At 36.6% G+C, this 144,179-nt stretch overlaps 10 protein-coding genes, 1 long non-coding RNA gene, 1 other non-coding gene and 2 pseudogenes across 13 annotated transcripts; 10 read left to right on the top strand and 4 right to left on the bottom strand.

Moving 5' to 3' along the window:
- Window positions 1–7,822: 7,822 nt before the first annotated feature.
- On the bottom strand, window positions 7,823–8,274 carry LOC111206831 (uncharacterized protein At4g04775-like). Its single transcript, XM_022704234.1, has 2 exons — window positions 8,146–8,274; window positions 7,823–8,050 (listed from the first exon to the last, which is right to left on the bottom strand). The coding sequence occupies exons 1-2, from the start codon at window positions 8,272–8,274 to the stop codon at window positions 7,823–7,825; spliced, it is 357 nt and encodes a 118-aa protein (XP_022559955.1).
- Window positions 8,275–10,400: 2,126 nt separating this feature from the next.
- Window positions 10,401–11,297, top strand: LOC111207275 (peroxisomal membrane protein 11A-like). The gene has a single exon (XM_022705200.2). The coding sequence runs from the start codon at window positions 10,501–10,503 to the stop codon at window positions 11,245–11,247; it is 747 nt and encodes a 248-aa protein (XP_022560921.2). The 5' UTR covers window positions 10,401–10,500; the 3' UTR covers window positions 11,248–11,297.
- On the bottom strand, window positions 11,267–13,969 carry LOC111207276 (deSI-like protein At4g17486). The gene is made up of 5 exons (XM_048766061.1): window positions 13,688–13,969; window positions 12,490–12,549; window positions 12,132–12,389; window positions 11,771–12,058; window positions 11,267–11,696 (listed from the first exon to the last, which is right to left on the bottom strand). The coding sequence occupies exons 2-5, from the start codon at window positions 12,524–12,526 to the stop codon at window positions 11,434–11,436; spliced, it is 846 nt and encodes a 281-aa protein (XP_048622018.1). The 5' UTR covers window positions 12,527–12,549; window positions 13,688–13,969; the 3' UTR covers window positions 11,267–11,433.
- Window positions 13,970–31,999: 18,030 nt separating this feature from the next.
- LOC125592076 lies at window positions 32,000–32,106 on the top strand. Its single transcript, XR_007327926.1, has one exon. It is a non-coding gene; the product is annotated as a small nucleolar RNA R71 (small nucleolar RNA).
- Window positions 32,107–36,008: 3,902 nt separating this feature from the next.
- Window positions 36,009–37,804, bottom strand: LOC106432647 (uncharacterized protein At1g28695). The gene is made up of 3 exons (XM_048766060.1): window positions 37,269–37,804; window positions 36,792–37,160; window positions 36,009–36,672 (listed from the first exon to the last, which is right to left on the bottom strand). The coding sequence occupies exons 1-3, from the start codon at window positions 37,413–37,415 to the stop codon at window positions 36,172–36,174; spliced, it is 1,017 nt and encodes a 338-aa protein (XP_048622017.1). The 5' UTR covers window positions 37,416–37,804; the 3' UTR covers window positions 36,009–36,171.
- A 305-nt stretch (window positions 37,805–38,109) lies between these two features.
- LOC106432627 lies at window positions 38,110–43,746 on the top strand (annotated as a pseudogene).
- A 9,363-nt stretch (window positions 43,747–53,109) lies between these two features.
- On the bottom strand, window positions 53,110–56,608 carry LOC106432643. Its single transcript, XM_048766664.1, has 2 exons — window positions 55,580–56,608; window positions 53,110–55,510 (listed from the first exon to the last, which is right to left on the bottom strand). Exon 2 carries the CDS (start codon window positions 53,986–53,988, stop codon window positions 53,110–53,112), a length of 879 nt encoding a protein of 292 aa, XP_048622621.1. The 5' UTR covers window positions 53,989–55,510; window positions 55,580–56,608.
- Window positions 56,609–58,566: 1,958 nt separating this feature from the next.
- On the top strand, window positions 58,567–60,581 carry LOC106432624 (protein OSB1, mitochondrial). 2 transcript variants are annotated; one of them, XM_013873474.3, is made up of 4 exons: window positions 58,567–58,974; window positions 59,129–59,273; window positions 59,422–59,509; window positions 59,705–60,581. In XM_013873474.3, the coding sequence occupies exons 1-4, from the start codon at window positions 58,637–58,639 to the stop codon at window positions 60,403–60,405; spliced, it is 1,272 nt and encodes a 423-aa protein (XP_013728928.1). In that variant the 5' UTR covers window positions 58,567–58,636; the 3' UTR covers window positions 60,406–60,581. The 2 variants fall into 2 exon arrangements, with proteins under 2 accessions (XP_013728928.1, XP_013728926.1); XM_013873472.3 differs by having other exon boundaries at window positions 58,568–58,974; window positions 59,690–60,581.
- A 10,842-nt stretch (window positions 60,582–71,423) lies between these two features.
- LOC125591806 (nischarin-like) lies at window positions 71,424–72,263 on the top strand. The gene is made up of 2 exons (XM_048766663.1): window positions 71,424–72,031; window positions 72,122–72,263. Exons 1-2 carry the CDS (start codon window positions 71,424–71,426, stop codon window positions 72,261–72,263), a joined length of 750 nt encoding a protein of 249 aa, XP_048622620.1.
- A 9,948-nt stretch (window positions 72,264–82,211) lies between these two features.
- LOC106432632 (U3 small nucleolar RNA-associated protein 25-like) lies at window positions 82,212–82,712 on the top strand. The gene is made up of 2 exons (XM_013873482.1): window positions 82,212–82,473; window positions 82,585–82,712. Exons 1-2 carry the CDS (start codon window positions 82,212–82,214, stop codon window positions 82,710–82,712), a joined length of 390 nt encoding a protein of 129 aa, XP_013728936.1.
- Window positions 82,713–85,540: 2,828 nt separating this feature from the next.
- LOC125591805 (secreted RxLR effector protein 161-like) lies at window positions 85,541–86,023 on the top strand. The gene has a single exon (XM_048766662.1). The coding sequence runs from the start codon at window positions 85,541–85,543 to the stop codon at window positions 86,021–86,023; it is 483 nt and encodes a 160-aa protein (XP_048622619.1).
- Window positions 86,024–89,815: 3,792 nt separating this feature from the next.
- On the top strand, window positions 89,816–91,426 carry LOC111207055. Its single transcript, XR_002659268.2, has 2 exons — window positions 89,816–91,073; window positions 91,184–91,426. It is a non-coding gene; the product is annotated as an uncharacterized LOC111207055 (long non-coding RNA).
- Window positions 91,427–106,918: 15,492 nt separating this feature from the next.
- Window positions 106,919–112,585, top strand: LOC111207027 (annotated as a pseudogene).
- Window positions 112,586–139,072: 26,487 nt separating this feature from the next.
- LOC106432635 lies at window positions 139,073–139,996 on the top strand. The gene has a single exon (XM_013873486.1). The coding sequence runs from the start codon at window positions 139,073–139,075 to the stop codon at window positions 139,994–139,996; it is 924 nt and encodes a 307-aa protein (XP_013728940.1).
- Window positions 139,997–144,179: the final 4,183 nt, after the last annotated feature.

Below are 144,179 nucleotides of genomic sequence, written 5' to 3'. Positions count from 1 at the left end.
TACCAGACCCTTTGTGAACATATGTGTTTCCTTAGCCGGTATTTTGGAGAATTTGGAGTAGTTCCTAGACAAAGAGGCAACGATATTGGTATAAAAAAATACTGATTTTTTGCCCTCTTTGGTAAGAGACTGCTTAGCATATGACAATCTAAGATGTTTCATGAGTACATCCATCACCTACATAGAATTATATTAATAGGTGGGGCAATTTTTAACGATAACAAAGAAGATTCTACTACCTTTGAAGAGTATGGCTTGGCCCTTTCGACAATGTCAATAATGTCTTTGTTTGAAACTTGACACCCTCCAAGATGAATAACACTAGTATAGATATTAATAGATTAATAGACACAAAATAGATCTTAATATATCAGGATAGAAATAAGATAATCGAATAACTTACAAATGGAATTTCAGCTTCTGGGCCAGTTTGGTATACTTTTGAGTATATTCCCAAGAATCAGCTTTGCCATACACAGCCATTTGGGATTCCCTTGCTCTATTTAATATATCTGGACTACACTGGAAAACATCAACGAGGCCATGGGTAACTGTTTTTTGTCTTTTGCCTCTCCTGCATTCTTGTAAATCAAAAGGATTATCTTTTTCTACTGCGACTTGTTCAGCAGCCAACCCGTTCACCAGGTCATCATTGTTATCTTCCTGGGACAAACCAAGGGAGAACGACGGAATCTCAATAACAGGGAACGATTCCATCTCAGAAATCTAAAACGATAAGTCCTAGTGCTATAATTTAACCACCAAACTAACAAAGTTTAAAACTACTATGGATTTCACATTTTGTACCTGGTCTACGAAGTTGACGGAGGCAAAGTTGGATTCAGAGAGTTTCGTAGCCGCAAACTCTTTCTACGTTGTGGGAGCATATCCTGATTGTCTTCTTCGATTGTTTCTTGCTCTTGAGAGGATCTACCGTCAGTGTGATCCTGTTTTTCTTCCCGAGACAAACCAAGCGAGAATGATGGATTCTCAATAAATGGGAACGGATCCCTCAGTGCCATCTAAATAATATAAGTTTTAATGTCAAGAAAAACCATTCGGTCTAGAATAAAATTAAGTTTAACAGCAAAGAAACAAAAAAAATTACCTCTAACCTTCCGGTTCGGAGACTTTGGGTAGCTACCTGGAAAATAGGCACTATGTTAATATCCAAAGCTATATTACCATAACCTAATTGAAACGTCTACTATCATTAACTGGGGCCCAAAACTTTACCGTTTTTGATGCTGGAGAATGTTCCATTTGATTTTCCAAATATGTGACATTGGGAGATGGAGTTAATCCAGATATATCTGACGACAAACCTCTGGTTGGAGAATCCTGTTACTCAAACATGTTGCATTAATATAGAAATTTGTCAAATATTTAGAAAATTTTAGTACTCATACGAGGAAATATATAACAAATTTAAAGAGTGGATTAGTAATGCAAAAAGGTATGCTTACATGGATATCACCCTCCGAAAAATGTGGTGGTTCATCCTGAACATATGTGTTCTCACTTGGTTGAACCTATATTTTACAAGATATTTAACGCGGAAATAACAGCATTAATAAAATAAGCATTATGTATCCGGATAACTACAATATTAACCAATATGTCAACCATTTGTGGGATATAACTCATAAATTCGGAAACGAAACTAATGTTTGTATTAATTTATCGACCAAATGTTGGAGCGTCGACTATTACTGCTGAAATTTATATCACTCTAACACAATGAATGAACATTAAACATTGGCTATGAAATTTATTTTTAGATTGGTTTTAGAGAACTTACATTTTCGGTATCGTTGGATGTCGGGTCAGAGTTGTTCAAGTCTTGCACCGATGATGGCTGTGATTTTGAATTGATAATGGGATCCTGATGTTGATTCTTAATCATGGTCTCAATACTTTGGATGATATCTCCCTTCATCTGAAACAGTTTTTGCTCTAACATTGGAACCATGACGGACACTATCATTTATTTGATCTTATTCTCTACAAGCGTTCCAATCCGAGACTCCATTGAGGCGAATTCCTTAGTAGCAGCCTTGACAGTTGCATTTAGATTCTTTGTTGTTTCACGAAATCGTGAAATTTCAGGTTTCATTTTGTCATACAGAAGCGTAACAAACTTCGAGTCCGAGACAGTTTTAGGGCGAAGGTGTTCTGACAAAGCGCTACTTCATCTGTTTCCTTGATGCTAGCCATTAGCATATCAAACGCAAGTCTTCTCCAAGGAAACGAAAAGAATTGGTTCAAATCTTTAATCATCTCTACATACTCTTTTGGAATTTTATACTTCAAATTTGTCAACATCAAAACAGAGGAGGCCAGAGAAAGAAGAGCATACTTAATTCTAATCTCTTTGTCGACGACTGTTTTCTTTCGTAACATCCTAATCACCGACGAAACGGTAACAACGTCAGTACCACCAAACAGAGTAGGCCAATACGGAGTTTCTGCCATTCGCTCTTTCTTGCTTTTTCCGTGATTTTTTTGGGAATTGCCCACATGGTAAGCCAGTGACAATAGCAAATTCCCTTAAAGAAAATCTAATCGGATTTCCAGCAAAACGAAACCAAACTTGGTGCTTCTTGTTTACCTTTAGTTGTCTTAAAAGAATATATCGAGCAAACCTACCGGAGAATGCGGGTTTATCTCCGAGATCGATAAATTTGCCAAAGGTAGAATCTTTTATAAACAGGATTTCATCGTCAGACAAAACTCTTAGGATTGACCGGATTCCACTTGAACGGTGATAAGCAAGAACTCGTACACCAACTGGTTCTTCACCATCGGCAAACATGCAGTCAGGAACTTCGATCATCTCGACCATATCTTCTGACTCGGAAGAAACGGGTGAGTCAACCAGGCGAACTCGAACCATGATTCTTTGAGTAAGGAAAACTGAATTCTGTCCGTAAATTGAGAATTCAGAAACTTAAAAAGAAATTTCTAAAAGCTGCAATTAATTCCGTCGATTGGTCTGTAGAACAGTTACAATTATTCATACATGCAATTTCTTTGCTTGGATGGAATATTTCATCGAAAACATAGGTATTGGTAGTATCGGTTTTTCTTTAGTCTACACATGCAGGGGACATCAAATCTTTATATATCAAGTTGTCAGATACAAAGTAGGTAATAGACTTAGGGATCGAAATGGCAATACAATTTATAAATTGTGATGAACAGTACATATAGTTATTTTCCTAAATAGATGAAAGATGGTCTATATGGGACGCAAATTCTCTAAGTTTTTATCTAATACCCAAAATCCGACAAATAACCATCCAAACTACTGATAATTAAATATAGAAATTACTTGTATTAAGGAAAAATGATTAACGGATTAAGTTAACTAGGGAAGTTTTGGGTATTTTTTAAAAACCAAATTCGATTGCCCTAGCCTATGTTGTCAACCTCCCCTTAATCAATTGCTCCAATACTCCTGCCCGGAAAAAAAAAATTCTCAGATACTCTTGCCCGAAGCTGCCCGGATTAGAAAATAGATAAATCTTTAATTAAATCCGAAAAATTATTAAAAGACCACAAAACCAAAAGAATTTTGCGTATTTACAACCCAACCAGGACCATTACGCGGACCATCCAGATCCAATCTATAAAATTCGGATCTCTTTCTTCATAACTTTCGAAAACTTTGTACGAGTTGGTGTAATTGTAAATCTTGGTGTAACTGTACAGTGTATAAGACTGCGACTAATATAAACTGTATCAATTACAAAGTTATTCTAAATTGAACTAAGTCGCACTTTTTGATTTGCAAAGTTCAACTAGTTTTGATTGTATCTTTTACATTTGCATTATGTTGTTTTATGGAGACAATGTTGTTAATAATAAATAAAGATTACTTTATAGAGAAAAACTAGAGACATTATATTATATGAAATGTATTTTACATAAACCTAGTAAAAATCGATAAAAAGTATATGTCATAACTCATAAACACACTACTAATCTTCAATTGGCCAGTGGCCAGCGGTCAAGTGAATATCATTGCAGAAGTCCCAAGCTGCACATTGCCAGAAACAACGATTGCATGTCCACCGTGTTCTAGATCCATCTAAGGAGACTACAAACACCGGTTCTATTACTGCCGAGCACCAACAATCATGTGAGACATTGGGATTTATTCTTTCCAGTAGAGACATAAACACCTCAGGTTTTTCGTAACCCCAATGGCATGAGGATAACGAAGTTGTGATCATGTAATTCATCCGATCAACAAATTCACGACTAAAGCTAGGATAGTTGTGAACAAATCCTCTAGCATCAACACTAAACGCTAAGTTCAGCATTCCATCTACATACTTGGCCCACAACAATCCTCTCTCACCAGCAAGATGGATTTTTTCCCTTTCTTCATCAAGTAAATGGAGGACGAAGAACTCATACATACCTCGCATGTAGATGGCCTCTAGATTACCGGCTTGGTAGCACCCAAGCCTGAATGTCCTTAAAGCATTAGCCTCATCAATCCAGTTATTCAAGTTAAAGAGATCTGCAGATCGGTAGAAGTATTCTTCTTTGCCAATTTGATTAAACTCGAAGAAAGCAATTCTTGCACTACCGAAGTCCCGAAGATGGCTTGTTGCTACCTTTGAGAGAATTTTATGAAGCATGGAAGGAGGGAGAGAAGCCAAGTTACTGTTCAACATGGAGAGATATTTGTTTAATCAAGTAAATGGAAAGATTTTCGTTTTACTTATTTGGAGAAGGTGATAAACCCTTTTATAATGGGGATGATCCTCTAACCGAAATACACGTAGTATGGAAGTTCAAGTAACGTGTAGGGAAAAGTATAAACTGAGTATTTATTACCCCACTTAAGAGTGATTTGATAGACGCCTCGAGAAGACACGAGTTCAGAAGACAGGACTTCTCAGTGCGCATGGGTTGGATTTGAAACTTTGAAAAACTCTAATCGATAAACATATATAACTGTGTATAAGTAAGTGAAAGTAACTGATTTAGATTATCTAAATTCATGAAACTAAGCACAATTTTAAAATTTTAAATTGTCTCAATATATGAAACTATGTAAAACGTTAAGAAAATGAGATATTTTGTAACTTTATTTCATGTTATTTAATTCTCGATTTATTACCCCAACTATTCTACAAGTTGTAACTCTTCCATTTAAAGGGAGACGGAGCGACGAGACACGAGTTCAGAAGACACAACTTCTCTCTCCTACAGTCGCATCTCTTGGAATTGGAACTGGAACTTTGTATAGCTTTAATTTATTAAGATTTATAACTATGTATACGTAAGTGAAACTAAGTTATTTAAAATGTCTAAATTTATGAAACTAAGAAAAACGTAACAATTTTGATTGTATATATATTTGAAACTATGTAAAACTTAACGAAATTTAGATAGTGTCTTGTTATATTTTGATAGAAATGATCAGTATCCAAAACTTATTATACTTAGTGGATATATTTAATGACAGAAACAAGCAGTATAGGAGATAATAAATGTAAATGTTAGTATTTAGTTTGGAAAAAAACCTGTAATTAATGATTCAAGCATCGGCGTGTCCATTTAAGTTTGATTTGATTGACTCCCCGAGAAAGCAAGACTTCTCTCACACACCTTCTGACTGCAACAGTCGCATGTCTGGAATTTGGAAATTTGTATAACTTTAATTTATTACGATTTATAATTATGTATAAGTAAGTGAAACTGAGTTATTTAGATTGTCTAAATTTAAGAAACTAAGAAAAACGTAACAATTTAGATTGTATAAATATTTGAAACTATGTAAAACCTAACGAAATTTAGATAGTATCTTGTTATATTTTGATAGAAATGATTAGTATCCAAAACTTATTATACTTAGTGGATATATTTAATGACAGAAACTAGCAGTATATGAGATAATAAATGTTAGTATTTAGTTTGGGAAAAACCTGTAATTAATGATAATGATGAACTCCGCGAAAAAACTGCATGTCTCGAATGAAAAGGTCTATTATAAAAATAATTACACTTGCATTTAAACGCCACAACACTACACCGTCTACAATCATCATTACCATTGCATTTAAACTCCACCACAGTAACAGTAAGTTAAATCATCTTCTTCAGTCCGGATATAACATTTCTCTGCAAAATTCACCAAAAAGAAAAGCAAAGAAAGGATTCATCATCTCCTCTCTCAACAAACAAGATGACACACTACAATAAACTTTCTGAAGTTTCTTATAGCCCCAAGATCACGTCTTGGCGTTTCAGAGTCAAAATACACAGGATCTACCCTTTCTATTCCTATGTTACCAGCAGTGGGCCTTTCTATAAATATGTCCTAGCAGATGAAGAGGTACGTGTTAAATCATCATCTCTCGAGTTTCTAATAGCATGTAACCGTGAAAAATAAAAACTTGATCCTTGTACTTTATTTATGTAGGGAACCAAGATGGAGATGACCATTTATGGGAATTCTGATAGGTTTCGAGGCCTAGAGAAGCAAGAGGAAAAATGGGTGGAAATCTTTCGAGTAGAAGTTAATCTCTCCTATCCAGGTTTCCAGGCAACTAACTCTCGGTTCAATCTATCTGCTACGCGCAATACATAAGTCCACATCATCGATCCTCTGAACAATCGGCTTTTCATGGACTTCAAGAACATTCATGCAATCCCTCACATGGACCACATGGACCGAAACTTTCCCATAGGTATGAATGCTACTAGAATTAAAATATATTCACATGTATTGGATTCGAAACTTTGTATAGCTTTAATTTGTTAAAAATATAACTATGTATAAGTAAGTGAAACTAAGTGATTTAGATTGTCTAAATTTATGAAACTAAGGAAAACGTAACACTTATCTGGTAGATACAATGGGAGTCGTCTTCAACACGGAAGCCCATTTCGATGACTCTGCAAGTCCAACGATGGTGTTTTACATAAGGGACAACATGTAAGTAGAAAGTAACATATGATCAAAGCAAAATTTATCTATACTGCAAAATTTATCTATAGTGTAATTTATCTGAATAGTGACAGTCAGATAAAATGTGTGGCAACTGGCGCTCATGCTTATGCCTTCTGAGATGGTCTTGAAAACATGAAGGGTCGTGGACAGGTGACTGTGGTCCTTAAGATGTGGAGGGTCTGGAAATTTTTGAGTAAGTGTAGTTTATGAGTATGTGATCTCTGCAAAATTTTTGTTAGTTGAGTAAAACGTTTACTAAACTCATTTACACAGGTTATTTTGGTCCTCCTGATCTATGGCTTGAGACCGAGGGTGGATTGTCTGACTTCAGGTTCAATCCGCGTTTGTCGGAGGTTGAAGAGTTCAGGAAGTCACTACTAAGCAGTGACCCTTATGTTTAGCGATATGGGGCTGTAGGTCTTTTGTAAATCTTGTTGTTCTCAATGTTCTCCATCTTCGTACTTGTCTTAAACTTGGTGAAACTTTGTTTAAATGTTGGTGAAACTATGTCAAATGTTGGTGACACATCGTGGTTTTACCTTTTTCAATTTTTCAACTTCGCAAAAAATTAGATGAACTACAAGTCCGTGCTCGTATAAACTGGTAAAAATTTGTGTTTTCACTTGATCAATTGTCCAACTTTGTAAAACTTAGACAAAATTGAAATTCATTTTCGTATAAATAGGTCAGACTTTGTGTTACTTTCACTTTCTTAATTGTCTAACATCGTAAAAATTATAGAAACTTTTTCGATATATCAAACTACATAGTTATCCAACTTCGCATAACTTAGGAGAAACTTACAAAAAACTTAGAAAAAACAGAAAGTAGCTGGAAGTCTCTTAGGAATTACTTCTTGTACATCATAATTCCTAGAACTAAAACGAGAGCAAGAATAACACAACCTCCTGATATCTTTATCTTGGGCTCCATTATTTTGGGACCTTCACTGAGTTCACTTTCACTCCTTATTGTTGCTTTGAGAAATTGAACTTCTTCTTCTAGCATTCGAACTTTTTGTATCTCATCGGTGAAAGCTTCGTCAACCCATTTGAAGACGTGATTGTCGTTCTCAAGCTACAACAGACTAAACGTACCATTAAAACACGAACAAGTAAGCCTTCAATAACAAAAGCTAAACGGATGTACCCTTAGTGACGCAGCATAGATACACCGATAATACCGGCGATATTGGTTTTGGAGATGAGCTCGGTGATGCCCACCCCGCACCAACACTTACTAGGTATTCCCGGAGTTCGTACTCGTCTCCAACCACTGGTCGTGGAAGATGAAGCGGACATCTCCACGATTTCTCTCTCGGGGTTGGGGGGAGTTCGAATGGGAGAGAGATAAATTAGGGAAGAGAGAGAAAGGAGAAGATAGCGAATGGGGAAAACCAAAAAAAGGTCTTTAATACTTTGATTAAACGATTTTGGGGTTTTATCAAATTGGGAAGAGGGAAATTCGAAATTCGAAAAGCTGGGCGGGAAATTTTATCCAAGGATTTTCGTGGTCGAAGTTTCACCAAGTTTTTACTTTTACATAAAACATCAAAATTGTACTTTTTAATTATTTCCATTTATATTAGTTATACTCTACTTGAATGACTGATTTTATAGTTATACCAATTATATTATGTTTCTTTGGCTCATTTCTCATACGATCATGTACACATAAACTTGATTTCCTACCAGTAGCAAATTTTAAAATGTAACGAGGTGAGTATTAACGAAAAAGCTATGAGAACTCAGTGTATTACCTAAATGATTGCTAACAAGCAATGAAATGAAATTTTTATAATTCTGATTAAATCATAATTTTAATAATAAATCACCATCTTATCTTATTACTTCCATGACTTATTAACAAGTTTAGAATTTACAATCATATTACTCAGTTTACCTATCGTAGTTATACCAGTAAAGGAAAAAAGTTTCACTTGGTTGTACAACACACAAATACAAATTTCACCTCACAGCGTTCCCATACGATAAAAACATCAAAACTGACAGCGAAAGGCTTACAACCTACTTCACATCAAAATTGAAAGCGAAAGGCTTACAACCTACTTCACATCAAAACTGAAAGCAAAAGGTTTACAACCTACTCCTCTTCTGTTTCTTCTGGGGGTGTTCATCGTGTTCCAAACTAGTTCCCACATTCTCTTCTTCTCCATATCCACTCTCACGCTCGCTATAATCCCTACTACAAGAGCTTTCTCCAACTCTTGATAATTGCTCGGTTATTTGAACTATTTGCAATTCTTGGATGTCTTCCACATGCAAAATACTTCTTCTTTGCTATATATTCACTGATGTTAGATAAACAAACACATCTTCATCATTCAAAATATTTGATTGCCTCTTAGGTTCCACTACCAATGGAATGTAACCCAAATTGAGCTTCTTCGTTAACGAATATATTCTCATCTTCCTGCATATCCTCTCCTTCAACAATTAATAAGTGATCTCCTACAATGATGATGTCTTAAAGGATATAGTATACAAACGAGCATCGGTTGGAATCCATTCATAATCATCTCCAGCCTTCGAATAATGTCCATCATAATCAAAATGTATGTTCGTCGAAAAAAGACACATTGTCTGCAATATAAAAAAATTAAACCATTAAAGTTATACATGGTTATACAGTTATACCATTAAAGTTATACTTCGTTATACCATGTTACAGAGTTTTGTTCAGTAATCAGCCCGTATAATCTAACCAAGTTTCCCCAAGTTTCAGAGTTCTAGATGTTTCTCTGAAAACCAAATAGTAATCAGCTTTCTTCGATTCAATCGTCCTTTCATTCCTCACATTCATTCATACAGTTGTTGATTATCCAATTGAGTAATAGACAGACCATCCACACTTTCCGATCCTTATACACAAATGACTAAGAAATTTTCCATTACTACGAATCGAGTCTTCAATTCCAAATTGTAATCAGCTTTGATTCCCGACATGCAATTATACAGTTGTTGATTATCGAAATTCCTAATAAACAGACCATCCAAACTTTCCGATCCTCGACTAGTTCATACACAAATATGAAATCTTATATCCAAATCGGAATCCATGTGAATTGAGTTAATCGTCTATGAATGGTGGATGACGGTTCTAAAACGATGGGATTTGAGACATACCCTTCAAAACGGAATCAATAGCTCAATGATTCAGCATCCAAGCGATGAAACCGAGTTAGCAATTCGATGATAGCGAGGAACTCGGAAGAACATCACGACGAAGACGAGAGAGGATCGAGGGCGGGTTCGAGGGCAGTAGAACCTCGCGAGAGAGGAGAGACAGAAGAATAATTCGCTTAATTAATTGAATTTATTTTTCTCATTAATTTAAGTTTAAATCGATCATGGGCACTTTTGACATTAACCAGAGTCCTAGAGAGTATGGGAATAGACAAAAGTGAATTCTGCCAGAATATTTTTTTGCGAGCATTTGAGATTATTCCCCACCTCCCCTTCTTCTTCTTCTTTTTCTTTGCGTGCCTAATCGAAAATCTAGTCTCCATGGAAGCAAAACCTTCAGAGAAAATGACAAATCCCAAACCAAGAGACTTCCTAAACCACCTCGAAACATACCTCGCCAAAAGAGATGGCGTAGACAAGCTCCTGAAGATCTCCCGCTACACAACCAAGATCATCCTCGCCTCATCCCTCATCCCAGAAACCAATCCCCTGACTCACCGTCTCAAATCCTTCGAATCAAGCGTCGGAGTCAGCCGCAAAGCCTTCCGTCTCGGCAAATTCGTACAAGACATCAACGCCCTCAGAGCCTCGCGGTGGCGGGACTCGAACCGCGGCCTCGCGCTGCTGCTGATACTCGCCTACGGAGGCGAAGGATTGTACTACTTGGTCGAGCAGTTCGTCTGGCTATCCAAATCGGGGCTGATCGACGCGAAGTGGTTGCAGAAGATGAGCGCGTGGGCGGAGCTTGTGGGATACGTTGGGAGCGTTTCGTTGAAAGTTAGGGATTTGAGAGAGATTAAGGAAGAGGAAGCCTGCGTTGCTTCGACGATCGAGATCTCTGTAACAAGAGGGATAGGTTGTGTAGGTGAAGAGGAGAAGATGAGGAAGCTCAAGGAGAAGAAGACGATGAAGGTTTTATCGGTTCTTCAAGATCTTGCTGACGGGTTAATGGCGGTTGCGGATGTTAGGGATGGTAAGGTGGGAGTTTTATCAGCTCCGAGTGTGATTGCGTCAGCGGGTTTGTTTTCAGCTATTATCAGTACTCATAAGGACTGGGTCTCTTGTTGATGAATGATCGATCATCATCTACGCTAAATAACGGGGTTTCATTTGATTAATGAGTTTTACGAATTTTGAATAAAAATACAAACAAAGGAGAAAGACAAATGGGTTTTTAAAGCCTGTTAAAAGGAAACCTGTTTTTTTTCTAACTCTCTTACAAAGACGGAGAACAGAAATGTCGGGTCGGAATGTCTACCTTCCTTTCAAGGAACTGGTGTCAGATTTTGATCGTTTGAGTTGCCATGGAGGTAAGCAGCCTCTGAGAGGTGATTGTATCAGTAAAGAGGATGTTGAAAGCTGTTTTTGTCTCATGGAGATGGAAGACAAGCAGGTGAATGAGCTTGTTGTGAGACTTCTCTTTTCGCTTTCTTCCTCTGAGATTTGCCCGTCCGGATCATCACGACCAACCGCTGTGATCTTGAGTGACTCGGGAAGTATGCAGCTACACACAGAACCTACATCAAAAGCACAACTTGTAGTTCAGTTCAATCATCTGACGATTTGGAAATGCAGTGAACCTCTGTTTTACCTATTTGGGCAAGGCGGTTCACCCATTTTGGGATCTTTTTGCCGGTAAGCTTGTAGCAAACGTCGTGGCAGAAATGGTTGCAGTTCTTAGCAATCAAGTGATACATATTCCCATAGTAACTGCAAGCCGTGTCTTCCATGAACTCTCTCACTTGTGCCGGGTTTAAGTTCGTGGTTCCAATGAATATCGACTTCTTGAATTTGAAGCCCGGGCATTGCCGTGGTTCGACCTCGAAAACACCGCTGGTTGCGTAGTCATGTGCACCAAAAGCATATTCTACTCCATGAACTGTGCATCCAAACTTTCAGAGTTAGCTAGCAGTAACTATCAAGAAGAAACAACACAAGGCCCTAAAGCTTACCTTCTACACCAGAGTGAAAGATACCGAGGCCTGCCCAATAGATATATCCGTTAATAGGAGTCAAGTCGTAAACATTGAGATAGACCGGTGCTCTGTCTGGACCGTGGTTGCTTGACTTCAACTTGGAAAAGAAGCAAAACCGGGCTACTGATTTGCTTTTCAGATTAAGAGGTGCAAGAGATTTCCAACGTTTCTTTGACACGAGTTTCATCTTTTCACCAAACCCTGATCGAAACTCTAGTAGCGAGTTTGACCAACCTGATCATCCAAAGTTCAAATATTAGACTCCCTATGAAGAAGAAGAAAAGTAGAACATAATTCACATTAATCAGATGCATTTCAAATAAAAAGACTTTACCTTTCCTCTGCTTAGGCTCTGCCTCTCCCTTCAACATTGGAAGCCTCAGTAGAGGTTATCCTGTATGCAAGCACCAATCAATAACATAATTTGAAAGGTGCACAAGCAAAGATCTCTGTGCCACATTATGTTTTCATAAAACGTAAGAGACCTAAATTGGAAAAAAAAAAGAACTTTTTTTATAATCTTTTCTAGTTGGTTGAAACACACAACAACAACAGCTCATTTAAAAGTCAACACCGATCCCTCTTAGCCGGCTTCAATCAGTTAAACAAGACTTGAGTATATAAATATAATAGATCATGAATATTTAAATAAACAAGATTGGTCACATTTTTTCATCTTAATATGAAAAAGACTGGGTCACCTGAATATCTGGTTTTGTGATACTAAAGGATTTGGTAGCCTAGAAAAGTGTTGTTATACACTCAAAGAATTAAGAATCTAAACTCTCTATGTTACTTTCCAAAATATAAATAGATCAAAAAGAAATATGTTGGCAAGGATTAGTGTTTATAATATAAGTTCTTGTTATACAAAGAGTTGCTACCATGTTAGGAGCAATCATGAAGACCAAAAGATGTAGGTGGGTTTTGTATTAAATAAAAGGAGAATGGACAGAAGATGATGATACAGATAGATTAGTAAAGAGCTTAGGAGACAAGTCAAAGCTTCAACAACTCATTCCAACTAATTTTGAGTCTGGCAAAAAAAGAAGAAGCAAATGACTCCAATTGAACCTAAATTAAACAGCATTCACCTCAATCAGATTGATGTAAGAGTCTCTAAGATGTATTAAAATCTACAAACAAAGTTTTGAAACTCTACATTCATTCTCCAGATTTGGCAAATGTTGAAAAGTTGTAGCATTAATTAGTGAAACTTATTTTACCAAAACGGAAGTATTTGTGGAAGTTGTTATAAATCAAAACTGACACATTTTGAACGGTCAATTCAGAAGAAAAAAAACATTTATAGGTCTGTTCTAGGGTTTAGTGTTCCAGATCTGTAAGAAAAACATAGCTTCAAGGAAAGTAAAGAAAGACTATAAGATCTTACAACTATTCGGGCAACGAGAATGCACTAAGAATTCGAGAAATTCAAAAGCGGTTCACATAGACAGGACAATGTATTCGAAATTCAATTTTGTTCAGAACGGAAACGCATTTAACAGAGAAGTGGGTTTCTGGGAACTTACGGAATTGGAATGTAGATTGACCATTACGCGTAACGGCGAAAAGAAGTAAGAGTCGGCATTAACTGTGTGAACCACCTGAGACTGAAACTTTGAAGACGTTCTTTCTTCTTTCTTCTTTCTTCTTTCTTCTTTCTTCTTTGAGACTTAAGTTTTGAGTTTAATTTCACAAGAAGAAGATGAGAGTGAGAGAGAGAGAGAGAGAGAGAGAGAGAGAGAGAGAGAGAAAGGAGAAAAAGGGACCGAATCCTTTCACTCTCTCTTCCCGTGTCTTTGTCTCTTTCTTTTCTGTGCATGTTTGTTTGGTTCTTATTTTATCTTCTCTCTAACCAAAAACGCTTTAATGGTTAAAATTGGGTTTTGACATTAAAACGCTGTATTTGCATTTGGTACACAACATATATAACTCTCACAACATATAAAACATCTAACAGCACACATAAAAAACATCATATAAACTAAATATACTTATCTATATTATTATTTGAGAAGTGAATTTGATTATTTATTTTCCATAATTTTAGTGAATTTTTTCATTTGTCATATTTTCGAGGATAAATCATTAGTTTACTTGTCATCTTTTTCATAATTTTAGTGAATTTTCTTATTTGAAATCTTTTCCAGGATAAATCATTAGTTTAATTAATTATTATTATTTAAAATTTTATGTTAATATATATATTTATCATGATATTTATGATAATTAATAAATATTAACTTATCTACCGATATATATACTTATATTTTTTAAAAAATATATTAGAGTGAATTTGCTTACTCGTCATTTTTTCCATAATTTTAGTGAATTTTTTTATTTGTCATCTTTTCTAGGATAAATCATTAGTTTACTTGTCATCTTTTCCATAATTTTAGTAAATTTTCTTATTTGAAATTTTTTCCAAGATAAATCATTAGCTTAATTAATTATTATTATTTAAAATTTTATGTTAATATATATATTTATCATGATATTTATGATAATTAATAAATATTAACTTATTCTACCGATATATATACTTATATTTTTTAAAAAATATATCTAATATATAGTTATCATGATATTTAGAACATTTAATTAATAAATATATATTAACAATTGTTATTAACAATATCTACCTAGAATATCATAATTATGTTTATCTTATATTTAGTTTATGATTTAATGACTAATATTATAGTCATTTTCTCTGATTCTTATTGAAAACATTGATCCACAATACAGATTATTATAAAATTTATATATAAGTATATTAATATTTTAATTAATCGGTTTCCTCGGTTGGAAAACGGTTAATATACTGAACTATATCCATATATTGCGGTTTCTTAAAAATAACATCTATTCGCTTTATACGGTCCTATCAAATTCAAACTATTTTCTCTATTTCGGATCGATTCAGTTTTAAATGATTTGTTTTTATCGGATTAAACACCTCTAGGCTATTGTTATTCTGTTGACGTTTTATGGGCTGTAATTGCTTATAACCGTTTCAGTGCAACTGGATCTCTTTTCAGTCCAAATACGATAAGTGTTTAATTTCAAATCTAAGTTTCGTAATTTGATTGTCACTATAGAAAAAAAGTTTTCAATCAAAATCCACATCCCATAAATAAAAATATGAAAGAAAAGAACATAATTTAATACATTGATTACCAATATGAATATAAAAGTTTTGTATTTATAATATTAATTTAAAATTATATCTAATTTAATATTTTTAATAAAAATAATATTATAATTAAAAATTGTTAGATATATATATTATTCCGCACAAGGTCCGGGAGATCAACTAGTTTAAACATATATCTGAAGGAACATCGGGACATAAAAATATATAAATAATTTTAAAGTTTTATTGATGAAATTCTTAATTCTAACTCAACTTTTTAAGGTAACTGTAACATTTTGCGCACAAAATAAATCCTCAAAATCAACCATGTTGAAGGTTTGACAAAACTTCAAAAAAAAGTTTGGAGGTTTTTATCTCCAAAATAAAATTTTATATCGAACGGCTATTATTAACAAAAATTAATTAAAAACATAAATCCTTTTACTGTAACTATTAATTATAGAATTAAAATATTATAAAAATTAATAAAAAACTTATATTCTAGTAAACATTACATATAAATGAAAACCTACAAACTATATCATTAAATTTAATAAATTACATAATTATTCTTTCCAAATATTTTTCATAATGATCATATCTATGATCTGCAGTTCAAAGTGATAAATGGGTTTTGTTTTAAATTTTTATTTGTATATTATGCGTTAAAAATAGTTTATGTATTTCATCATTATTTTATTTATATGATCAATATTTTCACGAATGGATCTTGGAACAACGTCAAGTCTCTGAAAATAGAGTTGGTATATGGTATTTCACGGATGGGAGGAGGATTTTTATTCGGGTAATGGCTTGTACAGTACCTTAGAAGGGGCTGAAGGTTTAATGGATGCATGGAAATCAAGAAATTACTTATCTCCTCTCCATGCTGAGTTTGAATCTCTTATTTGGGCAATGGAATATATGACAAGATTACAACAATTTCATATCATGTTTGCAGCAGATTGTTCTCAATTAGTGAAGATAGTTTCAGAACCAAAAGAATAATATGTGTTTGCATTCTTTTTTTTTTTGAGTAACATGCGTTTGCATCGTATCTCAAAGAAGTACGACAGATCAAGATTTTTTTTTATCAATTTTGCGATCACAAATATACCAATGGTTCAAAACATCAAGGACAAGGAGCAAGAGGTCAACCAACGTATTTTGTTTTCATCGTCATTGACTCCCTCGTTTGATTAGTAGAATATTAATCGAATATGTTTATGCTGATGATAAAAAGATCAATATTTGAAGTTACAGTGTTATGTTTGGAGATGATATTTTTGGATCAGTTTCACTGTTACTAATTTGCAATTGATATGTAGGGAAGGGTAACACCTGCCAATAATGCACAACATATAGTTGAGTGACGTGGCAAATATGAGACTTTCTAGGTCAACTAGATTCTGAGGACGGATATATTTTTTGTTTGAATTTTCTTAAGAATTTTTTTTTATTTGTATTATTTATATTTATATTTAATATTAATTTAATTTAATATAATTTTTGGTAACTATGTTAAATATGTCAAGTTACATAACTATACACTCGTGTCATATGCATTTAAGAAATTATTTTTAAAATTTAATTCTAAAGTTTGCAACATATTATATTTCTTAGTAGTTACCTAACATAATTAGTCAAAAATATCCGTGCCTAAAAAACCCGACTCGGAATCGATCCGAAAATCAAAGTCTCATACTTTATTAGATATGGCTTATATATTCGAACAGTTCTTAAAGTGTTATACCCGAAAACCAATATGAAATCCAACCCGCACCGAAAACTGAGCAAATTTTTTAAAAAATCTTTGAAAAAATAATTTTAGTATATATATATATATATATATATGTATTTAATAGAATGGATATTACTTAATTTATATTTAATAGAATAGATATTACTTAATTTAAGTTTCTTATAAAACAGTTCTCATTATATATTATTTAGCTTAATTGATTTTTATTTTATTGGTGTAAAATTTGATTTTAATTTTGAAAATTATATATTATTAAGTTATATTTTTTTATATTGATTTTTACTCATGGGCTGTTGGGTAATTGTATATCACGATAATAACAAATATAAATTATAACTATATATTATTAAGTTAACAAATACCATTGAAAGTGAGTTTATATTTATTTTAGGTTAGGCTTTATTAATGCAGCAATTGTACTCTCTTTTTTTATAATGGATCTTTAGGTCAAGCAAACAAATATACAATTGCCCAACAATCGATGTAAATGTTATGAACCAGTTTGTGGATGGTTCATAACCAAGAGATTATGATTTGTAATCTTTCCATTTATCTATGATGGTGTAATCTCCTATATAAGGAACCTCTATGTTATGAATAAAGATAGACTTTTCCATTACTTTTATAACACGTTATCAGCACGAAACTCTAAATTCCTAGGCTAATACCCAAATCGAAAAACCCTAAAACCCTAACCCTAGCCGGCGATCCGACGAACCTTAAACCCCGATCGCGTCTCTTGTTCCCGCATCTGTTCCAGATCGCGTCTCCGATCAGCTTCAGCCCAAGGCGTTCCTGATCCTAGCTCAGACGTTCGCGACCCGAGAGCAGCTCCAGCACGCGACCTCTTCCTCGTTCGCGACAGCATCAGACAGCTCGCGTCCGACGATCAAGGCGTTCCCGATCAAGGCATTCCCGATCAAGGCGTTCCCGATCAAGCAACAAAGGACATCCGCGACCCAATAGAAGAGACTCGATCCATTCCAGCTCGCGTCCCGTTCGTGTCCAGCTCACGGCTCAACTCCTTTGGTGGTCCGATTCAACAATCATCTAAGGTTAAAAGGTAATTCAAAACCTAAGAACCCATAATCGAACATGGATTGATTGATAAAGAATTTATGAATCAAAATCATAGGGTAATAGATCAAAAATCCTAATTGAGTAAATCGAAGCTCTAAAAGTTTGATACCCCAAACCCTAAATCATGTTCTTACATGATTAAAACCCCAACTCGGTTTTTACAAGTTAAAATCCGATAAACCCTAACCCTATATCTATAAACCCTAAATAATATAAGTATCAAAATTAATTATACTATAATTATCAAATCACATATTAAAACCCTAATCGAATATTTTGAAATCAAAACTGTTTTCGGTTTTAATCATTGAGGTTTTAAATCTGATTGAATCTGATGCTATGTTGCTAGAATTGTTTGACCGTTAAATTGATAGATTTATTTTCTCATCCTGCTTGGTTAATTGTTCATCTGATTTAAAATTGTTTAAACCGACCAGCCTGTTAAAACATTGATTGAATCCGATAGGTTGCTAGCTTGCTTTGCTTATATAATCTGATAGGTTGATAGATTGATTGAGGTTTACTTGTTTAAAATCCAAATGATCTGATTGCAAGATTCTTGAGGTTTAATATCATCTGCTAGGATTGATAGTTTTGTAATCTGATCTGTTTTAAATAAAAACCCTAATTAATCTGTATGATAGGTTATATTGATCTGATTTGGATGTCTTTGAGAATTTAGAATCCGTATGCTAGGTTGATAGATTCATGATAAAATCTAATGTCTTGAGGTTTAAGATTGTATGCTAAGTTCGATTAAATTGATTGATCTGATTATATATTTTTGAGGTTTGATAAATTCGGATACTAGATAAATTATTTACACATGGTTTATGCTAAATACCAATCAGCCTTGAAACTGATTCATTGAAATTCATGCTTGAAATCTATATTCTAGCATTGCTAAAATCAGCCTTGAAACTGATTCATTGAAATTCATGCTTGATATCTATATTTTAGTATTGCTAAAATCAGCCTTGAAACTGATTGAGTGATTAATAAATATTTTTACTAGTCTTGCTAAAATCCATTGATTGTTAAACTCTAATTGCATGATTAATTGAATCCGTTTTTGCTAGTCTTGATAAACCATAATATTGTGAGCACATAGAAATAGTACTGCTGAGACTTGCTAGAAATTGGCAGATTCATTAAATGTCTTTAAGATTGATAGTTTCATTGTTCTCACAAGATTGAAATCCAAATTGATTGTTTTTAAGAGTAAGGCCGCATGAAAATTATACCTAAATATTGAGTGATATATGATTTGAGATGTCGAAAATCAACCTGGATTTTGCTGCCCTAAATCTCTCTAGAGATAATTATTTACGGTGGGCATTGGATACAAAGATTATCCTAAAGTAAAAAAGACTTGGTGAATGTATCATAGAAGGCAATAATGCCAATGAGATAAATTGATACATGGCAATATTAATTATTAGCCATCATCTTATTAAGAGTCTCAAAGATCAGCATCTGACTATAGAGAATCCTCTAGACCTTTGGACAGAGTTAAAAATCGAGATATGATCACCAAAGAACGGTGTTATTACCAAATGTCCTATTTGATTGGAGGAATCCCAGAATCCAGGACTATAAGTCCGTGGATGACTCTATTGCTAGCTGGGCAAAATAATGGATTACTGATGAGAAACAGTGAATTGAGACCTCCTGGATTAACCCCATTACCTGATACCAATAAGGCCACAGAAGAAAAAAAAAAAAAGTAACCACGTCCAGAATGATAGACCACACGGTCATGACCGTGGAGGGTGGAAAGGACGTGGCCATGGCCACTATAACACATTTGGCCGTGGGAATCACTATGGCAGAGGCCGTGGGTATCAACCCAATTTGAGCCATGGTCAAGGCAGTGGCCGTGGTATATCCTTTAAACCACAAAGCTCGACCAAATCAGTGTGCCATAGATGTGGAATGGGGAACCATTGGGCTAAGATATGAAGGACTCCCAAACATTTTTGTGACCTCTATCAAAGAGAGTCTGAAAGGGAAGAATCCTGAAACCCACTTGGTCTATAAAGATGGTGAAAATAATTTCGAACATGATCAAGATGATCTTATGGAATATGAGACTTATGATTGCCTAAAAGAATCAAGTTGATAATCTGATTTCGACATCAAACTTGTGTGATTGCTTTGCTTGTATGCTTTCTCTGATTTTTATCTCCTTGAATTTATTTCTATTACATTGTCTGCTTAGATTAAATGAATGAATGATTTTTCTATATGAGTACACTGAAAAACGCCAATATAAGTACTAAAGCAGGTATCGCCAGTCTGAAAGAAGACTATGGCTAGGCTAATATATTATTGCCTAAGGGTATGCATCTAGAAATCAGTGATGCCTTATATTCACCCAGCTCTAAGAGCAAGAGCAGCCTATTGAGTTTTAAAGATATAAGAATGAATGGTTTCCATATTGAAACAATGGGCGAAGGAAACAAAGAGTTCCTTCAGATATATGTATAAAATCGCCCAAGGCCATAAAAAGTCCTAAAGACTATACCTGCATTCTCTACTGACCTAGACTATGCATAGATCAGTATGATAGAGGCTAAAAGCCTGCGAAAATATACACTTTATGGCACGACCAGATTGGCCATCCTGGTCCAAACATGATGCGAAAAATGGTATTCAAAAGGCACACATTAAAAGATAAGAAGAGTTATCCCAAAGAATCTCACGTGTGTAGCATGTACACAAGAGAAGCTCATTAGGCCATCACCAGTAAAACGGCTACGAGCCCCTTTTTCATAAATAAAGACTATATGTCTAAATAATACTGGTGAATACATGTCCCAAGCGTTTAAATGATTATGGTATGTCCATGGGGGTAAGTGTGGACAATTCTGTGATACATGCCCATACCAAGAACGGTGTGGCCGAAATCTTTTAAAACGCAAATAGCTGATTGATAGACCATAACTTATGAGGTCAAAACTCCCATTCACAGCTTGGGCCACACGAAATTTACATGCACCTAAGTTAATACGCTTCAGGCCATTTAGTGAGCATAGATATCCCCTATCACAATTATTAACGAGTCAAGAGCCAGACATACCCCATCATAAGACATTTGGATGTGCTGTATATGTACTAATTGCTCCACCACAGAGAACTAAGATGGGACCTCAAAGGGAGGATGGGAATATACGTTGGATATGATTCTCCCACAATAATAAAGTACTTTGAGCCAACTATGGGTGATTATATTTGAGGCCAGGTACACAGATTATTTTAAGACCAGGAGGAGAAAAAAAAATAAAGCTGGTAAAAGAATGGTAAAAGAAATAGAATGGAATCAACCATCAATGTCTTGGCAAGATCCTCGGACTAAAGAATGTGAAATAGACGTCCAAAGATTATACATTTACAAAGCTAGCAAATCAAATGCCAGACACATTTGCTGACCCGAAAAAGAATGACTAAGTCATATATAAACCAGCTTGTAAAGCACAAATGGATTTGATGTCCAAGAAGAGACACAGTCAAGTTGCTACAAAGTCTAGACAACGTATGAAATGTGGTAGACCAAATAGGTTCCAAAAGATAAGAATCCTCGGAAACAAAAGAAAGGTGCAGAGAATGATAATCAAAATCCAAATCCGAGGTTACTAAGGAAACCATCCCAGACATGGAGATAAGGCCGGCCGGCTCTAAGGTACAGGTACCAAACAATGTAGCTTGGGACGCCAAGCTGCAAAGTATTAAAGGTCCTGATAATAATGAATCTCAATCGATTATATCATGTCTGGAACATAATGGAACCAATAAGGAATGTCGACATAAGATGATTTATTTGCATACAAGGTAGCACTTGAATTTATGAATATAAGCGAGGATCATGAACCCACGTCAATATAAGAGTGCGCACTCGTAGAACAGATTGGATTGAATGGAAACGTGGGGTTAAATAGTTTAAGGAAGAAAGGCGTATTTGGCCATATGATTAAGACGCCATATGATGTTAAAACCAGTGGATATAAATGGGTCTTGTGAGGAATAGAAATCGTGAGATATAAAGCTGATGTTGCACAAGGATTCTCACAAAGACCAGTAATAGATTATGAGGAGACATACTCCCATGTGGTGGATGCAACTACTTTTAGATTTCTCATAAGTCTGGCTATATAAGAGAGAAAATTAGACTTGCAGCAAGTTGATGTAGTGACTGCATATTTATATGGTCCACTGGATAATGAAAGTACTAAGAGGGTATTGAGCTGAAAGTACAGCAAGTTCTCGAGAACAATATTGATAATCATCAAAGTATATGATCTGAATATCCTAGGAACCTCTAGATACAATTTCTCAAACAGTTGAATATCTCAAGAAGGAGTTTGAGATGAAAGATCTTGGAAAACAAAGTTTTGTTTGGGATTACAGCTTGAGTACATTAACAATGAAATCCTTGTGCATTAAATAGTATATACAGAAATGAATACTCAAGAGATTTAATGTGGACCAGTCTCACCCATTATCTAGTATATGGGCGTGAGATCACTTGTTTTGGACACTGATCCATTCAGTCCAAAGGTGGACGATAAAGAAGTCCATTTAGTCCTGAGATGGATGATGCAGAAGTATTGTTTTAGACACTGATTTGGTTGGTCCATAAGAAGGACGATGAAGAAGCCTTTGATTTTGGTTTATTTTATACTAACCAACCCAAAGAGGGGTTATTTGGTTTTGTTGATTTGTTTTCAGACAGGTTATATTTTACACATGATGGTACACACATATCACAGCAACATCATCCAAGATTTCGTGTGTGTGTATTTGAGGTCGATGACTCAATATGTTCGATCAGATTGTGGCATGGCCGATGGTAAAAAAGAACCAACTATCATGTTCGAGGACGAAGCATATTATGCCCAAGATCTTTATCACCCACGGATTGAAGAAAATTGGAGAGGTCCAAGAGACCTTCCGTAATGTCCAAATCAGGGAGAGTAATGTGTGTTGTACTCTTTTTTCTTCACCATGGTTTTGTCCCAATTGGGTTTTTCTAGTAAGATTTTAATGAGGCAAAATTAAAATACATTACAAGCTCTAAATGGTTATGGCATCCAAGGGGGAGTGTTATGAACTAGATTGGGATGGCTCATAACCAAGAGATTATGATTTGTAATCTTTCCATTTATCTATGACGGTGTAATCTTTTATATAAGGAACATTTATGTTATGAATAAAGATAGACTTTTCTGTTATTTTTATAACAGTAAACATATTGTCTTTGATCATATGATGATCGTTCAAGATTGAAACAGAAAACAAATTAAAGCACGAAAGAACATTCTTCTATGTTTGGGAGTTATGGGTCCCGACTCCCGAGAATATAGGAACTAATGGAGGAGGTTACTATTAATATTCACTAAAAGGTAGAAATATATAAGATTAACAGTTAGTGTTTAAATAATAAAGAGAATAATAAAAAGACTTTTAAATAGAAGGAATAATAGTTTTTTATTTTTATTTTTTTGATAAAAATAGAAGAAATAATATTTAGACACAACTATTATCAATTAGACATGTTCCTAATTTAATAGTATTGATTGTAAGAACATAACGGCTAACACTCGTTCAATACACAGACATCAAGGGATTAAAGAAAAATTAACGAGTTAGCCTATTCGGAACAAGTCTTCTTCCCAACATCTTTGTTACTCGTATAAATACAAACAAATTCTTCCCGTAAAGAGACGTAGTCAGTCAGTTCGAAGCGATTCAATGATTATTATAATATTTTCTTTTACTGAAAGAAAAAAAAATTCCCGTAAAGAAATGTAGTCAGTCAGTTCGAAGCCATTCAATGATTATTTTTACAGTTCTTTTTTCCAATGTTCAAAAAATTGGTTTAGTTTTTTTTTTTTTTGAACTTTTAAAAATTGATTTAGTTGCGTCAAAACGTCTGCTTTGACAACAAATCTGCCATCCGAAACAATTTTTAAAAATTAGAATAATATAGCTCAAATAGGTTTAAATTAAATTGATTAAAATTGGTATAAATTGATTTAAATCTGTTGAAGCACACAATAATATTAGTACAGATCTACAAATTCGTCTAGTTTAGTTTTGGTATATGTAACTTATATAATTCATAAAAATAATTTATTGTTAAAATTTAAAACTAAAATATCTAATTTAAATGTAAAATATATAAAAATAAATCAATAATTTATTAACATATAGATCCCAAATAACATGTGCAGTCGTTAGTCCTTGAATATTAGCTTTTTTACATATCTTTTTCTTCTTTTCGTAATTTTATTTATTTATCACAGCTCAATTATTTTCCTTTTTCTATTTCTAATTCCCCTTTCTATTATCTATATTTCATATGTTTTACATATTTTGTATTTTGAATTACTAAAAAATAAACCATGTTATGTCATGCTATCGTCTACCCAAGACAGTAACAAAGAAACTCACGAGCACAGTGGCACAATTTTGGTAGAGTCCAGAGGGAAATGCAAGAGGACTTCATTGGAAATCATGGGATAACTTATGTCAACCCAAGGAAGAGAGAGGTTTGGGTTTCAAAGACCTTACTGATTTTAATACGGCTATGTTGGAAAAACAATTATGGCATTTGATTGAGAAACCTCAAATTTTATTTTCACGAGTCTTTAAAGGTAGGTATTTCAGGAATGCATCACTCCGATCCGATCATATTCACCGTCCTAGGGATGTCTTAGCATTATATCCGCTTGATTTATGGTCAACAAATGACTAATCAAAAGGGTGGGATCAAGATCCTTTATTTCAGTATGGAATGATCCTTGGCTCCCAACCACTCGCCCGAGACTAGCAAAGAAAAATCAACACCTTAGTAACTTTTCTCCTGATCTTATAGTGGCTTCATTCATCAATGCTACTTCACTGACATGGAATTCTGAGGCTATTAGATCTATGGTAGATGAAAAGGATGCACAAATTATAGAAAGTATCCCGTTGAATAGGTATCACATGGTTGACCGAGATGGATGGCACTTCACCAATAAGGGTAGGAATACAGTGAAATCAGGTTATCAGGTAGAACGGGTTTACCTGGATAGAGAAGTACCATTGCAGTTATACAGACCAAATGTTAACCCTCTTAAGGCTTTCTCTTGGAAAATAAGATGTCTTCCAAAGATAAAGCACTTCTTCTGGCATATTTTATCATGATGTATTTCAGTGACAAAAAAATTGCGAGCAAGAGGGATTCAAGGGGATACAATTTGTGCAAGATGTGGAGTGTCTGAAGAGTCCATAAATCATGTGTTCTTTGAATGCCCACCGGCAGTTCAATTCTGAGCTTTATCAAGGATCCCATCAAATCCTGACAATTTTCGTACTCAATCGCTTTTCACAAACATGGATCTGTACTGGATGGTATCTCCGCAAATGGATGATCACCAATTTGGATGGGTTTTATGATATATTTGGAAGATCAGAAACAACAAGGGTTTTAGTAATATAGATATTGACTCAAGAGAGACATTAAAATTGGCAGAGACATTAAAATTGGCAGAGACATAATCGTTGATTTGGAGGGAGGCCCAAACATCGATCACTCAGAGAGTTACACAAACGAGAGAGCAGGAGGAAACAATGCTACCTCACATACCAGGAATATGGGAAGATGGTGTTCTACAAATGGGTCATGGAAAAAAATGATATTCACTCAGGATTAAGGCTGGTACAATACTCTTGCTGGTTTTGAGGGTTTAATGGGGACAAGAAATATAAATGCAAGTTTATCACCACTTCATTCAGAAGTTGAAGCGCTCATTTGGAAAATGGAATGTATGAAGAACTTAAGACAATATCATGTCACGTTTGCAACAGATTATTCTCAATTAGTGAAGATAGTTTCGGAACAAGAAGAATGACCAGCTTTTGCAAGTTACCTAGAAGATATCAAGATACTTAAAGATAATTTCAACCACTCAGAACTCATTCATATACCCCGGACGCAGAATTACTAAAAAACAAACTATATGCAAATATATTACACAAAGAAAAAAATAGTTTATCTTCTCATTAGCATCTTTAATACGTAGATTAAACATAAATTCAATTTAGCCAAACAAATATTACAATTTTATACATATTGTCACTTACTATAAATCATCACATGCTTACACATTTATACAATAATAATTAATGTATCTTTATACACATAAATAATATGGTAAAACATGACGATATGTATGAACTTTCATGTATTATGTAGTTAATATCATCACAATATTGTTTATTATGGAAATAGTAGACATAATATTAAAGGTGTATAGTCAATTTAGAGTAAATATTTTGGAGTAAAACTATTTTACTCTGAATTCAGCTGAAAGTTTATCAATCATGTAAACTATCATTCTCTTATTTTTACTCTAGACATTGCTAAACTATACTCTTGGATTCACAAGAAAAGTATATCAACGCTGGATACTATTTCTCTTTTGTCTTTTCACATTTTTTACCTTTTTCTTATTTTCATTTTTCTATTTACTCTATATTATTCTCATAATTACCCATCATAACCTAGAATCTGACAATTCAGTATTGAAAGAAAGCGATTCCAAATACAAAGGCGATCTTATCCAAAATGTTCCAATCTAGTTTAACTGACATATTATAATTGGCGCATATCATATAAATTGGTCATAGTCTATATTCTATTTTGATCATGTAATTTTCCAATATTGAATTGCATGATTTCAATGTTCGATCTATTGTCAGCAACAAAAAGTATGATTATTGTGTTAGGTATATAACATGTGTTTTTAGAGATTCATCAACATTTTTAATTGCATGTTTCTGCAGTTAGAGATACATCAATATTGTCTAAATGTGTGGTCGTGTAATTTAATGCTATAGGTAGCAATCGTATATTTTGTAGATACAATAGATTATAGATGTTTAGTTAACACTAAATTTACCATAACATAAAATATCCTTACCAATTATTTATTTAAAAAGAATTTTTTGAGCCTATGTTCTTAGAATTGTAAAATTTTAGAGCATTGTTATAGTTTAGAGAATAGTTTAGATCTCTCTAAATCAACACTATAATAGTAGTTCCATGTGGAAGCATCGTAGCATATTGGTTAAGGTTTAAAGGTTTTTACACCCAGGTCTGGGGTTCGAATCCTAAACTATACAATTTATTGCAGATTACAGGAAATCCAGGTTTCAAGTCCCGGAGATAGCGATTTATTAAACAACTATGTAGACTACAGAAGAAAAAGCTTACAAGGGATCTTCAACATGATGCAAGTAAATCAGGTCAGACGTGGATCTTCGTGTGACGGCTCAGGTGATGCAGATAGGCGTAGATCTTCATAAGGCAGATAGTATTGTCGCTTGTCGAATCGTCTATGTAATCTTTCTCATATCATAATTGTAAGATTATAATAAATCAGTGTTAAAAAAAAAAGTAGTTCCATTGACAGTATAAAGGGAGAATTATGATCATTTGAAAAAAAATTAATTAAAATAGAAAAGAGAATAGAGAAAAATTCTTACCGCAAAACTTTTAACAATCAGTTTAAAACCTCCAGAGACATATTCAGTCCATCAACATTTCAATTGGTTTTTTAAAATGTTAAATATAAGTAAACATATATAATTATCAATTTCTTTTTTTTTTCTTTTAGAAACCGTTATGGTTTCTAACCAATAATCTTGATCTAATAACACTAGAAGTCTTTCCAACCTTGACACATCAGTTTTTAAAGTTATACTAGATTTTGACCCGTCCTTTAAAAGGACGGGTGTATTTTTTGTTTAAAATTTTCTTGAAAATTTTAATTTTTATATTTTTTTTGTAATCAAATTTGTGTTTAATATTAATTTGATTTGATAGAATATAATATATACATAAATTTGGTAAAAATATTTCAATTTTGAATTTATACACAAATATAAAATTAAATTTATTTTTACCAAATCTATGTATCTATTCTATCAATTAAATTAATATTAAACAAAAAATAATAACAAAAGATACAAATATAAAAATTAATTTTCACAAAAAAATTAAAAAAAAAATACCAGTCAAAATCTAGTTTCTATTAAAAGTACACTTAAACCCGTTAAACTCCATTTTAACATTATGTGTTTTGTTAATTGATAAATTTAATGTATGTGTAAAACTTTCAGAATTAGAATAAATTAACGTCTAGTCCAATAAATTCTAACTTCTTGAGCTGATATGTAAGTTATGTTGTTGTATTGTGATAATGATTTTTTATGAAATATATCAAAGTTAATTATAATCTAAAATTATAATGTAATAGTTGGTGAAAATAGTATTTATTTTATTTAGTAATATTAAGGGTGAGAATAAAAGTGAAAATTATTTTGTATATATAGTACTATCTTATTCTCCACATGGACAAAACTCTTGAAGCTTCATGATTAAAGACACGTGGACGACTCTGATTGTAACAAAACCAAGGAGGTTGTCTTCTCCAATAATTCAGTCGCTTCTGATTTTTTCCGTTTGATTTACCCATTACACCACTGGCAAGAACCATAAATCTAGATTACGACATGAATCCATCTGTCTATCTTCACCTTTCTCTGACCATACCAAGAGCTAACTTCACGCAAAGATCAATGTGTTTGGTATTGTAAACATTGATCACAAAACAATACAAATGAGATATCACGTTTATATTTATTCAGACATATACTGTCATTTATTTTCATAACCGTGGATTTTAATTAGTGTAACTGAGAACTATGGATCCGAAAATATAGGAATTAAGGGGAAGTTACGATATTATCATGTTTAAATATAATTAAATACAGTTACGTAAAGAAAATAATAAGTGGTTGTTTAAATAAATAGTTGGAAATATGGATTATCTGTTTTGGAGGAAAAATAGCATTATTGAGCCAGAACTAGACAGGAATCCTTATCCCTGGATAATATGATATATTTGGAAGGTTAGGAATAACAAACTTTTCAGGGGTATAGATAGAGATCCTTTGGAGGTAGTTCGACATGCAGAAAGTGAATGCCAAGCCTGGTTTGACGCTAACGAAGTGGTACAGCCAGTGGTACAAGATAATAACCCTGAGGTATCCTGGTATAATGGAATAAAATAACCCAAATGTGTATGAGATCCATGATCAAGTATGTAAATGCCCATATGCAAGAGAGATTAAGTTCATTCAAACCAAGTTCAGATTGGAGCTGATCTTAAGAACAATGCCAATAGCAAGCAAGTAAATAAGTTTCAAGAAGAGTTTTCAAGGCTCAAAGCATGCAAGGCTTTCAAGAGATGCATAAGCTACTTTATATGTTTAACTAGGGTGTCACTTTGAGTTCTAGACAAGAGTTCTTTACAAGGCATTTAAATTATTGCTCCCTATGCAAGTGAATGCAACCTATATGCTCTAGACTCAATCCTAAAAGTGCAAGTGATGCAACTACATGCTTCCTTTTGTTTTTTGTTTTTTGTTTTTCTTTTCAAATTTTTCAATTTTTTTGGTTTTTCTATGCATATATGTACAATGCAATGCATGAGACTTAAATCATCAAAGAAAACATGATCAAATACTTGGTACCTCCCCCAAACTTAGTTCACACAGTTTTTGTATTAGTAAGTTGAAAGAGATACCCAAAAGAAAGAATAAATGCAAAGAAAAATTGGTATATATAATGGAAAGGTTGGAGCGGTACCTCAAGCGGAGAGTGGAGAAGGAGGATCCTTCCCACTTTCAAGATTGATGGTGAGGACTTGAGAGAGAAGCTCTTGAAGCTTGATTGGATCATCTTGGAGCTGTGGAGTGATGATAGCCTTTGCACTTGAGAATGGTGTAGACTTTCCCTTGCATTTGATTTTGTACTCAATAGCTCCATCCTTGAACTTCATTGGGTGAAGAGTGAGAGTGTGTGTCATCATATCAAGAGGTGAAGGTTGAGGTTCTTTCACCATCTTCTTCTTGCCATGAGCAGCCTTTGTGGCTGTACTCACCTCCTCCTTTGTAGCACTTTCCAAGTGTTCATCACACATCTCTTTAGAGGACTCTCCAGCAAGACATTCTTTTCTACTAACAACCATTTCATCCTTGATCTTTTTAATGGAAGGTTCTTCACAAGTGATGGTTCCACAATACTCAAAATTCATCATTGGAGACTTGATTGGGTAGGAGACAACTTTGTTCACATTGAGGAGTGTGACCTTCTTGTTGAAAAAGTCAATGCAAGCTCCTACTGTTGTGAGAAATGGTGTGCCAAGGATCAATGAGACTCTCTTCTCAGTTGCCATCTTCAAAATAGTGAGATCAATAGGGATGGTGCAGTCTCCAATCTTCATAGGGTAGTCTTTGATTAAGCCTAATGGAGTTGTTGAAGAAGAGTCTCTAAACATGAGTGAAGATGTGTTTGGCTCCATGTTCTCAATCCCAAGACTCTTCACCATCTCCATTGAGATCACATTCACACTTGAACCAGAATCAACAAGAGCATCATCAAGTGTGAACTTACCAAGGGAGCAAGACAAGGTGAACTTCCCTTGGGTTTCTAGTTTTGGAATAGACTTTGGTGTGACTGGTGGATCAAGCTGCATAGTGGAGATGTTTAGGAGCTCTCCTACTTCTTCTTTGTGAGCTAGAATGTCCTTGATGAACATCATTTGGACATGAGCATCATGCATATTCGATATATGTGGAAGCTTGACTCCTACATCTCCCATGTCTTTTCTGAACTTGGAGATCACCTTCTTTTGAGCTTTAGAGAGGAACCTTTGTGGAAATGGGAGCTTGTCATAAGGTGATTGCTCAACCACATGAGCTTCTTCTAGCTGAATCTCCTTCAATTGCGTGACAGCTTTCCCAATAACTGGTTTCTCAGTCTTGTGTCTAACTGGTTGCAAAACCTTTCCCTCAACCTTCTTTACAGTTTGTATCTCAACCCTTTCCACAATCTGTGCTTCAGCCTTGGCAACAACTTATGTTCCGTACATGAGTCTTTCGATCTGATCTTTCTCTTTCTCATGATCACTCAACTTAATCTCAGAAGTAGTAGAGAGGATAACATTGCAATACTCTTTGGGATTCTGCTCTGATTTTCCTGGTAGAGATCCCATTGGGCTCTTGGAGGTTGAAGGCATAGAGGCAAACTGATTCTCCAAAGCCTTGAAGTGAGAGGAGAGTTGTAGGAACTTGTTGTTGAGGTCATTGTAGCTTTCATCAACTTTGGTGTGAAGGTTCTTCAGTTCATATCCAATGTGCTTCTCACTTCTAGTTTGGGACTCCAAGATCTGTTTCAACATTGCATCAGTGCTACTCTCTTGTGGAGCAGAAGTAGAAGATCCGGCTTGATCTTGTGTAGACTGATTTCCTTTGGAGGGAAAGCCTTGAGTGTAGTTTTGTCTAGCTTGGTAACCACCTTGTTGGTTGTTGTAGAAGGGCTTTTGTTGGTAGTTGTTGTACTGAAAGTTAGGCTCCTTCTTGTACCAAGTCCCATTAGCATTCACAAAACAAAGCTCTTCTTGACCTTCTAGACCATCAACTTCATTTAGCACAATAACCCCTTCTTGTTTCTGCTCACCAACAAAGTTCACCTTCTCTTGTTTAGCTTTATCTAAGAGAAGCATATCTATCTTGTCTTGTAGAGCCTTTAACTCTCTCTTGGTGTTTGTATCATCACCTCCACCGCCTCTGTTGCTTCTATCATGCTCATCACTGTAAACAGAATCACTCTTAGCCATATTCTCTACAAGCTCCAAAGCATCTGCTTCACTTCTCCTCAAGAAGAAACCATTGCTAGCAGTGTCAAGCTGGCTCATAAATTTGGGCAAATCACTTCTGTAAAAAGTACTAAGCAAACTCTCCATATTGAAGCAATAATGAGGACATTGAGAGATGTAGCTGTTGAACCTTTCTCATGCTTCTCCAAAGCCTTCAAGATTCCTTTGTTGAAATCCAGAGATTTCATTCCTTAGCTTAGCAGTTCTTGAAGTAGAGAAGTACTTGGCGAGGAAGGCTTTCTTGCACTCATCCCATGTGGTGATTGAATCTCTTGAAAGGCTCTTCTCCCATGTGTGAGATTTGTCTCCCAAAGAGAAAGGAAACAACCTTAGCTTGAATGCATCTTCAGAGACACCATTGATCTTTGTTGTTCCACACAGCTTATCAAAGTTATCCAAGTGGTCTAGTGGATCCTCCAAGGCAAGACCATGATACTTGTTGCTCTGAATCATATTTATCAAGCTTGACTTGATCTCAAAGTTGTTGTTTTCCACAGCTGGTGCTCTAATGTCAGCTCTATGCCCATGGATATTGGGCTCATCATGGGTTCCAATAGCTCTAGCTTGGCGATGTTGGTGTTGTGGCCTAAGGTTGTCAGCTCCTTGGCCATTACCTTCTCCATCCTGAGGCTGATTCTGATGTTGATCCATCACAAACCCCAATCTGTCTAAGTGAGCATGTTGCTCTTCTTCTCTTCTCCTCCTTGCAATCTCTCTTTCAAGTGCTCTAATGTCTTCAACTCTTGGAACTAGGTCTGTTGGGCCTCTGCTCCGCAAGTTCATGCACCTGAGATACAAAAGGCTAGGAAAGAGACTCAGTAACTAGATATAAGAAAATAAGATTTAGTCTCAAGCAAGAACCAAATCTCAATGTCAAAATCAACTTAGAATTGGCAGCGATGCCAAATTTGAAATGGACTTTTCAAGGGTCCAATAATCAAATCATTATAGTAATTAAGATGTCAATCTATTTCTAAGAGTTTTGATGCAAATAGAATTCATGTTCTAACTCAATCTAAATGCAATCAAGTGATGAGGTGATTCAATCAAGCTAACAAGGTTCTAACACTACTAACTAGCAACTTTCAATCAAATGGATAAAGGAGGACACATGGATATAGGACTTTGATGTCAGATGATTAAGATTCAATCTAAAATGGTAATGTTTCAATCAACACATTTCCTAAGTCTAGATAACAATTCTAAGCAAGTTCTCTTCCAAGATAAAAACTCATTTACTCTCATGATCAAACATCGAATTCCTTGGGTTTGTGTCAATCAAGCAATCATTAGGAATGGATCATTCAACTTTCCTAACTCCCATAACATCAAATCCCTTTGGTAGGGTAAGCTAAGAGCATGTTGAGTTGGCTCATACATTTCATCGAACACTTTCCGGGCATGTCTAGGTGTCTAATCCAAATTGGCCAACTCTAAATTAGCATTAAGATCACTCAATCAAGCAAGGAAACATATTAATCTACTCTAAACATTCTAGATCATCACTTAATCATCCTAATCATCCTAACTCATGAATCCAAAGATTACTACTCACTCATTATCATGGTAGACACTAAATCATTAGTTGATCTAAGTCTAAACATGATTAATGATCAAAGTAAACAAGCAAAGATAAGAGAAAATGATCAAGATTAGATCTTTCAACCAAAAGTAGATTTTTGATTAGATAGAAAACAAGATAAGACCTAATTTTAGGTTTAGAGAATATTTATAGGACTTCTAAACCCTAGTGGGCTCAGTCAACAACCTGATAGGCCCAAATAAAACATAAATTTTCGATCAGAAGAAGAAAAACGCGCGCGGGTTGATGAAGTCGCTCCACCAGGTCGCTCTGCCTCCAGAGCGGGTGCCTCACCTCGCTCCGAGAGGTCGCTCCGGCTCTCTGCTTCATTTCTTCATATTGCGCGTGGGATGATGACCTTGCTCTGTCTTGGTCGCTCCAGCTTCACAGCGGGTTCGCCACCTCGCTCCGAGACGTCGCTCTGGCTTCCTTCGCACTTCATGGATTTGACGCGCGGTGTACCCACCTCGCTGCGAGAGGTCGCTCCGGTTCACGAAAGTTGTCGACGGGATGTTGGACCCAGAGCGGGTACGCTACCTCGCTGCGAGAGGTCGCTCCAGTACAGAGCGGGTGTCATACCTCGCTCCAGTGGGTCGCTCTACACTCCACTCGTCTAGAGTGGGTGCATCAGGTCGCTTCAGAACCTCGCTCCAATTCCCATTTCGCCAAGATGATCATTTTCTACTCCTTAAGAGCCCAAATGTCTCCAAATACCTCCAAAAACTCCAAAGGATGCTCCAACACCTAATAAAGAATTATGTATGCAATATCTAGCCTAAAGATGCCTAAATATTAATCTAAATGATACAACATGTGCAAGAATGAATGACTAAAATAATGCAAATATGCAAAGTTGTTGACGGGATGTTGGGCCCAGAGCGGGTACGCTACCTCGCTGCGAGAGGTCGCTCCAGTACAGAGCGGGTGTCATACCTCGCTCCAGTGGGTCGCTCTACACTCCACTCGTCTAGAGCGGGTGCATCAGGTCGCTTCAGAACCTCGCTCCAATTCCCATTTCGCCAAGATGATCATTTTCTACTCCTTAAGAGCCCAAATGTCTCCAAATACCTCCAAAAACTCCAAAGGATGCTCCAACACCTAATAAAGACTTATGTATGCAATATGGAGCCTAAAGATGCCTAAATATTAATCTAATTGATTCAACATGTGCAAGAATGAATGACTAAAACAATGCAAATATGCAAGATATCATATCCCAAGTCATAAGCTTGGGTAATATCTGCTTGTTAGATGGATCTTGGACATCTTCTGCTCAATTGAGTGGATGTGGATGGGTATGGATGGACAGTGGTGGGAACATTCAACTTATGGGAACAAGGAATTTCACTCGACGCGAATCAGCCTTGCATTCGGAAGTAGAAGCACTGCGATGGGCGATGGAGAATATGCTTCAACACTCAACATGCCAGAGCTTCGGGACGGACTGTAAGGAGCTGATTGCAATGATAAATGACCCTCAGGCGCGACGGAATTGGAGACGATAGAGACGCTACAAATATGCTTCCCGGACTTCAGCATTATTCATGTTCCACGGACACGGAATCAGATTTCAGAGTTTTTAGCTAAGACTGCTAGATCCTTCCATAGAGAGTTATTTTTTATTGGTTGTTCTATTCTGGTTTAATTACCCAGACCACCTCAAGTTTGAGTAATAAAATGACCTTTCGACGTAAAAGAATAAATAAATAAATACTATTATCAATTGGTCATGTTCCTAATTTAATAGTATTGATGATCATGCCACATCAATTAATGAAAAACTGTGAAAACCAATAAAATTATTTTATTTTTACACATCAGATGTAATCGTTGGTAAAATGTGATCTCTTTCCCTTCAAAGTCTTAGAACGCCGCGTCATCTCTTTTTCACATTAACTAAAGTCAAGAAATTGACAGTGGTCTTCCTCTTTTCTAGACATTAATATCATGTTACAATGTTTTATATTTTTGATAAATTTTGTTGAGTTGGAATTTCCATTGTCGATAAACAAATCAAACGTTTTTTCTTCTTCTCACTCCTCTACACTTCAGAGATTTTTAACTAGATATGTTTATTCATAAGCTCTTAATTTGCCTTTTTTTTGTCAAAGCTCTTAATTTATCTTCTTTTTTTTTTTAAGTGCAACTTCAGTGCCAAAGGTAGTCAAGGTAGTTTACCACCCCAGATCCAATAACAGCCATGCAGATTTCCTTGCCAAACATGCTTGAACAAGGAACTGTGTTTTCTCCTATGTCAACACGTCTATGCCCTATTTGATTGATATCAACAATTCACCGTTGGCAAATTCGTAATTAGATTTATCTTTGTATTTCATCGTAATAAAAAAAAATGCAATTTCAGTGGCGTGAGAATTTATTCACCATATTTGTGGGTTATATGGCAAAGCTTTAGCCGTTAGGTGCTTAAAACGAACCAGCGAATATGATAAGGTAAATTCTTGACAACCAAGTTTTCTAAATCTTAAATATGGTTGATGCTTTGTAAACATGTCACTTCTGAAAATAACACTGGTATATAAAAAAATGTGAATAAGGGTATACACTGTATCACCAATATCCATGAACTTGCGATCTTGAGAGGCTTATGAGTATAATAAAACTCTAAATTAATTATGTTAGTATGTAAGATATATGGCAATCTCATTAGCATTACAAGAGGATCATGGCTTGGGGACATAGTCGTTGTCTTTCCATGAACCCCCACATTTATGATGAGGGCTCCACTTGTTGTTGACATGGGAGGTCTTGTAACTTTTCCAGTCGCTGAGAACAAGAGTGAGATCAAAGACCTTTGCGGGAATGTGGCGGCAGCAGTTGGCATGTACAGTGGTGACGACGCCCATGTCAGTGCTGTCTTGGCAGAAGCCGCTGAATTCAGTGGTGTTGAGGAAGTTAACGTTGAGACCGAGCTGATTGAAGAAACCCGTGTCGAGGAGCTTCTGGAGGACGTCTTGTTCCTTCATGCCCGGCGAATTGAGCCTCATATCGTACCATTTATTGAAGAGGGAGAAAGTCTTGTTGTTGGACCGGACGTGGAAGAATCCAGTGTTGATGGCGTGTCCAGCTTCCACGTTGTTTTGGTCAACGCTTATCTGCATATCCAAGCTCCCGTTGTTGCTTAGCCGGGAGAAGGGGGTCCTTAGCCACAACACGTCCGTGTCCTGACTAATGAAAAATAAAATCATTCAAAATATATAGTTCCAAAACCCTAGCAAAGAGTATTGGCACCTCTCATAGAATTTTGATTTTGAGCAGGGCTGAAAACGTCTAGAAACTTAACCGTGAAAAGAATATGGTAGCCGCGGCCGAGGACATCGAGGAGAAAGTGAGTCCTCCGCCACATCATCTCAATGAAATCAGCTGACATGTACACTTTCTCCCCCTCCAAGTCAACACCTTTAATTTCCATCTTATAGCAATGGAGCCTCTTGAAGCGGCAGCGATCATAGGCCGTATGATCTGTTGCCACCAGCACCAAATAGTCTAGAAGCGGCAAAGTCCCTTCTCCTTCCCAGAAACTCTCCAGGAACAGATCTAGCATCGTCCTCCCTTCTCCAACCTCCTCCACGTACGCTCTGTTCACAAGCGCTATTATCACCGTATTGTTGTTTCCTGCGGCCGCACTCTCCAATACTGCCTCAAGCTCGTCCTGTGGAAACTCTATAGTTTTCTGTAACCACTTCAATACCAGTATAATGACTTTCATCATCTCCTATAGTTACCCTAGACTTCAATATATTGTAATTAATAAACGTACCACTTGCTGAGGAGTGTTGGTATTGTGTAAGAGATCGGAGATAGGATCGGAAATCGAACGTGTGGAGAAGCTGAAATATAGGACACCGGCAAAAAGGAGAGCAACGGCCACGGCAAGGTTGCGGGAGGAGTCATTGCAGAGAGGCATGCTTTTGGTTAACGTGTTATTAGGATTACGAAACTCACGTATATGTGACCTTTTTCTCTACAGCCCCTTTATTTAAGCGACTGTGATATATACCAATTTTTAGTTTTGTCAATGGATATACACCAATCTTTGGTGATCCCAATTTATGAATGTAGTATATACTTGATATATTTCCCTATTAAACTATGAATTTAAATGATACTCTTATACACAAAGAAATGTACCAAGTGATAAACTACAATAGAAACTCTATAAATTAATCATTGATATTTAGGGCAAATGTCCAAAATAGCACATTTCTAAGTTTATATCACAAAAATAGCATTCAAAAACTAAAATGACCAAAATAGCACCTTTCTAAGTTTATATCTTATCCCCAAAACCTCATTTCTCAATTCTAAACCCTAAACCCTAAACTCTAAACCCTAAACCATAAACTCTAAACCCTAAACCCTAAACTCTAAACCCTAAATCCTAAACCCTAGACCCTAAACCCTAAACTCTAAACCCTAAACCCTAAACTCTAAACCCTAAACCCTAAATTCTAAACCCTAAACCCTAAACCCTAAACTCTAAACCCTAAACCCTAAACCCTAAATCCTAAACCCCACCCTTTAACTCTAAACCCTAAGTTTGTGACTTTTGATAAAACATTAAGTGCTATTTTTGTGACTTTTGACTTTGAGTGCTAGTTTGGGAACAAAAACTTGATTTAGTGCTATTTTTGTCTTTTTCTCTAAATTAATAGATTAATAAATTTTTCTGGTCCCAAGTTCGACTAGTTCAAAATATGACACGGATCGATCAAATAATAAGATAATTAATTCCTAAAATATTCTATATGGTCTCAATAAAATTCTAAATTAATAATTTAAATTTATATACAATTTATATAAGTCTAAAAACCCCATTATACTGTTTGTTTTATATTGATAATAAACTTTTCTTAATATTTTTTAAGCAAATAGATCATCAACAACATATGTATTTTGTAAAGATCCAAAGAACTTATCTATATTGTTAAAATTCTAATAAAAAGAAAATTTCATAATTTTGTAGTTTTGTAAAAATAATAAATGATTTTTAATTGAAATAATATAGAATAATTATTCTGAACAAAAATTAATTATTAATTAATTTTTCATAGTGTTAAATAAGTAAACAAAAGTTACTACTTTTGTAGATTTTCTTTTTAATGATGATGAAGGAAAACCAATTTTTTAGGTTTTCTTTTTATTTAATAATTGTACTTTTATTAATTTATAATGAAAAAGAAAAATAATTGTTCAAAAAAAAACAAAAGAATGAGATAAAAATGAGATTAATAATAAACAGTTGCGGACCACTACAATATTGGTCAGCCATTTCGGATAGCACAACTCTCTTAGAGCATCTAAAAAAAACTCCATTTTGAAGTTTCCAAAACTCTATATTTGAAGTTTAAAAGTGTTCTTCTCAACCATCACAATCGGCACAATCGGCATCTGCACTCCAGCCTCCTCAAGCAATCACAGGGACCGTCTGTTTCACTGATGCGGCTTGGAGCCAAGCTACGAACAGAGCAGGTTGTGGTTGGTGTTTTATGAATCGTGAGAATGTTGCTTTTTTGCAGGACGCCAGAGCGTTCGAGCTTATCTCATCGCCACTTATGGCCGAAGCGATCGCCATCCGGTCAGCTCTCCTCCATGCTCTGGAAGCTGGAATTTTAGAAAACTGCATCAAATCAGATTGTCAGGCACTCATTGCTGCCCTCTCCTCGAAGCGTCATCCGGCGGATCTCTACGGAATCATCGGGACATCGAGACTATCCTTACGTTTTACCCGCATTTCATTTTGTTTCATTTCGAGATCTCTGAACTTTTTAGCTGATTCACTACCTAAGTCTGTACTGTACTCCTCCTTCCCCAACTAGTTTGCTTGGGAGTTTTAATATTATGTTTGGTGTTCAAAAAAAAAAGGTGTTCTTCTCCAAACGCAAAACTTCAAACTCAACTTCAAAACTATTTCTATTTTATAATATGGTTCTTATATTTGTCATAACTTAACTAAATTCATAAAACTTTAGTAAATAAATAGCACATATATAAACATATTACAACAATATTAATTAATAAAATATTATATCAAAATATAAAATTTTAAACAAAATATCTTAATTAATATTAAACTTCAAGCAAAATACCATATTATTCCATAAACTGATTTTCGTAATGCATATATGATCTACTAGTGCATTTGGAAGTAAAAATGGCTCTCCTCATTTTTTAATTTGTAGATTAGAGATAAAAAAATTGTTGAAATCGAGTGATATTAATACTTGTAAATACATAAGATCAGACCAAGAAAATAAAAAAGAAACATAAATGTTGCTATAAGACTAACTTTTATCGATAATATTAATGCTCGTGAATATATTCAAAATGAACAAGAAATAATTGTTCGAAAAGACATCATCATCAACAACAACAACAACCATCTTCAGTTACACAAAAAAAAATTGGACAATATTTGAAAATTTTGAAGGTTCCAGATCAAACTTCCATGACTATTAGTGGTGTTGTAATATTTAAATTTGTGTAATAGTTATGTCTTCATGTAATTTTTAAAATATTTTTTTTGTTAAGTTTTTTTTTTGTATATTTTGCTGTCTAAATCTAGTTTTAAATATTTAAATCTTATTTTAAACTTTTATTTAATTTTATGTGTCCAACTTAGATTTTGTAAACAAAACTTAAAATATTTATGAGATATAATTTTTATAAAGATTAAAACAATAAACAAGAAAATATTTATGAATCATAAATGTTATGTGTAGGGACCAAAGTGCAAATAAAAATATAAAACTTCAAATTTGAATTTTTAAGTAGTGAAACTTCAAATATAGAGTTTCACTCCTCAAAACTTTAAATTTGAAGTTCTTTTTTGAAAATCAAAAAACATCATATTTAAAGTTATAGAGTGTCTTTTGGAGATGTTCCTGTGTACCCAACATTTAGTAGGTTTTTGACTTTGTTATTGATGATATCATTATATTCTAGAGTGAATTTTCATATATATTTTTTGTTAAAACAAACATACGTTAGTTAGAAAAAATAATATAAAAACTATTTGAAAAAATAATTTTAAATGAAAAGATAGTTTCATAAAATTTTAGATGATGATTAATTTAGATAGATTGATAAATAAATTATTTATACGGTAAATATAATTATAAAATAAAATAAAATAAATTGTAAAATATTGTTAATATTTTTTGGTGATGAGGGAAAACCAATATTTGTTAGATTATCTATTATTTAGTTTTGGAAAATAAAAAATAATTATTAATTAGATTATATAATAACTGTAATTTTATTAATCATAATGAAAGCAAGAAAAGAAAAACTGTTAAAAAAAATGATTAGAGATCATAAAAGAAATTAATAATAAACAATCATAAAAGAGAGATATTAAAAAAATAGTTTTATAAAAATTTATATGATGATTAGTTTAGAAATATTGAAAAATAAATTATTTCTTTAGTGTAAAAATAATTATGAAATAGTGTTTCATAGTGTAAAATAATGTTAATACTTTTATTGTGATGAAGGATTTTTTTTGTTAGATTCTGTTCTTATTTAATTTGGGAAGATCTAAAATAAACGATTAATTAACGTAATAAAATTTTTAATTAATTTATAATTGAAGTTTTTTTTTTTGTAACTTAATTTATAATTGACGTTACGATCGTCCAAAGAGAGAATACGATTGGAGATGGTGGATGCTCTGCGGAAGCTGTTGGATAGTGGAAAATTATCGGAGGAGGATTGCCACTCAATTTTGCGTGGATTGGGTAATAAGGTTGTTGGATTGCAAGAAAAAGAAAAAGAAAAAGAAGTCGATGGATGGAGGAGGAGGAATTGGACGAGGAATACTGTGGCCAAGTACGGGAGTCTTTTTTTTTTTTTTTTTTTTTTTTTTTTTTTCGTAGATGGTCGATTTGATTAATTGGCAATTACTTTTTTTAAGTTTTTGTTACAAAAATAAACCAAGAGGAGAAAAATGACTAAAATGTTTCATTTAATAGGTAAAAGTATTCTAACACCCTAAATATATAAAAAAATTAAAATTAAAAAAATTAAAAAATTAAAAATTAAAAAAAAATTATTTTTAAATTTTTTTATAGTTTTAGATTATTTGTTTTCAAATTCGAACTTTTTTATTTTTCGGAATTTTTTTTTATTTTTTTTTCAAATTTTCATTTTGTAGTTCGAAAAAACTTTTTGAAACTATTTCAAAAAAAAATTCGAAAATACTTTTTGAAACTATTTTTAAAATTTTTATTTTCAAATTTTTAATATTTATTTTTTTATTTTATAAAATTTTAAATCGCAATCCCAAATCTGCGCCCCTTAACTCTAAACCCTAAGAGCACCATTAACCCATGCACGGTTTCATAGTTAGGTTTTTGAATTTTTTTTTTTGTCTGATAAAAAATTAATTAAAAGGAAATCAATCGCGGGTCGCCACGTGTCGGTGGGATCCGCAAACAGTCCAAAAACCATCCAAGATTCGGCCCTTACAGAAGAGGAGTAAGAGGCAGTTCTTAAAAAGTGAGTGGGACCCACTGATTTTTTAATTATTCTTTTGCTAAAACCCATGGCCAAGAGCCAGGGTCAATGGTGCTCTAAGATTTGGATTAGTTAACCCTAGAAATATAAGTGTATATTTACCTTTCTAATGAAACATTTTGGTCATTTTGATATTTAGAGTTTATATTTGTGACATAAATTTTTTTAGTGCTATCATAGGGTATTTCCCTTGATTAATTGGTAATTTGATGAATTCTAGCTAGGGTTTCGATATTGATGTTCATGTTCGTATCCCTGAACGTGGAATCCATCCACACGAGCTAGGCAAACGTCAACCGCCTTGCGATATCGCACTTTACGGCCGCTTGGGAGTTCATTGTTTCAACTTTGAGAAGGTTTGCATGCTTTTGAGTGTGGAAGCCACATATATAATATATTTTCATGATTTAATTATTTTTGCAGGGGAGGAAAAATTGCAGTTTATGCGCATGCCCAAATACAATATCAGACTAGTATATGGACCTCTTAATTACTATATCACCGTGGAGGTAACGGATCTTGTAAGCTCACATTCTCCAGAGCTCAGTCACAGACTCTTTTTCCCAGAACGGCGAGCATTTACGAGTCTTCACTCAAATCTGCAGACTAAAACCCGAGAAACCAGGTAACTTAGTGAAATCATCTATTGGGTTGAAGGTGTAGATGAGCTTAACCAGATAAAATTATTGTAGGTGAAGGAGAAGGTGCCTTCTCTCTGTTGGACGATGAAGCTGTAGATGAGCTTTACAAAGGTCGTATGCCCAACTTTTTGTCCGAAGCAAATCCTGATGATAGGCTGAGATTCTACGAGGTAAATTTTGTTTCATTTTCCTACTCATTGTGTTGTTTCAAGATCAACTTCCAATATGTGTGCTTTCTCTCTTTTGCACTTCGTACGCAGTTTGTAAACCTTTTTTATGTGTTTTCCAGGTTCAGGAGCAGGACATATGTGAAAATGATTGGCTTCGTCTGTATACTGATTTCGCACTTTACTGCTACTGGCAGTATAATGAGGTAAATATAATGAGAATCAAGATGATGTTTGGCATTATTTACCTTTTGCAATTTTTGAAGCTTTTCTTTCTTCCAGGACGCATTCAAGTTTTGCTTGCCTTCCGAGATCAACAAGATACTTGTGGAAACCTTTGAAACTCATACAGACCCATCTCTGAAGCTCAAGTCTAGTAATGCCATCTTCCACATCAACTTCACCGCCAAGAGCCGTGACTACATATCGGTTGTCAGGAGGACAACGGATGGGAAAACAGGGCATATGATACTCCAAATTAGTACCTGGACCAATCCACCAAGCTCCCCGTGAACAGCAATTGTCACCGAATTTTTCTCTTTGAAGATGAACTTTGCTTTGTTTTTTTTAACAGTTAAATAATTTTTGTAAACCCTGTTTATATAGAATCACAAACTATTTCAATAAGAAGTCCCTCTCTTGTTAATCAATCACAATATCACAATAACTCAAATCGTAAATCACACCCAATGCATCACAAGTTGCATTCCCTATATATAAGACTAGATAACTCCTAATCTTAATAGTATCACCACAAATCATATTTTCCTAATCCTTTTAGATAATCGTAAAACAAAGAAAAAGGAAACTTGGAAGTCATGGCTTATCCAACATTCTCCCGCCTAAGCTTGAACTCGGTTTCTCCCACAAGTACCACACCAATAAGGATTCTCATCGACACAAACTTAGTCCTTCCAAGTGACTTGGTAAGAATGTCAGCTCGTTGCTCATTTCCCGGAACGTGTTCAACCTCCACTTGATCATTCTTGACACATTCCCTTATGAAGTGAAACTGTCTGTGTATGTGCTTTCTTCGACCATGGAATACATGATTCTTTGAAAGAGCAATGGCAGATTTGTTATCAACTTTTATTGTTACTCTTATGCAAGCCTTCCCAATGATATCTCCAAGCAACTATTGCAGCCACACCGCCTGTTTAGGCGCCTCCGTAGCAGCCATAAACTCTGCTTCGCAAGAGGACAACTCCACAATCTCTTGTTTCTGCGAACACCATGATATTGGACTGTCGTTGAGGTAAAATACGTGACCCGTAGTGCTTTTCCCATCATCATCATCAACATTGTGCGACGAGTCGCTATACCCAATCAGCTCCATCTTTGTCGATCTTGAAAATATGATTCCAAGAGAGACAGTCCCGTGTAAGTACCTCAAGATTTGTTTCAAAGCTGCTCCATGTGACATCTTTGGCTCCTGCATATACCTGCTCAGTACCCCGATAGAGAAAGAAAGATCCGGTCGTGTGTGTAACAAATAACGTAAGCAACCAATCTGCCTTCGATACTCTCGCTCGTCAATGTACTTCACCTTAAGAGCCTTGGACATCTTCACATTAAACTCCATAGGAATATGAGTTGAGTTGCATTCACTCATCCCACTTTCTTCAAGAATCTTCAACGCGTATCGGTTCTGTCTCAATGTAGTGCCTCCTTTGAATTGATCAACCTCAATGCCTAGGTAATAAGTAAGCTTTCCCAAGTCACTCATCTCGAACTTCCTTGCCATATCCCGCTTAAACTCATCAATTGTGGTTATTGATGACCCGGCTACCAGTAGATCGTTGACGTACACCACTACGACTAGTAAACCAGATTTATCCTCCCTCCTATACAATGACGGTTCTTTAGAGCATCAGTAAAACTTCAAACCAACTAGTATTTGATTCAACTTGACATTCCATGCTCTTGGTGCCTGTTTCAATCCATAGAGAACTTTCTTTAGCTTATAAACCTTGGTTTCTTCCCTTGCAATCACAAAACCTTCAGGTTGACTGACATATTCATCCTCTTTGAGCTCGCCGTGAAGGAAGGCAGTCTTCACGTCAAGATGATGAACTTGCCAACCTTTAGAGGCAGCTAAATCAATAACAAGTCGGATGGTTTCTATACGTGCAACAGGAGCAAACTCTTCATCATAATCAATGCCATGCTTCTGAACATAACCTTTTGCCACTAATCTTGCTTTATACTTGTTAATGCTCCCATCTGCATTACGTTTTATCTTGAAAACCCACTTTAGGCCGATTGGTTTTATGCCTTGAGGTGGATCAACAAGACTCCAGGTGTTGTTCTTCTCGATGGATCTGATCTCTTCTCCACATGCGTCAACCCAAACATCCAATTCTTTGGCTTCATTGAAGTCCCACGGCTCATCATTGATCACCATCAAAAGTCTCTCACATTCGTATTCAGCAAGGATGATATAATCATCTAGGTAAGCAGGATTTGTGGTTACTCTAGTCGACCTTCTCAGTTGTGGTTCCTGTAGATCATCCTCTACTTTTTCATCACCATCATCGCTTTCGTCTTCGTCAGTTGTAATAATTTCCACTTTTTCATATGTTGCCTTACTCTCATCTTCTGGTATCTTCTTTCCCCAATTCCAGCTTCTGGTCTCATCAAATACAACGTCGCGGTTTACTATAACCTTGTTGCTCGTTGGGTCTAGAAGTCGATATGCTTTTGATCCGGGTTCTGTACCAAGGTGCACTAATGTCCTTGATCGATCATCTAATTTCTTTCGACCTGTAGCGTTAGTTATTGCATAGCATACACATCCGAATACCCTAAGATGTTCGATATTAGGTTTCTTGTTTTGCAAGGCTTCATATGGAGTCTTCCCATCAAGAGATCGTGTGGCAATTCTATTAATCAAATACGTCGAGTGACATACTGCTTCTCCCCACAAGAGGTTTGGGACACTCATGTGTTTCAATATACTTCTTCTCATCTCCAGAAGCGTTCGATTTCGTCTTTCCACCACGCCATTCTGCTGCGGAGAGTACGGTGCAGTTAAGTGTCTTTTGATACCATTGAAATCGCAGAAGGCGTTGAACTCGTGTGAGTTGAATTCCCCACCTCTATCTGTCCGAAGAGTTTATATCTCAGCTTTTGTTTCTTGTTCAACAAGTGTTTTGAACCGCTTAAATTTCTCAAATGCCTCACTCTTCTGTTTCAACAAAATTGTCCACATATACCGAGAATAGTCGTCGATGAGTAAAAAAACGTACCGTTTGAGACCTGGTGTGGTTGGAGTTATAGGACCACATAGGTCCCCATGTATTAGCTCAAGAGGATGAGAGGCACGGTATGAGGTTGCTTGCGGGAACAGCTGTCTTGTTTGTTTCCCTCGTAGACAAGATTCGCATGTTTCTTTATCTACTGAAATCTTCGGTAATCCAACAGCCAATCCTCTTCATCATCAGCTTCATTGTTTCGATATTAACGTGACCAAGTCGAGCATGCCACTTTGCAGATTCTGTTGATCCTTGGACTTGAAGGCATTGAATGTTATCAGCACTCAACGTAACTTTGTATAACCTGTTTCTTGATCTCACGGTCTCGACCATCAGACGTCCTTCTCGATCATATAACATTAGTAGGTCATCCTTCATTCGTATTTCACAGCCCGCTTCCGTTGCTTGTCCAAGGCTCACGATGTTACTCTTTAGAGCATGAATATAGTACACGTCTTTTAGTATTTTCTTCGCGCCACCAGAGAAGGTAAATCGTATGGACCCTTTGCCTCTTATGTCGAGACGTGAGTCATCTCCAAACCTAACTTTGCCTGTAATCTTCTCGTCAAGTTGATAGAAAAAGGCTCGATTACCACTCATGTGATTGCTTGCTGCATTGTCAAGATACCATAAGTCTTGTGTGTCTTGATCTGCCTCAAAGATAGTTGGGTTTATCTTCTTCTCATTGAGATAGACCACCTCGTGCATCATCAACTCTTTAGCCTCCTGGGTATCCTCGTCTTTCCTCTCGGTGGCCTCTTGGAGCTTAAGCACTTTGTCTGGACAGTCGTTTGCATAATGCCCAAGCTTATCACACTTGAAACATGTGATGTGTGAGATATCATGTTGGGCTCCTTGTCGATAAGCTTCGCGTTGCTGTTGAAAATTGCTATATCTACCGCGACCTCGTCCTCTCAAGGAGTTCTATCGACCTCCATGTCCGCGTCCTCCACGTCCTCCAGACTGCTCTTGGTGAGACTATGTATTGGAATACAAGAGTTTGCTCTTATCGTCGTGCACTCCTTCTTCCTCTTCTTCTCCTATTCTTTCTTCATATGCCTTTAGTCTTCCAACGATGTCTTTGAAGCTTGTTGCGTTTAGATCAAGAACTTGCTCCAAAGACGCAACAATGTGGATATATCTCCTTCTCGGTAGACTTTTCAGGAACTTTTTCACAAGTTTAGGTTCTTCGATGATCTCACCTAGCGAGGCCGACTACGAAGTAATCTCGGAGAGTCTTCCAACAAACATATCAATTGTGTCATCTTCCTTCATCTTAATCCTATCAAACTCCGCCATTAGAGTTTGTAGCCTTGCCTCTCTTACTCTCTCAGCTCCAACATGCCGTGCTTTGATCACGTCCCAAACTGCTTTTGCTGTATCTAAGTCACCAACCTGTAGCGTCAAGGCCTCGGGAATGGACTGAAATATCAAGGCGATAGCCATGTCGTTTTTGCCTTCAGTTTTGACCCCGGGGTCTATTGCTTCCCATACTTTGTTAACCTTAAGAGTTATCTTCATTCGCATAGCCCAAACCGTATAGTTCGAAGAGGTTAACATTGGAAACTTTATGGAGGAGGAGCCGGCTTCTTTGTTCTTCATCACGAACTCTTCTTCTTTGGCATCACCCATCGCAACTGTTCTTGTTTGTAACTTCTTTGTTTGGCTCTTTCTTTGTTTGGCTCTGATACCAAATATAGAATCACAAACTATTTCAATAAGAAGTCCCTCTCTTATTAATCAATCACAATATCACAATAACTCAAACCGTAAATCACACCCAATGCATCATCACAAGTTGCATTCCCTATATATAAGACTAAATAACTCCTAATCTTAATAGTATATTACCACAAATCATATTTTCCTAATCCTTTTAGAAAATCATAAAACAAAGAAAAAGTAAACTTGGAAGTCAAGCTTATCCAACAGTTTATGTCCTTTAGTTATGGATGTTCTGATTGCTGGAATAGTGTCGGCGTTCTGTCTATTATCAGCAAATATCTTTCTGATTGTGTTTTGATGTTCAATTACATTGAATTATTCTAGTATGATGTCAGTACCGTAACGTTAATTGTTATTGACGGTTAATCAAACATCAAGTTTTGTAGTTTTATTAACTGTGATGCAAATATCTATTATATTAAATTAGAATTAAGACCTATTGATTTATGTTTAGTCCAACAATTAATTTTTTCACTTACTTGCTTACAAAAATAAATCATATACAGTAGAACTTCTATAAATTAATAATATTGGGACTTTGAAATTTTATTAATTTATAAAGATATTAATTTGCAAAACTTTCCTTATTTAGATTTCTTATTTTAAGATATATTTATTCTAAGATAAGAAAAAATATTTGATTTTAGTGTATATACATTAATTGTTATTTTTTGAAATTTGACATTTATATTAATTATATTATATTTTTTTTGATGAAATTTGAAATTTATTGATCAACATTTGAAATTTTTACAAACGATTAAAAGTTGTTTAGTGTCTTAGGTGCCAACGACAAACAAATCGAATGCTAAAGAGTAACTTGAAACCATCTTCTTAGTAACCCTTCCAATCTGTGGCCATGAGTGTATCGCAAAGAGCAAATGCGGTTCCGAACTGCCTTGTATATGAGTCTTCTTAATTGATCCCTCTGGATCCCTCGTTGCTGGTGACGCCTTGAATTTCTTTCCTTCCAGACGTAGTACACGGCAGTTTGGAATAGCATCCTTGCGAGAATTGAGTCGAGGCTTTTTCCTCCCATAGTACGTAGCCGATTGACAGTCCATGCCCAATCTGGGTTGATGTTCCGTCCAACAAGTGGTCTTGCCAGAGATTCCCATATCGTGTAAGAGTATGGGCAGGCGAAGAACAGGTGATCTCTTGTTTCATTTCTCTCTCCACAAAAGCCACAAACCTGAGTAATACCCCATGTTCGCATGCGATCTCCCGTTGATAACCTGTTCCTTATTGACAGCCATGTTATGAAGGAGAATCTAGGAACCCCCTGTGCGAACCATACCACTTTACACCAATCCACGTTACTTCTCCTTTCTCTTAGTTGATCCCAAGTTCTTGCCGCTGAAAACGTGGTCCTGTAATCATCAACCTCATGCTTCCATAGTATAATATCGCGCCCTTTAGTGGAGGAGGGAGCAGCCGCCGCTAAGATCTTGCCATAAAGCTCCCCGTACCGCCGACTCCTACGTCCGCGAATGTTCCACGTATTCCCCCTCGCCGCGTCACTGATTTTGGCATGGCGTGCTATACCCAGATAAGTGGTGCCCACCGCTCCTGTAATATTAAACAATTTCCCAATTCCAAGCCAATTGTCAAACCAGAAGGAAGTAGTTCTACCATCCCCGATATCAAATCTAACGAACTCATAGGCCACATCTCTTAGTTTCAGGAGCTTCCTCCATATCCAAGATCCATTTTGTTCTCCTCTCACATCCCAAAAGGAATTATACCTGAGCAAGTAGTGTCTCACCCAACTTACCCATAGGGAAGCCGGTTTTGTGTAAAGTCTCCAAATGAGTTTAAGGGCAAAGGCTCTTGCCGTGTCCTTGAATTTCCGCACACCCAGACCACCTTCGTCCTTAGGCAAACAGAGATCCTCCCAGCTGACCTTAGCTTTGTGAGTTTGTGTAGGTGAGCCCGACCATAGAAACGCGCTGCACATGCTTTCGATGGTGTCATAACACTTGGCCGGTAGGATAAAAGCCGAGCTCCAGAAGTTAACCATGCTTGTAATGACCGACTGGATCAGTTGTAGTCTTCCTGCAAAGGACAGAAATCTGTTGGACCAACACAGCATCTTCCCACGAATCTTTTCTATAAGCGGTTCATAGTCATGGCTGGATAGTGTCTTCGTTGTTAACGGCATTCCTAGGTACCGGATTGGTAGGGTACCGAGACTGATACCCATAGAAGCCGCAGTAGTGAGGAGAGCAGAGATGTTCCTTCCTGTAACATAGATTGAAGACTTTGCTACATTTATGTGTAACCCAGAAACAGATGCAAACCAGCGCATTACACCCAGAATACCCAATAGCGATTCGGAAGTCCCGTTGGTGAAGACCAGTATGTCGTCCGCGAAGCACAAGTGAGTAAGTTTTACATCTTGACACTGCTGATGATAACCAAATTCCCCCGCATCTGCAGCTTTGTTGATCATTTTTGATAAAACATTATTTAGGATGACATACAAGTAAGGCGAGAGAGAACATCCTTGTCGGATCCCTCTGGCACTCTGAAAAAAACCCTCCAAACTTCCATTCACATTGATAGAAAAAGCTGCAGTTGAGATGCATAACCTCATCCAGTGGATAAACTGAAGAGGCATTCCCATTGCTTGAAGCACCGAAGTAATGAAAGACCACTTGACCGTATCGAATGCCTTAGATATGTCAAACTTGATAGCACAATTTTACTTGTTCGTGCTCCTGTGGTATCCAGTGACCAGCTCAGAGGCGAGTAGTACATTTTATAAGAGAAGGCGATCTGTTATGAATGCACACTGGTTTGCTTCAACCGCATCGGGGAAAATGATCTTTAGCCTATTGGCTAGTACCTTGGAGATGACCTTGTATAGCAGATTACAGCAAGCGATTGGCCGATAATCCTTTAGCGTCTGTGCAGTAGTTGTCTTAGGTATCAGGGAGAGAATGGTTGCATTTACCCCAGCAGGCATGAATCCAAATACGAAGAATGATTGAACCGCCACAATGAAGTCCCTTCCGATGATTGGCCATGCTGCGATAAAAAATTCTTTAGTGAACCCATCTGGACCTGAAACTTTCCCATTTGGAAGTGAATGAAGCGCCCGTTTGATTTCCGTTGGTGTGATAGGTCGGACCATTGCAGCAGAATGATCACCAGGACACCTATAGGTCAGCAAATCCTGCAGAGCAGTTACCGAAATTACCTCGCTATTTGGATCCTGTCCTTGTAGGAATGATTGGAAATATGAGACTGCTTCTTTTTTGATATCAGGTAACGAAGTGAGGACTTCTCCTTCAGTCGTGACAAGTCTTCTAATTGTGTTTTTTGCATTCCTCGTTTGAACCATACTGTGGAACACCTTGGTATTTTGATCTCCAACCGAAAGCCAGCGAATACAAGACTTCTGCTTGTAGAATTTCTCCTCCACTCTAGCTAAGGTGTTCCATCTGTTAGCTGCCTCCGCTGCCCTCGCAAAGTTTCCAGGGGTTGGGTCTAATAGTGCTATGTTTTGACAGTCACACAGCACATCATAAGCATTCTTCGTACGAGCCGGTAGGTCCCCGTATTGCGTTTTGTTCAGCTCCCGCAGCGGCTGTTTCAGGAGTTTTAGTTTCTTGTGAAAACGTGAAAGGGCTGCTCTAGAATGGAACAGCGGTGGCGTTGTATCCCAGATTCGCTGAACTGTTGGTAGGAACTCGTTGTGCTCAGTCAGGTAGTTGAAAAAACGAAATGGTTTCCTAGCATCGTTAACATTTCCTGTCGTACGGATCAGACACCTTGCATGATCTGAGATTCCACCAGCATCGAAGTGCGCTGAGGAGCTTGGGTATTGACTCATCCAGCTTTGGTTTACCAATGCTCTGTCCAGTTTCTTTCCGATGGGGTCCTCCTCTCGATTGTTCCACCAAGTAAATAAAGCTCCCGTATAGGGGAGATCAGTAACCGAGCAGTCCGCCACTAACTCCTGAAACTGATACATACCCGTTAAGTCTCTACGATACTCCAAAGATCTGGAGTGCTCACTAGAAGCCAGTGTTTCATTAAAATCGCCAATCAAGATCCAAGGAAGCTTTAGGTGGCCATACGCAACTTTTGTGCCTCTGATTTCCTCTCATAGTCTGGTCCTTTCCTCTGCCGTGTTAAATGCATATATGGCTGAACAAATATATTGTTCTCCGGTGGAGGGATTCTGAATAGCACAAGTGATCACCTGTGCACTCATGTGCAGTCGTGTGACTACAACTTCATCCGTCCAGCAAAACCAGATTCTCCCCAAAGGATGATATTCGTAGTTAGTAAGAGAGTTCCATCCCGGCATAGCAACATTCATACACCACTGATGGTTAGATTCCTGGACTCGTGTCTCTACTAGGCAGCCATAAGAAGGCTTTTCCTCCTGTAACCATGATTTGAGGGCTCGATGTTTGCGTGGTAGATTGAACCCACGCATGTTCCATGCAAAGAAAGAAGTCATAACTTCCTACCGGAAGTTTTTTTTGACGATCCGTGCCTTCCTCCATATCCGCCTTTACTCATATCTTTAGAACCAGTTACTCTCCCCCGAAGTTGCCTTGGCACCGACCCCTGTTGCCTACTTGTCGATGCCACCTGCAATTCCTTTTCTTTTTTGCCATCCACTATATTTCCCCGAAACTCGACCTCTTCAACTTCCGTTCCACTTCCTTCTAAGCATGTTTCCTCCTCTTCATCGATGTCCTGTAAAGGACTAAATCTTGACGGGGAGATCGTAAACTCCTTTTCTCCGTTCACGTCGCCTGATGCCTTCACTCCCTTCCCGTTAACCCACACGTCAATGGTCTTAGAAAGCTCCTTAGATGTTTCAGATATCTTGCTCGTTTTTTCCTCGTGTGAAGATGCTACAGGTGAAAGCTCTTCCAGGTCCTTTATTAGATGCTCCATAGCGTTTCCCTCCTTAGGCATTGTCTCCACTGCTTCCACAATCCCAGTCTCGTCCCCTCCTCTTATCTTATCATCCTTCACACCAATATCCCTGCTACCCTCCACTTCTTTGCCCTTGCCTCCTCCGACAGTTATCCCTTCACGCGGCATCGAGGCGTAGATAGTTTCCCCTGTTCGCTTACTAAGGATTTTTATCTCCTTACTCGAACAGTCCTGTCCCTTATGTCCCCACCTGCAGCAGACATTGCAGCGGGGAGGGAGCCAAGGATAATTGACTTCGACTTCGTGTGAAGCTCCCGCTTTGTCCGTGAAAGTGATCTTTTCCACCAGAGTCTTATGTAGATCGACTTCCACTAGGATTCGGGCCATGTCCAGCCTCAACATTTCTCCGTGTTCGGATGCAGTTTCACAAAATGTCCCACTGCCCCAACCAGGCACTTCAGTCCTTTATGGGAATAAAGTGTGTTTGGTACTCCTCTGAGGTCAACCCAGAGTGGCATGGCTGACAAGTCTGGAGGATGCTGAGCAGACTCTGGGGTCCAGACATTAACCACCAACGGAATATCCGCTATATGCCAATACTTTCTTTGAATCACCCGGTTCCTCATTTGATCATTTTCAATTCGGAACAACACAGTATTCTTCGCAATAAACTGGACATCAATCTTGCTACCCGCCTTGGGAGCGGTCCAAATACGATTGACGGTTGCGTGAATTGAGCCCACGTGGGGAGCGTCTCCAATGAAGTAGCCCACTACGAAACTTTTCCAGAGAAGCTCCGCCTCGTCAAAGATCGCATCTGGGATTTGAAGTGTTGCAATGCCATCGACAATGTCGATAACAGGTTCCGCTCCTGCTCTACCGGCCAGGTCCTTCGACCATGGGCTTGATCGGACACGCTCTTCCTGCTTACCTCCGTCCCTCCCTTCCGAATGTTCTCCATGGTTTCCGGTCATAGATTTGTGCCGATTCTCTCCACCATCGCGTACCTCCGAAGCTGCTCCTCCGTCAGTTGACTGAGTGAGCAGGGCGAGAGATGATGCGCCACCGTCATGAGTCTCTGAAGCTCCGACTCCCTGGACAGCTGGTGGTGTAGTGAGCGACGTAGAGCTTTGAAGACTGTCCGTTTCATGCGTTGACCCCTTCGCCGGAGCTGCAGTGTCGCGCGAGGTCACGTCTGGATCCTCTGTCGGCTCGCTTGGATCACCAAGCTCAGATGCGATCGGATCTCCCATAGTCGTCGCTGGCTCGCCCATGAAATCGCCGGTTTGAGCTCCCGTGATAGGATCTCCTGGCAGCGTCGCTGGATCGCCATCGCCTGTAGCTCCCGTGATTAATTATATTATATTGTTTGGTGTATATAATATATATTGCATATAACTTAAATGTGGTATTAGAAATAATATTACTAAATCTCTTCAAAAATATATTAAGTGTTAAGAAAATATAAAGATAATTCCATGGTGAATATAGAACAAACAATATAATAATAGGTTTTTACTTATATAAAATATGTATACATATAAATTATTAATTTATAATTTTAGTGGGACCATATATTTACATAGAATTTTCTAAAAAATTATTATCTTATTATTTTATCGATTTGTGTCAAATTTTGAACCGGTCCAAGTTGGAACCGGCGAAATTTATGAATTTATATAAATTATTAATTTATCGAGTATTAATTTATAGAGGTTCTACTGTATTTTCTAACTGCATCTATTTAATGAAAAATCACGATCTTCTCTCTAACCTAAACAGTTACGTTTCTTTCTATAAAAAAACAGTTGGATTTATGGATTTTGCATTTCCAAAGGATCATGCTTAAAGCACAAAAATAAAATACATATTTCAACCATACGTTTCTTTAGTATGTGGATTTCTTCTCAAGTCATGCTATCGAAGGATTGTGCTTGCTCACCGTACAGATAACAATCACAAGCTTGCTGTGGAGATAATCAATCTGTCGTCATGGTCTTAAGTTCGTCACCGTTGGCAAGCTGAGAAGATGGCAATCTCAAGCTTTCCGGTTATTAGACACAAAGTGTCCTACATCGGACGTTGGAAGTGATCATAAGAAATATATAAGATAGATGTGTCAATCCACTTATCACCAATTGGTTTTAGGTTGGAAGCCAATCTAACTTAACATGGTATTAAAGCTCGATCCACATAGTCCAACCCGATTCACATCGGTCTGGCCCAAAGTTGCCCCACCGATCCTTACTCGAACATTCAGAGATTAATGCTCAAAGAGCCATCATTTCTAGGGGGCGTATTAGACACAAAGTGTCCCACATCAGAAATTGGAAATGATCATAAGCAATATATAAGATAGATGGGCCAATCCTTAGGTTGTCTCTTACTCTGTGTCTTTTTCAGTTTAAGTGACGGTGGCTGAAGCATTGATGATGGCTGAAACGTTGAGGGTGCGGTGGAAGAGGAAATACTACCTCTCGTTGCAGAGATACATGTATATGGAATGCTCAAAAGATAAATGAAATACTACCTCTCGTTGCAGAGGAGATTTTGTCAATTAAACCTAGCCTGACGGGAGCTCAAGATTCTTACATTTGGTACCTTCTAGAGTCAGGAACATATTCTGCAAAATCAGGCTACAAGATTGCTACTGAGACATCGCTTCATCTAGAACCTGCCCCAGCGAACCAAGCACACTTCAGTTGGTATAAAAACATCTGGAACGTGGCTTGTTCACCAAAACTCAAGCTCCTTGCGTGGAAAGTACTTCACCAAGCCCTCCCCACTGGATATAACCTGCAAAGAAGAGGCCTCTTAAGTAACACATCGTGTGTTCACTGTGGCGAAACGGAAACTAGTGATCACCTGTTCCTCCATTGCACGTTTGCAGCTCAGGTTTGGGAACTGGTTCCACTCAAAACAACCTTTTGCTCTACTGCTTGTGCCTCCTTTATCTCAGCTCTTGAAGGATCCAGGCTCTGGATATGTCTCCCACCTACGGGTGTCTCCGGAGATATCTTTTTTTCTGGATCATCTGGGCACTGTTGACGACGCGCAACCAAATAATCTTCGAATCACGCCACACCTCCCCCCTCAATGTGGTGACAAAAGCGATCGCAAGTGCTCAGGAATGGACGCACGCTCAAGTTGCTGAGAAACAACACACCAACCCCACGAGAGATCTAGGGCTCGCTCCACCACGATCGATCCCAACTGGTACGATGATTTGCAACACAGTTGCATCCTGGAACCTGACCACGACATCAGCGGGACTCGGCTTGATCTTCAACACACAGGACTCTCCGCCGCAACAAGGATGCCAATCGCAAACCTTAGTACAATCGGCGATCCAAGCAGAGGGTCTAGCGATTCGGTCAGCTCTATCCCACGCCATTCATCTTGGCTTTACCAAAATCTGGCTTCGTTCAGATTCCCTTGGCATCAACAACGCCATCAACTCGATTACAAAACCGAAGAACCTCCATGGAGTCCTTTCGGATATCGAGAATCTATCATCTTGTTTCCATTTCTGTTTTTTCTCTTTTGTTCCCCGTGAACAAAATGGGCCTGCGGACTGTGTTGCAAAGGCCTCCCTATGTAACATGACCTCATCTTGGGTCTAGACCCCATCTTTATAAAATGCTTGTTGTTCAAAAAAAAAAGATAAGTAATTTACTATTTTCTTTCATTCATTATCTTGGTCACCATTTAGAACCTATGTATTTTTTTGGTAGATTGAGTTATATCCACGTAAATGTGATATCACTTTCACATAGTTTCTATAATCAAAACCCTATATATATATATATATGTGATATTCAGTTTACTATATTTGCAATAATATTAACCACTTTAAATGAGATATTCAGTTTTTGTCTTATATATTAAAACAGAAGTCACAACCTTGATTCATGTGTGATTTTTAAAAAAATGGACCTAATGGACTTATTCCTAGAAAATCATATTACATTTAATCTTTAATCTTATCATTTAAATTTTGGGCATACCAGAAATTTTTATTGGGCTATCAATAATTGAATTTAAAGAATAGATGATCCATTGGATTTATAGATAGTATAAATTAAATAGATATATTTTAATGTTGTAATATTATACCTCCACATGTTAAATATTTAAATATTTGTCAATGTTAACTTTTTAAATTATAAAGATTTTTTTTTTAAATAACAAAAATCGTATTATCTAACAATGATTAATTTTTACTACCTTAAACCAATGAAAACAAATTTTAAACTATATAGTTTATTTTAAAAATTAAACAAAAATTAAATGTTTAATTATTTACTCGATAATATAAATCTATGAAGAAGAAAGTTTAATTTTTTAAAAACTTTCTAAATTTGTGAAATGTTACAATATCTTTGAATATGACAATAAAACAATATTTTACTAATCTGTATATTTATATAGTTATGATTTTAATAATGAAATAATAATCCGAAAATATATATATAGAAGAAGATACAAATACATGTGAAAGTTTAAAACAATCTATTCCATGAAAAAAAAATATACCGTAAACTTATTATGTTTTCAAAATTGATAGACACATATATTATAATATATACCAATTTAGAATTGAAAACAAAATATTTATATAAAAATAAATGAAAACAAAAATCCGCGCAACCGCGCGGATCGAGATCTAGTAGAATATTATAATTCATGCTCACAGATACAAAATTTTTAATCATCAAGTAAAAGTAGTTTCTTATTAAATTTGATATTGTTTCTTAACCACCAATAAAAGTTTGATTTTCTACTTACTGAAATTCTCTCACACAATCATCTAATAAATATTGAATACTGAAATAACTCGGATAAAATATTTTGTTCCATTTAAGTATCGTTCAACACGAATATTCGTTTAACATATTCGAAATTTAAAACTCTTTTAATTGTATCGTTTCATGGAAATTTTACTTCCTAAAAGTTTACAATAAATTAAATCAATATCTCTTCCTAACTCAAATAAGCCCTTACACAATTAGCGGTATAGGGTGTTATTGGTTGAAGCGGTAGCTTTCTATTTTTTGCTGTAAGATTTAGGTTTTAAATTTTTAGATTTTTAATTTATTTTGCAGTAGAAATTTTTTCAGAGAACTAAATAAAAGCTCTAGAGAAAGTGTTTTCTAAAGCTAAAATATTTTTTATTTTAATGTTTTGGCTTTGGATTCAATTTTAAAAATAAAAGCATGATTGATTTTAAAAATGGATGTAGAAATTAAAAGTCCGTCTACAGTTTCTGACATAAAAGCATGATTGCTTTAAAAGATGACTCTAGAAATTAAAAAAGCTGTACACAGCTTCTAAAGACGCTACCAATCACCCCGATAGTCTTTTGGCTCTTTATTATTCAATTTGTTTTTTTATGTTATTATAATATAGTCTTTTGGTTCTTTACTCTTCAGTTTTGTTGTTTCTATTATATTCTTACGATACTATTTTTTTAATGTCTCATGCAGATAAATGTTAACAATTTTGAAAGTCAAACAATTGACAAGGCAATGAACCACGAATTACTTAGAATATAATATTTGTCTGAAAAGATTGACTGGAAAAATTTCTTGATTTGGTAACAAGAGGTAAAACTAAATTGGGATAGCACATTTGAAATTGGATAAATACATTAAAATAAATGATCGGTAAGTACTTTATCGAGGACAAAACAGTTAATCATGCAGTTGTTTTTGTGGGGAAATAGATCATTTACACTACGGTAACAGTATATTGTTGACCCATTATTAGTATAAACCAAAATGGGGCTGTTAAACTATTAATGGGCCTCTACAAAATATGAATGGGCCAGCTATATTTATCACAGTTAAAACCCAAAATCCATCGACCTCCGACGATTAAACCGCACCGCCGTGTCGTCTTCGTCGTAGTTTCCCCCAGTAGATGAACACCTTCTTCAAACTCGGAAGCTTGATCAGAATCACTGCTTCCCGTCTTTCTTCAAATCAACACCTTCGCGACGCCGGATCCTTCGCTTCTTCTGCTATTCCCAAACCTCGTTTCTTCTCCAAGGGCACCGAAGGCGAAAGCGCGCTTTATCACCACGCGCGCATGTTCAGGAAACCACTATCCACAAGCTTCAAATTCAACCTTTCCAACTCCGTGAGCCTTATGGGTTTCGTCGATCAACCTATTCGAGTCATCGATACGGAGCCTGATAGGTTCGGTGTTTCTACTTGGCTTAGAGTGAAAGACCCGCGTGATCCGAACCGGAGCTTTAGGTCAGGTTTGTTCGATTCTGCTTAATTGACAAATAGGGTTCTTGATTTTGCGATTCAAAAGCTTAACTCTTTGGTGTTTTGTTAGCAACACACAATGCTCGAGTCCAATCTGTCTTGTGACGTAGGATTGATAGAGAGTTTGATTTAATGACAGGATACCTCTTAGTATTTGGGACGTTATGGCACGGAAATGCGTTGCGCATTTGAAGCCAAAGGACTTCATATTTGTCTCTGGCCGCCTTGTTTCTTACGACAAGAGCTCCGGTAATGAAAACAGCGGCTTTGGTTTGGATTACCAGGTTTGTGTCTGACCATAATGTCTATATCCTTACTTCCACCAGCTTCTCCTGATGTATGGTGTATATTAGTTGTGTAGCCAAAGCTCTGTTTAGGTCTATGTTATAAGCAACTTCATGTTCTTAGTATTGACGCTAAGTTATTTTGCAGGTTAAAGTGTCAGAGGTGAGTCACGTGATGGCTCCACCAAGTCACCTCTTAGATTCTGAGATACCCAAAAAGCCAAAATCAGAAACAGGTCTTTATATCTCCTAAGTATCATCCTCTCATCTCTATTGATAGTTAGTATGAAGCTTCTGTTGAATCCCCATTGATTAAAAGCATCTTGTAATTAGCTGAATGTACATTGAAACATGTTTATATTTTGAATGTTAGTTTCGTCATTTTACAAGGAAAGATGATAACTTTCTGTGTTTAGTTGTGTCTCTTGAAGTGGCGAGAGAAGATGCTATAGAAGAGTCCAAGAATGGTGATATTGACTTGTGGGAAGCCTTCTTTGCGAATCCAGACGATTGGTGGGACAGGAGGAGAAGTAAGAACAACCCGAGGCTGCCGGATTTTAAGCATAAAGATACAGATCAAGCTCTCTGGCTTAGCTCAGATACACCGGTTTGGGTTACTAGTCACCTTGAATTGTTAGACCAGAGAAGAGGAGATGATACAGAAGAATCTGAGCATGATGAGATTCACCTGTGGAAAGCCTTGTTTGCGAACCCAGACGAGTGGTGGGACAAGAGGAGAAACAAGAAGAGCCCAAAGCTGCCTGACTTCGTGCATAAAGATACAGATGAAGCTCTCTGGCTTAACTCGGATACACCGGTTTGGGTTACTAGACAACTTGAACTGTTGGACCAGAGTAAACCAGATGGTATAGAAGAACCCAACGATGATAAGGTTTACTTGTGGCAAGTCTTCTTTGCGAATTCACACGAGTGGTGGGACAAAAGGAAAAGTAAGACGAACCCGAGACAGCCTGACTTCAAGCATAAAGATACAGGTGAAGCTCTCTGGCTTGATTCAGATGTACCGGTTTGGGTTACTAGACAACTTGAATTGTACGACCAAAGTAATTCAAACAAGAGCTGCTACGATCAGGAACAAACAGGTGGTGGCCGTCTTGGCGACTGGGTTTAGGCTTAGATGTTTCTTTAGATATATTACAAAATGTGTTTCATCACTCTTATTTTTATCATCTTAAGATCGTTTACGCATAAAGAGAGTTAGATGAATTTTATTGTCTAAAAGAAAGTTCCATTGTTCCTGCAACATTTTCCCAATTTTACAATTTAAAACGATCACTGTCTGTATTATCCAATTCATGTATTCGAACAGCATGCACTGAAATTCGAAGAAAATAACTGATCACATACATGCATACATATGTTTGTGACATAAATAGAGGTATTCCAAAATACCTCTTTTATTTTAAATAACTAGTATAATGTCTGTCTGCTGATTCTTCTAGAAGAACCTCAGTGATGAATAGAATATACCCTCTGTCACAGTAGGATTTTTAGGTTTATCACGGGAAGAGGAAAAAGAGGATCTTCAAACTGGAAGACTTCACTGTCTAAACCGATCAATGATTCTGCACTGCCCCATGATATTCTAGGTGGAGTCTATCCCAGAAAGAAAGCATTGTTAGCTTTGCATCATCGCATAGTTCTCAGCTGGAATTGAAAAGAAAACTCTGAAGTTCTGTTATGACCGTATCTGGTCTCTCATTTATGTCAAGTTACCTAAGTTAGTGGGTTGATCGAGCCGGGATTAATGGGTATACCATGTCAAGTTACTTGGATTTTCAACTTAAAATCAATCGGCTATAATTATAGTGGTCTAAGTCACTTATATACTCAAGTCTCTTACATATTTTCAATGTGGGATCTTCTCTCTAACAATTTAACTCTTGAAATCACAGTCAAAACCTGAGTTCTTGCCTATCAAGATGTTGGTTACTTGGATCGTAACTCGAATAGTTGTGAATTATATACTTTGATAATGAATGAATCGCGCACGATGTCACTTTCCTTAAAAAGTATTTCGACCCTATTCCAAGCCTTTGGTTTACACGAAATCCATTTGTAGGATAAGACAATCAAAGTCTCGTTCTTGTTCTAGGCTAAGATGCAAGAATAACAAATAGAGCTTTAATGTTTATATGTGTTTCTACAAAGATTTTTGATGATCTTTGAACAATGAATCTCTCTCTCTATTAACTAGTTTCAGATTTTCTTGTGATTCAAGTTATGAAGTTATGATTTTCTATTGCCTACAACTCCTTATATAGAGTACTAAAGGTTGCAAGGGTTAGCACTAACTGTTACAATGGTTAGCACCAACTGTTGTAATGGTCCAAGAGTTACAACTGTTAACTCCAACAATTGCAATGGTTAACCAAAAGTCATAATGGTTCTTTACCAAAGGTTTTAATCATCAACGGTTGCAATGAACTATCACCAAAAGTTGCATCGGTTCATCACTAGTAGTTACAATCACAAACAGTTGCATTTGTTCATCTAAACAATTGCAATCTTTCACTTTAATGGTTGCAAGGATTCACTTAAATATCTAACGATCCTCCCTCATTTAAGTCAAATCATTGATTCACTAATAATTAACACATATATCAAACTCATGCATAAATGAAAATGTTACTAAGAATTGAATTTTCATCTTAGTATATTACACATTCCAAATGCCCGAAAATCAGGATGTCCTACGTATTGAATCCCTCAACCCATTTTGAGCACATGAAGATAACACACACACGTGTTTCCACACTACTATAAGTGTTAATACTTGACACTATTATAAGCCATTTGTCCATATCCATTCATGAACGCATACAAAGCCAAGTCCCAGTTTATTGAATCGGCATCACTTCACACTCATATAGGTAAATACTTTCAGTCATGCACCTGCAAATGCACTTTTTCAAAGTATTTATTAAGAACATAATTTCAACCTAGCCCTTTCTTGCAGGTCCAAGCACATAGCTTGAGATGATATAAAAACATGTGCTTCAATTTTTAAGTCTAGGCTTTCCACATTGAATTAACCTCTAACGTCGTATTAGAGGGGAATTGGATATCCCACCATTAAGGATTTCAAATGGACTTGAAACTCATCCCTAACAGACTTAGTTACCAAGTCTCTAGCTAATCATCTCGTCAAATGATATGCTACCTTTCTTTCAGACCGAACAAATTCTTTGGTAATCACCTCTGACTGATCAGCTCCCATACTGTGTTATATATATCTAACGCCAGGTGTCGCGACTTACCATTATATACTTAGTTACAAACCTTAACCAAGATTTCTTCATTATCAAAATAGATAGAAACTTGTGATACTATTTCAGTCACAACGGAATCTCTTAAATTAAATTCCTTAGCCAGTATGCCTATTTACCGGCATATTCTAATGCTACAAACTCTTATTCTATAGTCAAATTTTTCATCCAATTTTGTTTCTTGGAAGCCCATGAAATGGCACCTTCCCAAGCAAAACTACTCAACCCCTTATAGAAGAATAATCTTCTATATTGATAATCAAACTTGCATCTAAATACCCTTCTACCATCATAGGGAGTCTGACATATAACAAACCATAATTTATGATTTCATTCAAATACTCGAGTTGTGATATTTCTTGTCATATATAAGGCACAAGCTTCACACTCACATCCATGGGAGTCCTTAATAATCTCACAATTGAAATTTTTAACAACTTTCTCAGCGACATAAGATTGTATCAAATATAGTTCTATATTTGTAAGTGTGATTTAAATTTCAAGAATCATATCAACCTCCTCCATGTCTTTCATTGCAAAACTTGATGACAATAATGCTTTTGTAAGCTTTATTTGTCTATGGCTAGTGCTAGAGATCAATATGTCATCAACATATAAATATATGATTGTTCTATTACTGGATTCATCAATTAGTTATATAAACACTTATCCTAATGGTTTAACTCAAACCACTTGATAAGATAATCTCATCAAACATTTGATGTTACTGACTAAGTGCTTTCTTTAGCTCATTCAAATAAACATATACACTTCATATTTATTACAAGGCAAAACAAGACCTTTTGGTTGCTTTATATACACTTCTTTCTGAGCCATCGATCTATACCCATGGATCATAGTCCATAGCACCGACCATGAACATTATGTTTTTCACTCATGACGGCTCAGCCTTAACCACAAGTGATTCGCATCCACATGGATGCAAGTCACATTATTCTGGTGACATTATATTCGCACCTTTTCAGTAACATTATGTTTGTAGTCTTACGTAACCTGATATTTACACCCTTTTGGTGACATTATATTCACACCCTTTCGGTGACATTACGTCTGCACTCTTTCGGTGACATTATGAACACACCCTTTCAATGACGTTTATATTCACACCTTTTTGGCGATGGTACATTCGCACCCTTTCGGTCCCAAACCGTTTGCACTTTTTCGGTCCCGAACCATTCGCACCTTTTCGGTCCCGAACCGTTCGCACCTTTTTCGGTCCCGAACCGGTCGCACCTTTTTTGGTCCCGAACCGGTCGCACCTTTTCGGTCCCGAATCGTTCGCACCTTTTCGGTCCCGAACCGTTCGCACCTTTTCGGCCCTGAACCGTTCATACCCGTTTGGATCACGACACATTTGCACCCCTTGGATCACGACACGTTCGCACCCCTTGGATCACGACATGTTCGTACCCCTTGGATCATGATACGTTCGTACTTCTTGGGTCACAATGCACCCGCACACTTTGGATGACGTTACATGATCGCACATCTTCAAAAGTCTATTTGCTCAAGCATTTCCAACTTTCCAAACTTTGATTTTATTTCTCACACAAATACAATAGTTATAGTTCACAATAAAAATACTCTTTAAGATTGTTGGTTAGTTGGGTTGTAACCCAAATAGTTGTGAATTATATACTTGGATAATGATTGAATCATGCACGAGGTCACTTTCCTTAAAGAGTATTTCGACCCTATTCCAAGCATTTGGTTTACACGAAATCCCTTTGTAGGATAAGACAATCAAAGTCTCATTCTTGTTCTAGGCTAAGATACAAGAATAATAAATAGAGCTTTAATGCTTATATGTGTTTTTTCAAAGATTTTTGATGATCTTTGGACAATGAATCTCTCTCTCTCTCTCTATTAACTAGTTTCAGATTTTCTTGTGATTCAAGTTATAAAGTTATGATTTTCCATTGTCTACAACTCCTTATATATAGTACTAAAGGTTGCAATGGTTAATACCAACTGTTACAATGGTTAGCACCAACACTTGTAATCGTCCAAGAGTTACAACTGTTAACTCCAACAATTGCAATGGTTAACCAAAAGCCATAATGGTTCTTTACCAAAGGTTTTAATCATCAACGGTTGCAATGATCTATCACCAAAAGTTGCATCGGTTCATCACTAGTAGTTACAATCACAAACAGTTGCATTTGTTCATCTAAACAATTGCAATCTTTCACTTTAATGGTTGCAAAGATTCACTTAAATATCCAACACAAGAAAGTGTGCGACTTTGAACCTCATTTGGGAACATGTGGATGGGTATTTTCAATCATCACTGAGTCTTATGATGAGAAAATTGCCTCATACTCCGGATCCTACATTGCAGGTCGGTATATTGTATTCTGGTTTTAGAGATGTTGTGACTCGAATGTGGATTGTACCATTCGAATGATCTATTGAGAAATGTATCTATCTATTACTGAGCTTTCATGATGTGCCTCTGGCAATAAAACCGATGTTTGATCATTTCCAATCAATAGTGATTACGTCAGGCACCCTGAGTCCAGTTTATCTGTATACGTGTCTTCTTAGTTTCAACCCTGTTGTTAGCCAAAACTTTTACATGGCAGTGCCCTGCCCAATGGTTATAAGTCGAGGTAGGTGTGAAAATATATATATTTCTAAATACTGACGTTGTTGTTTTGTCTTTTTACCTATCTAGTTTATTTTTCTTGTGTTCTTTCAGTGATCATCTTCCTGTTTGCAACAAATTTGACATGAGAAGTGATCCTGGTAGGACTCACGGAAAGCTTTTGTTAGAGATTGTATCTATTGTTCCTGATGGACATGTCTGCTTCTTTGTTAGTTACCCACACAAGATATCATTAATTTCTATATGGAAGGAAACTGGAGTTCTATAAACGCAGGGTATTCTTTTAAACTTTACCAAACTTTTGCATGAAGTGGAAATCTTTAGATGATACCTTAATGAATTTGTAGTCGTTATAGGCATTAATGTATACTTGTTTCGTATGGTGACCAGTGCTCTTCAGCTTATGTAGGACATAAACCAGCAGAAACTTTTGTTTTGGAAACACAAGATGGTGTCGACACATAGTTACAACTGGAAAATTATCCGTGAGAGTTACATGGTTTTGGTAATTTCAAAGACATTGATCAAGTTTTGTTATTTGAGTGGCAGAAGAAAGGTTGAGAATGTTAGTAATTCAAAAAGTATGGGTTTTGTGCACTGTTTTTTTTTTTTCTGTTGACTTGGAATATCCGGCCAGCCGAGATCCAACCGACTAATTCTTGGGGACGTCCACCGTCGCCAGACAGTCCATTGCTCGCAAGGAGAGTTAGATACCCAAGTCGTCTGGCCACGATGGGTAATTTGACCCCTAAGAACTTTCCGAGCCTCCTTCACCACCCGACCACACTGGCAAGGTTTGTTTCTAAGGAAATTGGTGAATATTATGGACAGAAAAATTCTGTTAACACGATATGGTTTACTGATTTGGAGAAGATGGCTGAGAATGATGAGGAAGGCATGGTTTATTAGTAATTACTACAAGAAAACGTGGGAGTAACGACTACGATTTACGACTACAAATGTGTAGTCGCAAATTACCTTCGACTTTACGACAAAGTTACGACTACCTGAATGTTCGTCGTAACTTAGACTTAATTTTGCTACTAATAGTTCTCGTCGTAAATTGGTCATAAATTAACTTCTCGTTTACGACTACACTTTCATGTAGTCGTAAAGTAGTCGTAAATATACGACTAAAAAACATCGACGCTGTACCATCTGATTAACGACCAATTTACGAGGAATGTAGTTGCATATTGGTGGTTACGTTATTATCAAACGTAAATTCGTTGTAAACCTACCAAAATCGAAATTTCCCTATAAATATGATATTCTCCCTCATTCTGAAGATGCACAAAAAAAAACGAGAAAGAGTAAAAAAAAAAAAATGTCTAGAAATATCTATGAGCTTCGGAGTTGGATGTATACGCATAAAGATTCAAGTGGAAGAGTAACAGAAGAATTTCTCAACGGAGCAGAGATGTTCATGTACAACGCCGGACAGACGTCCCTCACACTAGAAACAGGTAAAATGTTTTGTCCCTGTCGTAAATGCAACAATACCAAGTTTTCTGCTAGTGAAACGGTTTGGAAACATATAGTAAATAGAGGATTTACTCCACATTACTATATCTGGTTTAACCACGGAGAAGCTGATAATAGGAATGAAGCTAGTAGTAGTAATCAGGTTGAAAATGTTCGTAACAGAGAGGAACCACATTTACCTTCTGAAAGTTGTAACCTTTAAGAGGATCATATGGTAGATCATGATAGGATGCATGATATGGTTACATATGCATTTCGTGAAACAAGATCAGTAATAGAGGAGGTAGAAAATGTAGAGGGGCCTAATTTGGATGCAATAAGATTTTATGAGATGCTAGCAGCAGCTAATGAGCCAATTTATGAAGGTTGTAGAGAAGGTCTTTCTAAATTATCATTGGCAGCTAGGATGATGAATATCAAAACTGATCATAACTTACCTGAAATTTGTATGGATGCATGGGCTGAGTTGTTTAAAGAGTATTTGCCTGGAGATAATCAGTGTGCTGAATCTTATTATGAGATTCAGAAACTGGTTCATAGCCTTGGTTTACCTTCGGAGATGATTGATGTGTGTATAGACAACTGTATGATATACTGGGGTGAAAATGCGGAATTGTTAGAGTGTAAATTTTGCAAGAAGCCACGATATAAACCGCAAGGACGTGGGCGGAATAGGATGCCGTACCAGCGGATGTGGTACTTACCTATCAAGGATAGACTGAAGAGATTATATCAATCTGAAAAGACGGCAGCAGCGATGAGATGGCATGCAGAACATACTCAGAAGGAAGGCGGGACCAATCATCCCTCTGATGCAAAAGCGTGGAAACACTTGAATTCGGTGTACCCTGATTTTGCAAGCAACCCCGCAACATTTATCTTGGGCTCTGCACAGATGGCTTTAGTCCATTTGGAATGTCTGGAAGACAATATTCGCTTTGGCCAGTTTTCTTAACGCCATACAACCTTCCACCAGAGATGTGTATGGGAAAGGAATTGCTTTTCATGAGTATATTGATACCTGGGCCAAAGCATCCGAAGAGGTCCCTTGATGTTTTTCTACAGCCTTTGATAGAAGAATTGAAGGAATTATGGTCAATAGGCGTGCAGACATATGATTGTTCAACGAGAACAAACTTTACAATGTGAGCAGTTCTTTTGTGGACCATTAGTGACTTTCCTGCATACGGGATGTTGTCAGGTTGGACGACGCATGGAAGGCTATCTTGTCCTTATTGTATGGGAAGAACAGACGCATTTCAGCTGAAAAATGGTTGGAAGACGTCATGGTTTGATTGTCATCGGAGATTTCTTCCCATTAATCATCCGTACCGAAGGAACAAGAAATTGTTTCGGTGAAAAAGGATTGTACGAGACACCGCTCCGCAATATTTATCTGGAGAGGAAATCGAGAAGGATATTGATTTCTATGGTGCATAAGACACAGACAAGAAAGGGGGTAATTGGCATACTACTGCAAATATGTCTGCTGGTTACGGGACACAGCATAATTGGCACAAGAAGAGTATATTTTGGGAACTTCCATATTGGAAAAATCTACTTCTATGCCACAATCTTGATGTGATGCATATAGAGAAGAAATTCTTTGACAACATCATCAATACATTGTTGAACATCCCCGGGAAGACAAAAGATAACAAGAACTCAAGGTTGGATTTGCCTGCATTATGTTCTAGGATTGAGCTGCATATTAGAAACGATGGGAAAATTCCGGTTCCCATTTTCAGATTGTCAGCGAAAGCAAAAGCAGCGTTGTTCAAGTGGGTGGCATCAGATGTGAAGTTTTCTGATGGATATGTTTCAAATCTATCCAGATGTGTTGATCAGCAGGGACAGAAGTTTTCAGGGATGAAGAGCCATGACTGTCATGTGTTTATGCAACGACTTCTACCATTTGCATTTGCGGAGTTGCTTCCAAAAAATATTCACGAGGCACTTGCAGGTAACAAATAAAGCTATTATTACTTCTTCTTGGAAAAAAACTTATGAAAAGTATCTTACGTTGGCTTGTACATTTGCAGGCATCGGAATTTTTTTCAGAGATCTTAGCGCACGCACCTTAACTGTAGATGTCATCAGACAACTTGATGAGAATATCCCAATCTTGATGTGCAACTTGGAGAATATTTTTCCTCCGTCATTTTTTGACGTCATGGAACATTTAGTTGTCCACCTTCCGTGCGAGGCATTGCTTCGTGGACATGTTCATAACAGATGGATGTATCCTTTTGAGCGAGCCATGAAATATTTGAAAGGGAAAGCCAAAAATCTGGCTAGGGTGGAAGGTTCAATAGTTGCTGGGAGTTTGAATGAGGAAACATCACTTCACATCGTACTACTTTGGGTCCCAAGTCCGAACACGGAAAACGACTACGAGCAGATATGATGATGGTGGTGTTATGCCGACATATATTGTTGAAGATGTTCCAGACATATTCTGTCAGATTGGACGTCTAGGTGGGAAATTGAAAGAAGTTTGGTGGTCGAGTGAAGATGATGCTCACAGTGCCCACACATATATACTTCTTAACTGTGAGGAGATTGAGGCATTTGAAAGGTAATTAAAATTAATTTGACCGTTACATATTTTTACCACACACACACATATATATATATATATATATATAGTACTCTTTAATGATATATATATTGGCATAAAACGGCGATTTCGTTGCCCAAGTCGTAGAAGCTATACCAGGGAGATCAACCAATGATCTCAACAAAAGGAAAGACCAACATTTTGTGAAGTGGTTGAAAACGCATGTATACACATCACAATATAATACTTAAGGTTGATTATGAAGTTATATATTTATATATATATATATATATATATGTTGATGATACAGGTTGATTATGATGATCCATTCTATCCTCAGTGGTTTCACGAAATGATACAAGGTCCGGTCGCTAAGGTCACCACAGCATCAATGTATTTCACACGAGGCTACACTTTTCACACTTACGGATATGGAAGTCGGCGAGCAACAATGAACTATAGAGTATGTGTGAAAGGTGAAACTGATTTCTATGGAATCTTACAAGAGATCATCGAAGTAGAGTTCCCCGGCCTGGTGAAGCTGAAATGCGTTCTCTTCAAATGTGACTGGTTTGACCCCACCGTCAATAGAGTTATTCGGTATAGCAAGTTTGGAGTTGTTGATATAAATGCTACACGGAGGTACAACAAATTTGAACCCTACATATTGGCATCTCAAGCAGACCAAGTTTGTTTTATTCCATATCCGAGGATTAGACAATCTGGAATATCTTGGTTAGCCGCTATAAAAGTTACACCTCGGGGTCGAGTCTTGACTGATGAACAACCGCCTTTACAAGAAGATACCGTAAATGAAGTAGAAGTACCAGAGCAAGCTACAAATGATATCTTACTTGTTGATCCATACAACCAGGGATATGAAGAACTTCCAGACGATGCAACAGACGACGCCCACGAAGATGAATTTGAAGAAAACGATGAAGTGGATGATGTTACTGATGATGAGTGATCGAGTTTCTATTGTATTATTAAACACTTTGTATTACATATAATATTTATATAACTTATCCGATCATGTTTGTTCAATTAGGATGTTTGAGGTTTGTGGTTTGGGGTTTGGAAGTGTATAACTTATGATGTTTGTGATTTGGGGTTTGGGGTTTAGGTTTTAGGGTTAAAAAAAAATCGAAGCTAATTAGTCGTAAATTACGACTCTCTTACGACTAGTCTAAAAGATAACGAAGCTAAGTAGTCGTAAATTACTACTCTCTTACGACTAATCTAAAAGATAACGAAGCTAAGTAGTCGTTAACTACTACTAATTTACGACTAATATAAAAGGTATCGAAGCTAAGTAGTCGAAAATTACGGCTCAGTTACAACTAGTCTAAAATATAACGAAGCTAATTAGTCGTTAACTACTTCTAATTTACGACTAAATGAAAACGAGACGACGCTTATTAGTCGTAAAGCCTCCGGCAGTTTCCTATAAAAGCTCACCACTTTGCTCCCCAAATCAAACACAATTCCAAACCAATTTCCTCATCAAATCATAAAGATTTGAATAAAAAAAGAAGGAGAAGAAAGATCCTAGAAAACATGTAGTTGGAGACAAGGCGAGACTTACGTATGTTTTACGCAGGTCTCGCTTTGTCTCTTTCCACCTGTGTTTCTAGGTATCTTTCTTCTCTTCTTTTTTTTATTAAAATTTTCAACGGTAGTCCCTAATTAGTCGTAAAGACTGCGTCCCTTATTGGTCGTAAATGTACGACTTATTTACGACCACTAGTATCTGATTGGTAGTAAAAAAAAGTAGTCTCTCATTGGTCGTTATTACTCTTTGTCCCCCATTAGTCGTAAACTTACGACTTATTTACGACTACTAGTCTCTCATTGGTCGTACATTTACAATGAATTTACGACTAACAGCAAAACTCTATATATACGCAGACCTCGCGAAGCCATTTAGTTGCTCATTACCCTCTCTCTAACAACGACCTCTCATCTCTCTCTAGGTATTTTTTTTTTTTTTAAGATTTAGGTGGTTAGTTAGTTTAGGTTTGAAATTAGTTTAGGTTTGGAATTAGTTTAGGATGTAATTAGTTTAGGATGGAGTTAGATTATGATCAAATTAGAATAGGTTTAGATTATTTTTATATAATAAATTTGAATTGTTTATAACCATGTATTTTTTATTTTTGTTTTTTCAGATTGACGATATTGCTATGGCTAGCGGTAGACAGAGACTTAGGAACCTTACGCCTAGAAACTCTTACGCGAGTAACTTTCTTCCACAGTCGGATCTATCGGCTTCTACTTCCGGCACTGCATCCGGCCAAGAGAATGTGCGTGATAGCCAATATGCCGATCCGTATGTGCCTCCACAGGCATATGACCCTGAAGCTTACTATCTGCGGTTCGATGACCCTGCTCAATTCTTTCCCCAGTACGATGAGCCTCCACAGCAGCCTCGGAATGAGCAGCATCATCCTCCACACCATCCTCAGCAGCAGTCCACCGCACCCGAAGCAGCTCCGGCTCCTGCAGCAGCTCCGGCTCCTGCAGCAGCTCCGGCTCCTGCAGCAGCTCCGGCTCCTGCAGCAGCTCCGGCTCCCGCAGCTGCTCCGGCTCCGGCTCCCGCAGCTGCTCCGGCTCCGGCTCCCGCAGCTGCTCCGGCTCCCGCAGCTGCTCCGGCTCCTGCATTTGTTCATCCAGATTTGATGGTGCCACCGAATGCACCATATGCAAGATATACAGTGGAAGACCTTCTCCAGATGCCGGGACGAGAAGGTTTACGAATCATCAACCCAGAACGACCACCCCACACTTACTGGTAATTTTTAATTTATTAAAGTTTTAATTGCATTTAAATATACTAATTATACAATTACTCTAAATATTTGTATTCTTTCAAATTTTGTAGGTTTTCGACGGACAATTGTGTGGGACAGAGCGTTGGAGATATCATCAGGACAAACTTCCGGGAAGCGCATCCGAACTGGTCTCTTACACCTGACCACGTTTGGAGGACTTTGGTTTTCTATATCCATCAATCCCAAATGTAGTTAATTAATGGACTGGTTTGACTCTGAAATATGCTGTTAAGTCTCAAGTAATCACAAATCTGATTAACAAGACTACTGCCTGCATTCACTATATAATTTTTGAACTATAGTATATATGCTCTTGATGGACCTTTATGACTGCATCTATTTGTCCGGTTCAGTGGTGTGATAAGTCATGGGTCATTGGTTTATATGGAAACCGAAATTCACACCGTCGATTTCCGTAATCGGAGAAAAGTCAGGAAACCCTAACTTTCCCTGAGGTCCCAAATTCTCTGCGAGAGCCAACGATAAGTGACCAAATAAATGTGGAAAATAAGAAAAGATAACAAAACGAATTTATAGAAAAGGTAGATCTTATTTCGAATCCGCGTAAGAGCGTAGCGATAATTACAAGAGATTATAAAAGCTTCGGCCGCAAGAGCTGTCAGCGAATTACCTAGTTCTAGCAACCTAAAACCTTAAACCTAGTTGAGTCGCAGCTTGATAACAGAAGACGAAAAAGATATGAAAACGGTTTTGATTGATTTCGGACTGAACCTTATGAAAGGCTGCCTACATACCCCTTTCTAGGATCAAGCCGAACGTAGTTCAAGAGTGACCCAAGGGATCAAACTGCTTGTGGCGTTCGTCTGGTAATCGGGTGCCAGTCATAGAAATAGAGCATGTTAAGAATAATGTCTCAAAGTTTCTAAGTGCCGAGAGTTTGTTGTGTCTCCTCCCCGCTTTGCCTCTCACCTAGGACTCCTTATATACTTGCTCCTAGGTCGGTTTGCGCCTTTCCCCTTCTGCCCTTAAGCCGTCATAGCTCAAAAATGGAGATATTCCAATTTTCTCGATCTTCATGATTATCTTCGGAAACTTCGCATTTACCCGCGGAAACTTGACATTTATCTTGCCTTACGAACCAAGTATAAACCGTCATAAGGCTTATGGATTTTTAGTTAAGAAATCGTAAGTGGGCTTCGAGTTGCGTTTTAGGTCTCTTTGGGCCGTCTTTGACTCGAAACGTTTATTATGGTTTCTTCGATAAAAACAAACTTCCCGCGGTTTTTATCATAAAGTTTGACTGATGACTTCGAGTGATGAGAAACAAAGAATGGTTTAGCCGTGGCCTACGGGAAATAGCATTGAAGAGTAGACGAGAATGCATGGATTCATGTCGTATCGACGTTTTGGGAAAGTTCGGTCGCTACGTAGCGACCGAGCTTGGCTTGTGCGTGGTCCGATGGCCATACTTGAGCTTTTACGTGACCGATTTGGATACGTGTCTGTTGCCTTCGGACAATCGGTAGTGGTTCGATTGAGATTTGAACAAGATTTTACCGCAAGGCTCTTCGTAAAGATTTCTTAACGAAGATTACTTTTCGTAAAAACGTTCATGCTGATTTTTACGGACTTCCAGACATTGATTCCGTCGTGACCGATTTTGACCCCAACAGTTAGCCCCCCAGCTCGTTAGAACCATGAGCTTCTAGCGTGAGGTTCTAGCAAGTGGCTTGGCATGTTAGGCAAGTTGGGTGAGTTAGGCGGAATTAATGGTTGAAAAGGTCTGTGGTAAGTGGTTTTTCCGCTCTTCTAAAAGTGGAACGCGATAAGATTGGGGCTGTGCCTTATGACGGCTGCCTACGTACCCTTGTTGAAGGGATCAAGCCTTTCGTAGTTCGTCTTGGAGTTAAGGTTCTTATGACTAATTTTCCACGAGACCTTTACGGTCTAGTTTATATGTAGAGGTTATCAGGCGTGTTGCTGCCGATGGCATTTTATATGGGTGTAGAGGGAAGACTACGAGTTGTCATCTCGTAATCTAACTCTGTATGAACTACTATATCTGTGATCTGTTTCGAGAGTTTTCCGCAGTGTGTAAACTTGCGGGATTTCTGAAGGCGCTCGGTTATTGGCAAAGAGAAAAAATTTCGGATCTCGTATCAGGGTGTTTGATACTATGCCTAGAGATGTTAGAGACCAGTGTGATGGGTTTAGGGCAAGACCTAGGGTGTTTGATACTACTTCGACTTACGTTTCCTGTATCGTTTTTGACTTGATTCCATCCCGTTTTAAAGTCCGCGATATGTTCTCGGCTTACGTGACTTGTATGGTAGGAATCGAGCATCTCTTCGAGGACAATTTTTAAGTCTCCCGAAAGTGCTGACCAAAATTTCAGATTTTTTTATATAGCGCTATTACCCTTGTGTCGGGTGTACGAGAGCCATCTCTACGAGATAGCTAAGTCTGTTTAGGACGTTAAGAGTTTGTTGTGATCAGCAACAAACTTATCGGTAGATATTACCGTTTTTGAGTCTTCGCGAAGAATACGTGTTTGAGAAAATGTTAGTATGGGTGACTGTTTGGTCTTCCAAGATGGTGCCTTTATCGAGGAAGGCAATTTTGTCAAAAAATGGTTCTTCAGGCGTATGCGACGTCTCGCAATGCTGAAGATTGATTTTTTCTTTCGTATGCCGTGTTTCGTGCTTGAAATGTTCGCGGGCTTGAAGATGTTTCGCGATATTGCATGGGTTTAGTCTTAGCCCTGCGTTTGAGAAACATTCTGGTCTGTCTACGGATGTTCGCAGCCAAAATTGTTGTTCCTATTTGGATGCTAATAATTTGATTTGCGATCGAGGAATAAGGCTGAGGGGTCGCGTAAATTTGTCCATGGAAAGAAGCGTTTTCCTTCATAGTGCTTTGTGAAGTGTTGGCCTTCCGAGATCTATTTCGTGCATTTTTGAGGATGTTTCGTATAGCTCTAGAAGCTTTGTTACGAATTTTTCCTTACATGCTGCATTTTACGAATAAAACACAGCGGGCTTAAAGTGAATCGTAGTATATGGAACTTGGTCAATTTTTGACAAGTTCAACGTTTCTGTTAACTGTTTGGTTGTTAGGACTGAGTTTTGTTATGACGAATTCACCGTATGATTCCCGTTTCTGGGTCATACAATAATTGTTTGTGTAATCGTTACTTGTCGTTTCAAGACAAATTGCGGATTATCATTTAGCCGTCAAGTTATTGGAGCGGTGGTCGCTCAATTGTTTTGGCTTTGCATGAAGGCTGTGCTAAGCTTTATAGCCAAGGATGTTGTTGGTAAAGGATTAAACCATGACACTTTTGTGTTAACACCAAAGCCGTGTTAGTTTACGATTTTCCTTAGAGGGGATGGCAAATTCTGGTTTGGACCTTTACTGGAAGGCGTAATTGACTGAGGGACAAAGAGTGCTTGTCGAGATTGATAGGCCAAGTTTGCCAGAATTATCCATGTTAAGATGGCTGATAGTCATAGAAAACGATTCTATGCTTTAGGTTTCAGTTATACGATGAATGTTTCGTATAATGTTACCTATAGTCTTATAAAAATTGATTCGTTTTTGTCTGAGGAAGATGTAGCCTAAGAGGTTTGATACAAAACCCGTGTGGAGTCAGTTGCGGGACGATTGCCTGCTCGGATGTGACCGAGGGGAACGAAATGAAGAAGCCAGTGAGCCGCATGGCTAAAATACGAGATCTATTAAATCGTAATGCGAAGAGATATCTCTTTAGATTGGTCATCCAAAGTCAGATTTTACAGCTTTGTGTTTGCTATACAAAATACACTTCTTCGTAAAACCAATTATGTTTACTTTCAAAAGTTTCTTCGTAAGACTTGGTCTGATTGTACGAAGGATTTTCGTGTAAGTAATGGGGACCGGTTTTACGAAGATTGTAAATCGGTGATATGTATACACATGTCAAAGTAGCATTGTTTCTGTGGGTTTTACGAGAAACGTTTCTGCTGTGATTTCTATCTTAGGTGAAAGTTGCTTGGAGTTACTCATGGAGTGTTACCGAAGTTTATTTCACTATGATCTAGTCGCAAAACGTTTTTCATTGGATTTTTGAGAGGATTCTCATGACACATTCGTTTCTAGAACGAATTGGCCAACCACAGGTAGATCTAGCCAACGATTGGGAATAAAGTGTTCTCTTTAATGTGCTCGATGCTACATTTATTCTCGATTTTTCTTCGTCACAAATGTTCTCGATGCTTTTCCGTGACTCACTTGGTTGAACAGAAACTGAAAGAAATGTTTTGATGCTTGAAGATTTCTCGTAGAAAATTTTATACGAAAATGGCTTTAATTAAAGCCAGAAAGGGCTTCATGACTTTGGCTAATCGTCGAGTTTCAGTTTGATATTGGTACAGGTTTTCTATACGCATGATTGCGACAAGAAATGTTGTATAGTCTTTGAGATTATGTTCATGATCGTCTGGATATGTTGCTAGCGTTTAGACGAATTTTAGATTGTCGTTTGCCTACTTGAGACGATTTGCTTTGACGAAAGCGTTTTCTTGATGATTTGGAAATTTTTTTGAAGTTTGAGAGTATACGAGTATATTATATGTACCTCTCCCCCTTTTTTTACGAAAGAAAACGGTTGAATCGATACTTTGAAGAGTTGTGTACGTTTCTTCTTCCGAGGTTTGGAATGATCGATAATCCATGACGATTTACAGACGACGCTGGGACTGTGATTTGGTTGTTTCCAAGTTGACGACTTGGAATATATCGGTTTTAAGAAAATCGCTAGAAACGAATTGGTTTTAAGACGACGTTCGTGTCTCTAGTTTTTTCTCTCTTTAGGAAGCAAGCTGGATATGCGTGGCGATCGTTTCTCGATTTTCAGAGAGTTTAGATCAGTTTGCAAGATCTGGCTGAACAGTCATGAAACAATATACCGGGACAGGAAAAATCGCCTAAGACTTAGTTCGCTAGACTATCCACCTAGGTTTTAAGTTCCCTAAAGTTCTACGGCAGTTTCAAAGGCGTTTCTATTTCTTAGTAATTTCCTACGAAAGTTCCAAGCCTGATTTCAAGTCGGAAATACTTTAGTTCTCTCGAAGATTCGGGTTAGCCTCTTCTCCTTTTTGCTTGCTCATTTGCCCTTACTATTTCGTGTCTGTCTGCCCATTTTGAATAGCCAGAATATATATTCTTCCTGGACTTCTCTGCTTTCCTGGCTGTGTTTAGGCTGCTGTCAATATTTGCGGTTTTCGTGATCCATGTTTCAATCTGAGTATCATTGGATTTACGAAAATGAATGAGCATCTTGTCGAAAACTTTTTTAGAGTTTAGGAATAGCCATGGATGATCAAGATGTGCCAAGGATGATCAGGAAGATTTGCCAGGTGATGAGATTTTGGCGACAGATCGAGGCGCGAGAGGAAGGATGGTGAGACCGTGGAAAGAGGCAGATGGACGAATTTTGATTCTCGGATTTCGCTCCATCTCTTTCCTTATCCGAGATTGTTTTTCTATGATTGTTGTTAGACTTTCGAAGGTTGTCAAATGTTGCCAACTTTAGTTTTACGAAAGTTTTTTCGAAAAATAATATCGAGTTTAATTTTATGAAAGTTATTCCGCACAATGTTATCGATTTTAATTTTACGACAGTTGTTTCGTAAAAGGTTGTCGAGCTTAATTTTTGCAAAGGTTATTTCGCAAGATGTTATCGAGCATAATTTTACGAGATTTGTTCCATAAAGAAGTTTTCAAGTTTTGATTGTACGAGAACCGTGACGAGGTTAATTATTGCAACCAAACTTAATCAGAAGTTTTTCTCATATCCGTGGGATTGATCCGTGGAAGTTTCGAGTAGTTTTTTTTCGAAGTAAGATTTAGGTGACAAACATCGACAACTCGCGGAATTTGTTACTATGGAAGTAATACTTGAATTCTTACGAAACCTTAGGCTTCAGAAAACGTTTTAGCGGTGGGGATACGATCTCCCGTTTTGATTTATTTAGTCTTCGTCAGCCATTTTAGGTTTCGAGTGATTCTATAGAAATTAACTTCGTTTCTCTAAAAGTTATTTGGAAGAAGTACAGCAGTAACAGATTTTCTGCGCTTCCTTTTTATACGATAAATCTAGGGTTTTTCTGAAAGATATTCGGAAGACGTACAACAGCGAGTTATATACCAGATTTGCTATGCTTCCTTTTTTCTGCGACCGACCTAGGGGTTTTCCGCAAGATAGTCGGAAGAAGTACAGCGGCGAGTTATGTACCCGATTTGTTGTGCTTCCTTTTTCCGCGATTAACCTAGGGTTTTTCCGCAAGATAGTCGGAAGAAGTACAGCGGCGAGTTATGTACCCGATTTGCTGTGCTTCCTTTTTCCGCGATTAACCTAGGGTTTTTCTGCGGTTTTTGGGGAGAGGAAGTTTTACTTTTCTGAAAAGTTCTCGGAAATGAGCCAAACTTACGGGGTTTGATAAGATTTATCATTTCCCTTTATGTTTAGAAAGAGAAATCGCGAGCTCGTTTCATTGCACTTCCTAAGGCGAAAAGTCGCGGCAAGGTTTTCGATTTTCTCAAGAACAGTGGCGTTTGCGTAAGCGTTGGCCATAGGCGCAGCAGCGGCTGGAGTTGTCTTACCAACGTTGTTGCGAACTGCGATTTTGTCTTTCGTATTTCCAGATATTGTTTTGATCAAGCGGTTTGCGGCTATGAGTTAGAGTAATTTGTACCCCCTCCTTCTATCGCCAAACTGTGGAAACCGAAATTCACACCGTCGATTTCCGTAATCGGAGGAAAGTCAGGAAACCCTAACTTTCTCTGAGGTCCCGGATTCTCTGCGAGAGCCAATGACAAGTGACCAAATAAATGCGAAAAATATGAAAAGATAACAAAACGAATTTATAGAAAAGGTAGATCTTATTTCGAATCCGCGTAAGAGCATTGCAATCATTACAAGAGATTATAAAAGCTTCGGCCGCAAGAGCTGTCAGCTAATTACCTAGTTCTAGCAACCTAAAACCTTAAACCTAGTTTAGTCGCAGCTTGATAACAGAAGACGAAAAAGATATGACAACGATTTTGATTGATTTCAGACTGAACCTTATGAAAGGCTGCCTACGTACCCCTTTTGAGGATCAAGCTGAACGTAGTTCAAGAGTGAACCAAGAGATCGAACTGCTTGTGGCGTTCATCTGGTAATCGGGTGCCAGTCATAGAAACAGAGCATGCTAAGAATAATGCCTCAAAGTTTCTAAGTGCCGAGAGTTTGCTGTGTCTCCTCCCCGCTTTGCCTCTCACCTAAGACTCCTTATATACTTTCTCCTAGGTCGGTTTGCGCCTTTCCCCTTCTGCCCTTAAGCCGTCATAGCTCAAAAATGGAGATATTCCAATTTTCCCGATCTTCGTGATTATCTTCGGAAACTTCACATTTATCCGCGAAAACTTGACATTTATCTTGCCTTACGAACCAAGCATAAACCGTCATAAGGCTTATGGATTTTCAGTTAAGAAATCGTAAGTGGGCTTCGAGTTGCGTTTTAGGTCTCTTTGGGCCGTCTTTGACTCGAAACGTTTATTACGGTTTCTTCGATAAAAACAAACTTCCCGCGGTTTTTATCATAAAGTTTGACTGATGACTTCGAGTGATGAGAAACAAAGAATGGTTTAGCCATGGCCTACGGGAGATAGCATTAAAGAGTAGACGAGAATGCATGGATTCGTGTCGTATCGACGTTTTGGGAAAGTTCGGTCGCTACGTAGCGACCGAGCTTGGCTTGAGCTCTGTCGCTACGTAGCGACCGAGTAGCGACCGAGCTTGGCTAGAGCTCGGTCACTACGTAGCGACCGAGCTTGGATTGTGCGTGGTCTGATGGCCATACTTGAGCTTGTCCAAGGCCGATTTGGATACGTGTCCGTTGCCTTCGGACAATCGGTATTTAGTGGTTCGATTGAGATTTGAACAAGATTTTACCGCAAGGCTCTTCGTAAAGATTTCTTTACGAAGATTACTTTTCGTAAAAACGTTCATGCTGATTTTTACGGACTTTCAGACATTGATTCCGTCGTGACCGATTTTGACCCCAACAGTTTACCCACCACAGTTCGACTAGCAAGTACCAGAAATATCAGAACCAACTAAATATGTGTATATGTATACATATATATGTGACACTAAACTGTTAAACTAGATGAGCTTCCAACCTAAAATCAATTAGTGATTAGTAGAGTGGTTCATCTATCTTATATATTACTAAGGATCCATTCCAACTTCCAATATGGAACCTTTTCCCCTAATATAATCAAGGTATTCTAAAATACTTTTTTCATTAGTGTTAAGCTCTGACCCCTACAAATTGTTTGTACTGCAACATACATGGATTATGATCTGTAAATAACTTCGGTTTACTTAAGAATCATTATTCCAGCAACCTTTCATGGTTGCTTAAATTTTTTTTTTTTGTCTGAATTAAAAAATAAAAAAATTAAAAAGTACACTAATCGCGGGCCGCCACGTGTTGGTAGTCTCTAGATCCCTGAGACAAAATCGAAACCTCTAAACCCTAAAAGCCAAAACCGGCGACCACACCTAAAACCCTAGACACGTTCTTAGTTCATCCAAGAACTCAGACGATCCCTCTTGAATCCTAGACGTTCTCAGCTCACGTCCTCAGCCCAGAAGATCCTGTCCAGCTCGCGACCAAACCCGAGACGCGATCGCACCCGAGACGACCCGATCTCCTCGCAGCTCGCACCCGAGACGAGCCGACAGCCCGCGATCGTCCTCAGCTCGCGCCTGCACTCATCCGCGACCCGATTGGAATCAGCAAGCATCCGATCGATTCTCTCTCTCTCTCTAAAGGTGGTCCGGTTCTAAACCCCTACAAAGCAAAGGTATAACTTGATCTGAGAACCTAGATTGATCAAAACCCTAATCCATTATAATGGAAACTTTGTTCTTGATGAAACCCTAGAAATTATTAATTTAAAATCAACAATCTCATAACTAGTAATATAGAAATCGATTCCTTAGAACTTAAATTGATTGTTCCTGATTTGAATTTGAGAAACCCTAATTTTTGGAATCGAAACCCTAAACCCTAAAGGACTGAATCCGAATTTTAATTGATTGAATGTTTGATGATCTGAGGTTTTAGGATTGTTAGATTGATTGAATTAATCTGATCTAGAACTTAAATCCTAAAGGCCTTGAAACCTTAATCTTGAAATTGAATCCTACTAGTGTTCAAATCGGAAACCCTAGGATTGTTTGCATACATATGAATCTGAATTGAATTGCATTCGTATTGTTTAATAAAATCGACCAGCATATAGAAACATACGAATTCGAATTTGATTGCATTAAAAATACATATGGCCGTGTGGCTTTAATCTCTCTGGTACATGTAGAATCATATAATAGGATTGTTCGCACCATGGTCAAATAGATTTACATGTCCGATCCTTTTGCTTGACTACATAACCGTGCGGCTTGATTGTTCGCACCATGGTCAATTAGATTGATTGTTTTTTCATAGATGCGTAAGACAAGTTTGTGGCCGAGCTTGTTAATATACCATGCGGCCACGTGATCACATTGTGAACCTAAATTGAAATGATGATGTGATTCAGATGTCAAAAATCTCAACGAGAGACTATGCAGCCCTTAATCTCTCCGGAGATAACTACTTGCATTGGCTGCTAGATACAAAGATCAGCTTAAGGTCAAAAGGACTTGGTGATACAATCATCAAGGGCAACAATGAGACCGATAAGAATCGGTACAGGGCTATAAGTATTATACGCCATCACCTCATTGAAGGTCTAAAAGATCAGTACATTACGATGGAAAATCCACTAGAGCTTTGGGATGCTTTACAGCATAGATATGATCACCAGAAAACGGTGTTACTCCCAAAGGCTAGAAATGACTGGAAGAATCTAAGATTCATGGATTATAAGTCAGTGGATGAGTACAATTCGGTCTTGTTTAAGACGGTCTCGATGCTGAGACTTTGTGGTGAAGTAGTAACCGAAGAAGAGTTACTTGAGAAAACATTCTCTACGTTTCATTCCTCAAACATAATCATGCAGCAGCAGTACCGAATGAAAGGCTTCGCTACATACACTGATCTGATCTCGTGCCTGCTACTGGCCGAGGCAAACAATGAGCTCCTGATGAAGAACAGTGAAGCTATACCTGCTGGAACAGCCCCATTACCAGAGGCCAATGAAGTTGAAAAGAAAAATCCCAACGAGTGCAATTATATCCAGAATGATAAGAGATCACATGGCAAAGGCCGTGGTGGATACAGGAACCGTGACAATTACTCGAACGACCGAGATAGATACTTGGCCGGCCGGAAAGGAAACCACAATAACCGTGGTCGTGGTTCCAATCCCGGCCGTGGTCGAGGCGGTTATGGCCGAGGTCGAGGCGGTATATCCAAACCGTCTTACTCGACCAAATCCGTTTGTCACAGATGTGGGATGAGCAATCATTGGGCCAAGAATTGTAGAACTCCTAAGAACTTATGTGAGCTCTACCAAGAAAGTATTAAGGACAAGAACCCGGAGGCTCATATGGTCCATGATTCTGGATATGAGGCTGATAGAGAATCCAATGTTGCTAATGACGACCTTATGGATTTTGAAACTTCTGATTGTCTCAAAGACTAAAATTTTCGATACGACTTGTTTTATTGCTTTATGATTGTTTTATGATTGTTTTGGTGTTTTTAATTTTGGTGTTCTGCAACTTTAATAAATGAAAGTTTTGAAGTCTCTGAGAAATGAAATCTTATTACTTATAGAAATGAATGACGAGATGAGCATACTCGTGGTGGATAGTGGCACAAGTCATACAATACTTAGAGACAAAAGATATTTCATAAATCTCACAATGCAAAGTGCAAATGTACACACCATTTCAGGTGTAGCCGGCCTGATTGAAGGTCACGGCCAGGCATATGTATTGATGCCTAAGGGCACTCATCTAGAGATCAAAATGCCTTGTATTCCCCAAGCTCTAAAAGAAGCTTATTGTGTTTCAAAGACATAAGATTGAATGGTTTCCATCTTGAAACATGGGAAGAAGGAAATAAAGAATTCCTTAACATAATTTCGATCACCAAAAGCTATAAAAAGATCCTAGAAACCTTACCTGCAATGTCTACTGGCCTATACTATGCAAAGATCAGTATGATCGAGGCTAATGCCTGCGACAATTTCACCTTATGGCATAACCGGCTTGGCCACCCCGGTACTAACATGATGCGAAAGTTAATGATAAATTCACAAGGGCACACGTTCAAAGGAGTTGTCCCATACAATCTCACATGTGCAGCATGTGCACAAGGGAAACTCATAACCAGGCCATCGCCAGCCAAAGTTAATAAAGAGATCATAAACTTTCTAGAAAGGATTCAGGGAGACATATGTGGACCAATATACCCACCTAGTGGGACGTTTAGATATTTCATGGTCCTGATTGATGCATCGACCAGATGGTCGCATGTCTGTCTACTATCCACACGGAACTTGGCATTTGCACGCCTGCTTGCTCAGATAATAAGACTGAGAGCACACTTTCCAGACTTCCCTTTAAAGACTATACGTCTTGACAATGCTGGTGAGTTTACGTCCCAGACGTTTAATGACTATTGTATGTCCATGGGGGTAAGTGTAGAACACTCCGTGGCACATGTACATACACAGAACGGCTTGGCCGAATCATTCATTAAACGTATCCAGCTGATAGCCAGACCATTGCTCATGCGGTCTCAGCTCCCGGTATCAGCGTGGGGACATGCCGTATTACATGCAGCAGAACTGATTCGCATCAGGCCATCTAGTGAGCATAGATATTCACCATCCCAGTTACTCACGGGTCATGAGCCAGACGTGTCCCACATCAAAACATTTGGATGTGTCGTCTACGTTCCAATTGCTCCACCACAGAGAACGAAAATGGGATCACAAAGGAGGATGGGAATATACGTAGGATATGACTCCCCAAGCATTATAAAGTATCTAGAGCCAGCAACCGGTGATTTGTTTAAGGCCAGATACGCAGACTCACAATTTGATGAGTCCACATATCCGACCTTAGGGGAGATAACGGCCGGTTGAGCAAAGAAATCGAATGGTCTCGACCATCAATATCTTGGCAAGATCCTCGGACTAAAGAATGTGATATGGAAGTCCAAAAGATTATACATCTTCAAAAGCTAGCTAATCAACTGCCAGATTCATTTGCTGACCCAAATCGAGTGACAAAATCATATATCCCGGCTTGTAATGCACCAATACTAATATATGTCCAGAAGGGACAAGTTCAAGTGGCTATAGAGTCTAAAAAACGTCTCAAACGTGGTAGACCTATTGGTTCCAAAGATAAACAGCCTCGGAAGTCCAAGAGAGGTGCTGGATCCGAGAGCATCAAGGAAACCGTCCAGAACATTGATTGACCGGCCGAGCCGACCCAGACGGTCGAGCCAAGTGAGCCGGCCACACCAAATGATCCGACCGTTCCAAATGATGGGGTTCGGGACGCCGAACTTCATGGGACACAAGGGCCGGACAGTCAAGAGATTTCTATAAACTATATAATGTCTGGAACGAAATGGAACAGAAATGATATCGACGTCGATGATATTTTTGCTTATAAAGTAGCACTTGAGATCATGGAAAAAGATGAGGATCTAGAACCCACGTCCATATATGAATGCATGGAAAGATCAGATTGGATCAAATGGAAAAAAGCTATAAACGTGGAGTTAGAATCATTAAAGAAAAGAGGCGTTTTTGGCCCTATAACCGTGACACCTAGAGATGTCAAACCAGTGGGATACAAATGGGTCTTTGTGAGAAAGATAAATGAGAAAGGAGAAGTAGTGAGATACAAAGCACGGCTTGTAGCACAAGGATTCTCACAGAGACCAGGAATAGATTATGAGGAGACTTACTCCCCTGTGGTGGACGCAACTACATTACGATATTTGATCAGTCTGGCCGTGAAAGAGAAACTTGATATGCGCCTAATGGATGTAGTAACAACGTATCTGTACGGTCCACTGGATAATGAAATTCATATGAGAGTTCCAGAGGGTATTGAGCTCAAAGATAAGAAAGGTTCTCGAGAATAGCATTGCATTAAGCTGAATAAAGCCTTGTACGGTTTGAAACAATCAGGTCGAATGTGGTACAATAGATTATCAGAGTACCTAATGAAAGAGGGTTATAAGAACGATCCAATAAGTCCATGTATTTTTATAAAGAGATTTGACAGCAAGGGCTTCGTGATTATGTCTGTCTATGTGGACGACCTGAATGTCATTGGAACCCCTGGAGAGATTTTCCAAACAGTCGAATGTCTAAAAAAAGAATTCGAAATGAAAGACTTAGGAAAAACAAAGTTCTGTTTGGGACTGCAATTTGAGTATGTGGATAATGGAATCCTTGTGCATCAAAAGACATATACAGAAAAGATACTCAAGTAGTTCAATATGGACAAGGCTCATTCCTTCTCGAGTCCTATGGTCGTGAGGTCCTTAGACCTTGAGAAGGATCCATTCGGACCAAAGAAGTCGGACGAGGAAATGCTCGGGCCGGAAGTGCCTTACCTAAGTGCCATTGAAGCCTTAATGTACTTGGCTAGCCATACAAGACCGGACATCTGTTTTGCCGTGAGTTTACTGTCTAGATTCAGTTCATGTCCGACACTTAGGCACTGGAACGGAATAAAACATCTGTTCAGATATCTGCAAGGAACAACCGACCTCGGATTGTTCTATATGAGCCGACCAGGAGATAGCTTGGCCGGGTATGCAGATGCTGGGTACTTATCTGACCCACACAATCCTAGATCTCAGACAGGTTACGTGTTTATACACGGTGGGGCTGCAGTAAGTTGGCGGTCCACAAAACAAACCTTGGTGGCAACATCATCTAATCATGCCGAGATCATAGCCATGTATGAAGCAAGCTGAGAGCTTGTGTGGTTGAGGAACATGACCGGCCATATCCTTAAAGAGAGTGGCCTGGCCGTGGGAAAGGAAAAGGAAGAACCAACGATCATCTATGAGGACAATGCAGCTTGTATAGCTCAGCTCAAAGATGGATACGTTAAGGGAGATAGAACGAAACACATCTTGCCCAAGTTCTTCTTCACCCACGACCTGCAGAAGGCTAAAGAAGTTCAAGTGGTTCAAGTTCGGTCCAGTGACAATTCGGCCGATTTGTTCACCAAGTCTCTGCCAACCTCAACGTTCAGAAAGCTGGTTCATCAGATAGGAATGCGCTAGTTGAAGGATCTTCAGTGATGCCTTCATCAGGGGGAGTGTCATGTGTTGTACTCTTTTTCTTGTCTACGGTTTCCATTTTTTCCCACCTTGGGTTTTTGGTTTTCCTAGAGAGGTTTTAATGAGGCAACGTCGTGCATGATACAAACCCATATTGTTTTGGCATCCAAGGGGGAGTGTTATAAATCATTAAGTGGATGGCCCATAACCAATCACCAAGACAAGGCCCAAGCCGTTGGCAAAGGAGGAGAGAGAGAGGCTGTCGTCCGAGGAGAGAGAGGCGTTCGGTTTAGACCGTCTTAGTCTTAGGACGTTTTCCTTTTCTGTTTTAGATCTTTTCCTATTTCATGTTGTATTAGGTTTTGGATAATTTCCTTTTTTCTATACTTTGTAATTCCTATATAAGGAACCCCTATTGTTCATTAATAATACACAGACAATTCTCATTCTTTTACAACAATTCTTTTGATGTTATATCTGCTGTCAGAAAACCACTAATTTGTCTTATTGTAAGATAAGGTCTAAGATAAACCTCTTGAAAGGAAAAATATTAGAATCAGGTTTATTATGGGCTCCCAACTTAAAACAAATTGGGGATTAGTGGATTAACCCTAACCCTTTATATAATTTTATGTTAAAATTGCTAAATACTTTTATAGAGTATAAAAATAAAAATAAAAACTAAATTAATTCACTATTTAAAAATGAATTACAAATAATAAATATTAAAAAAATACCAAAAAATATCAATAGCCATTGAAAAACTGACACATATTTCTCCTCTTTCTATGTTTTAATATGTTGAATAATTTCAACACATTTTAATCCTCTTCACTTTCGACAATCAATTCAATATTTTCAATATATAAATTCAATTGTTGAATGTTGTTTTCTACAACTCTATTGTAAGTGGTGTAAAGCAATTAAGCTGTTGATTTCAATTTTCAAAAAACTCATTGTAAATGATCTTATATTTTAAATTGAAAAAATAAGATATTTTAATATTTATAAATAAAAAAGAATATGAAGTGAGCCTCTCTAGTTGTTAGCTTCATTATTTCTTTAAATTTTAATTTTTTTTCACAAAAGGAAGATACAAGTTGGTTTACGTCATTTGTTCAAAAAGAATATTCTAAGTAATATTATATCATCAAATGACGGTCAAATCTTCGTCTGTTCCCATTTTCTTAGTGTTTGGTGGAATATGACTTGGTCTTGCCGTGATTTATGAATGTTGTTACGAACAAAAGAAATCATCAATTTTTTTGTCATCCAAAAAATTATTTAATTTGTAATTAATTATTAATACCATCTTAGAATTTTTCAAATTTACTAATTTACCTAACTATTTTGTTTTAACAGAAAGTTAAGCATTATTATATGATACAACTATTACACATAACACAAATAAATAAACAAAGAATAGTAAATTTTATAAAGAAACAATATATATATATATATATATATCTTAAGTGATTAACCAAAGTTTTTCGAAACGAAAAATGTGCTTATTTTATTATAAATTCTAATAAATCAAACATAAATTCTTGAAATTAATATTTTCAGGTTCTTTGTTATTAACATCTAATTAGATGAAAATAATACAAACTTTGAAATTAATTGGGTGACATCAATACATATAATTTATTTAAGTACAAAATAACAACAAATTAAAGTTAAGGATTAGTTTGTAAATAAAAAAGTTAATCTTTTAAAAAATAAAGAATTGAAGATTATTTCTTCAAATTTGAAGAAATGAATAAAAAAATAAAATACTATTGAAACAAAAATGTTGCGAAAAATAAAAATGTAGCACCATTGGAGATGGTTAATAGGAAGAATCTCTTTCTCTCTCACAAATCTTGAGAATAATTTATATAATTTTATTTGAAAATTACTAAAGAATAAATAAATTAAAGTTTGTTAGAAATTTAATTAAATTATAGTAAAATGTTTTTATAAAATAAAACAAATACTTTTGATAGAGCATAAAAATAAAATTTGTAAAAAGCAAAATAAAAACTAAATTAATTTACTATTTAAAAAAGAATTGCAAATAATAAATATAAAAAAAAATGCCAAAAATATCAATAGCCATTGAAAAACTGATACATATCATGTCTTTCTCCTCTTTCTATGTTTTAATATGATGAATAAGTTCAACACATTTTTATTCACTTCACTTTTGACAATCAATTCAATATTTTCAGTATATAAATTCAATTGTTGAATGTTGTTTTCAACAACTCTATTGTAAGTGATCTAAACCAATTAAGCTGTTGATTTAAATTTTCAAAAGACTCATTGTAAATGGTCTTATATTTTAAATTGAAAAAGTAAGATATTTTAATATTTATAAATATAAAAGAATATGAAGTGAGCATCTCTAGTTGTTAGCTTCATTATTTTTTCAAATTTTGATTTTTCACAAAAGGAAGATACAAGTTGGTTTACGTCATTTTTTTCAAAAAAAATAGTCAAAGTGTATTATATCATCAAATGACGATCAAATCTTCGTCTGTTCCCATTTTCTTAGTGTTTGGTGGAATATGACTTGGTATTGCCGTGATTTATGAATGTTGTTACACACAAAAGAAATCATCAATTTTTTTGTCATCCAAAAAATTATTTAATTTATAATTAATTATTAATATCACCTTACAATTTTTCAAATTTACTAATTTACCTAACTATTTTGGTTTAACAGAAAGTTAATCATTATTTTATAATACAACTATTACACATAACACAAATAAATAAACAAAGAATAGTATATTTTATAAAGAAACACTATATATATAAGTGATTAACCAAAGTTTTTCGAAACGAAAAATGAGCTTATTTTATTCTAAATTCTAATAAATCAAACATAAATTCTTGAAATTAATATTTTCATGTTCTTTGTTATTAACATCTAATTAGATGAAAATAATACAAACTTTGAAATTAATTGGGTGACATCAATACATATAATTTATTTAAGTACAAAATAACAACAAGTTAAAGTTAAGGATTAGTTTGTAAATAAAAAAGTTAATCTTTTAAAAACTAAAGAATTGAAGATTATTTCTTCAAATTTGAAGAAATGAATAAAAATTAAAATACTATTGAAACAAAAATGATGCAAACAATAAAAATGTAGCACCATTGGAGTTGGTTAATAGGAAGAATCTCTTTCTCTCTCACAAATCTTGCGAATAATTTATATAATTTTATTTGAAAATTACTAAAGAATAAATAAATTAAAATTTGTTAAAATTTTAATTAAATTATAGTAAAATGTTTTTATAAATTAAAACAAATACTTTTTATAGAGTATAAAAATAAAATAAGTAAAAAGCAAAATAAAAACTAAATTAATTTACTATTTAAAAATGAATTGCAAATAATAAATTTAAAAACAAATGCCAAAAATATCAATAGCCATTGAAAAACTGACACATATCATGTTTTTCTTCTCTTTCTATGTTTTAATATGTTGAATAAGTTCAACACATTTTAATCCACTTCACTTTTGACAATCAGTTCAATATTTTCAATATATAAATTCAAATGTTAAATGTTGTTTTCAACAACCTTATTGTAAGTGGTCTAAAGCAATTAAGCTGTTGATTTAAATTTTCAAAAGACTCATTGTAAATGGTCTTATCACTACAAGAAAAGTTGGATATTGCAACATAATTCTGCAACTTTTATTTTTTGTTAAGAATATGCAACAATTTTTGCAAATATTTTGAAGCGATGACCACACATCACAATTTTATTGCAAAATCAAACAAAAATTGTTTGTTGCAAATTATATTGCTAATTTGCAATATGTTTTCTTACATATAAACATATGTTGTAAATTTGTGAAAACTATTCAACGATAATGAGTTGACGACGTTGTTTTGCGTTAAAAACATGTGACAAGTATGTAACAATTTAGAAGAACTCTTATGACAAGTGTGGCAATTATATACTTTGGATTTTGTAACTCTTAATCAGAAGTTTTGGTTTTATTTGGTTCAGGTGTTGATAAATACATATTATATAAATTAATTAATTTTGGCTTGCTTTACTATTAATTTTTTTTATTAAACCTAAGTATGATTTGAGAATGATGAATGTTTTTGGTCTAGTTTATATCCATTTGATTCAGCTCAATACATATTTTCATAATGATTAGGGTTTGTGCATATCCACAACTGAGAAAAGATTACGCATAGCCTATTTCCACGTTTGATTTTCATTCAAATTATTTTAAATTTGTTCAAATATTCTAATCAAACTAATAACAACCTTCTTGATATTTCAGTTATCTAACAATTCAGAATCTTCTTTAGATAAGGACAAATTTGGATCAAATATTCTCACGATTACTTTTTTTTTTTGAATATATAATCAACGATTAGATTTACGGTTGTACATTTATATATATGCCATTCTGCTTTCTATGTCTCTTTATTTATTCCAAACTTTCTCTGGGATACAAACAAATACATAGCCAAAATCTCTATCTTTTAATATAAGCCACACACATACGTTTTTATATTTACTATAGCATTTTCAGTTTCACTAGACGAGTATAAGGATCAGGCGCGTGTTTGTTGGTGTATGTTCTCAGATCAAGATAAAACACAAACCTGTGTTTTAGCTTTTACTTGAGTCAGATTATTTCAGTTAATTTGATGTATGTTTAGCAGTCAAAAAGTCTGTGAGATCTGATGGTAGATGTGTTTGAGTGGAAAAATACCAGGTATACCTCTAAGGCTTTTTTTTTTAACAACTATCTCTAAGGCTTATAATTATTTCTTTTGAGTGCCTTATAATTTTTTTTCTAAATTACATTCTTCTTATGTTCAACAGTCATTCTAATCAATGGTGGATTTTCTGATATCTTTAGAAAAGATCTTCCAAGAGCAGCATTCATCAAAAAGGATAGAGAAGCTTGAAGAAATAGAGCAAATAATGAAAAGTATTTTGTCCTCACAATAGCTGGGTGTAAAAACTAATCTCTCATTTTTGTATTTTATATTTATTAAGTAAAAGTGATTATAATTTGTTGGGTGGTTTCGTCTTTGATTGTTTAATATGGTTATTTTAGTTGTTACAAGATTATCTAATAATCTGTTTAATATGATTTTTATTCAACTAACCAGCTTATTATGATTTTAATTAATCAAGTAGAAAATATTAAAAACAAAAATTATACCTGTGAAATGAAAACCAATGCACATTACAAAATAAACAATTCAACCAACGTTGCATTGGACTATAAAATGCCGTAATAATTCAAAAGCAAATTGTTGCATATAATATTATAAAAAATTGTTTTGATTATTGTTGCAAAATATCTACAATATATATTTATAGTTGAAATAGATATTAATAAATAATTGTTAGAAATTTGCAATAGTGCTTGCTATATGTGTTTTGTAGCAATGATTTACAACGACGTGGAGTAGCAAATAAACGTTGTAATTTGCTTTAAGTTTGTTACAACTTTTTCATCACATTAATACAAAAAATATAACAAGAACATAATTTATTGCAAATTTTGCAATATTTATCCAACAAATATGATTTTGCAACATTCAATCAGCATAAAGATAAAATTTGTTGAGACTTCGTTGCAATTTCTGTGTTTGCAACAAAATATAGACTTTTGCAATATATTTTATGCGTTGCAATACTAGTATTTTCGTGTAGTGTATATTTTAAATTGAAAAAGTAAGATATTTTAATATTTATAAATAAAAAAGAATATGAAGTGAGCATCTCTAGTTGTTAGCTTTATTATTTCTTCAAATTTTGATTTTTCACAAAAGGAAGATACAAGTTGGTTTACGTCATTTTTTTCAAAAAGAATAGTCTAAGTATATTATATCATCAAATGACGATCAAATCTTCGACTGTTCTCATTTTCTTAGTGTTTGGTGGAATATGACTTGGTCTTGCCGTAATTTATGAATGTTGTTACACACAAAGAAATCATCAATTTTTTTGTCATCCAAAAAATTATTTAAATTATAATTAATTATTAATACCACCTTACAATTTTTCAAATTTACTAATTTACCTAAATATATTGGTTTAACAGAAAGTTAATCATTATTATATGATACAACTATTACACATAGCACAAATAAATAAACAATGAATAGTAAATTTTATAAAGAAACACTATATATATATATGTATATATATATATATATATATCTTAAGTGATTAACCAAAGTTTTTCGAAACGAAAAAAATGAGCTTATTTTATTCTAAATTCTTATAAATCAAACATAAATTCTTGAAATTAATATATTCATGTTCTTTGTTATTAATATCTAATTAGATGAAAATAATACAAACTTTGAAATTAATTGGGTGACATCAATACAAATAATGTATTTAAGTACAAAATAACAATAAGTTAAAGTTAAGGATTAATTTGTAAATAAAAAAGTTAATCTTTTAAAAAATAAAGAATTGAAGATTATTTCTTCAAATTTGAAGAAATGAATAAAAAAAAATACTATTGGAACAAAAATGATGCAAACAATAAAAATGTAGCACAATTGGAGAGAGAGAGAGAGAGAGAGAGAGAGAGAGAGAGAGAGAGAGAGAGAGAGAGAGAGAGAGAGAGAGAGAGAGAGAGAGAGAGAGAGAGAGAGAGAGAGAGAGAGAGAGAGAGAGAGAGAGAGAGAGAGAGAGAGAGAGAGAGAGAGAGAGAGAGAGTTCATATGTTTTTTTTTTATTCTGGTAATTCAGATTAAACTTCCACTTAGGCAAATCTTTTCTTCCAATGTTTCGGATTTCCGTTTCCAATTTGTGGATAAATAATTTTGACTCGTTTGGATGATTTTAGTTTCAATCTCCCTATCCTCTTCAAATTAATTAACTTTCTATTGAAAGTTAAATCCTGGCTGATATCGAAAGTTTGATTTTGCCCTTAGCTGGTTAAGTTTGATGCTTAATCTTATGCGTGGGTAAAAAAACAAACTGAGTCAAACTGAACCAACCAAACTCAAACTGATTTAAACCAAACCAAAGTCTATTAAAAAATCATGTTGCTGATAAACCGAACCGAACCGAACCGAGAAACCAATGTGTTTTGTAATTATTTAATCTAAACATATTAGTAATACCAAGATACTAAAATCCTAAGACTGAACCCACACTTTCTATCATTTTATTCAATAGCATATAATTTTTTAACCTAATATGTAATTAATCATCAAAAATTTTGATTAAAAAAGGAAAAATTTGATTTCTTATATTCTTATATATAAATGGTATAAGAGACATTACTAATAATGTTGTTCTTTATTTTATTTTCTTTTTACTTTAGTTAACTTTAGTTTGATTGTATTCTTATAAACTCTTTTATAGTTTTTTGAAAGGCTTTTGTTCTAGTTTTATATTGATCTAGTTCACATAGTTTGTATTTTGAAACATGATTTCTCTTAAAAGAACTAAACTAAGATGAACCTGATTAAATCAAAACAAAATACAAACTGAATCGAGCTAATTATAATTTACTTCACAAAACCAAACCAAACCAAACCAATTTTGATGGGAGTCAATCTTTGCGTTCTATGATATTAGAGCAAAATTTCCTAATTAGATTTGGTTTAGAGTTGACTGATTAATTTGTCCATTTAGGAAGAATTAGTAGAATGAAGCTTCCATGTACTAAGTGTTTCAACAAATGCCTTGTTCCAATTTTTGCTGAAGCTTTCTTGTTTTTTTAAATCAGGTGATTGGTGTGACACTCTTCAACTTCGACGGCTGAAGTAGAGATGGGAGCATGCAAGTGCTTTGAATGGAGGTTCCTGCCATCGTTTATCAATTCTCACTACAAGAAAACACAATTTTTGCGAGGAAACTTAAAGAAGAAGACTAATCCTCGTAAATTTACGTCGACTTTACGAGGAACTTACGAGGAAATATAAAATCAGCGTTATTTCCTCGTAAAATGACGACGAAATCATTTCGTCGTAAAGTCGATGTAATGTCACGTGGCTTTACGAGGAAATACGCTTTCCTACTCGACGTAAATGTAGCGTGTACTTTACGAGGAAATATTTTACGTTTACTTAGCGAGGAAATTTTGAATCCACCAACTTTGTAGTTGTAACACGTTTTTTTTCGGCCACCTAACTAAATTTCGTCGTAAATCCCTTGCAAAATCACAACTACCAGATTTGGAAATTTCCTATAAATATGGACGTCTGAACATCATTTTAAACACACCAAAAAGAAAAAAAAAACGTGAAAGAAAAAAAAATGTCGGGCTCCGGGAATATTTTCGAGTTGCAGAGGTGGATGTATATGCATAGAGATGCTAACGGGAGAGTGAAGAAAGAATACTTTGCGGGGCTGGAGACATTTATGCATCAAGCAGATTCCACACCGCTCGCCCAAGAAAGTGGTAAGATGTTCTGTCCTTGTCGGAAATGAAACAATTCGAAATTGGCAAATCGTGAAAATGTTTGGAACCATTTAATAAATAGAGGGTTCACGCCAAATTACTATATCTGGTTTCAACATGGAGAAGGTTATAATTATGATCAGAATGAAGCTAGTAGTAGTAATAGCAATTTTCAGGAAGAACCGGTTGATCATCATTTGCATAATGAACATAGTTACCATCAGGAGGAGCAGATGGTAGATTATGATAGGGTTCATGATATGGTAGCTGATGCATTCGTACATCATGATGAAGATGAAGAACCTAATATAGATGCAAAAAAGTTTTATGAAATGTTAAATGCGGCGAATCAGCCACTTTACAGTGGTTGTAGAGAAGGTCTCTCTAAATTGTCGTTGGCTGCTAGAATGATGAATATTAAAACTGATCACAATCTACCTGAAAGTTGCATGAATGAATGATCAGACTTGTTTAAAGAGTATTTGCGGGAAGACAATGTGTTTGCTAATTCTTATTATGAGATTCAGAAACTTGTTTATAGTCTTGGGTTGCCTTCAGAGATGATAGATGTTTGCATCGACAACTGCATGATCTACTGGGAAGATGATGAGAAGTTAGAAGAATGTCAATTCTGCAAGAAGCCACGATTCAAGCCGCAAGGACGGGGACGTAATAGGGTACCGTACCAAAGGATGTCGTACCTAACAATTACAGATAGATTGAAAAGATTGTACAAATCAGAGCAGACTGCTGGAAAGATGAGATGACATGCTGAGCATACTCAGACGGATGGTGAGATGACTCATCCATCAGATACAAGAGCCTGGAAACATTTTAACAAAGTACATCTGGATTTCGCTAGCAATAGCCGGAATGTGTATCTCGGATTATGCACAGATGGATTTAGTCCATTCGGAATGTCAGGGAGACAATATTCATTGTGGCCAGTCTTTCTTACGCCATACAACCTGCCACCAGAGATGTGCATGCAACGGGAGTTGTTATTCTTGACCATATTAATACCAGGTCCGAACCATCCAAAAAGGTCTGTGGATGTTTTCCTACAACCACTGATAAAAGATTGAAGGATTTGTGGTCAACAGAGGTGAGGACGTATGACTGCTCAACGAAGACGAATTTTACGATGCGAGCGATGCTTTTGTGGACCATAAGTGACTTTCCTGCCTATGGGATGTTGTCTGGATGGAATACACATGGGAGAATAGCTTGTCCATATTGTAATGGAACAACAGATGCGTTTCAACTGAAGAATGGTAGGAAGACAAGTTGGTTCGATTGTCACCGTCTTCCCATTGGCCATCCGTACCAAAGAAACAAGAAATTGTTTAGGCACAAAAGGGTTGTGAGAGACACTCCTCCTCCATATCTAACTGGAGAACAAATTGAAGCGCAAATCGACTACTACGGAGCTAACGAAACAGTTCGTTGTGGTGGTAATTGGTATGTCCCTCGTAATATGCCTGATTCTTACGGTGTTCATCACAACTGGCACAAGAAGAGTATGTTTTGGGAGTTGCCATATTGGAAGGATCTTCTTTTGCGCCACAACCTCGATGTGATGCATATAGAGAAGAATTTCTTTGAGAACATCATGAATACAATATTGAATGTCCCAGGGAAGACAAAAGACAACATAAAATCAAGGTTGGACTTGTCGGATATTTGCTCAAGAAGTGAGTTACATATAAAAAGCAATGGACAAGTTCCCGTTCCGATATTCAGATTGTCTTCAGAAAAAATGTTGGTGTTGTTCAACTAGGTGGCATCAGAAGTGAAGTTCCCCGATGGGCATGTTTCAAATCTCTCTAGATGTGTTGAAAATGGTCAAAAGTACTTCGGGATGAAGAGTCATGATTGTCATGTCTTTATGCAACGACTACTTCCCTTTGCATTTGCGGAGCTACTTCCAACAAACGTACATGAAGCACTTGCAGGTAGTATATTATAACGCAGTAATTTTATAATGGTTTAGTTTGCAATAATATATGACTATTAATGTGTTTAATTGTTTTTGGAATATACAAGGCAGTGGAGTATTTTTCAGGGATCTGAGCACACGCACTTTTAAAGAAGAAGTCGTGGAACAGCTTCAGGAGAACATTCCCATCTTATTGGGCAACTTGGAGAAGATATTTCCTCCGGAATTTTTTTACGTCATGGAGCATCTAGCTGTCCACCTCCCATATGAGGCATTGCTTCGTGGACCTGTACATTACGGATGGATGTATCAGTATGAGCGAGCCATGAAATATTTGAAGGGAAAGGCAAAGAACCTCGCAAAAGTTGAAGGTTCTATAATTGCTGGAAGTTTGACGGAAGAAACTTCTCACTTCACATCGTACTACTTTGCGTCAAAAGTACGTACCCGGAAAAGAGCTCCAAGAAGATATGATGATGGTGGTGTCGCGCCAACATATGCAGTTGCTGGTGTTCCAGACATCTTTAGCCAGATTGGGGGACTCGATGGGAAATCAAAAGAGGTTTGGTAGTCGAGTGAAGAAGACGCTCATAGTGTGCACACCTATATTCTACTCAATTGCGAGGATCCATTGATGCGTTATTTTGAAATGTAACATATATGGACACTTCTAAACACATATAAGTATAAATTATATAATTGCCAAAGATTAATTAATATAAAATGTGATTTTACAGCCTATTTGTTTCTCAAGTCGAAGAAACATTCCCAGGTATATCCACAAGTGACGTAGACAAAAGGAAATATCAACACTTTATTAAGTGGTTGAAGAATCAGGTATTAACTCAAACTCTTAATTTTTTCAGGTCGATCAAACTCTTTTTTCATACATGATTTGTATTTCAACGTTCTCTTTATTTTTGCAGGTTGATTATGACGATGATGCAGATTATCTTAAGTGGTTACACGCAGTAACTCAATCTCCACTTGTAAACGTCACCACATCACAGATGTATTTCACACGAGGCTATACTTTTCACACATATGAGTATGGTAGACAGCGGGCGACCATTTACTATGGAATATGTGTGAAAGGGGAAACAAATTTCTACGGGATCTTGACGGAGATTATTGAAGTCGAATTCCCAGGGATATTGAAGCTGAAATGCGTCCTCTTCAAATGTGAATGGCTCGACCCCATCGTCAACAGAGGTGTTCGGTTTAACAAATTCGGTGTAGTTGATGTCAATGGTGGACGAAGGTACAACAAATTCTTTTTTTGCCATAAATGAGCAAAAAAAAATAAATTCTATGTTTTCTTTATTTTTGCATTTACAACAAATTCGAGCCTTTCATCTTAGCTTCACAAGCAGACCAAGTTAGCTTCCTTCCATACCCTCGGATGAGAGAATCAGGAATAAATTGGTTAGCCGTGATCAAAGTTACACCTCGAGGACGAATCATCAGTGGAGAAGAACCACCATTACAAGAAGAACAGATAAATGAAGTCGAGGAACCTGAACAAGAAATTGATGACATCCTTCTCATTGATCTGCATAACCATGAGTACGAAGATCTTACCGACAATGCCACGGACGAAGCTGTTGAAGACGAGTTTAATGAAAATGATGATGTTTCTAGTGATGACGAGAAAGTCGATGTATCCGATTGATGTATTTGTTTTTAATAAGATTGATTTTCAGACTTAATGCATGTGATTTGATGGATTTAATCATGAAAAACTATTTATATAATTTGATTTTGTGTAAGGTAATGGGAGTTTGTATTAGAAATAAGAGATTAAGATAATAAGTTAAGGAATTTTGGTTTTAGAATTTGGGGTTTGGAATGGAAATAATAGATTGAGGTTAAAGGGAAGATGGGTTTGGGGTTTGGAATATATGAAGTAGAAGATAAGGAAGATGGGGTTTGGGGTTTCGGATTTTAGGGATTTAAACATAATCCTCGTAATTTCCTCCTAAAATAACGAGGAAATAACGACGAAATTAAAAAATGAAGAACGCGGGACTCGTTAATTCCACGTAAGCAGAAATCGTCGTAAAGACCTCGTAACCGGAAAACGCGGGCCTTGCTATTTCTTCGTAAAATAAAAACACGGACCTTGCTATTTCCTCTCTAATTTGATTAGTTTAGGGTAGATTAGGTGGTTAGTGTAGGGAATTTAGATACTGGAATCTATTTCCTCTCTTAACGACCAATTAGGGACTACCGTTGTAATATTTGAAAAAAAAGAGAAGAAAGATACTGGAATCACAGGTGGGAAGAAACAAGGCGAGACCTACGTAAGCCTAGCCTTGTCTCCGCCCACATGTGTTCCAGTATCTTTCTTCACCTTCTTTTTTTCCAAATATTTCTAATTTGAGAAGCAAACTGGTGAGTAATTATCTCTGATTTGAGAAGCAAATTGGTGAGTTTATCTTTGATTAGAGAAGCAAACTGCTGAGTATTTATAGGAAATTTCGAAAGTTTTTACGACGAATTAGCTTCGTCTCATTCCTCGTAAATAGAAAAGCGGGCCTCGCTAATTCCTCGTAAATGAAGAACGCGGGACTCGTTAATTCCACGTAAGCAGAAATCATCGTAAAGACCTCGTAACCGTAAAACACGGGCCTTACTATTTCCTCGTAAAATAAAACGCGGTCCTTTGTAATTCCTCGTAAATTTACGAGGAAATTACTTACGAGGAATTACGAGGATATCTAATCTCTTATATATACTCCCGAGCGCTCACACTTTCATTTTGTCTCAACTTCCTCTCCACTTCCTCTATATTTTGTAGCAATGGTAACTCTCTCTAATTCCTCTCTAATTTGATTAGTTTAGGATAGATTAGGTGGTTAGTGTAGGGAATTTAGATAGGTTTACTGATTTTATGTTAATTAGTGTTGATTAGATGGTTAATGTAGAAAATTTAGCTAGATTTATAGAAATTGTTAATTATAGAATTTGTTAATATTGTTGATGTTAACTTCAAAGATTAAATTTTTTTTGCAGAGCGTTCGAAAGAACATGCTTACTCCCCATTACAGAGAGATGTACAATGATCCTGGTAGTCGTTTAGACCCACCTTCTTTGGCTCCCGGTTCTTCTTCAGCTCCCAATTCTTCTTCAGCTCCCGGTTCTTCGGGTCCGGAGACTGTCCCCAAGACTCAGTCTTCTCAGAGAGTCTCTCGGTCGCCTTCTTCTAGTGCACCATCTGTTCCTCATGTGCCTCCTCCGATGGCTCCTCCGATGGCTCCTCCGATGATGCCTCCTCCGATGCCTGTCGAAGACCTTCTCGGTCAGCCAGACATAGAAGGTTTACCAGTCATAGACCCCGACCGACCGGACGGAACTTTGTGGTATGTTACATTAATTATTTTTTTTAATTCTTTTAAAATTATTTTATAACATTAATAAATAATTTATATTTTAAATTTGTTTTTTTCAGGTTTGGGGTTGACGGATGTCTTGCATCAGACGTAACCGACACGATCAAAGGTTACTTCTCCACGCCACATCCGAACTAGAAAAAGACGCCGATCTACATCAGAAAGACGTGGTTCAAAATTTACGCTGTAAGTTACTATTAATTAATTATATATACTTTAATTTTTTCATGATTTATATATTTTTTTAAACTAATTATTAATTTAATTTTTTTTACAGCAAAACTATCATTGGTCCATGGGGGTCAATGAGAGGGTGAGGAAAGCGTTTTACGCGAAGGCGAAAGTTCGCTTGTTGGACACGGTCTCCAACTGGAAGGGTGAACTGATCGTGAAGGGATATGAGCGTGGCAAACCCGCTGAGCTCACCACGGATGTGTGGGATGGCCTCATCCGTTATTGGCGGGATCCTGACTCCATTAGAATCGCCCAGTCTTGCTCTGCCTCCCGTAACACGGTAGATGAGCACGGCCACGGGTCGATGCTTCACTCTACAGGCCAAAAACCCCACGCCGGCGTCCGTTTGGAAATGGCAATTAAATATTTTATTTAATTAAATTTTTAATATATATATTCTAACTTTCTTTAAAAAAAATTAGGCCAAAGAGACGGGACAACTCCCGTCTCTTTTGCAACTTTACGAGAGGACCCTCAAGAACAAGGCGGGCAAATTTCTAGATGGCAAGTCCGAGCAAATCTTCAACGACTTGGTTGCTCAGGTTTACGACCGCCAGACCCAGCTGACCCAGCAGTCCACCGACGGATTACCCGTCACCTTATCCACAGTTGAAGTGGATAGGATTTACGAGGAGGTAATTTTTTAAAAATTTTAATTTTTTTATTATTCATTTAATTTAACTTTAAATTTTTACTAACAATATTTATTTTTTGTTTTTAAGGTTGTCCCTAAGAAAAAGGGACGTACATTGGGGATTGGTTCCGTCAACGATGTTCCGAGAGCGACATTGTCTTATGGTCAGACACGGGAAGATGAAGTCACTCAGCTGCGTAAAGAGCCCACTCAGTTGCGTAACGAGTTGGACTTGATGCGATCTGCATTAACAGCTCGTGTGGGTGGAGTCGAGGGCTTCTTGGACGTTATAGCGGCCACAAATCCCGAATGGAAGTCCTTGTTGAGGAACATGCGACGATAAAATCCCATTCCAGGCGAGTCATCATCCGACACACATGCCGAGGCGGATGTAGAGAGGAGGGGTGATGAATTCTACCGGACGATGAACGACCCTTAGTTCTTTTTTTTTCGGTTGTTGTATTATAAATTCAAAACTTATTTATATATAAAATATTTTCGTATTGATTTTTATTTTAAATTATAATTTTATTAATAAATTAAATAATTTTAATTATTTTAATTATTTTTTTAATTATATTTTTAAATTCTGTAAAATAAAAAAATGAAGTAAATTCGTAGCTAAATTACGACTTATTTACGTGGAAAGTTTACGAGGAAATGAGGAGGAAGGTTAAACGAGTATTTTACGAGGAAATACTTTCGAGGTATTTACGTGTACTTTACGAAGAAATACTTTCGAGATATTTACGTGTAGTTTACGAGGAACTCCTTTCGAGGTATTTACGAGGAAATATAGCGACCTCCTTACGTGGAATAATTACCTGGTCTTTACGATGAAATGATGTACTTCGCCTTTATGACGAAATGTTTTCCTCGCTAAGTTACGACGAATTGGCGAGAAAATATGCGTTACGACGAACGAGTAACGACGAAACGTGTTTCCTCGCTAGTTCCTCGTAAAGCCTCTTTTATGACGAACTCACGAGGAATACCGCCGTCGTTAATCTTATGTTTTCTTGTAGTGTCTGTTCTTGTTCAACCGACGGAGGAGCATACCTGTGGGACCTGTGATGAAGTAAATGGTGGCACATCTGTTGGATTGAGCTTGAAAGACAAGAAAACTTGAGATGCAAGTCAAAGACTTAATCTTACTGAGATATGAAAATTAGGATTTAGAATATGTTTAGGAGTTATCTATATATGTTACCTAATAAGAAAATGTCAAGTTTTAACATAGCTTACAAGAGTTTAGAGACTGAGAACTTTAGTTTTGAGTTATTTTCTAAAGCAATAAGAAAAGTGTTTTTAATTCTTGATCTTTGAATTCTATATTTGATATCAGAGCTACATGTTGTCATAAGCGACATTGTTACGACAAAAGGAAGATCGAAAGAAGCAGGAGGGACATCATCAATCCAATGTCCTATGCTTAATGCAACAAACTACACAGTATAGGCCATGAAGATGAAGATTGCTCTCAAAGTTTATAAGGTTTGGGAAGTCATAGAGACATACTCTGCGGAAGGAGATAAAAACGACATGGCTATCGCTCTTCTGTTTCAATCTATACCGGAGATTCTTATCTTACAAGTTGGAGAAATAGATACATAAAAGAAGGTATGGTAGGCAATTAAAGCAAGTCACGTAGGATCAGAAAGATTTAAAGAAGCAAGATTACAAACGCTTATGAACAAATTTGATCGTCTCAAGATGGAACATTGAGACAATCGATGATTTTGGAAGAAAGCTATCTGAAATATCATCTAAAGCAGCTGCACTAGGGGAAAATATTGAAGAATCAAAATTGGTTAAAAAGTTCCTTAAGAGCCTTCCTCGAAAAAGATACATACATATTATCGCATCACTTGAGCAGGTACTAGATATTAATACTACAAGCTTCGAAGATATCACAGGACGTCTTAAGGCTTATGAGGAGCGTATCTTCGAGGAATAAGAAACTCAAGATGATCAAACCAAGGTAATGTATACAGACATGGAAGCTCAAACTGAAAATTCCAATCAGGATTATAACAAGGACTATAGGAACAGAGGTCAAGGGGGACGTTACTATTACAGAGGAAGAGGGCATGGTCGATTTAATGAAGGAAGAGATGCGTCAAAGGTGGTATGTTTTCGCTGTGATAAGATAAGCCATTTTGCCTCAAACTGCCCCGACCGTCTGCTCAAGCTACAAGAGCCTCAAGAGAATGATAATAGTGACACACAAGATGCTGACAAGCTTATGATGCATGAGGTAGTATATCTAAATGAGAGAAATTGAATACCCTAAAAGTTTGAAAAGAATACTGGCGAAGTAAACATCTGGTTCCATCACAATGGGGTTAGCAATCTATGACTGGAGATCGGAAATATTTTTCGAAGCTAGACAACACAGTGACTGGAAAGGTGAGATTTGGGGATGATTCAGGCATAGATATCAAAGGAAAAGGCACAATCTCTTTACTGATATGAATGGTGAACCGAGAAAGATGACAAACGTCTATTTCATTCCGGATTTGAAAAGGAATATCATCAGTCTAGGTCAAGAAACATAGTCGGGTTGTAATATAGGATTGAAGGGAGAAATCTTAACAATTCACGACCATAGCGGGAAGTTGCTTATCAAGGCCAATAGATCAAGAAATCGGTTGTATAAAGTTAAAATGGGAATACAAATTACTGCACGGTTGCATCTAACAACGATAAGCGAGACAAGAAGATGAAATGCAAGGTTAGGACACATCAATCTTGAAGCAATAAATTTAATGATACAAGAGGAACTTGTTGTAGGGATTCCGAGTGTTAGCATCGAAAAGTAAATCTGTTCGTCATGTCTACTCTGGAAACAAACAAGGCAAGTGTTCCCACAAGCAACCTCATATCGAGGAACCAAGACACTTCAACTTATGCATGGAGAATTATGTGTACCTATAACAACAAGCACACAAGATGGAAATAAGTATGTCTTCTTTATGGTTGATGATTACTCTAGATACATGTGACAAGTCTTATTAAAGAAAAGAGAGTGGCGTTTGAAAAGCTCAAGAAGCTCAAGTGTTTGGTGGAACAAGAGACAGGGAAAAAGATAGAAACCTTCAGAACAAATAGAGGATAATTTGCATCACAAGAGTTCAACTAGTATTGCGACAACTCGAGTATAAAGCGATGTATCACTGCTTCATACACTCTCCAACAGAATAGTGGTCGACAGGTTAAACATAACTCTAATGGAGATGGTGAGAAGTATCTTAAAACATATGCATATGCCACACTACTTGTGAGGAGAAGCAATACGACATGCCACATACCTTCTAAATCGTATAAACACAAGAGCGTTAAAGAATAAAACTCCATACGAAGTTTTCCGTATGAAGAAACCAAGAATTGATCTGGATGCATTGGGTATGCAAAGGTAGAGAAGATGCAACTGAAGAAACTAGACAATAGATCTCGTATGCTTGTCCACTTAGGCACTAAACCAGGATCTAAAGCTTATAGATTACTTGATCCACAAGCTCGGAAAATAGTGGTAAGTCGTGATGTGGTGTTCGACGAGACAAAGGGGTGGAACTGGAGTCAAAACAACACAGAACAAGGATACGATGGAAGCTTTATTGTTACTCCCAGCGAGTTTGGAAACCATGGCATACAAAATACCGAAGAATACAACATGGTTCTCAATATAGATCATTCCGAGTCCACTAAAGAAAGTTCTCAAGATAGTAATGCCGAGGGAAACACCTCCTTGTGCTCAAACGAGTATGAAACAGAGAACAAAGACCATCCACAAACAGTCTTAAGAAGACCAGAGAGACCGAGCATAAAACCTAAGTACCTTGAGGACAACGTCTTGTTTGCATAAGAAGAAGGAGAAAGGTTACTGATGTGTCTAAATAATGAGCCAAGATATTTAGAATCAAAGGAATGGATAATTTCTTGTGAAGACGAGACCCTTTCTATTGAGAAGAATCAGACGTGGAGCCTCGTAGAACTTCCATACGGAGCAAAACCTATCGGTTTGAAGTGGGTATTCAAGCTCAAGCGCAACGCAGATGGAAGAATTATTAAATACAATGCTCGACTTGTGGCTAAGAGGTACGTACAACGCTATGTGATTAGTTACGATTAGATCTTTGCCCATGTAGCTAGGCTTGAAACCATACAACTTCTTATCGACCTTACAGCATCATATGGATGAGAGATACATTACTTTGACGTAAAAACGGTGTTTCTTAATGGAGAGTTGAAAGATAATGTTTACATCAAACAACCAGAGGGTTTACAAACTCAACAAAGCTTTGTATGGGTTATGAATAAACAAAAAAAACTGAATCATATTCTTATGGAACTCCAGTTCAAGAAGTGGCAGTCTATTTGGATGACTTATTTGTCACAGGAACAAACTTGAGAGTCATCAACGAATTCAGGTAGAGATGGCGTCCAAATTTGAGATGAATGATCTTGAAAAGTTGACATATTATCTTGGGATCGAGGTATGTCAACACGAAGAAGGTACAATACTGAACCAGAAACATATGCTCTAAAGATCTTGGAGGAAGCGGAGATGAAAAACTGTAACTTAACTCACACACCAATGGAGTCCGGCGTAGAACTATCGAAGGCTAAAGGCGAGAAAGAAATTGATGCAACGGGGTTCAGAAGAAATATCGACTGTCTCAGATATTTGCTTCATACAAGACCGGATTTTTCATATTGTGAGGGAGTACTAAGCCGATATATACAGGAGCCGAAGGAGTCTCACGGAGCTGAAATGAAACAATGTCTGCGATACCTGCAAGGGTCACGTCTTCTATCATGTCAATAGTTAGAGATGTTAATATGGGCTCAACTTAACAAGGTTAGCCCTAACCCTGTATAAACGTTTTTAGCCCTAACCCGTACTTTTGACAAAAAGTTTAAAAAGGGTTGACCATAATTAGCCATGACTGTTTTAGGGCTTAGTTTATCCCATTTATTTTGTTCATACAAAGTGTATACCATATTTAACTATATATTAGATTTTTAATTTTGTTCGATTATGCAAAATTTAATATTCTCACCACCCCGAAAAATCAAAATTCTCACCAAACCTTCAAATGAGTTTTTCAGCAAAACCAAAAATCGAGTTTTTTGGTAAAAACCGTAAAACAAGTTTTTTGGCCAGACCTCAAAATGAGTTTTCTCGTCAAAAAAAATGAGTTTCTCGCCAAAACCACAAAAATCGAGTTTTCCAGCTAATTCTACAAAATTAAAATTTTCTGTCAAAGCAGAATTCTCTCTAAAACTGCAAAATCGAGTTTTATCGCTAAAGCCACAAAATCAATTTTTTCGCCAAAACTGTAAAATTGATTTTTTTTCACCAAATACACAAAAAAACGAGTTTTCTAGCCAAATACACAATCGATTTTTTCCTCCAAACCCGCAAAATCAAGTTTTTCCGCCAAAACCGCAAAATTAAGTTTTTCCGCCAAAACCGCAAAATTGATTTTTCCCACCAAAACCATAAAATCAAGTAGTTCCACCAAAACCATAAAATCAAGTAGTTCCTCCAAAACCATAAAATCAAGTTTTCCCACCAAAACCATAGAATTGAGTTTCCCACTTGAACCATCAAATAAAATTTTCCCACCGAACTCATTAAATCGAGTTTTTCTGCCAAAACATAAAATGAGTTTTCCCGCAAAAACCAAAAACTTGATTTTGCGATTTTGGTGGGAAAACTTGATTTTGCGATTTTGGTGGGAAAACTTGATTTTGAGGTTTTGACGGGAAAACTTCATTTTGTTGTTTTGGCGGGAAAACTCGATTTTGCGGTTTTGGCGAAAAGCTAGATTTTGCGGTTTTGGCGGGAAACCTTGTTTTGACAAGAAAATCGATTTTTGTGGTTTTGACGAAAAAACTCGATTTTGTGTATTTGACGTGAAAACTCGATTTTGCAGTTTTAGGGAAATTTTTTGATTTTGCGGTTTTGGCGGAAATTTTGATTTTGCGGTTTCAGTCAGAAAACTCGATTTTTGGTTTTTGTGGGAAAACTCTATTTTGCGGTTTTGGCAGGAAAAGTCGATTTTGCGGATTTGGGTAGAAAACTTGATTTCGATTAGCAACAAGTTGGAGAGGAGCAATGAGTGATGATCATTTCACATATTATTTTTTTTAATGTCATGCTTAAAACATGAAGAAAAAATGAATAAAATATTATTTTTCCATTTAGATGATCATATCATGAATTTTTAAAACATGTAGACTTTGGTTAAAATTGAAAACAAACATTTGTTAAGTTGCATGAAAATTAGATGGGCTAACTCTGGTACCATTCATAGCCCTTGATTAAAGGTTAATACAGAGCTGGTTAAAATATGGATGAATTTATATCAAACAAAAGAGGGTCCTAGCCCTGGATTTAACATCCTTAGCGATAATCCAATTACTTGGTGCTCAAACGTGACACAGTGGCTTTACCATCATGTGAGGCATTATGACAGGTACTGAAGTCGTAAGACAGGTAATTTGGCTCCAAGCTGTGATTGACGAAATCATAGGATCATCGTGTGAGAAGGTTGTAATCCGAATTGATAACTAGTGGGTAATCACTCTTACCAAAAACCCGGTTTTCCATGCTCGAAGTAAACATATTCATACATACAACTTCATACGGGAATGCATTGAGAATGGATAAATAGAAATTGAAAACATTCCTTGTAACAGAAGGCGGATATTTTAACAAAGGTTCTCGGAAGAATCAACTTCATGGAAATAAAAGAGCTTATTGGAATTTAAGAGTTGTCGAAAATTCAGTTTAAACTTAAGGAGGAGAATATTGTATTAAGCTTGAAGAAAAATAAAATTTGAGATGCAAGTCAAAGACCTAATCCTACTAAGATATTGAAATTAGGATTTAGAATATTTTTAGGAATTATCTATATATATTACCTAATAGTATTATGAGTTATTAATCTCTATATATAAAAAATGTTAAATTGTGATATAACTTACGAAGAGTTTAGAGATTGAAAACTTTAGTTTTGAGTTATTTTCTAAATCAATAAGAAAAGTATTCTTGATTCTTGAACTTTAAATTCTATAGCATCTCTCAATAATCTCTTCTTGTTAATGAAGTTTAAGTGTTAAAAAAAAGCATCTCTCAATAATCTTTGTGAAGGACACGTTGAGTATCATCTCGAAGAACAAGATCAAGATATATGTTTCTTTATTCTTAACTAAAATTGTTGGTTAGTCTGGGCTTTCTGTTGTGGGTTTAATTTAAGTACAAACCACTTGTATTAATATTGGCCTCATGGCCTTTCTAATATTATAAAGTTGACAAAAAGAACATTTAAAAGGAATTTAAAATAAACTATTTATTCAAAATCCCCTAATATATTAACTTATGAGAGAGTTACATAATGGGTTACTTTTTCATGAAACTTAACATATTTAGGCACTTTACATTTGAGGTGTACTATTTGCCTTAGTTTTGGATTTTAATTGTTTTTGTATGACGAAAATACCTTTGGGTAACAAAGAGAAATCGTGATTAGAGTGGGGATGGTTTAAACATCTAGTTAGTTGCTTTAGTTGTTATTAATTGTTGGTAAGTTTATTGGGTATTGGACTTCGATAGTAACCATAAGATATGATTTAAGCTAATTTGATTTGAGGACTCTTATTAACGTAAATACAAATCATAAAAAAAGATGGACAAGAGAAGAGAGATTTTATGGCCAGACTTGATGATGTGGTCAATATTAAACGTGTTGTGTCAAAGTTGCGGTTGAGAGAAGAGAGATCAGGGCCAATAATCATATGGTCAAAGACTTTATGAATAGCAGATCAGTGGGTGGTGTGGTCAGGATTTTGGTTGTGAAAAGAGAGGTTATGGTCAAAGTCGGTGTGGTCGTAGGTGTAGGTTTTTGCACATTTTTGGTTATGGTTAAAGTTGGTGTAGTCACTCCGGTGACTTCTCTGTCTAACAGCACCAGTCCAGCGTGACCACGTCTTGTCTCGTCCTCCACCATCAAGCTTTTCTGTTCCTCCTTCACGTTCTGTCACCGGCAACGAGGAGACCAATGATTCATCACGCCACCACCACGAATTCGTCACGCCATCACCTTCCGTTATAACATCGCCATTTTTCCAGATCTGAAAAATTAATAAATCTAAAAACAGAGGAGTAAAAGACAAGAAACAAAAGAACATTAAAACTCATAATTGGTGGTTGATATTTACTATGTCTTTGTTTTTTTCAGTGATGAAGATGAGAAGAAGACAAATAGAAGAGAAAAAAGATGAGAGAAGAGAAGAGAAAACAAGAAAACAAAGACAGCGATTTAGTTAAATGGGATCAATTCATTCTGGTTAGAATTGAGAGGATAATTTAGGAATTTTGTAACCTAGAAGTACACCACAAGCATAAAGTATGCTAAAGTGTTAAGAGAGAAGGAAAAGTACGTTAAGGTGTAATTTTTTTCTTAACTTATTAAGGAACTTCACATTCCTCTCGTCTTGGTACGTAATCATACCTAGACGCCTTTAAAGCCGTGGCTGCACTGTTTTGCCTTTCTTCGAAGCGACTCCTAGGGTTAAGTAATTCACCATTTTGATCTTCTAATCTTCCATCACCTTTTTGAGTCTCTGTTCGTTTTGTCAAACGTGGTAACTAGGGAAAGCAAATAAACTTTCAAGAAGGCTCTCTCAATATTTTATTTTGGTTTGGTTGTTCGACTTGCGAATTTGTGCGTTTAAGATCCATCTTCAAGATTAAATGGAGAAACAATCTGATAAGAAAATTACTTGGGTGATCAAAAACTTCTCCTCTTTGCAATCCAAGATAGTTAAGTCTGATATATTCGTGGTGGGTCGCTGCAGATGGTAAGAAAAGAAGTTGTTTTCAAAATGTTTTTCGATCGGCTTAATCTCCTTCGCTTTTCTGATTGTTTTCTTATGTTTTTGTTTGCAGGCGTTTAGAGGCCTATCCCTAGGGAAATAATAAGGCTAATCATTTCTCTTTGTATCTAGCCGTTGCTGATTCTGAGATTTTGCCTCTTGAATGTAGAAGACACGTTGAAGTTTCCTTTACTGTAGTAAATCAGTTTTCGGACAAACTATCCCAACATAGAGGTGATCGTTTATTTAAATGTTTTGAAGTTTCATACTTATTTTATTAGAGTATTGCTGAGCTATTTTTGTTTATATGTTGTGAAGGGATTGTTTAGTTGTCATTCCAATGTAGTATATAATATGTCATGTTGTCCTGCTGTAAAAATGAAAATCATGAAATATATTTTGAAATTTTGCGGAGACGCAACATTGGTTTGATAAGTCAAAGCCTGGCTGGGGATTTGCAAAAATGATTTCCCTTGTCGTATTTGATGACAAAGAATGATTGATCTAGTTAATGGAGAATTAAAGATTGTTGTGAAGGTTGATGTTCTTGAAGTTCAAGGTAAAGTAGATGTATCAGAGGAAGATGTATCAGAGGAATCTTCACCAGTAATCGAAACCATGGATGTCAATGTATTTCACGTCCTACCTTCACAAGTAAGATAATATAAGCAATACAAAGCTTCTTGTTTTTTACTTAAAGAAAGTCCAACAAAAATACAAAAACCATCATGGGTTCTACAAGTAATTATAGTTAAAATACTTCTAAACACAGAAAGAGAAAGTGACAAATCTAAGTCCCTCACTAATAGTTCAGTTTCTTAATATAGTTACAAGCTGAAGATAGTCTATTATTCTATGTTGTACTTTATATATCTATTTTCCACTTGCAGGTAGAATCTGTAAACCGTTTGTTTGGAAAACACCAAGATATTGCATCAAATTTCGTACAAAGAATCCATATCTAAATACGGCATACATGAATGTCCTCCTAAGCTTAACCCAGACGCTATGTCAATCGCCTTGGGAAATCTCCAAGGATGATCTGGCAGAGGAATATGCTGCTCTGTCATACTTGACAGCTGAGGGGTTTCAGTTGGATTGGTTGGGGAAGAAACTTGATGAAGTTTAGGTAAAGAAGAAGAAAGAAAAAGCTTGTTTGGCACAGCTTCGAGAAATTGAGAAAGAACTACAACCATTGAAGCGGAAGTATTCAGAAATGGAAGCTCAAATGGACAAGGTGAAGGCTGAGTTGTCTGCAGCAAAAAGTCCCGTCTCCTTGTACGATGAAGATGTTGCCTGAAGATTTGAGTACTTAGAGCACTTTGATTTAGGTTCTCGTAGGTGTTCTGGTTTGTTTGCTTGCGTCTTGATTTCTAAATGAGCTCTCTTAAAATTAAAAAGATCAAGAGAGTTGTATAGGATGCGCGACGTCAGATCAAAGGCGTTGGGTTTTATACATCTTACATAGGATTCTTTTTTCTTTTTATCTCTGTAACACAGATAGATTCATATAGACTCTCCAAACTTACATAGAAACTTAGATAAGACCAAAATATACACTTAATATTTATCTAGAATATACACAAAATATCTTAACCAAACTATATTAGAGTAATATCCTTAAACCTCTTAGAACCTTCTTTAACACTGCCTTTTAAGTTGGAACTCCCAACTTATGTAATATTAAGATTTTGATTGGTAGAGCATTATTCAATCAGCATTAGTTAGAAAAACATTTATTAAATGCTAATGTTCTCCAAATGTTTTCTCATACGAAGCTTTTAGTATAGCATTTACATTTATAATTTATAAAATTAAAAAATAATAATTAATTTGTTTTATTCAGTAGGAATAAATATATTATAAATATATGAAAAATTTGCCAAAACAGAACAAAAAAAACAACATAATTGTTCCTTTCGTATAATATCATCCTTAAGTTGTCTTTTAAGTATAATTTTTTGAACCTTTAAATTCACCACATCTTCTATCACGAATCAAATTGCCACATAGATAAATAAATAAAAATATTTTTTAAAAAAAAACCTAAACTAATAAAAAAAATAATGACATCAATTTTAATGATGTTAACACCACTGACAAAACCATAAATCCTAAATTCTAAACCCTAAATCCTAAATATAAACCCTAACCCCTAAATCCAAATCATATACCCTAAATTCTAAACTCAAACTCTAGACCATAAACCCAAATCCTATACCCTGAATCCAAATACTAGACCCTAAACCCAAACCGTAAACCGTAAACCTAACCCTAGACCCTAAACTCAAACCCTATACTCTATACCCAAACCTTAAACCCTAAAAGAACAACATCAACATTAACCCAAACCTTTAGGGTATAGAGTTTGGGTTTAGGGTTTACGATTTGAGTTTAGGATCCATGGTTTGGGTTTAGGGTATAGGGTTTGGGTTTAGGGTATAGAGCTTGGTTTTAGAGTATATGGTTTGGGTTTAGGATTTAGAATCTAGAGTTTGAGTTTAGGATTTAGGGTTTAGATTTAGGTTTTAGGGTTTAGATTTAGGTTTTAGGGTTTAAATTTATGGTTTAGAGTTTAAGATTTAGGGTTTAGCTAGTTGCGATAACGTCGTTAAAATTGGCGTCATTAATATTAATATTATTTTTTAAATATTTTTTAAATAAAATTTTTTTTTTATTATTAATCTAGGTGGCAATTTGATTGGTGATAGGAGATGTGGTGAATTTAAAGGGGTGAACCTAAGTGTGTTCTAATTTTTTTCATAATCCTAAAACTAACCCTTGATTAATCAAATTAAACACAATTTTAAAGTTGAACTGAACTTTAAAAAGTTAATAAAAAGGAATAAAAATGTTTTAAAAACACTAAAATTTAAAGTTTAGTTTTTTTATTTATTAAATTTTGTAATAAAACTAAAAAGTTCATAAATGTTTTAATGTTTTATAAATTTTATTTAACGTATTTTTATTAAAGACTTTTTAAAAAAAATATTTTAATTTTTATAAAGTTTACAAAGTTTATTTTTATTAATGTTTTATTCAAAACGTTTTACAAAGTTTTATTTTTATTAAAAACGTTTTACAAAGTTTTATTTTTATTAAAAATGTTTTATAAAGTTTTTTTCCAAACATTTTAAAAATGTCAAAATCAAAAAGTTTAATTTTTTTATTAAATAGTTTAATAAAAAGGAAACAAACGTTTTTAAAAGGAAGTTTAATAAAAAGGAAAAGTGCATACACATTTTAGGGAAGTTAGAATATTACAAATATATTTTTTTGATATTTTTGACAAGGTAAGTCGACCTATATACGTTTTAGGGAAGGTATAATATTACAAATAGTTTTAGAATATTTTCTTAACTGAAACTTCCATAATTTTCGCCAAAATCAGGTTTTCTTATCCATCTACACTGCATAGAATTAAGACAAAAATCCCATAACAGATTCTACCTCATGTAGCCGTTTGAATATTTTCTAGATTCCGCATTCCGAGAATTTTAGATTACCTCATAAAAGTAGAAATTGCATTCTGAGAAAAATAGATAACTTTACAATTATTAGAATTCATATTCTCCATATTTAGAAGTTGAACTAAAAGTAGATTGTTCGTTCTAAAAAAAGTAGATAAATTTGTTTAATCTGAAATGCAATTTCTACTAAGTCATTTTCCGTAGAAGACGAAATCTACTTTTAGTAGAACGTAATTTTAAATTTTAATTTATTAATTTTTTCAACAAAAAATACCAGTTTGTGTATATGAGTGTTTTATCAATTGTTTCTACTTTTATAATTTTTTATTCATAAAACTATTTATTTCATTAAGTTTTATAAATGAAAATGGTGAAAGGGACAAAAAATGGACAAAAAAATGTTTTATACTAAAGGGACAACTATGCTGTTTTTTTTTTGTTCTGTTTTGGCAATTCCTAAATATATTCAATAGAAATAAATATAGGGGGATTTACCAAATATGTCTCAAAACCTGATTTTGATTGCAAAAGTATACCCAAACTTGAATCAAATGCAAAAGTAACCCAAAAGCATTCTGAAATTACAGTCAGCCCCTTGTGACCAAACAAAAAAACAGAACTCATTTTTACGAATATATCTCTGCTAAGTCTTCTGAGTCTTCTGAGATTATGTTAAGTCTTCTAGACGACGTCCACGAAAGTCGTCTGGTATAGTTGATCTTAAAAATAATTTATAATTTTGTAAAAAATATTTTGATAAGCGAAAAATTAAAATCATGTAATTATAAACAATTTTAAGTGATATAAATTAAAATATAATAAAATTGAATTGTTTTCAACATAGATGAACATAGATGAGTGAAAGTAGTGAATCATAATATTCTTTGGTCTAGGGTTTGGCAACATATGTTGTAGTATTGTATGTATTCTTAGGGTTAGATTTTGGAAAGCTTAAATGTTTTTCTGAAAAATTAAATTTTTATCTATGTGTGATTATTTATGTGTATAGTAAACACTTTTTAAGTTTAATTTGATTTTATGAAGTGTTTAGTTAGTTAATTTAGTTTAGGGGTTATGTTTAGGGTCTAAACGACTAACATGTAAGTCGTCTGGGAAGTCTTCTAACTCCCGCTAAAAATATTTTAGTTTCGCGCTAAAAATATTGAAGTCTTCTGGGCGTCTAGTAAGTCTTCTGATCAAAAATATTTAACCTTATTGGAATTTTTGTCTCCATATATAAAGAAAAAAATTACACATTTTCTCTCCTCCTCTCAAATGGCTGCAACAAAAATGGTATATTCCTCACTCTAAAACTCTCCAACCTCTCTCTAATCTCTTTGAACATATAAACACGAAAGTTTATATCAATTTATTGTTTTTGTCTCATATTTTTCTCACTAGTTTATCTTGTTTTACAGGTTTTTCATCACATGGTTCTCATATCTTCTACTCATTTAAAGGTAGATTTATTAATTTTAGATATATATTTTTTTGTGTGTTCTATAAAAGTAGATCTATCTAATATTCTACTCATTTTCTCTGTTTTAAAGTCATTTGAACGTTTTTGGAGATGCAAGTTTTTCAGATATGGATTTGGATATGCAGGTTTTTCAGATCTGGAAGACTTCTGGGCTAGAAAACTTCCAGAGGACTTCCAGGAAGTCTTCTAAAAGACTTCCAGGAAGTCTTCTGACGGAGTCTTCTCCCATGTCTCCCTTTCATAATAGATCTGAGCGTTTTGGTAAGTTCTTATGTCTGATTTTTCTTCATTTGGTAACCTCCTGTTGCATAATCTTCATACATTTTTCCCAAACTAAAACTCTCCAAACCCACTCTAATCTATTTGACTTGAAAACACTAAACTTTATATGAATTTTCATTTTTGTCTCATGTCTTTCTCACTAATCTATCTTTTTTTTGCAGCTTTTTAATCAGATGCTTCTCATCTTCTACTTAAATATGTATTTTGTGTGTTTTATAAAAGTATGTCTATCTAATTTTCCACTCATTTTCTATGCTTTTAAGCCATTTGAACGTTTTTTTTATATGATATGCAAGTTTTTCAGATCTGGGTTTGATATACATGTTTTTCAGATCTGGATCAGACTTTGGAAGACCTATGGGAAGTCTTCTCGGAAGTCTTCTAAAATATAATGCGCTAGAAGACTTGCAGGAAGTCTTCCAGACGACTTCAAAGAAGTCTTCCGAACAACTTCCAGGAAGTCTTCTGACAGGGTGTATTTCCATATCAAGTGGAGTCTAAGCTTGTCTTTGTAGATGAATGATCTATAATAGTTTTGTTTGTGATCTGTTTTGTGATTTTCATGCGTACTCCTTTAGTTGTGATTTTTTTTTGTAAATTTGAAGAGATATTAATGAAAAAGTTTGGTAAATATGTTCATTTTCCACAACATTATCTTGTCAATATTACTTGACATAATTGAAGTTATTGATACAAATTCAATAGAAAAATACAATAACACAAAAAATTAATCAAATTTATTACAACTAAGGGAGAAGAATTCTCAAGAAAACTTAGTCAAATTCACAAAAAATAAAACAGTACATAAGTTCAAATCTAGAACACTTTCATTAGATACATAAGTAAAAAGTATATCTTACGATCTGAGAAGACACATTAAACCATGTTACTTGATATTCTTGAAGTTACTTAACACTTTTGAAAATTAAATAAACATATCTTAAAGTTACTTAACAAATTTACAAAAACTAACATAGAAGACTTCCACGGAAGTCTTCTCAATTAGCTAGAAACTTTACTAAGCATGAATGTTGGTAACCTCATAAATATCACCAATTAATTTATAAATTTCATTCAATAGCCCCAATATTGATTAATATACATGAATTAACAAAAAAAAATAAAAAAATCTTTATAGTTTTAGAGAAAAATGAAAGTTTATCAAACATTGACGCAGACGACTTCCACGGAGGTCGTCTGGTAGACTTCTAGGAAGTCGTCCATTTAGGTTAGTTTTGCAATTGATTTTCAACCCAGATGACTTACATGGAAGTCGTCCATCTTTGTTTGTTAAAAAAAATCCGAGACGAGGAAAACGGGTTAGTTTTGCATTTGACCGGATTGTGTCAGAAATTTGACTTTTCCTGGACATGTAAGTCGTCCAGAAGAAAATTAAAATATCAATATTTTGTTATACTTAAACGACTTCCATGTAAGTCGTCTCAGGTTAGTTTTATAATTTAAAATAAAACAAAAAAAATTATCACGGAATTCGTCCGTCCGACGACTTACATGGAAGTCGTCCAAGATAAGCAAGGTTTGACCAGAATCCCGGAATAAAATCATGGACGACTTCCGTGTAATTCGTCTGATGGACGACTTCCGTGTAAGTCGTCTGATGGACGACTTCCGTGTAAGTCGTCTGATGGACGACTTCCGTGTAAGTCGTCTGATGGACGACTTCCGTGTAAGTCGTCTAGACAAAAATAATTATTTTTGTTTTATTTTTCAATTACAAAACTAACCTGAGACGACTTACATGGAAGTCGTCTAGGTATAACAAAATATTGATTTTTTTTTAATTTTCTAGTGGAGTCCAGGAAAAGTCAAATTTCTAACACAATCCGGTCAAATGCAAAACTAACCCGTTTACCTTAGACGACTTACAAGGAAGTCGTCTCGATTTTTTTTTTAACAAACAAAGATTGACGACTTCCATGTAAGTCATCTAGAAAAACACATTTAAAAGTCAATTGTAAAATTAACCTCTGCATTGACCAGAAGACTTCCATGTAAGTCGTCTACAGCCAGGCGACTTACCCGGAAGTCGTCTGGACGAACAGACCTGAAAAAAAAAACTAATTTCATAGTTTCAACCAGTGAGATAACTTGTTTAGCACACAAAAGTCTTCTCCAAGCACCCAGAATCTCAAACAAAAGTGACCCACCAAGAATCGTAAGCTTCAATGGCTCTATGAACCATAAAAATTTTAGAATCAAAATCTTGGGTTTTTTTTGGATGAATACGGAGAGAAAGTAAAGAGATGTTGTTTTTAGTTCAGAAGAATTGAGAAAGAAAGAGTGTAAATCAATTTTTAGGTGTATTAAGAGCTTCATCTTGGTTGTTCATGGTGGTTGGTGTATTGATGGCAATGACAATATTGTGAATACTTGAGGAAGATGAGGGTGATACAGTAAAATATGCATTTTTGAAAAAGAAGATAAAAAAAAAGTGATTGCATTTTCGTGAATAATCTGAACTTTGAGGGTGAAAGAGACAAGTCAAAGTTCCAAAAAAAACATATGTTAGTTTTGTGTTTGACTTCAAGTTTTGAGTCATATTTGCAAAAAGCCCATACATATATTATATATTATATACTAATTTTTATGATAATTTCAAATAGCATGTTCATACTGCTCTATCAATCAGTTAATTAATTAGTTTAGTAAGAGCATATATCTTCTCCAGCATACTGCTTCTATAGCATAATGCTACCGTTTTATCATTCGCTGTAGGGGTGGACATTTTGGTTTAATCACGGGTTCGGTTTGGGTTATTTGGTTTAAGAAAACTTTAACCAAAGTCAGCCATATTAGTTTGGTTTGGTTTATGTTCAGTTTGGTTCGATTTGTGTTCGGTTCGGTTTTAGTTCGGTATGGTTTGTGTTTGATTCGGTTTAATTTGGTTTTGTTTGTATTTTTCAATTCAGTCGAGTTAATTTTTTTAGTTTTGTTCTAGTTCACTTACAAAAAAAATAATTTATAAAAACATAATCAAATCATTACTTGACACTAAATCATTATTTTCTTCATATTTTGATGTTAATGTATGAGATTCATATTCCTTTATTATATTTTAGTTGTGTTTAATCTATTCCTTTAGAAGTAAAATGAGTAAATTATGTTTAGTTTTTAGGCTAAAAGATTAAATATATTAGATCTTAATATTATTAGTATATTTAATTAATCTAATTTAGAAAATATTTCGATTTTTCGGTTCGGATCGGTTTAAAACCAAACCGAACCATATGGGTTTGATAAAATCATGAACCAAATGGTTTAGACATATATTTTGGTTTGGTTTGGATCGGTTTGGGTTCGGTTGGTTTTGTTTGGTTCGGTTCGGGTTTTTTGCACATCCCTGCCAATAAGGCAAGTAGTCAAAACCCCCAACTTGTGTAATAATATGTACTTAGACCCTGATCCGCGCGCCAGCGCGGATATGAATTTTCAGTTTTTAATTATTTATTTTATTAAATGATGTATTTGTAATATTCGTTCATATTATATTCATTAAGTAAATATTTTTTTTGCATCTTAAACTATCTTTTTTTACGAATGTGTGATATCATATAAAAAATATAAAAAAATGAGTATACAGTTAATTACATAATTTTAAAAACAGAATTTTTTCTTTCGTGTGCGATATCATATAAATAATGATCCGCCCAGTTAACAAAAATCATGATTATTTTATGTGTAATTTTTTTTATTTTGACCATTTCCTTAAAACTATATTAAATTTTACATATTTTAATTAGAATATTTTTAATATCTTTACATTTTTATTTGAAATGCAACTCAATATTTTTTTAACAATTATAACAAAATATTTAAAAAATATTTTTAGAATTTGTTTGAAAAATATGAAAATTACATTTTAAATTAAAATTATCCTAAAATATGATAATTTTTTATGTAAACGAAAACTCAAATTATGTAAAAAATAATGATATTCAATGATAATAACAATTTTAATTGGTTATTTTTTAAAAAATACATTTACAAAAATATTGTTTGAAAGAAAATTCATTTATATTTCAAATATAAAATGAAAATATTATAATTAAATAATAAAAAATAAAAACCATAAATTTAGCAAATGACAACTGAATTATATTATGATAAAATTTTCATTCTAACAATTTATCAAATGACAAATGAGTTATGAGCAAATAATGCCATATAATTTTTAAAAACATAGTCATTCTTAAATATTTTTTGAATAAATAATTATTTTTAAATTTAATCAACTGAAAATAATATACGTACAATTGTGTGAGTCAAATTCTGGTTTTATTGATGCATATTATATATTAGTGTTGCATGTTTTAGGTAACATTTTAATGATGCACGTTTTTAAAAATCTCCATTATTAAAATTATGCACGTAAGGATAACTCATGAGTTTTTTTTGGTTAATTAAATGACATTATGTTCAAATTTATTTAAGAATATTTTATTAAGGTAACCGAAAAAGACAAACAATAAAATAAGAAGTTTAAATTCATTTAAGCATATTTTATTAATGTAACTGAAAAGACAAGTAATAAATTAGACAGTTTTATTCGTTTTAGTATATTTCATAAATGCAAATGAAAAAGACAAGCAAAAAAAAATAGGGAGTTTAATTAATGAAGTAAGAACATTTTCAAAAGAGTATTTCTTTTTTAATAATATAGATTCCAAATTAGGTCCCCCTAAAGCCTTAGTATATCGCGATTTCTCTGTGGTTCGAACATATTTTGTCGCAATCAAGCAATCTTGGACTTCATCCCTCACACTGTGACAATCAGATTTGATATGCATAGACCATTCGTGATATACTGGATTGTCAGTGCTGACTTACTGCCACCTGAGCTTAAAATTCCCAGCACGACTGAATTAACTAAGGCACTCTTCTTTGCAATTTTCCTGTTGAACCACTGAAAAAGTACCGAAAGAGTTTTGCTTCATTAAAGACAATACATAAACAAAAGTAGTAGTATTGACTACGCAAACTATATATACATATCTCTGAGAGGATTGATTTTTGGTTATATAAAAAAGGAATAGCAGAGAAACTTGTTTTCGCAGGGTCTGAGCATGGAGATTCAAGTTTTAAACTTTCAGCACTTTCGGTTAGCAATTCCCACCACCAAAACGTTAGAATGCACAAACTAGCACGAAGATCTCTTTTTTTGTTGGTACACAGGTTCTCCACATTGAGATGGGACCTTAGCAAACTATCTCGCAGAATTGACTCTTGTGGAGTATAGTTTTCTAAGGTTCCTGCCCAGGGGCGGATCTACTTATGAGAGGACAAAACACAAAACAGTCCCTTGATCCAGATAAGCTCACTTGTGAGCTTCCTCATTGATATGTACTCTGCCTCAGCACTTGAGTAAGACACCACTTTCTGCTTCTTGCTCTTCCATATAACTAGGTTTCCTCCAATGAAGATGCAGTAGCCTGTAGTTGATCTCCTATCAACTCTGTCTCCAGCCCAATCATCATCACAATATCCAACAACTTAAGTACTCTTGTTACATGACATCCATACTCCTTGGCCAGGCGCCTGTCTTAGGTACCTTAAAATCCTCTCCACCATATTCCAATGATGCACCTTAGAAGCTCCCATGTGTTGACTCACTTGATTTACAACAAAGCACACATCTGGTATGGTGATGGTTAGATAGATGAGCTTGCCCACCATTCTTCTATATTTCTTGATATCTCCAAATTGTATAGACTCATATTCCCCCTCTCTCAGCACCTTGTATCCTTCTTCTAATGAAGTCTTGGCCTTTTTACTCCTAAGGTTTCTTGCCTCATTTAAAATATCAAGTGTGTACTTCCTTTGAGATAAGAATAACCCCTCTTTAGAGAGGCATATCTCAATCCCAAGGAAGTACTTCAACTCTCCCAAATCTTTGATATAAAAGGCATTTTTAAAAAAGGTTTTAGTTGAGAAAATACATTCCTTGTTGCTACCAGTGATGATAATATTATCCACATAGACTAAGATGACCACAATACCTTGCTTACTTGTTAATGTGAAGATGGTGTGATCAGCTTCTGACTTTACAAAGCCTCTTCCATTGAAGATGGTGCTCAACTTATGGTACCAAACCCTTGGAGATTGCTTCAAGCCATAAATTACTTTCTTTAATTTGAGAACATTTCCTGGCTTCACCATGTTCTCAAGACCGGGATGTGGTCTCATGTAGACTTCATCCTCCAATTCTCCTTGAAGAAAGGCATTCTTCACATCCATCTGCCATAAATCTCACTCAAGGTTGACAACAAGAGACAAGAGAATCCTTATAGTGTGAAGCTTGGCCACTGGTGCAAAAGTGTCTAGATAATCTTCACCATATACTTGAGTATATCCCTTTGCAACCAGTCTTGTCTTCTTTCTTTCTAGTTTTCCATTGGCTCCATACTTGATAGTGTAGAGAAGTCGACTTGTAACTGCCTTCTTTCCTTTTGGAAGTTCAGTCTCAAACCATGTATCATTCTTGATCATGGCTCCCATCTCAACTCCAACAGATTATCTCAACTACTTGTTTTGCATAGCTTCTTCATATGTTCTTGGAATGTATTCCTGATCCAATTCACTGATGAAGACTTGATGCTCTTTTGGATATTGAGCAAGGGAGCATACTGCACTTATTGGGTGAGCTACAGCTTCAGCATTGAAGTAAACTCTTGTGTTGATCCAGTGTGAAGGTTTCCTGAACCTTGTACTCCTTCTCAGAGGTTGTATCTGCTCAGGTTTTTGCTTCATTTCCTTCACTTGGCGCCTCTACTTGAGTCTCAGCATCTGATTCTGATGGCATCTCATCTTGATCATGAGCTACTGAGTTCTCTTCAGGTGGAGCTTGTGTAGACTGCTCAACATTTCTACGCCCCCCCCCCCCCTCATGATCATGATGAGTGCTCTCAACACTATCAGTTGCAATAGATGGTACATTTTCAGGGAAAGGTTCTACCCTTGGTAGAGAAGGCATACTGATTCTCAGGCTTTCCATGACTCTCCTAAGGTTGTTTGCTCTATCTGAGGCTAATTGAGAAAGATCTTTGAGATCATCCCAACTCTTTCCATCATAATAGCCTCTGGATTCTACAAACTTCACATCCCTTGATATCAAGACTCTCCTAGTCTCTGGAACAAAGCATTTGTAGCCCTTTTGGTGAGGAGAATAGCCAATAAACACTGCCCTGGTGCTTCTATGCGCCAGCTTATCTCTTTTTTCTCCTGGAATCAAGACAAAACACAAGCACCCAAACACACGCATATGCTCTATGGATGGTTTAGTTTTGTTCAGTAGCTGATATGGAGATTGATCTTGAAGGATCCTGGTAGGTATCCTATTGATCAAGTAGCAGGCAGTAAGGACAACGTCTCCCCAATAGCTTTTGGGCATGCTTGTATGGAACATCATGCTCCTTGCAACCTCCATGAGATGTCTATTTTTCCTCTCAGCTACTCCATTTTTTTGTGGGGTGTACGGACAGCTAGTTTGATGGATCATCCCATATTTGGCCAAGTGTTGTTTAAAAGCATTGCTTGTGTATTCTCCTCCATTATCCGATCTCAAATTTTTTATCTTGCCATTGAAATGGTTAGATACATAATTTTGAAAATTTATGAAAGCTTCTAAGACCCTATCTTTAGATTGCATCAGTGTGATCCAAGTATATTTTGATTTTTCATCTATAAAAGTCACAAAATACTTATGATGCTCTCTAGATAAACATGGGGCAGTCCATACATCAAAGTGAATCAGGTCAAAGCAATTTTCATAAATAGTACTTGATCTAGAGAAAACAGATTTGCAATGTTTGCCTAAGATACAAGCCTCACAACCACTCTTAAAGGAAATACTAGGCAACATGATGTTTAAAGCTCTAGAATGGGGATGTCCTAATCTAGCATTCCACAATACATCTTTAGGAAAATCAGAAATGAAATTTAAAGCATGGGAAAAATCGGCAGCAAGCTTAGTATTTTCAAGCAAGTACAAGTCTCCCTTGGTGACACCTTTGCCAAGCAACCTACTAGTTTCAATATCCTGAAAGTAGACATCATTAGGAGTGAAAGTAACACTGCAATTCAAGTCATTAGTAGCTCTTTTAACTGATAACAAGTTTGAGGTGAAGCTAGGCATATAGAAAGTTTTAGAATTTTGTTAAACAACCTAAGATCACCTACTCCTTTAATTGGTACTCTTTCACCATTAGCTATTGTAACATTTCCTAAGGCAGAGACAATGTTTTTAATCAATTTTAAATCACTGATCATGTGGTGACTAGCTCCTGAATCTATAACTAAAGGTTTTGTCAAATTAAATTTAGTTAAAACATTCAAGGAAGTTCCACAAGCAGTAGCAAGTAAAGAGGTACCAAGTAAGTTACCAGAGTTATCCTTAAGGAGCTTGATGAGAGCCTCAATATTAGATATCCTGATGGTCTCATATTGAGTGTTCCTTAAGGCTGAGCCACTACTGGAAGCTCCCCCTTTGTTCTCACAAGCTTCATTGGTCTGGCGCATGCTGTCTTGTATAGATGGCTCACCAATATCACCAGAGAAGTTTGCTTTGGCATCATTGTAACATGTCCTGAACTTCTGTGGCTTGAGATGGGGATGGAGTATCCAGCACTTGTCCTTTCCATGGCCTTTCTTCTTGCAATGATCACAAATCAACACCTTCTTGTCTTCAGCTTTGTAAGAGCTTTTGTTTGCTGCTCCATCAGCCTGGTTTGCAAGCACCAGATCTTTCTTTCCTCCTCCAAAGAGGCCAACTGAGCCTTGCTCCTTGTGAATCTCAGAGCATACCTCATCTAGAGAAGGTAGCTCCTTATTCCTTAGGATGTGCTTGATGAGGTCACCATAGCTTGGATGGAGGGTAAGCAGAAAAGCAAAGACCTTGTCTTGCTCTCTCCTTTGATTAAGCACATCATGATCAATAGTTGCTGGCCTAAGAGCATCTCCAACCTCAATCCATAATTTACTGCAAAATGGAGTGGGAAATGGAGGGATGAACAAAAAAAAAAACAAATTACTCCATTTATGGAGTAATCACTTTTTTGTTTGTTCATTACTCCATTTCCCACTCCATTTGGTAGTAAATTATGGAGTGGGGTTGGAGATGCTCTAAGCATCTTAAGTTCAGCCCACAAGGATATGAACTTCCCAAAATGTTTATCAAAATCATTGTCCTCTTGACTAAAAGTATTGATAGCCCTCTTCACTTCAAAGACTCTACTGATCTTGGAATTGTTTCCATACACCTTCTGAAGTGTATCTCACAGCTCTTTGGAAGTTTCACAATAGAAGTAACCTTCCTGAAGTGAGGGGTCAAGACTGTGCTGAAGAATGGACAACACCAACTGGTCCTCTTGACATTTCTTCTTGGCGCCAGCATCAGCAACAACAACCTTTTTGGCATCCTCTCCTAGGATAGTCTTTTTTTGTGGCCTTCCTTCTTCAACAATCTCCCAAAGCCCTCTGCCTCCAAGAGCTGTCTTAGCAAGCCTTGCCCAATGTAGATAGTTAGCTCCTTTAAGAGTAACTGAAATCACCACCATTCTTGAGTTTTCTCCTGAATCCATCAAGAATCACAAGAACAGAACTGGAAAAATTCAAGAACAGTTCAAGAACAGAGGAGAGAGACTGATGTGAATGATAAGAGACTTTAAAGAGAAAAAGAGAAATAAAACCAGAGTAGTTTGCCGAAGAGATTTAGGTTTCACGAGCTTGTAGCTCTGATACCATGTAAATTTATGAGAATTAATGAGAGTTTATGAGAATTATTTGAGAGATTTTGGTGAATAACTAAGAGAGATATGTGAGGGAATCCAAGAGAGAGAGACAAAAATATTTGAGGAACATTTTTCCTTAGATTGATTTAGTGTATACAATAGTTACATAAATAGATCTAGCAAAGAGAATAAGACAATGAGAATGAATAAACAAATGGAGATGAATAAACTAATGAAGACCAGATCTGGGAAAGTCACTTTTGGATAGTGACAACTCCCTTATCTCTTCCTTCCTTAGCATATCATGTAACTTTGGCTTGTTTCCACACTCAAACAGCTCCATCGAGTTTCCTCCACTTGTTTAAATTCGTCCAAGACTTCAGGCAAGATATTTAAATTAGTCTCACACCTTTCTTTGCTTCAGTTTTCCTGTCCATGATTTTCTGTCCATGATCTCATGTCCATGATCAATCAGGTTCTTCATGTCTTTACTCTTGCTTTTTATTGCTTCATGTCAACACTCATGTCTTTTACTCTTACTCTTTATTCTCTTCGTGTCAACAGATATGAGACGCCTGCTCAGTACTTGCAATGGAAGATTTGAAGCTCAACAACCAAGAAAAGGTACATTTCGCTGTTCATATCTCCTGAGCGTTTAAGAGAGTGTGAAAATGAGTTTGATCTCATTCTGTTTATGAATTTTGAGAGCTTAAAAGAGTGACACCACTAACATCTCCTGAACGTGACACAACACTCTTGTCAAGATGAAACCTGGCGTTGAGTTCTCTTGATAAGACCAAAAGAAACAATTAAGGCATAACCAAGTCAGCACATCTCTGTGGCTTCAACACTTACATCAGGTGACCACTCCTTGTTTCAGACTTCATTTTTGGTCTCTTCAGTACTGGGGTAGTTTTTAATTTAATTTGTGCTTCCAGACAATGAATTTGACATGGAGATCGTCCCTTTACCTTAAGAAGATTATTATTCCTTAATTTTATTTCAAATTCCCTTAACAAAACTGGCAATTCAACTTATTGGATGATTCAGTACAGAGTCAAGTCAGGATCTGACTGCTTGTGTCTACATTCATAAGAAAATGTTTGGGTTTATTGAGTTTTGACTGCTAAAGATGTCTTAGAAAAAGATGTAAATACCTGTTGTAACTCACAGGGCCAAGATAGAGCATACAGCCTGTATGAAAGTGAGAAGGAGAAGAATCAAAGCAGCCAAAACAGAAGCAACTGACCAAGGATTGTGGAAATAGTCATGTCTCAGAATCGCCTTCCACCTGTTCCATGGTGTGTTGCAGTAAGATTGTAAGTTCTCAGAGAGGCTCTGAAAGTAAAACTTTCTGCCAAAGATAACCTCTGTGCAGATGCTATCGAACACATCTGAAATATCTTCTGCGACTCCAAGACTGTTCAAAAAGATCCCACTGCGGATGAGTAAGTCAGCATCTGCAGGGGATCTAATGAAGCAACTGAGAAGCCTGATGTAGTGGAGGAAGCTCTTTTCTGAGCAATGACATTGTTCAAACACGATGATATTCCTGAAGAGGGACTCCGTGAGATCATCGACCATAATAGTAGGAATCTCCAGCACTCCATCAGCAAATTTAAGATCAAGTAAACAACTACTGGTCTCTGATGGCTTGAACTTAACACCAGCATTGTGTAGCTCTGTTGCTTTTGGCGCATTGTAAACCGTAGATATGCCTTCTTCCAATCTGATTGGAGCTAGGGGCAGATAACAAGACCTCAGATAATCAACAAAATGCTCTGGCTCTGAGTCACACATGTTATCATCAATGTTGCTCAAGAAACAACTGAAGTGGCTTTTAACCATATCCAGTATTGAAGGTGTTCCTTGTTGGTAGTAAGGAGTCGAGAGATTGAAAAAACCCTTGACAATGAAAAAAGGTAACTCGTTTTCGATCAGAATCATGTCACGACACACGTCAGTGATCATCCACGGCTTCCCAAATATGCGATCGTTCTCGGTTATAAGATGAGGATAACGAGATCTCAGAATAAGTTCAACCAAGAAGCTTCCATCCACAACTAACATTTTCACAAACTCGTCGCTGTTGAGTTTCACATCTTCTGCGTAACAACTCCGAGCATCCTCTTCCCACGTTCTTGCAACTCTAACAAGATCCTCTAAACTAAAGCTTGCTCTAGGGAGAAAGCTCTGCAAGTACCTGTACTTGTGCTCTTCCATGGCTTGAAGATCTTCTTTACCCCGATGAAACGGGCCAAAGGATACAAGCCGAGGCGAGTAGACATCAGGGTTGAGCCTGCGGAGCTTATTGGGTACCTTGTAGATACAACACTGGTTTGAAAGAGAAGACAAGGATTCTAACTTTGCTTTGATGGAATCCGCCAGGGATTTACCTTGGCTCATATCCATACCTCGGTTCAGTGTTACTCAAGAATCACTGTTTCATGAAAGAAACAAGAACACATGTAGATAGAAAGAGATTGAAGAAAATTCTTAGGAGGAAAACTCTTAGAAGTTGGCTTTGTTGTCTTTGCACACAGTGGTAGACTTTTCAGAAATCAGCGTTTCACATGTACTCGCTTGGATAAAGAGAATCAGAAACGGACGCTTGACGGGATTTCAACAAAAGAATGATTGACACATCAGCTTCTGACAAAATGTTAAATTAAACTTGAAAAATATTATGAAATGTTTTGTTTGTATATGTTTTCATGGGTAGTCTTAGGCATGGGACGGATCGGGTATCCAGACAATTTTAAGATATCCAGATCTGGATCCTTATCTGACGGATCCGTAATTTTACTATCCTTATCTGGATTCGGGGTTCGCGGATATCCGGGTGTCGGATATCCTTCTAAAAATTATAATATCCGGCGGATATCCGGATCCGGATTTGGATCCTTAAAATAAATAAAAAATAATATTAATATATATAAAATATTAACAATAATTTAAAAATAAAAAAAGATATATAATGTTTTTAATTATTTCTATGTATAATATTACAAAATTTACATAAAATTTATATATAGTATTATAAAAATGAAAATTTATTAAATAAAATTAGTTTTTATTTATAGATATTACTATTTTTGAAATAATTATTAATAAAATTTACGGATCCGGATATCCGGACTAAAAAATCAAGATATCCGGATCCAGATTCGGCTTTGACGGATCTAACATTTTACTATTCGGATCCGGATTCGGCCTCTCCGGATATCCGGATTTTTGGATCGGATCCGGATCGGATCTCGGATCGAATCCGAATCTCGGATAAAAGTCCCAGGCCTAGGTAGTCTTATCAATAACTCAGTTTGCTAATAATGCATCATAGAAAAATAATTTAAAGTTGTCCATCCTGAGAACAAAGAAATTTCCTTTTTTGCTTTCTAAATTTTTTGATAAATATAACTAAATAATATCAACAATTTAAGTTTATGTTAAAAAAGTTTATAGTTTAAAATTTATATTTACATAGTCAGTTTTGATCACTCACCATATTATTTATTTTGTTTATGGTTTTAGTTAAGACTTTTTTTAATGTTAAAACCCTTCAACATTTAAAGAATTGTGAGACAATCTATTGAGTGTTTATAGAAACATTTCTAACATCAGCAAAATCATTGAGGTGAAGAAAGCACTGAACAACCTTCAACATAAGGTGTGGTTGTTCAAGAATTTCTTTGGAGAGTTTAGGAGTCTATGGGTAGAACTTGAGCGGTTCAGACCACCAACAACTGATGTGAAGGATCTGAATGAGAAGCGTGAGCAAGATCAAGTGTCTGGATTGCTGCTTTCTCTCAATGGATCACATAAATGATTCATCGTATCTTAAGGTTTGACAAGTTTCCTAGTATTAATAAAGTTTGTATGTTGATCCAGAAGGAGGAGGGTTCAAGAGGTCTCTTCCATGGTGCCAATGAGACTTGCCTATGTGAGTAGAGGAAGCACTTTTCAACCAACTGTAAGGAGAAACTACAATACGAAGTGTGACCATTGCAAGCGCATGGTACCTAGGAGAAGTGTTGAGTGCTTAGACCTGAATTTAGACCACGAAAAGAGATGAACTATCCGGTTAGAAAAATTACACCACATGGAAGAGAAGATCTGGTGAGGAAGTCAGACTTGGATGCTGAACCAAACCAAAAAACAAAATAACCCAACTGAAACTAAACCAAACTTCGTAAATACATGAACGGTTCTTAAATATCTAGAATAAAAACACTAAAAACCAAAATACCCAAACCAAAATCGAATGCTGAAGACTAATAGTGCATCCACATTTAAATGGTGGGAAGAAAATATTATATTTTTACAAATTATTCTTTTTAGTGGGTACATATGTGGTTTATAAACAAATTAAGATATAAGTAGTATTTATATATCTGATTCGGACCCACACGGTTGAATTGGTAAACATGGTTGCTATATATATAATCCGGATTGGCTTTCTTCATGTGACATTCTACGGAGGTTCTAACAACTGATATATTTTCACAAATTCAAATTTGATGAAAATCTATTAGTTAAAAATCTGATAAATGCTAAAAGTCTGCTTAACCCGTAAACCAACATTGATTGACACGGTAAAAACCCAGAAAAATCTTGTAATATTTTTCTCAAAAAATGACTAAACTTCTCATATACTTTATAATAATACATAAAACTGAATAAACTATTTGATTTGTCATATAAACTATAAATTAAATGCATTGTATTTATGTTATGCATTTTAATTTATTGGTTTTGTATTGATTAATACTATTATAATTTTTAATGTAAATAGTTTATTTCTTTTGTTTATTAGCGTACAATATGTCTAAACCTATTAAAAATTAAATTTATGATTGATATAATGTGATTTTTAAGGGATGGGTGCGATGAATTAAATTAATGTGTGGTTAGTTTTAATCCAAAACAAAAGACAAAATTTCTATTTACGGAAATTAAATTTCATTTGTAAATTAAGGGATAATTTTGAAAAAATGACTTTTTATCAAAGGGGGGAAATGGTTCTATTTAATATGATAGATTTAACATTTTAGTATTATTTTATATTCAGTTTTCTATTGAAATAAGTTAAATGTAAGATAATTAATTTGAAATACAAGAAGTGTTGAACAGGAAAACAAATTTTATTAAAGTTGATTAAAAATCCTGGGAACGGGTGTTACATGGCTTGCTCCCCCTGATGGTATCTATTGTTCCTGATGGAGTTTTATGCTTCTTTGTTAGGACGAATCGTCCGGTCAAAGGCTGATAATGGGATGATGATATTTACCATGCGCATTGAAAATGTTAGTAATTCTAAATGTTTTGGCTTTTGTGTGCAGTTTCCAAGAAAAGTGGCTCAACCATACGATGGATCTGGTACTATGGGCAGGAAAAGAAGTTAACCAAGAAGATTGGAGTAGATGGCTGAGACTGGTGTGGAAGACATGGTTTATTGGTGAACCAGTTGGGTTTTCTGGTTTAGCGAACAGTTGACAGTCACATAATCGCAATTGTATTAGTGTTTGTACCAGAGGCGGAGGTACGTTGAGGGTTGGGACGGGGGGGGAAGCAATTGCCTACCATGAAAATATTAAAATTAGTTTAGTTTTATAATAAATTGAAGTTATGCCCTTGATGTTATATTTTCTTTTGCCCCCTATACTCTAAATAATTACCATAATTAAAAATATTCAAATTCTTATAAATATAAAACAAAAGTCCAGTTTGTTTTGGTTTTATATCTACAATCCTATATTTTAGTGAATCTGGGCTTTATTTATTGAGAATTTGTACTCTCTACACACAACATTTACCCTATTTGCACTCCATACTTTATTTCCCCCCAATTTTCTTTTCCCCATCATTATCATTTTTCCCCCATTCTATGGTATTCCACTTTGTTTAGTATATTGAGCTAATTTGCTCTTATTTATTTTAGCAGACCTAATCCAGTTTAAATAAAAATAGTTTTTTATTAAATAAATAGAAAATATGATATTTTTTTTGAAAATTTCCCTAAGATAGATCTAAGAAAGTTTTTGTCACAAATATAGACCTTAAAAATAAAACTGATTAAAATAGACTTAAATGTTTTATCAAAAGAATTAAATATACACTTATATCCATAGGGTTAATTAATCCAGACATTAGGGTTTAGAGTTAAGGGGTGGAATTTAGGGTTTAGGGTTTAGGGTTTAAAGTTTAAGGTTTAGAGCTGAGGAGTGGGTTTTTGGGATATGATTTCAAATTTTAAAAAATAAAAGAAATTTAAATTTTTCAAAATAAAAAATAAAAAATGTCATTTTGGTCATTTAGTTTTGGAGGCCTATTTTTGAACAAAAACTTAAAAAGTTTATTTGAGAAAATTACCCTATTTTTTTAAGGAAAATCAACTAGGTCACGTGTAGTGGACGTCTTCTCAACTTCTTCTTCCCCTGCAATTTTTTTCCACCGGCTAGAATCACTCACGAAATCTCTTGTCCATGTATGTTTCTTTTCTATTTATTTATTTAGTTTATATGATTATATCTATTTTAAATGTTTGTATGATTCTCTTTTTATTTCTTTATGTTCCAAAATTGTCTGATGATATGCTTTAAGGTTGTGACTTGTGATGTTAATGTAGAATAATTTTAGACTCAGCCAATATTATTATCAATATTGTTATATATGATTTTGAGTTTAACGTGAAAAACTTATTAGCTAATATGATGAATTGTGTTTAGTTTAGTAACATGTTAAAAGTTTTAATGGAATTGACTTTATATTAATTTACTATTTCTACTGATTTGCAGATAAATGGAGCGATATTATAACAAAACGAGTGCTTCCGATTCTAAAAGAAATTTGGATAAATTGGATAGTATGTTATATTGAAAAGGAGTTGTTTGAATCTGTTACAAACGAAACAGTGGTGAACCGATTTCAATCAATGAAAGAGCGTAGGATACATTTGTAAAGATTTGTACGGTTTTATGACAATGGTTTTTTATATTTTATCTAGTAGTTTTTATTTCTTCCCCTGATACATATAGTTTTTAGATCTGCCACTGTTTGTACCGTCAAAATACATCTATATAGTACAATTGTTAAATCTGTTAATCCCAATGTTGGTCTGATTAATTAATGGATTTCATTTGAAATATGAAATATCTGTTAGATAATCAATCAAGTAATCACTGATCTGATTAATAAACTGATGTCTCCATAGTGCAACGATTATATAATTTCTAAATTATAGTAGTATATAATTATATAAACGTTTAATGGAGCCTTTGTGTTGCAGCTAGCGTAAGGGACAAGGCAAAGATTCAATCAACACGAGATTGTCTCTTTGACGTCTTATGATCTCAAGCTTCACAAAGATTGCAATCAAAAGGCGATTTGCAGAGAAGCAAGTCTCAAAACTTATATTATAAAAACCAAGTCTTAAGAGAGCACATACGTTCTCTTTATATAACCCTAAAGATAACACCAAATAAGAAAATTAACTTAAACGTAAATAGGAAAACTAACTTAAGGATTATCAGTAATTAAAAGAAAACCTAGATCATAAAAAGGAAATCCTAGTAATCGATGTACTTGCTACATCAGGTCTCCCCAGCTAAGAAAAAAATTCGTCCCCGAATTTTCTTGATCATCACCTGCATGAAATGGACTAAGATGCTTGACATTGAATACATCCGCTGTGTTCATATGTGTTGGAAGACGAAGTCGGTAAGCATTAGCATTAATCTTCTCTATAATCTCGAGGGGACCGATCTTTCGTGGCTTCAGCTTGTTGTACGTTCCAGGAGGAAAGCGATCCTTAGTCAAAACCGCCCATACTTTGTCACCTACATTGAACTGAAGTTCTCGTCGATGGACATCCACTGCAGCTTTATACTTTGTTGTAGCAGCCTCCAAATTGTCACGCACCTTTTGATGTAGCTCCACGAATTCGTCAACCAAGTCACAAGCTCGGCCATGAAAACTGTTTCTGTCAGGTGCAATGCTCAAGTCCGACGGACCACGCGGCACGATACCAAAGACCACTCGGAATGGGCTAAAACCTGTACTGCGATTTTTTGCATGATTATGTGCAAACTCAGCTTGGCAAAGTACTGAATCCCATGATTTGATATTGTCACCCACAAGACAACGCAATAAATCACCCAATGCTCTGTTTGTGACCTCGGTTTGGCCATCCGTCTGAGGATGATACGCGGAGCTCATGTCTAACCTGGTACGCAAAAGTTTCCAAAGAGATCTCCAAAAGTGGCTTAAGAACCTTGAATCACGATCTGAAACAATCGACTGCGGCAGTCCATGAAGCTTATATATTTCGCGGAAAAAGAGGGTGGCAACTTGAGAAGCATCTGTGGTTTTCTTGCAAGGTACAAACCGTGCCATTTTTGAAAATCTGTCAACAACCACCATTATGGAATCGTGTCCACGTTGAGTGCGAGGTAACCCGAGAACAAAGTCGACACTAATGTCAGACCATGGCTGAGTGGGGATGGGTAAAGGAAGATACAATCCGGCATTAGACACATGACCCTTGGCAGATTGACACGTAACACACCTTAAGACGTAGCGCTCGACGTCACGACGCAGCGACGGCCAGTAATAAGAGGTGGAAACCAGTTGCAAAGTACGATCCCTGCCCACATGACCTTCTTCGTGAAGCTCTCTGATGATATGGTGTCGCAGACTGCACTCGGGAATGCAAAGTCGAACACCATAGAACAAAAATTGATCTAACACAAAGTAGTCGGGTGTACGACCTGCTAGAGCCTCCTGCCAAATCTTCCCAAAGAAAATATCGGAAGGGTAAAGATCAGGAAGGACAGAGAAACCTATAATGGAGGTATGCAATGTCGCCAGGAGACTTTGGCGGCGACTTAAAGCATCTGCAACCTTATTCAAAACACCAGATTTGTGTTTAATAACGAATGTAAATTGTTGCAGGTAGGCAAACCAGGATGCATGGCGTGCTGATACTTTATCCTGAGATCCCATGTGTTTTAAAGCGTCATGGTCTGTAAAAAGCACAAACTCCCAGTGAAAGAGATAATGGCGCCAATGTTTAACTGCCTGAATCACTGCATATAGTTCAACGTCATACGTACTATAACGACCACGAGCCCCAGCAAATTTCTCACTATAAAAGGCGATGGGCTTGCCTTGCTGACTCAGGACGGCACCAATGCCTGTTTTAGAAGCGTCGGTATGCAGTTCGAACGGAATAGCAAAGTTGGGTAAGGCGAGCACAGGGGCCGACGTCAACTTGCTCTTGATAGTAGAAAACGCGTTGTCAGCTTCTGGAGACCACACAAATTGCTTTTGCTTAATGCAATCTGTAATAGGAGCCATAATGCTGCTAAAGTGTGCAACAAATCGACGGTAAAAAGATGCTAGGCCATGGAAGCTGCGTATCTCAGTGATGGACGTTGGTGTTGGCCAGCTTCGAATAGCTTCAATCTTAGACAAGTCAACCTTCAGACCACGAGAAGAAACAATATAACCCAAAAACAAGAGTTGGTCGACACCAAACGAGCACTTTTTTGCAGCAGCGAATAGTTTCTCTCGCCGCAAAACCAATAATACCTCACGCAAATGGCGTAGATGATCTGCGAGGGAGGAACTGAAAATCAAGATGTCATCAAAGTAGACGACGACAAATCTCCCAATAAACGGCCTCAATGCTTGATTCATAACGCGCATGAAAGTACTTGGAGCATTAGATAACCCAAAAGGCATCACAAGCCATTCAAAAAGACCTTCTCTAGTTTTGAAAGCTGTCTTCCATTCATCTCCCGGACGGATACGGATTTGATGATAATCACTCTTGAGATCCAGTTTCGTAAAGATGGACGCTGAACCAATTTGGTCCAAGAGATCATCGAGCCGCGGGATGGGGAACCGATAGCGAACTGTGATCTTGTTGATAGCTCTGCTGTCCACACACATGCGCCAAGAACCGTCTTTCTTAGGAATCAATAATGCAGGAACTGCACAAGGACTAAGGCTCTCACGTATATATCCTTTCACCACTAAGTCCTCAACTTGTCGTCTCAGTTCGTCATGCTCTTGAGGACTCATTCGATAATGTGGTCTATTTGGAAGAGCAGAGTCAGGAGCCAGATCAATACAATGTTGTATATCGCGCAAAGGAGGCAATCCAGCCGGCAAATCATCGGGAAAGACATCACGAAATTCGTGAATCAAAGGCGAGAAAGCTGGAGGCACTGCAAACGTGAGTGCTGGTTCAGGTAAAGATGCCATTAACACAAATACCACATCAGAAACGCGGAGCTCCTCAACAAACTCCGTCTTGGATACAAGCAACACTGGTCGGTGTATCGTCAAAACCTTCGCTGGAGCAGGAGTTGTTGCACGAGACTCATTAGACGAGTTAATGTCTTGTGAAGGAAGCAATGTGATACGCCTATTCTCGAAAGAGAAGGAATAGGTGTTGGCAAATCCATCATGTAAAGTTCGTCGATCATATTGCCAAGGACGTCCCAATAATAAATGACACGCATCCATAGGAACCACGTCACAACATATCATGTCGCGATAATTAGCACCTACAGAAATGGGAACCTTGCATTGACGTGATACACGTATGTCTGTTTGTGTATTCAACCAAATCAACTTATAAGGGTTCGGGTGTGGCTCCACAAACAAAGCCAGTTTAGCCACTGCTTCCTCTGAGATGACATTGGTGCAGCTACCCGAATCGACAATAAAGCGACACACCTTGCCTCGAATGGTACATGAGGAGCGGAAAATATTGGATCGAAGCCAAGATTCGTCTATGACCTGCGGACTCATCAACGTCCGACGAAAAACCAAAAGATGTCCCGTATCACCGGAGACTAAGTCTTCCTGCTCGGTCTCAGTTTGTTCATCAACGATTTCTTCATCATATACAACTTCTTCGTTGGAGAAAAAGATTCGCTTAGGACAGTTTGACTGCCTATGGCCGATTTCTCCGCAGTTAAAACATTTGAATGTCGCTGGTCGAGTAACTCGGGAAGGTCCAGCAGCGTTATTCTGATCATTACTCCTCACTGGATTATCTTTTGCAGCAGATTCTGTATTAGATCCTCCAGTTGTGTCCGTAGAATTGGTGGATCGCGCTCGTGTATTTGCTGATGACCAGGAGGTCTGCGTAGTGCGCAGATTTTGCTCAATAAGGACAGCACGTTGATGTGCTTCAGAGACGGTATTAGGATTAAAAAACAATAGATTTTGTTGTATTTGCTGCCGTAATCCCCGATGAACCTTGACACCAATTGATCCTGTGTTTCGAGAAGAGTATTCCTGGATAGAAGTGTAAAAAATTCAGACGCATACTCGTCCACTGTTTTGTTGCTTTGACGAAGGTTCTGCAGTTGATTATACACTGTGCGTGTATAGTTGTAAGGAAGAAAAGCTTTCCGGAGAAGACGCTTCAGTTTTTCCCACGAAGCAATTCGTTCTTTACCAGCTTGGATGTGTTGTTCCTTAACATGTTGCCACCAGGATGAAGCTCATCCTCTGAAGCGTGTTGCCACCAAAGAGACACGCATATCAGCAGGAACCTGCTTGAATGTCAGAAGCTCTTCCACTGAACTGATCCAGTCGAGCAGCTCGTCAGGTTTTAGACTTCCACTAAACTCCGGTAAGTCGAGGCGAAAACCCGACTCCCAGTTACGACGATCGCCACGTGGTGCGGCTAATACGTCATCGTGACGGGGTAAGATAGGTCTCTCTTGCAGACCTGCAAAAGGGTTGTCGTCCACAAAGTCATCTTCCGCATCCTCCTCATAAACTTGTTCAGCATGGCGTCGATCTCTAGGTGCCTGGGGTCGAGCTTCCATTACCGTTCGTAGAGCTGCCTCGAAAGAAGCCTGCAACGAATCACGTAATTCAAGCTGGAAAGTAGCAAGCGCTCCCTGTATGGCCTCCGTTTGAGCATCAAGTTGCTGTTGAACATCTTTCTTAGGTGGCATGGTTAGGATTCTTTGGCTCTGATACCAACTGTTGCAGCTAGCGTAAGGGACAAGGCAAAGATTCAATCAACACGAGATTGCCTCTTTGACGTCTTATGATCTCAAGCTTCACAAAGATTGCAATCAAAAGGCGATTTGCAGAGAAGTAAGTCTCAAAACTTATATTATAAAAACCAAGTCTTAAGAGAGCACATACGCTCTCTTTATATAACCCTAAAGATAACACCAAATAAGAAAATTAACTTAAACGTAAATAGGAAAACTAACTTAAGGATTATCAGTAATTAAAAGAAAACCTAGATCATAAAAAGGAAATCCTAGTAATCGATGTACTTGCTACATCACTTTGTCTGCCGCTATTTGTTCGGTTCAGTGGTCCAATAAGTCGTGGTTAGTGATTATCCACACACAAAGTAGCTAGTACTAAAAGCTCCCAGGCACAAAGCTCGAGGTTCCTGTTCCTAGTTGACTTTTTACACGCAACCACCGCAATTTCAAAGTAGATTTACCGGAAAATCGCACTCCACCACCGTCTTGCTTACCAGAGAACACTTTTTTGAAAGTTCCGGCTCGGAGGAGCACGCAGAGTCTCGCTGCCTTCCTCAATGCTCGGTATTATGGCTCCTTCGCTACAGATCTGGTTAAGGAAAAGTGAAACTGAAGACGCCATGGACCAAATCTTGGTCCCTTACGGCGTAGTGGTATAAGGTCCCTCAAGGGCTTTATATACTACTTACTGTCTTGTGCAGTCATAAATTACCTTGTCTCTGAGGTCTTAAAGGTTTTCACCCACTTACAGTTGGAGGATAGATATTGTCTCAACATTTAGTACGGTAACTCTTGAAGGAAGTTTTTTCCATTGTACTATGGCACATCGTTTGTCGAGAGTAGAGAAAGGAAAATGGTCAGCTGACCCTTCATTACCGGTGCGCCGACCACCAGTTAAAATCCCGACTGCCAACAATGCTGCGCTAATTGAAGAGCACAAACTGACGTTGATTTGTAGGGTAACGAATCCCTCAGTCCAGAAGACTAGAGCCTTGGTGGAGTTCTTTCTCCAACAATGGCATGTCGAGGGCTCAATATCTGGGAAAGATCTGGGACCAAACATGTTCCAGTTCAAATTTGAAACAGAGAGAGACCTACAAACCATTCTGGCTAGAGCTCCCTTCCACTTTAAGAGATGGATGTTAATCCTACAAAGATGGGAACCGGTAGTCTCTGACTTCTTCCCAGCTCTAATCCCATTCTGGATCACCATTTATGGAATTCTTCTCCACTCCTGGACTGAAGACACCCTAAAAGCTATTGGAAAAGAATTGGGACCGGTGGAAGACTGGGATGTCGAAAAAGGTAGAGTCCGGGTCCCAATCAACGGACTTAAACTTCTGGAGATGCGCCTGGATATCAATCTATCAGGAGAAATCAAGCAAGTTGAACTTCACTATGAGCATCTAGAAAAACATTGCTTCTCCTGTAACTCCCTATCGCATGAGAGATATGACTGCCCCTCGAACCGAGCTAGAGCAAACCTCAGGGGAAATAGAGTGGAAGACTTGGGTATATCGCAAGAGCGAACTCTGCAGAGACTAGAAGAGGACCGAAAGAGGAAAGAAGCTAGAAGAACTCGTCGTAGCCCTCCAAACCGGTCTCTGTCGAAGATTGAAGCTCCTAGCAATTGGCAGAGAGGCTCTAACCAGGAAAGATACTGGGGTGATGGGAATAACTACAAGTACGACTATGGTGTTCGACAACCAGGAGGGATGAAGCCTCACTTCCCACCAGGAGAGAGCACCGCCCTTCTGCTCGAGAGAGACTATCTTTCTCAAAGGATAGCACTTCTGCTAATCAAAGAGGAAGCCTCCCCAGAAGAGGATCCCCCCCCCTCCCAAAAGCGAGTGGAGACCAGTCACTAGGGGCTCCCGAAGCGGTACCTCTGCCTTAGCTGCTCACTCTCTTGTGTCACACACTCCACCTCCCAACCCGCCCAGAGAACCAATGGAGCAGGATCAGATGCAGTTGCGGGAAGGTAGCCAAAAATCAGGCGAGGGAAGTTGACATTCTCTGGAGAGAAGACCAGCAAGAGAAAGACTCTCACTACCAGAAACAAGATCAGCACTAGAGAGACTCTCTACACCTGTGGAAAGAGTCCCACTACTCCAAGACGGGATCGCAAATGCAGCTTCAGACAGACTACAGGAAGTCAATATAGAGTATTTGGAGGACACTCTACCGTTGCATCGCTCAAGCGGAAGCAACATCCCCTCTTCTTCTAAAGCTCCTAACATGCCAGAAGTGGGTAGATTTAGCGATGCAATGGATCGTTCTCCTATACGATCACTAAGTGAAGACATAATTCACGTCTCCCTGAGGTTGGGACCTTTAAATGATCAAGATCCAACTGGAAACGAGGAGATCAGGGCCAGTCTGGACCTCCAAGAAGTTAGGGAACAAGTTGGATCACTAGGAGGGAAAGGCAAGAATTCAAAACCTGCAAGTAACCTTACTGCAAGGCCTCCAGCGGCGGCGAAGAAAAGAGGAGCTAGATCCCCTGCTCAAGGAGTGGCTGTGAAGAAGAGAAGGGTAACAAAAACCCAAAGCTCATCGAAAAGGAAACTCACAACGACGACACGCCAGAGTGGAGCTTCCTCTAGAGCTTCGAAAGCAGGAAACCAACCTACGACGAGTGTGGTCCGGTCCAGATCCTCTTCCTTAGTGAACATGTGTTGGAACTGTCAAGGTATAGGGAGCGACCTGACAGTTTGTCGTCTGAGGGAGTTTAGAAGGAAAGACCCCCCAGATATAATGTTTCTTATAGAAACGAAACGTCAAGATGAGGAGGTTTTCAGAATGTACCAGGAAACAGAGTTCACAAATCCCTTTACTGTACCTTCTGATGGACTCAGCGGTGGCTTAGCTCTTTCTTGGAAAGATAACGTCCAGCTTGAGATCCTCTACTCTTCACCTAATGTAATTGACAAAAAGATCTCTTTTAATGGAAATTTTTTTTTCGTGTCTTACATATATGGTGCTCCACAACGAGAAAACCTCGCTAGTTTTTGGGAGATACTCTCGGACATAGGCATACAGCGTGATGCTCCGTGGCTTCTTACCGGAGACTTTAATGATCTCCTTGACAACTCGGAAAAGGTTGGGGGGCCGTTGAGATGGGAGGGTTCCTTCTTATCGTTCAGGAACTTTGTCTCCTAATATGGCCTTTGGGACCTTCAATTCTCCGGAAACTCGCTGTCTTGGAGAGGCACTAGATATACTCACTTCATCCAATCCCGACTTGATAGGCCAATAGCTAATGTGGAATGGATGGAGATGTTTCCAGCTGCTAGGAGTGAATACCTATCTTTTGAAGGTTCGGATCATAGACCCATCGTTACTCACTTTGATCAAAATCTAAAAAAGAAGAAGGGAAGCTTTAGGTACGATAGGCGTCTGAGCAGTAAACCGGAAGTCCGAAAATTGATACAAGAGACATGGCAGGAGGATAGTGCTGACACAGCACTTAATAAGATCTGCAAAGTCAGACGAAACATCATAACTTGGGCAAAAGGGGAAGCAAACAGGAAGAAAGAGGTGCTGCTCCTCAGTCAATCCCAGCTGGAAGAAGCGCTGTCTGACGCCAACCCTAATCTGGAGAGAATCCAGAAGCTAAAGAGCTTACTGGAAGCAGCCTACGCAGAGGAAGAAGCATTTTGGCGGCAGAGAAGCAGAATCCAATGGCTAAACGAGGGTGATAAAAACTCCGCCTATTTTCATGCCGTTACAAGAGGAAGGAGAATCTGCAATAAGTTCTCAGTTATTGAGAATGAAGAGGGAGGTGCTTTCTATGAGGAAGAGCAAATCGTTAATACCTTCAGGCTCTTTTATGACACTCTGTACACAGCGGGAAGTACAAGCTCATGTGGGGTTGTTCAGGAAGCCTTAACACCAAAGATCACATCAGATATGAACTTGAAGCTCGTGGCCATCCCGGATATAGTGGAAGTCAAGGCAGCGGTTTTTACTATAAATTCAGATAAAGCCCCAGGGCCAGACGGGTTCTCAGCGGGTTTCTATCAGGCCTTTTGGGATATTATCGGTGAAGACATCTACCGAGAAGTCAGGACCTTCTTCGAAACCGGTCAGCTACACCCGAGATACAATGAGACCCACATAAGACTCATACCGAAAGTGAAAGGGGCAAAGAGGGTATCTGAATTTCGCCCGATAGCACTATGCAACTCTCACTATAAGATTATTGCAAAAATCTTGTCAAAAAGACTGCAGCCACTGCTCCAGTCGTTGATCTCGCCAGCTCAATCAGCTTTCATACCGGGAAAGGCGATTTCCGACAACGTTTTGATCAATCATGACATACTCCACTTCTTACGACAATCAAAGGCGGAAAAGCATGTCTCAATGGCAGTTAAAACCGGCATGAGCAAGGCTTATGATCGAATCGACTGGAGCTTTCTTCGTCAGGTCCTAACTCGGCTGAGGTTTCATGAGACGTTTATCACGTGGCTGATGGAGTGTGTGTCATCAGTATCCTACTCCTTCCTAATAAATGGTGGACTGCAAGGAAGAGTGCAGCCTTCCCGTGGCCTTCGTCAGGATGACCCCCTTTCACCATACCTGTTTATTCTCTGCATGGAGGTATTATCGGGACTGTACGACAATGCGCTGAGAGATGGTACGATGCCAGGAGTAAAGGTGGGACGTCACTGCCCTCCAATCAACCATTTGCTGTTCACGGACGACACAATGTTCTTCGGGAAATCTAATGCGACTAGCTGTGAAACCCTCCTGGCCATCATCAACAAGTACGAGTCGGTATCGGGCCAAAGAATCAACAAGGTTAAATCCGCAGTCACCTTCTCGTCGAAAACAAATGCGGAGGCTAAAGCAAGGGTAAAGTGTAAGCTGGAAATAAACAATGAAGGCGGCATAGGAAAGTACTTAGGACTACCGGAGCATTTCGGTAGAAGGAAGAGAGACATTTTTGCGAGTATAGTTGATAGAATCAGACAAAGATCGCATGGGTGGACAGCAAAATACCTCTCGGGAGCTGGGAAAATGGTTTTGCTGAAGGCTTTGTTATCATATATGCCGAACTATGCGATGTCATGCTTCAAGCTTGCAAAATCCCCTTTGCAAACAGATTCAATCTGTCCTCACTCGCTTCTGGTGGGATGTGAAACCAGAGATTATGAAGATGTGCTGGTTGTCTTGGGATAAGATGATGCTTCCAAAAGGAGCCGGAGGCCTCGGATTTAGAGAGATAGAAATCTTCAATGACGCACTTGATACACTAAAATTGGATCTTTATCTACTGTCAAGTTAACAGTGTAGTTGTAATATGTGTAGATTCAATTCCTGAGGACCAGTTCACACTTTATCTTTACGAGATCAGAATTAAGCTAAAACGAAGTGGGGGTTTAAAAGATGTAATTAACTTAAAGAACAAGTAACAAGATTAGGTTGTTTTCGAATTGATTAAAGACGCTAGTCTAGGGTTTCTTTTCAGGCAAGGAGTTCGCGAACCAAGCAATTATTCAAGTTCAGTTTATAACAAGTCTAAACTCGGATCACTCAAGTTGAATCAACCCACTCTCGTGGTATTGATTCCTTTGCAGGTCGGTATTGATGCCTAAACTCTCGTTTGGATCAAGACGCGCCAGCAAGCCTTAGAGTTCAAGTCCGATATGTTCACAATACACCCTAGTATCTACTCTCGCTGACTAGGGATGCAAAGTTCATTCAAATTGTATCAGGTTATCAATCAACGGTTAGCTAAATCGATTAACCCTAATTTATGCACTAAGTGATCGGTTCAATGCAAGCAATAAAAACAGATATGAATGTAAACAATCTAAGATGACTTATCTATGTTCAGTTTACGAATCAAACACCCTAGAATCCTAAACTAACTCGGTGACTACTCAGGTATAACACAAGAACAGAGAAGCATCATTTCTGAATAATACTGCATATAATATACCAAAGAAATCAGAGGGTTCAGGATAATCTTCTCTATGAGATAGATGAGGTCTTCTCCCTTACAAGTAGCAATCGCTAAATCAAAGCTCTCTCAGGTCTTTTCTTCCGTAAAAACTAAGGTAGGTATAAAATAATAAATAGGAAACTATATATATATATATATGAGCCACATGCGGCTAGAGGAAGGAAATAGGAAATCTAGGGCAAATCCCAAATTATTTGGAAACTTCTTTTTTTTATCTCTGTCGCTGGAACAGGCACTCAGGCTGCTCCGGTTGGCTGTTCTGCGCGAAAGACTCTGAATCATACTTTTCTCTCTTCTTTTCCTCTAGCTGGTCCATTTCCCATCCAATGCAACTCTAGACCTGATATGACTCGAAAGAGACTAAAAAGACTCGATAAAACCTTGAAATCTATTAGTAAGACATACGTATAATGTGCCAAAAACACAATATATGAACTCCCCCAGACTTAGATCCTTGTTTGTCCTCAAACAAAATCAAGTACCAAGAACCGAGAGAAAGATTTGAAAGTGTGGGAACTCGCCTATCCTCAGCAACCATACAATAACCACGAATCTCTGAACCATATAAGCAGTTTAGCTAAAACGACACATCCTTACCAAGAACCCCACTGACTGCTGTTCAAAACAGCTTTATACTTTGTATCTCATACCTGCCAAAGTTAAAACATTCCAGACAAAACTCCTTATATTCAATTAAGAGTAGTGTGAGATTCTCATCATAGGAATTAGATAGGGTAACGGTCTAGGTATGAAACAGGCCTTTTTGTGTTTAAGTGGAGCTAATCTGTGTTTAGGGGTTACCAAATTTCGTAGAGGATGCAAGATATCGCGCAAAATTGCAAGAGAGGATAGATCCATTGATGTCCACAGCCTCTACTTGTTTTTGCATGTTCTTCTTTAGGAATAGTCGCTGGTCTGCATGGTTCTCATCTCTTTTCTTTATACTCCTTCTAATTTACCAGTGGCCTCTGTCTTTTCTTTAGAATATTTTCCTTCTTCATCACCTTATTCTGAAGTACATAAAGCTAAAATTAAAATTTTTTTTTTCTTAATAATAAATAGGTGATGGTGACGAAGCAGGAGGTAACAATTGTGATAGAGACATGCCACTGGAGTTCTTGATATCACATTCATTCTTGTTTCTCTTCTTTTCTTAGTTTAGATCATCGGCGGCGCACTACAGGAAATGTGGTTAGTAATAGCGGACGAAAAGCGCTATCATTTTGGTTTAATAGCGTTTCCTTGGACGCTCTGACATCACCCGTTATAAAAAGTCCAACCCTTTTAATAGCGATTTTCCTCTGTGCTATTACTAAGTGTATAACAATAGCGCTTTTGTGTTCGCAATTGTTAGTATTTATAATAATGTTTAAT

The sequence above is a fragment of the Brassica napus genome, chromosome C8 (assembly GCF_020379485.1).
Source record: "Brassica napus cultivar Da-Ae chromosome C8, Da-Ae, whole genome shotgun sequence".
In the NCBI taxonomy this organism is placed as follows: Eukaryota; Viridiplantae; Streptophyta; class Magnoliopsida; order Brassicales; family Brassicaceae; genus Brassica; species Brassica napus.
Note: the sequence above shows the minus strand (reverse complement) of the source record. Positions and strands in the feature narration are given on the sequence as shown.

Coding starts and splice junctions, on each gene's coding strand:
- LOC111206831 (XM_022704234.1), bottom strand. CDS start 8,274: ATGTCCGCTTCATCTTCCACGACCAGTGGTTGGAGACGAGTACGAACT. Junction 8,051..8,145: donor ATATCGCCGGTATTATCGGT/GTATCTATGCTG, acceptor AGTCTGTTGTAG/CTTGAGAACGACAATCACGT.
- LOC111207275 (XM_022705200.2), top strand. CDS start 10,501: ATGGAAGCAAAACCTTCAGAGAAAATGACAAATCCCAAACCAAGAGAC.
- LOC111207276 (XM_048766061.1), bottom strand. CDS start 12,526: ATGTTGAAGGGAGAGGCAGAGCCTAAGCAGAGGAAAG. Junction 12,390..12,489: donor AGAGCCTAAGCAGAGGAAAG/GTAAAGTCTTTT, acceptor TTGGATGATCAG/GTTGGTCAAACTCGCTACTA. Junction 11,697..11,770: donor GAACCGCCTTGCCCAAATAG/GTAAAACAGAGG, acceptor CTTTTGATGTAG/GTTCTGTGTGTAGCTGCATA.
- LOC106432647 (XM_048766060.1), bottom strand. CDS start 37,415: ATGCCTCTCTGCAATGACTCCTCCCGCAACCTTGCCGTGGCCGTTGCT. Junction 37,161..37,268: donor CCAACACTCCTCAGCAAGTG/GTACGTTTATTA, acceptor GAGTTTCCACAG/GACGAGCTTGAGGCAGTATT. Junction 36,673..36,791: donor GCTACCATATTCTTTTCACG/GTTAAGTTTCTA, acceptor TTCATTAGTCAG/GACACGGACGTGTTGTGGCT.
- LOC106432643 (XM_048766664.1), bottom strand. CDS start 53,988: ATGGGCGAGCCAGCGACGACTATGGGAGATCCGATCGCATCTGAGCTT.
- LOC106432624 (XM_013873472.3), top strand. CDS start 58,637: ATGAACACCTTCTTCAAACTCGGAAGCTTGATCAGAATCACTGCTTCC. Junction 59,274..59,421: donor GCTTTGGTTTGGATTACCAG/GTTTGTGTCTGA, acceptor GTTATTTTGCAG/GTTAAAGTGTCAGAGGTGAG. Junction 59,510..59,689: donor AAAGCCAAAATCAGAAACAG/GTCTTTATATCT, acceptor TTCTGTGTTTAG/TTGTGTCTCTTGAAGTGGCG.
- LOC125591806 (XM_048766663.1), top strand. CDS start 71,424: ATGGCTAGCGGTAGACAGAGACTTAGGAACCTTACGCCTAGAAACTCT. Junction 72,032..72,121: donor CGACCACCCCACACTTACTG/GTAATTTTTAAT, acceptor CAAATTTTGTAG/GTTTTCGACGGACAATTGTG.
- LOC106432632 (XM_013873482.1), top strand. CDS start 82,212: ATGAAGAACAGTGAAGCTATACCTGCTGGAACAGCCCCATTACCAGAG. Junction 82,474..82,584: donor TTATGGCCGAGGTCGAGGCG/GTATATCCAAAC, acceptor AGCTCTACCAAG/AAAGTATTAAGGACAAGAAC.
- LOC125591805 (XM_048766662.1), top strand. CDS start 85,541: ATGGACAAGGCTCATTCCTTCTCGAGTCCTATGGTCGTGAGGTCCTTA.
- LOC106432635 (XM_013873486.1), top strand. CDS start 139,073: ATGCCAGAAGTGGGTAGATTTAGCGATGCAATGGATCGTTCTCCTATA.